The following is a 144,179-nucleotide window of genomic DNA, read 5'->3' as shown; positions in this document are numbered from 1 at the left end:
CTCCTCATTTATTTCATATAACATTTTGTTCATTTTTATTTCTTTAAATTCACTGTCAGTATGCATGCCAAAGTCAACTTCATCTTCATTGCTTCCAATATCAGGACATAAACCACTGCCATCGCCACCACCACCAATGCCACTTCCACCACCACTATAACTACCACTTAGGTTTGAAATGTTGGTCATTCCTCTTCTTTGATATTTGCTTCTCCTAATGATGAGAGCCTTGTCATAAGGGAAACGATATAGCTCATACCTAGAATTATAGAGCCTCAAAAAATTATTCAAATTTTTGTCTAATTTGTTTCTAATCTTTAACTTTAGGAAGCCCAAAGTAATGAAAACTCTCTCATCCTCCACTGAACCCAATATCATTATCAAACATAAACTGGTTAGCTTGAAATATTGTAGTATTGACTCTCTCAACTGATTGCGTTGACCAAGGTTTTTCCAAAGCTTTGTTACTACTCTCTCTTCATTTGGATTCTCCATAAGATCATATTATTCCTTCATTATGTTTTTAAAAGAATATGATTGATCTCCCAATCAAGATTCATCTAAAATTCTATTTATAGTTACTCCATTGATTACTTTAGGTTTGCAAAAATGCTCAATCAAAGTCATCATCCTTCTTTGAAAATCACTTGGATAATTTAGAGACCAATATTAAGGAAAAACAATAGACATTGCTTCAAGAAGTTCCTCTGGAGGGAATCTTAATCTAATTTTTGATGAAAGATTGTAGTAAACTTGCCTGACAGAGTCAAGCACAGAGTCTTTGATCTTCTTGAAGTCTTCACTTGTAACATGTGAAAGTACCTTCTCTGGTTCTAATTCTACTTCACTGCCTAATTCATTGGGGTTGGACTCGAGGTCAACATGGGCATAGTATTGCATTAGTATGTCAACTCCATGTACCCTGGCACATACCTTATCATTTGCACCACTATGTAAAAAGTTCTCAACATTGTTCAAATTTTTGATTTCTATCCACTTTGCAAACTTTGATTCATCTAATGGTTGTAATCAATACATAGTATCTAGGCCATTACATGTCATTTTATGCAGCTTATTATATTATGCAATGCACATAGCTCTTTGTTGAACTTTTTTCACAATATTTCCCATGTCCTATAGTATGGGGAGAATAGCTTCTAAAGTTAAGATTATCTTAACATTAGTTAGACTTGAATATAGCTGAGGAAATCTATCTCGTACAGAGTGGATTAGTCCAAGAAATTATGGATATTCAGAGAATACTCGATGCGCTAGTCCATCCAAAGAGATCCATTTGGTATCATTGTCTTTAAGAAGCTTCCTCCCATTAGTAAGTCCTTGAGCAAAGTGGTAAAATCCCTAGAATTGTTTTGGACTTTGACAAAAGTATTGGCAAATCTCTTTGATTGAAGATTCCACTTACACAACCAAAATTGTTGACAATTCCAAAAGCTAGATTTATTTGATGGGCCATGCAGTGAATGGAAATAGCATAGGGTGCCAAATCATTCTTGATATTTTTGCAAAGATCACCTTTATGACCATGCATAATCAAAGTTCCATCCACTCCAACAAGCACCAACTTTTTGAAAATCTCCATGTTATTCATACCTCCACAATCAATTAGAGTACTCTTTAATAAATCATATAAATTTTTGATTGTCACACTAAAATTCAATTTAGCAACAGATAATATAAAGGGTTGATGGCAAAGATCATTTACAGTATAAATATGCATGCATACCCAAGAAGTATTATCAGCTGTTGTAACTTCATCTAGAGACAATGCAATGAAATTTCAATGTTTTATTTTTTCCTTCATATCTTCTTTTTCAACCTATGCAAGAAGGGTAGTCCATCATAGGATGCCCTCTACTCAAAATATAAAAGATCATACTTAATTGAACAACTTTTCCCATATTTTCCACTTCCATTGCTTTCCCAATGAAATCTTCAATTGAACCTTTTACTACAGAATGCTTCTCCCATAATTGCTTGTGTAACTCGTATATTTTGGTATTTCTAATATGCATATAGTTTTCCTTTTTTTTCCAAGTTAGCAAAAAAAATTCAACTCCATCTATAGTTTCCTTTTTGTAAACTTTACTGACATGATTTTCTATGCTATCAAGTTTAAGTTGCAACCTCTTCTCCTTCTTTGTTATCTTTGTACAAATCTTACATCTTCATTCTACATGAGGCTCACCACCAATTAGATTAGCCATTGGTTCAATGAACTAGTATTTTTCCACCCATTCTAATTGAAATTTCTTTTGGAAAGATCCTAGTGAGATCAATCTTTTTTTTATTCCAATTTTGTTTTCCCCTTTTGTGCATGAACATGATCTATGTAATCACTTTTGGTTTTCTCACCCAACTTGTCTAAAACTAACTCCAAGTCTATAATATTATTTTTTGACTCCCTACTCAAAGGAAGTGCTTTCGAATCATGTTCAAATTCATCCTTGACTAAGATATTAGGTTCACCAACTTGAACTTCTTCGATATAGTCTCCAACTTGTGATGAATCTCCTTTTTCAATATGTACTGGAGATCTAATTTGTGAATCTTATAGGTTTCCAACATTTTCACCACCAAAATATGTGGATATGCTTCTACATTTTGGTAATGGTGGCCTCTCTTAGCTTTTAGGGATCCTAATGGAACCCCTATTACCCCTCTTGTTTGACATTGTAAATGGATAAAGGCTGGAAAAAACAAATCAACTTAGTTGTGGAACAAAAGACTCAAAGAGTGACGAGTCAAAGACTATGATAGTAGACTACTTAGACTACATATAATAACAATAATATAGTTCATTCTTAAAAAAAAAAGAGTTTTGTGGTACTATAGTCTATGGTACTACCCAATAAAATTCACAAACCTATCTTAGCATGTGAGATATCTAGTCACCAGTGGACATTGGATAGTAAAAAATAACTAGTACTAGTACCAGTACCACATAAAAAATAAATTAAAAATTACTTACCTTTTATGAAAGCCATAGTCCACGTGTCAATGGGAAATGCACTCAACACTCTGAAACTTTAGCAGTAATAAGAAATGTCAGTCTCCAAACTAGAAAAGAGTGACTTATGTAGAATAATAATATCTTATAGTCAAATCTAGGTTGGCAAATTATGTGGGATTAACAAGAAAGAATGTCAAATGTAGGCGAAACACACCTTCCTATGCAAGCCCACAAAAGGAAACAATTGGCTAAATGGGGCTGGTGGTTGACACACGTTGGGAAAATGGTTGGCGACACCCAACCTAAGGGAAAATTAATTAGTTTTAGTAATGGTGAAAGAATTTTGTCCAATAAGAAATAACATGCAAAGGATGGCAAAAAATAATAATTTAATGTATCCAAAATGTATATTACATTGGTGATTGGACCAAGATTTTTGACCAATCATGTAATAACTAATGGGTGACTACCACAAGCATTGGACCTAAATCGTATAAATATCTGGCAATGTGGTTAACTTGCACTACATGTGTGATTCACCAAATGATGACCGAACCATAAGATGGGATCACCAAATGGTGAAGATTTTCCACTAAAGTAATCTCTGATCAAGCTCACTCTTACTGTCATTAGTCTTAAGACTCAACTTAAGTTCAACAATTTTGAACTCATGTTTCAAGATCTCATTTTCTTCTTGAGATTTCCTACTTCATCATTGTCACCTTTCTATGCAATTGATTCTTTAACTAATTTAAAATCATCAATCTTATCTTTTAGTTTTCTAATATAAACTTTTGCATCTTCATACTAATATTTTAGGTTATTTCTTTCTTCTATAAAAAGGTCAATCTACTCAAGAGCTTCTTCTAGTTTTATTTTCAACTATTCCATATTCATTGGGATCTTACTTAAGCTATTAAGCCTCTTCAAAGTAAGTAGCCTCTGATACCAATTGTTAGAAATAGATGATACTAGGGGGGGGGGGGGAGGGTGAATTAGTATTCTATAAACTTTTTCCCACAACTGAATATTGTTAATTACTTTATAACATGCATATGAAAGTAAACCAATAATGTTAAATAGTAAATATAACCATGCACATAGAGAACCATAACACCATTATTTGTTAATTAGGGACACCCTAGCCAAGGGAAAACCCTAGTGGGAATGATATCCACTAGATGATCCACTAAACAAAACAATCATGTTAAGGATATTGACATTGTTAGGAGTCTATGAAATACATATAGTGTCTCAAGTCATTGTTAGAGGACTAGGCCTTGTTAAAAGCCTCAACCCTATTAGGAGATGGTAGATTAAATACAATCTATGCAAGAAGAGCCCACTGCCCTAACTTGCAATTATACAATTTAGTTCTTCACAAGAATAGGTATATATATAGTACTTTCCCACTATTGTACTTCACACTTTCTCTAATCATACATCAAATCTTACACTATATAAGTCTTGCATATCCTTCAAGTAGCTCATACAATAGTTCACATCTCATACAACTTGCTCTTGTACTGTGCAAGATAAGATCTTTACTGATACCTTGCATATTAGTAAGTCTCTGCTCAGTTGGCCTTCATGTCTTCACACACTTGACATAATATAAAATAACTTATGGAATAATATCCACAAGGTTGGCTCATCATGACTTAGTAATAATTTTGTCACCAAAATAATTCCTTAAGCCGTACAACTATAATTACTAGTATGCTTTGTTCTGCTTTATTAAATACCTATATTGGTACTTCAACTGTAACTTGCATTGTATTATCCATAGACACATGTGCACTGGCACAGATTATCATGATGCTTCCATAGATCTTTTCTCAATTGTGCACAAGCTAACTTCAATGAGTTATCTATATACATCACATGTTTCTCTGTATTGTTACAAATTGTCTAACACTTAGAAATTTTCTAACTCTAAATGCATAAATGAAATGTTGAATACATGTTGCCATAAATGACAACTACCAAGACATCTACCATACCATATTTCTAGTATCATCATGCATACAAGCTCAAATTAGATAGAAACATCATCCAACAACTAGTAGCTATGATACTTGTAATCAAAATAGTGTATAGCCATTAAAGCATCTCAATATGAAAATGTAATCCATAATCCCAAACCCAAATATAAATAAACCATTGATTGATTATTCTAAGCATATATCAATAGAAATACCACTAATGGACTAATCAAACATATAATTCAATAATACTGTAGGAGCTAGAACTAGGTGCAATAATCCAATCCACCTCACAACATAACCAGTGTTCATATCTCAAGGGTATTGAAATAATAACATCATGATACCTCATAAATATAGGTATCTAGTGACACATACCTCAATGAAACTATTGAATACATTGTAAGTCTCATAAGCCATACATAAAATATAATCAATCTACTGATACAAAAACATAAGTCAAATCACCCAAAGGGTGTATACCACTCATCGATCCTAACATGATCACTCAAAAATCATGAAAATTAGGGTCACATCCATTATAATGGAATAAAAAAAGAAAATACAAGATTCACTACATTATCCAACCAACTTCTCCATAAGTCCAACAAAACCACTGTAATTCTTGCATCATCAACCATTGAAAAGAGTTGAACACAAAGGAAAGAGTATGAATCTCTAACAAAGTACTTCAATAAGGAACTTAATGTGTGCTATGGAAAAATCATCTAGCCATGCTCTTCACACCAAGAGACAAAGAATAAACCACTTTACCTCATCATAAGGTGACTACTCCATATCAGCACCCACCAAGAAACCACTCTCTAGGGTAAAAATGCCATAACTCCCAAGGTGGGCTTGGGAACATGGTAAAGAATCATTCCAAACTACTAACAAACACTACCATAATCATCAAGAGTATTCTCAAAACCAACTAAAATCTAACTCACCCACCCTCAAAACTCAAAGGATGGAGACTTCCTACCAAAATGGCACTATTTTGATGAATGATACATCCAAATCAATGTATAAAGAGGTACAAGTTGTATGTGCTAAATATCGACCTATGATTTAACCACATATTTCAACATGATCATTATTTGTTAGGTACATCCAAGAATGTACATAAGATTGTTCATCCTAAATGTCTGCAAAATGAGATCCATTGCCTTCTATCTAGATGGGGTTTTACTATGCACTCTCAAAATTGAGATTTCAGTAACCTAACCAACTAGAATGAAGGATTTAATCTAGATGAATGCATCACTAAGATAGAATGTAAATGCAATAATGCTACATTATTTTGATATTTTCTATGAAAAATATATGAATTAATCTAAAATGATTGCAAAATTAATATAAATGAAAGTACTCAAACAAAATGCAATAAAGAAAGTTGTGTGAATACACAATATTGAGATCTCAAATTGATAGAGTTTCAATACTCATCAAATACATCATCCTAAATGAGAGGTAGAATGTCTCTTTTATAGAATCCTAGAACCAAGCAACAATTAAGATTGAAGTAGATGAATGGTTCAGCTTAGACAAGAGTTTAGTTCAACTAGGTAGTTTCCATGATTGAAGGAGTTAACTGATTTGTTTCCTTTTCTGATTAAAAAGTTAACTCACAATTTCTAATTTAGAATTGGAGAGAATAATTGAAGATAATGTTTGATTTATTCAATAAAATATGACCTCATAATTGAATATTCTAATTATTTGAATAATTAAATTCAACAATTAGGATGTGTTGGAATACTTTAGAATAATTGGGGGGGGGGGGGGGGGTGAATCAGTTATCCAAGTTCCAAATGTCTCGATAAAACTTTTCAACACTTAACAAAACTCATACATATATATTCTTATCATGTATCTTGCATGCATTTAAAAATTCCATAACTTAGTAGATCATTGTCCTAGGTCAGAATCACTTTGAAGAAATGTAAACATTAAAGACTACAAAATCACTAACACATTTGACATAAGAATTTTATGTGGAAACCCAATTTGGGACAAACCACCAATAACATGATACTAATTCTCACTCTTCTGAAGTGATGCCTTGTGAAAGGCCAACCCTGTTAAAGGTTACAATACCTACTATTAAATGTGACCTGGTTAAAGGATTTCAATCATCCTATTAGGAATGAGTCTTGTTAGAGGAAATTAGAACATTCCATTAGAATGTCACCTGATTAAAAGATTTACAAATAATTGTTAGGTCAACCTTAATCCAAAGTATTTATCCTAAACTGATACAATGATTAGAAAGTAGCAGTAGGACTTGATCTAATAACAAAACACAACTCACTTGCAGATTACATATCTTTGTTTTAGTCCTCCATTCTGCTTGACTTCATTCACTTTAGCTCTAATAGCTTTTTCACCCATCAAGCATTCATCCTCTTAAGCCTTCTTGCAGTGTATGCCAATTGCAGACTCTCTTATTTAGCCACCATATGAAACAACACCCTAGACTCCTTGCCTTCATTGGGTTATCGTGCATTCCAACTCTTGCTTCAAGCCTTGTATCCCCTTATAAAGAGAATTTAGGTCTTTTTCCTCTCAATAAAAATCATCCATTTTAGGATTTGGTCAAATTCATTGAATCTTCCCTCTTTTCCATTTTTTTCCCTCTAGAAACTTCTACAATCCTCTTTGAATTAACCTCAAAATGGTTTATCTTGAATTCTATACCACTAGCTCATCAAGCTTATTTTCCACACACTTCACACAATCTAAGAAATCAACTTTTTTTACTCAGATTCAACAAATCCATGATTAAGCTCTAATTTTTGTCACTCAAAAAGAACTAGCCTCTGATGCTTGGCACACACTATGTTTCTCGGCATCCACTAAAATTCACTCAACACATAATATCTTTTATTATCACTCAACACACACTAGAATTTACTTGGCACATACTAAATTCACTTGACATACACTGAATCTTCACTTTTCTCGGCACTAACTTAATTTCTGTTTGGCTTGAACTAACATCACTCGGCACCAATTGATCACTTAGTCAAGCTTATCAAACTCATTTCGGTTTCCTTGTTCTTCAAGGCTTAGCTAGTGTATTCACCAACTTCATCTTTAAGTAGATAAATAATACATCATATCATTCATGTCCTACTTGGTCTTAGTACTCCTTTTATACACTAAATAACTCAACCTTTCCTCTAGGTGCTCTTGTTATCTCATCATTCAAACAAATGATAGCATTTAGACCAAACAAAAAATTGTCTCACCAGCAAGTAGTAAGTTTGACATCATTGACAATATAATGATTTTTCCATATTCCATTAAAAAAATCTCATTTTCAATAATCTCCCTCTTTGGCATTGATGGAAATCAATACCAACAATAATACTGAAAAGAAAATTAATACAATGTATTATAATCTTTCCCTCTATCTGTATGTGTCCTTCCTCTGTGTAGGGTAATGTGAGCTTTTTCAATCCCCTTCAATGATATATCCTTGATCTATGTAGGATATCTCTCTTTACTACTCTTCAAGTACTTTCTCTTCAAGTTATTTATCCCTCTAAGGTAACTCTCCCTCTTTACTAGAGTATCTATCCCTCTTAGGTATTTCTCCCTCTTTGGTATTTTTACATCTTAAGTATTTCTCCCTCTTTGACAATAATACCAAAGACTTGTAATCTCAACATGTAGATGTTAACAATTTAGTTTCTCTCTCTATCACCTTGCTTTTGATTGGTCTTCTATTCCAACTCATTGATTACTTTAGGCAGCTCGTAAAGTAAGATTCCTTGTATCAAATTATAAATTATGGCATTCAACTAAGTTAATGTAGGGCACTACTCTTTCTTCTTAAATAGATTTGGATAGGGGTATTAGCCCCAATTTACCTCTTAGATACTCATGAGAATCCTTAGGTTAAGCTTTTGTGAATATATCAGCTATTTGTTCTTTGGTATTCACATATTCCATCTTCACTTCTTTGTCTTGAACCATCTCTATCAAGTAATGATACTTGATTGCAATGTGCTTTGTCTTTGTATGCATCACAAGGTTCTTAGATATGTTTATAGCACTTTTTTTTTCACAATAAAATATCACAAGTTCAATGATTTCCTCCTTCATTCCTTTGAGTAGTTGTTTGATCCATACAATATTTGTACAATTCACTAAAATAGCAACATATTCAAATTCAACAGTAGATTTTGATATATAGTTTTGTTTCTTACTAGTCCATTAAACTAGTCTCTTTCCCAATAAAAATGGTCCACCACTTGTACTCTTTCTATCATCAAAATTTTCAACCTAGTCAACATCTGTATAGGCTCTCAATTCAAACTTATAATTTTTCTTGTAGTATATACCATACTCCTATGTTCCTTTTAGATATCTCATAATCCTTTTGAGTGTCATCAAATGATTCTCCTTAGGATTTGGAAAAAATATTTCAATAATCCCAACAGGTAATTCATTGTCAGGTCTATTATGAAAAACATATTGCAACTTGTTAATCATAGACCTATATAAAGTTTGGTTCACTTCAGCAAAATCATCAATCTTTGATAGTTTATGTCATGTGACCATAGGTGTGCTAACAAGTTTTGAATCCTCCATACCAAAAAATTTCAATATTTCCTTCACATACTTGGATTGGGTGATGTAAATACCATACTTCATTTGATACATTTGCATGCCAACAAAGGATTTAATATCTCCAAACATGGACATCTCATATTATTTAATCATCTCATCAGAAAATGTCTTACACAATGCATTTTTTCCTCCAAATATGATATCATCAAAAAAAGTTTTAGCTAGTGAAATAGCTATACCACCTTTAGTCTTCAAGTATAGATTATTGTTGTCATCAGTTCTCTCAAAACCAATCTTCACAAGAAAATTGTGAAGCCTCTAATACCATGCTTTGGGAGCTTTCTTTAAACCATATAAATCTTTGTGTAGTATACATACCATTTTCTTGTTGTTTGCATCAACAAATGCTTTGGGTTGTTCAATGTAAGCCTCTTCTTCTAGTATGCCATTTAGAAACACAGATTTTGCATCCATCTGATAAACATTGAAACCTTTGTATGTAGAGTAAGCAAGTAGAGTTCTTACTGCTAGTTTTGCAACAGGGGAAAAAATTTCTCCATAGTCAATTCCTTCTTCTTGAGCACAACCCTTGCAAGCTAATCTTTTTTTTTATTTCTTGTGACTTCGCCATTCTCATCAAGTTTATTTCTATATAACCACTTGGTTCCAATAACATTCTTGTTCTCTAGTCTGGGTACAACTAACCAGGTTTTGTTCTTCTCAATTTGATCAATCTCATCTCTCATGGCTTGAATCCTTTCATCCTTTTCTAATGCATCCTTTAGCAACTTAGGCTCAAGTGTGCTTAGTAAAAATGTATCACTTCTCAACTTGTTTCTTGTCATGGGTCTGACCTCTTTATCTACAATAATTTGTGTAGTAGGGTGATGTCTCCTAACATACTTTGAAAATCTTGGTTTTGCTCTATTTTCTAAAATAGATCTTTAAACTTTAGAATTATTATGTGCTTCTCTATCAGTTAATTCAACATTCCTTTCATGTGCACTGATTTCATTATCAAAATTCACCTCAGCTTCTAATTACAACTTGACACCTAAATGCAGCTCGACATTCATTGTATGTGACTTGGTGACTGACTCTTGCTACTATTGATTTGCAATTTGGTTTGCAGCTTCACCATATCTCATTTCATCATAGAAATAAACAAAAATATCATATTCTTTAGGTTCTTTTGTAGGTTTAGCTTCATGTACCTCTACATATTCATCAAACTCCACATTTGCACTTTTCAAAACTTTGTTAGTGATAGTATTTAAATACTTATAAGATTTACTTCTTATGGAATAGCCTAGGAATATACCTTCTTCATTTTTAGCATCAAATTTTCCATTCCTATTGTCCTTAAGAATGTAGCTCATCCTTGCAAATACCTTAAAATATTTTACATTCGATGAGTATCCATACCATAGTTCAAAAGGTATGGAATCTGTACCTTTCTTGACTTGTACTCTATTCAAGGTATAGACAACTTTACTTATAGCTTCTCTCAATTATTTCAAAGTAGCATTCTTCTCAACCATGAGTGTTCTAGCATAGTCCATCACATGTCTATTCCTGCTTTTAGCAATCCCATTTTTTGGAGGGGTTCTAGGTGCATAAGTTTGTCTCTTGATTCCTCTATCATTACAGAACATCTCAAACTCATTTGATGAAAATTATCCACCTCTGTCAAATCTTAGACATTTCAAGCTCTTGCCAAGTACTACTTAAATGTTTGAAATGCATCAAATTTTTGCTTCAAAAACAAAATTGTCATCATCCTAGAATAATCATCAAAAAATAGGATGATGTACTTATCACCTTTGTAGTTTTGCATATTTATTGGCCCACATAGATTAGTATGAACTAATTCAAGAATTTCTTTTGAAGAGTGAGTCTTACTTTTAAAACTAGATTTTTCCATCTTGCCTAACTGGCATTGTTTACAAATTACATTATCTAGTTTCATCAATTTTGAAAAACATTTGACTCTCTTCATCTTACTGGTACTAACCAAATTATCAAAATTTACATGACATAGTCTTTTGTTCCATAGCCATACATCATCAAATTGTACAACTAGACAAGTAGCATCATTCATGTCAAGGTAGAACATATTACCTCTATTTTGATCACCATTGTCAATTAGTTCTCCATTAGCATCATATATCTTAGCTTTTATGTTTCCAAATTCAACCTTACATCCAACACTATTCAATTGTGACACACTTAACAAATTATAGTTTAGTCCTTCTACATAATAAGCATTGTCACATATGATCTTATCTATCAATTTAATTGATTCTTTTCCTTTGATCAAACATGGTGTATCATTTCCAAACCTAACACTATTACCATCATAATGTACAAGGGAAATGAACTTACTTTTATCTCTAGTCATGTGATTAGAGTAGCCACTGTCAATAATCCATCTATCACTCTTGTTCACATAAGACACCAGTGCAGTTGCCTCATCTTCATCAGAATCATCCTTCATTGCAACATAGAAAACTTCATCTTCATGATCAACCAAATCTTCATTGGATTCCTCTTCAACAATGTAGCAAGATTTCTTTCCTCTGTCTTTGTAATCTTTATTGTTCTCATCTCTTTTACCTCAGAATTTGTCTCCGCTTCTATTTTCCTTCTTCTCAAGATACCTTGCAGCAATATGACCAAGTTCATTACAATTGAAACATATAATAGGTAACTTACCTTTGTATTTTCCTTTATCTCTATGAAATCTCCTAGCCAACAATGCTTCAAGCTCTTCAACATAATCCTCATCTATATCACTATCACTAGAAACATATTTTCTCTTTTTCTTTTTCTTTTCCTTAGGCTCTTTCAGTAACAATTTAGATTTGAAAGTAGATTCAACATTTTCAATTCTAAAATTATCAAAATTAGAGAGTTCAAAGGTAGTGAGTCTACCCATCATTCCTTCAAGGGTTAGATCATTACTAGGTGCACATATTAGCTCTTGTATGGTAGAGACTCTAATAGCATAGATAGGCAATGGTGTTCTCAATACTTTGCTAATCACAGTCTCATCTTCAATCTTACTAGTTGCTCCTCTATTAGCATTAACAACTTCTTTCACTCTGGCAGAGTATTGAACAATATTCTCACCATCTTCCATTCTCATGTTATGAAACTTAGCTCTGAGACTTTTAGATTTTGCTATCAATGCATTTTTGTCTCCTCCATAGATCTTTTCTATGGCATCCCACATCTTCTTAGAAGAATCACATCCTTTTATGTCATCGAACTTAGTGTAGCTTAGGGAAGATGCAATCTCCAACATTGCATGATTGTGTTATTTTGTCTTTTTTAGATCTTCAGTAGTAGGGGCTCCAACAGGGCTAAAATACTCAATAGAAATGGTAGATTGTGCATAGTATCCAAGTCCTCTTAGATGTAGCTTCATCAAACTTTTTCATGTAGGAAAGTTCTCCTTGTTAAGCTTGGTTACCTCTCTTTTGGGCATTTTTATGTTTAGCTTATAGTACCTTCAAACTATTCCTCAAAAGTAACCAATGCTCTAATAACATTTTTTGGAATACTTTAGAATAATTGAGAGGTGGGAGGGTGAATCAGTTATCCAAGGTCCAAATATCCCAATAAAAATTTTCAGCAGTTAACAAAACTCATACATATATCCTTATCATGTATCTTGCATGCATCTAAAAATTCCATAACTTAGTAGATCACTGTCTTAAAGGTCATAATGAGTTTACAATTTTGTAAACATTAAACACTACAAAATCATTCACACATTTGACTCAAGGATTTTACGTGGAAACACAATTTGGGAAAAACCACCAGTAACATGCTACTTATTCTCACTCTTCTAAAGTGATGCCCTATGAAAGGCCTACCCTATTAAAGGTTATAATACACACTGTTAAATGTGATTTGGTTAAAAGATTTCAATCACCCTATTAGGAGTGAGTCTTGTTAGAGGACATTAGAACATTCCTTTAGAATGTCACCCAGTTAAAGGATTTACAAATGACTATTAGGTTAACCTTTTTCCAAAGGATTTATCCTAAACTAATACAATGATTAGAAAGTAACAATAGGACTTGATCTAAAAACAAATCACAACTCACATGTAGATTATAGATCTCTATTTTAGTCCTCCATTCTACTTGGCTTCATTTATTTTAGCTATGACATCTTGTTCACCCTTCAAGCATTCATCCTCTTAAGCTTTTGCTTTGCATGCCAATTGAAGACTCTCTTATTCGGCCACCATATGAAGCAACTCCCTAGACTCCTCATCTTCCTTGGGTTCTTGCACATGAAAATTGTCACTTAAAGCCTTGTATCCCCTTATAAAGAGAATTTAGGTCTTTTGCCTCTCAATAATTGCAATCATCCATTTTAGGGTTAGGTCAGATTCATTGAATCTTCCCTCTTTTCCATTTTTTTCCTCTAGAAACTTCTTCTACAATCCTCTTTGAATTCACCTCAAAATGGTTAATCTTGGATTCTAGGCCACCAGCTCATCAAACTTATCTTCCATACACTTCACACAATCCAATAAATCAACTATGTTGGCTTAAATTCAGTGAATCCATGATCAAACTCAAATTATTGTTACTTGACAATAACTAGCCTCTGATGCTCAGCACACACTGTGTTGCTCAACATCCACTAAAATTCACTCGGCACATATTATCTTTTACTATCACTTAGAACACACTAGACCTTACTTGGCACATACTAAATTCACTTGGCATACACTAAATCTTCACTTTTCTTGGCACTAAGTAATTTTTTGCTCGACTTGAACTAATATCGTTCAGTACCAACTAATCACTCGATCAAGCTTAGCATACTCTTTTTTTTTTCATGTTCTTCAAGACTTAGCTAGTGTATCCATCAACTTCATCTTTAAGTAGATAAACAATACAACATATCATCCATGTCTTACTTGGTCTTAGTACTCCTTTTTTATACCAAATAACTTAACCTTTCCTCTAGGTTATCTTGTTATCTCATCTCATCAAATCCTCTTCATTAATCAAAAAATGATAGAATTCAGACCCAAAAAAAAATTGTCTCACCAGCAAGTAGTAGGTTTGACATCATTGACACTATAATGATTGTTCTAGATTCCATACAAATAATCATATTTTCAATAGGATGGGGATATTTAATTAAATCAAATACATTTAATTCCTCATGTCATTTGTATTAGCTAAAGTGGGTGAATTTTTTAATTAAAGTGCTAGGACTTATAATTAAATTAATTCAATTAGAAGGTTCATTTAGCCAATTTGATTTGATGTTTAAGAATTAAATAAGATATGTGATTATTGAAATTTTAGGATTTTTTTACAATTTGATACTAAGATCAAGTAGAAAAAAATTGTCAAAAATACCTTGTAAAATAGGACTTTGTTGATCAATAAATTGGTGATATGAGACTAATGCATCAAAATTGGTTCAAAATGGCAAGGTGCCAATTTTTCGGTATTACATTTGTGCCTTTTTGAATTGATGTTCTTGAAACACATTGATTCAAATAATAGTCAAAATTTTAAAGCATAGAACAAGAGCTAAGATTGGCTCCGAGATTGATGACACGAAGACCAATTGATGAGATTTTTAAGGTTATCTCCAAAACAAAGTTTAACCTTCTGGATTGTAGATAGAACACCTAAATACTAGTATTAGAGAATAAAGATTGTCACAATTCATAGGATTATCCCCAGAATGAGGTGCAACCCTTAGGAGTCCAAATAGAACATTGAAATACATGTCCATTGAAAAGATGAAAAGACCAATCATAATTCATATGATTGTCCACAGAATGAGGCTCAATCCTTAGGATTCTAAGATACCTATCCATTACAAGGTGGTTGAAAGAGAGCTTAAGATTATCTCCAGAAGGAAGCTTAATCCTCCATAGTCCAAATAGAACACCTAGATACTGATCTATAAAAGAGATGATGAGACCTATCATGAGTTATAGGATTATCCCCTAGAATGAGGTTTAACCCTCGAAAGTCTAAGTAGAATGGCCAGATACCTATCTATCAAGCTATGATACAGACTATCATGAGTTTGATCAAGGTAATAGATAGAAATCCATCTAGTTGATTGATAGATCAGATTGATGCAAGATACTAGGAACATAAGTTCCCCTAGCAATGAGGACTTTGAGATCAAATCATATTGATTTGAAGCAAGATTTGATAGATGCAATGATGTAATCATCCTGCCCCCTTGGGAGAAAAATCAAAAGATGACACATAAAAAATAGTGATGTAAAGCAGTAGATTTTAGGATACCTATGTGAGTAAGGATTCAAAAGAAAAAAAGAACAAATCAGCAGATTTTGTAGAACACTTTGAGTTGATTAAGAGTGATTTCAAGGTCTATTTGACCAAGTTTGACTAGAGTTGACTTTTGATGAAAAACTTGAGAATTTTTAGAACATATTCATATGATGAGATTCTAGTAATAATATGCATCAGAAAGATGGACTGCACATGCGTTTGATCACATTGGTCCCAAATTTTTAAAATACATTTTTGAGCTATTTATGAGTGTTAGATTTCGATTTTGATCTCAAAAATGGATTTAAAAAGGTCAAATTAGCCATGTTAGTGATTTTTAATCCAATCAAAATACTTTTTTTAATTAGGTCAAACCCTATATAAGTCCCCAAAAGTTTATTTTCAAATCATTTGTGCATTTTTCTTTTGTGGAGAGGAGCTTTGAGCATCATGGTGGTCCTTGTTTGTTTACACTGATTCAAGTGCTCTTGACATTACAACTAATTGACAAAATATGGACAACTGGTGACTGATAAATAAAATTCCCTTTTTATTCTAATTTCACACATTTTAATCAAAAAAATTATGCTTTTAGTTATTTTTAGGTCTTAGCTTATTGGGGGCTTGCACTCGACATCGTTTCCTCGCATAGGCCTTTGGAAAACCTTGCACGAGACTTTGGTGGAAAGGAAAAGTATCACATCACAATAGAGTATTTCTCACATCAAAAATACCCATCACTACCATTAAGAACCCTAGAATAGGGTTGATATTTGCATCTCCTAGTGTGAAAGTTCACACGGGCCTACTTCCTTGCATGACAATTGGTCATGTCTCCCATGAGACTTAGCATCAATTTTTCTCTTGTTTTTTTCTTGCACAAAGTTAGAAGTTGTTTTTTGTAGTCATAAGGTTAAAAAATATATTTTTATCTTGGGTGTGTCTTCATAGGTTGTTTCAGCATGTCTCTAGATAAGGTTAGAATGTTTTGTAGTGTTTGGATAATATTTGATCAATCAAGTACTGATTGTGCTTTTTTTTTTTACTAGTTGTAGGTTGATTTCTCATATATTTCATTTTTCTCTCACTACCCTACCATTGAAAGCCTAGTTAGATAGTTAGATGTCATTGAGGTGGTGCAGCTAGATGAATTGGGTTTAACAAATCTCCATGAGATCCCTGACATTCGGGTGAATCATGGCTTACTGATAGCATTTGTGGACCATTTCCATTCAGAGATGAACACCTTCCACCTTCCTTTTGATGAGATGAATACTAGCCCAAAGGACATATAAAAGATATTACAGATATCTTTTCATGGCCCACAAATCAAGTATGATACACAACCAAGGTCTAAGATTCTAGCAATGAGAGACATTTTCTAGGATGGCATCAAATTGAGCAAGGTCATCCCATGGGATGATCTAATTCATTGATATAGAGAGATCTATAGGTTAGCAGTGGTATTTGTGACATTCCTCAAATGTTAATTGTTTCCAGGTAGAGAGGAGCATTGCTTGGAGTGAGGATGGGGCAAGACGCTGCGGAGGATGTTGGATTGGCCAACACACTTTGGATAGGGTTAGGGTATGTTGGCACATATGTACCATGAGATGCATGAGATCACCTATAGAGAGGTGAAGATCATAGTGGCAAGAGTTTTTGTACTGTAGGTGTGTGCATGGGAGCACTTGCCCATGACAAGGCATGTCTGTGAGGACCTCTAATATCTACATGAGTTATACATATGTAGGTATAGAGGAAATATGACCCAACCTGCATTGGGTAAGACAAATAAATGGAGACACAACTTGATAATATGGTAGTTATGACATGGAGACCTTGGAGAGAGACAAAGGCATGGGATAATGCTCGCACATAGCTCAGTTATATGTTCATCTCATGGCCACTGATCAGACAATCTATATAGATTATTGAGAGGTTTCCCTTGACTCAGGTCTGGAAACAATATGGACATCCTTGGAACATCTGCCAAGAGTACTGTGCATATTATTGCTTTACCAATGAGGTAAAGAAGCATTGGTGCCCAAGGTTAGATCCAAGCATATGTATAATAGATGCCTGAGCACTCACCATTTCTCAATGGAACTACTTTCCAAGTTTTATGGATGATGGTGTTACTCCTGAGTACACAAAGTAGTTTTCTAGCCATTCCTTTTTAAGATATAGAGACCTAATAAGGATGGGAGCACTAGTACAAGGAGTTCTAGTGGTGGCATTGGTACCATAGATTCCAATAGCGCAACTAGCACAGCATCAAGGACCTCATCAAAAGACTACCCAAGTATAGATTTCTCCCTGCATGATGAGGATAGATCTGAGTGTAGGGAGTAGTGGGTCAGGGCATAGATGACCCTGAAGAGAGATGGGCACCTTAGGTACTATTGGCAGTGATGCTCAGAGGAGGAGAGTGGAGGATCAACCACCACATCAAATGGAGAAGGGAGATTAGTAGAAGATGGGTGGAGGCAATGGGGAAATTCTAGATGAGCCTCAAGGTCTAAAGTAGAAGACTAGTTAGCTCAGACCCAAGATGCCCTTTGACAGTCCTAGGAGAGAGTTCAAATGACCTAACAACAACTCAAAGAGTTGCAAATTTAGGTGGTAGTATACGATGCTTGTCTAGAAGAGCATGATGAAGAGATCAGGGAGTTCATGAAGTAGCTTGAGAGATAGCAGGAGGAGATGCACTATCAGACTACCTAGGCAACATACTATTTTGGTGCATATGTTAGAGTAGTTCCTGAGGAAGAGTAGGTGCCTTGATAGTCTAAGTATGCTCTTGGTTATAAGGGTACAACACCTCCATTGATAGAAGATGCTCTTACTTCTCCTCCTCTTGGAATCAAGGGGGAAAGATGTAGTTAGATCACTCTCCTCTTTTCATGTTGTGATGTATTGTATCAAATGTATCAACATCATGTTTTGTATCATTTTAAGATAGTATCACTCATAATGCTTGAGTAGCACACATTTTTTATCACCCCCTATTTTGACTTCAAGATAATGCTCGAGTAGCACACATTTAAGATAGTATCATTGATAATGCTCGAGTAGCACACATTTTTTATCACCCCCTATTTTGACTTCAAGATATATATATGAGAAATCATTTTTTATATCATTTCATGTGCCATGTTTTTTTTATGATGTTCATACATGAGATGTATCCTAGATGGATTTAGATTATGTAGATGTTATATTGTATGGATGGATAGCTTGCCTGATGTGAGATGTATATGCATATGTATGCGAATGTGTTGGATTACACATAGATTCATGATTATTTTTATCATATGAGATGTAGATGATGTGATTATGCTATGAATATGTATAAATAGATGCTGATAATGCAAAACAAATGCATATTAACATCTCATGTAGGTTTGACTCTTGTTGTTTATGATAGGTGCTCAAACAAGTTCTTGAAGATTGAACGTGGGATTGAACACTTTTACAATTAGGTTGAAAATGTCACACCTATGAAAAAGTCTTCTATCTCTGAATTTGATGAATGAAATCAAATGAGTCAAAAATTATGACATAATGCAAGTCTAAAATGAAACACAATCCTATGATAGATGCAATCTCTAAGACTTGGTTACTAAACCTATAAGATATAGTTTTCATCATAGAGCTTTTGTTAATTCCACCAAGTTTCATACAAACCTTATTGACATTGCTATCATGAGAATATGAATATGACATTAGTCATAGTTTTTTTTAGAAAGAGATGTAAGCATTAAAGCACAAGAAGCTAGAATGACCAGAACATCTTTTCATGTTGATTTAGCAAGTGAACATAAACATCAAAGCATAAGCACTAGGATGACCAAAATATTTCTTGCATCCAAGAACACTAAACACATGAGAGATCCTTCTAATGCTATGTAATCTGTAATTATTATAACAACCCATACATTCATAAGAAAAGATAGAAGTGTGCTAAGCATACTTGTAGTGAACCATATGTTCACTTCACAGAAAGAGTATCAATATTTATTGTAGCATTGAGAGTTCACTCAAATAGATAAGGAGAAGAACCAACTTCATTGAAGTTTCCATATAAAATGTGTTGAGCTACACATGGTCATCTAGCACAAGATAGAGGCTCTTATAGTGGACAACCCTTTTACATGGATCCTTCATATCATTGGAACTAAACCAACAAGAAAAAAAAAAAAAAGATCATGCCCCTAGTCCTTTCTCCTCTAGTCAAGATAGACATCTTAGAGTTTCTTGAAGGACAATGATGAAGAAAAAAAGTCCAACATAGCCCAAATAGTTTCAATTTTCAATTTTAGTTTCAGTGTTATAGGATTGATGTTAAGTGTTGAATTTTAGGATATTCATGAGAAATCTCGTCAGTAGACAATGGATAATAGGCAAACTCAGTTAGCACATCCGGTGTCTGATGCAAACAAGACTCTTTAAGAGAATAGGAAATTTCCCCTCGACCAAGTAGGTTGTCCCTAGACTATGACTAGTTTCAATTCATTTAGGTATGAGTAGGGTCTTGAAGATTAAGAGCTATACACAAGAGAGAGCAAAAAACTAAATAACACAAAGTAGGACAGTGATTGTATAGAAGTCAAAAGGTGCTAGATGGAACATTTTGAACAAAGGCACCTATTTACCAGGTTTTCACCTTCTTGGTAGAAATGCTATTTTTGCTACCATGATGCATGTTTTCCATGTTTTCATTGATGGAAATTTGTATTCTTTTTTCAATTTTTCTTCTTTTCTCTTTTTAATTTTTTTTTCATTTCTTTTGGTATTTATCAAGGTGCCTATTGCTAGGTTTACACTAGGATAATAAAAAAAATTAGGACCTTTTCCAAATTTTAGTAATTTTTTCACAACATTTAGATATGTATAGAGAGCTTTTAGAGGATATCAATTGTAAAACCTCTTCAAGTGAACGGTGTTAATTGGCTCCTTGAGAATTTCTCTTTCAGTAGTTGAAAGTTGATAAATACCCAATCCAAACAAAATAGTGACACTATATGGACCAAGCCAATTCGACTCAAACTTTCCCTTCTATACCTAATGTTGATGATTCTTGGGGTTCTTTCTTAGGATGAGATCAACCACTTGGAAGTCTTGTGGTTTAACTTTCTTGTTGTATTTCTTGGACATCCTCTTTTGATAAGCTCTCAAATGATTTAATGTCACTCATCGACGTTCATCCATTAGTTCTAGCTCTTATATAAAAGGGTTTAGGGTTGGGTATTTTCATTATGTTGTGATGCAAAATTGGTTCTTGCTGCGGTATTGAGCTATAAGGGATTACGAATTGTAATCAGGTTGTAATCACTGGATTGTAATAAGATTAGACTTGCTGTTTGGTGGACGTAGCCCAGGGATTGGGTGAACCACATTAAATCTTGGTGCCTTGTGTTCATTTCTGTGTGATCTATTATTTTCTGTTATTGGTTATATTTGCATGTAGTTTTTATTTATGTCTATAGTTTATCCTAACAAGTGGTATCAGAGTGAAGTTGTCTTTCGGTTATTCTCTGCAGGAAATTCTCATGGTTAAGTGGGAGTCTCACGGTTGAGTGGGAGTGATGGCAGATGAGGGTAAGCTGAGGGTTGATAGGTTTAATGGGCAACACTTCCAGTTATGGAAGATGCAAATGGAAGACTATCTATATCAAAAGGATTTATGGAAGCCGTTGGAAGGCAAAGCCAAGAATCAAGGAAGTATGTCAGAGGCTGAATGGGATCTTTTGGATAGAAAGGCACTTGAAAGCATTCGGTTATGCTTGGCACCATCGGTGGCATTTAATATTACAAAAGAAAAGACGACAGAAGATTTGATGAAAACCCTAGTGACACTGTATGAAAAGCCCTCCGCTTCAAACAAGGTATTTCTCATGAAGCATTTATTTACTATGAAAATGGCAAAAGGTGGATCTATTGCAGATCATTTAAATGAGTTTAATACTATTACTAGTCAGTTATCTTCTGTGGGTATCAATTTTGATGAAGAAATTAGGGCTCTCTTGATTTTGTGTTCTTTGCCTAAAAGCTGGAATGGCGGTGAGTAATTCTATTCCTGGATCTAGTACCCTAAAATATGATGATGTGATCGGTGTTGTTTTGAGTGAAGAAACTCGTAGGAAATCCTCAGGTGGATCTACATCAGGAAGTGCTTTGAATGCACAAAGCAGGGCCAGAATGACTGAAAGAGGAAGTAACTCTGAAAATTGTGAGAAATCAAGAGGAAAGTCAAAGGGGAGGAGGTCTCAATCGAGAGGACCAAATGATTGCTGGTACTGTGGGAAACCAGGGCACAAAAAGAAAGATTGCTAGAATAGAAAGAAAAATGAAGGAGATAAATCAGATGGAGATAAGGAGGCAAATGTGATAGTAACAAATATGAAGAGGATGCTTTTCTTCTATCTTTAGAGAGTGTTGATGATTCATGGGTTTTAGATTCTCGTGCTTCATTTCATGCTACACCTCATAGAGGTTATTTCATTGATTATGTCCAAGGGGATTTTGGGCTTGTTTATTTGGGGGATAATGAACCCTGTCAGATTGTTGGAAAGGGAAAAATTAAGATTAAGTTGCAGAATGGGAATCATTGGCTACTACATGAGGTAAGACATGTTCCAAGGCTGAGTAGAAATTTAATTTTAGTCGAGCAACTTGGTGATGAGGGTTGTGTAGTTACTTTTAATGATAAAAATTGGAAGGCTTCAAAAGGTTCCCTTGTAGTAGAAAAAGGTGTGAAAGTAGGCACCTTATATCTTTGTACAGGTCATATTGTTCCTACTACTTTGATTGTTTTAGAGAAAAATGAATGTTCAGGAACAATTGCTGCAGTTGAGCAGGGAGAACAAATAATTGTTGTAAATTTTGATATAGTGCTATGGCACAATAGACTTGAGCACATGAGTGAGAAAGGTATAAAATTACTTCATTCAAAGAAAGTTTTACCAGGTCTGAAATGTGTTAATATGCATTTTTGTGAAAGTTGTGTGTATGGAAAACAAAAGAGAGTGAGTTTTGTAAAGACTGGAAAGGAAAACAAAAAGGAGAAATTAGAGCTTGTGCATACAGATGTATGGGGACCAGACCAGTTATCTTCCCTTTGTGGCTCTCATTATTATGTTACATTTATTGATGACACAACTAGAAAAGTATGGGTTTATTTCCTTAGACAGAAATCTAATGTATTTCAAACTTTTAAGAAATGGAAATGCTTGGTTGAAAATGAGATTGGTAAGAAATTAAAATGTCTCAGATCTGATAATGGTGGTGAGTATTGCAGTCATGAATTTGAAGATTATTGCTCCACTAATGGTATTCGTAGATAGAAAACTGTTCCAAGGAATCCACAAGAAAATGGAGTGGCTGAACGCATGAAAAGGACTATAATGGAGTATGCAAGGAGCATGAGGTTGCATGCTGGGTTGCCCTTACACATGTGGGTGGAGGCTATCAATACTATAGTATATTTGATTAATAGAGGTCCCTCTACTCCTTTGGGTTGTGGTATTCTAGAGGAAGCATGGACTGGTAAGAAGGTGAGTTATTCTTTTCTCAAGACCTTCGATTGTGAAGCTTTTGCTCATATAGACTCTAAAAATAGAACCAAGCTAGAAGCTAAATCAAAGAAATGTGTCTTTGTTGGATATGGCATTAATGAATTTGGTTATAGACTTTAGGATTTTGAAAATCTTAAAATTGTTAGAAGTCGGGATGTCATATTCAATGAGAAAGTGTTGTACAAAGATCTGTTGCAGCAACATGAGAAGAAAGAAGATGATTATGTAGTGCTAGATGATACTCCAAAAGTTGATGTTCCAGCCATTCCTCATGATGTGCAACAAATACCACAAACACCAGTGAATGTTAAACAGTCAACAAGGAAAATTAGACCTCCACAAAGGTTTTCTCCCTCTTTGTATTCTATATTACTTACTGATGCTGGTGAACCTGAAAGTTATGATGAAGCTGTGCAGGTGGAAACTAAGATTCAGTGGGAGTCTGCAATGAAAGATGAAATGGACTCTTTGTTGAAAAATAAGACATGGGATTTATGCAAGTTGCCTACAGGTAAAAAGGCTTTACAAAATAAGTGGGTTTACAGGTTGAAAAAAGAGGAAGGAGGTAAGAAAAGATTTAAGGCCAGGTTAGTTGTAAAAGGATTTGCACAGAAAAAGGGAATTGATTTTGATGAGATATTTTCTCTTGTTGTTAAAATGACTTCTATTTAAGTCTTGTGGCTACTGAAGATTTGCATTTAGAGAAGATGGATGTTAAAATAGCCTTTCTTCATGGTGATTTGGATGAAGAAATATATTTGGCTCAGCCACAGGGTTTTGAGGTCAAAGGTAAGGAGAACTTAGTGTGCAAATTGAAGAAAAGTTTATATGGCTTAAAGCAAGCACCTCGGCAATGGTATCTAAAATTTGATAGTTGTATGCATGAGCATGGATATAACAAGTGTCATTCAGATTGTTGTTTTTATTTTAAGAGGTTGGATGATGATAGCTACATTATTTTATGTTTATATGTTGATGATATGCTTGTAGCTAGGTCTAACATGTATCGTATTAAGGGGCTGAAATGCTAGTTAGCATATGCATTTGCTATGAAGTATTTGGAAGCAGCAAAAGAAATCCTTGGTATGAAGATTTGCAAAGATAGGAAGAATAGAACTTTGACGCTATCTCAAGCTGATTATGTTGAGAAGGTGTTGCAACGTTTCTCTATGGAGAATGCTAAAACTATCAGCACACCTTTACCTAGTCATTTGAAATTGACTAAGGATATGTGTCCCAAGACACAGGAAGAGGAGGATAAGATGTCCAAGGTACCCTATGCTTCAGCTGTAGGCAGCTTGATGTATGCTATGGTATGCACTAGGCTAGATATTGCACATGCAGTGGGAGTCATTAGCAGGTATATGAGTCATTCAAGATTTGAGCATTGGAATGTTGTCAAGTGGATTCTCAGATATTTGAGAGGAACATCCAATAAGTGTTTACACTTTGGGGACTCTACTACTGATTTACAGGGCTATGTTGACTCAAATTTGGTTGGAGATATTGATACCATGCATAGTACTATAGGTTATGCCTTTACTGTTGGTGGGGCAGCCGTGAGCTGGGTTTCTAGGTTACAGAAGATTAATGCTCTATCCACTACATAGGTATAGTATGTTGCTGCTACCGAGGCAACCAAGGAGATGATATGGCTTTAGTTCTTCTTGGAAGAATTGGGACATCCTCAGAAGGATAATTATTTGTTCACAAATAGTCAGAGTGCCATTCATCTTGCTAAGAATTCAGCTCTTCATTCTAAGACCAAACACATACAGTTGCAGTACCATTTCATTCGGTCAGTTTTGGAGGATGGACAGTAAAAGCTGGAGAAGATACATACCAATGAAAATCTGGCAGATATGTTGACAAAGGTTGTAACAAGGGAGAAGCTAAACTCCTCTTCAACTTCGGTTGGTCTTTTAGACTAAACATGAATAAAAGAACAGCAGAGTCCAGGGTGGTTTGATCCAGTGGGAGCCCCATGTGGTAGTGGTATTGCTACAGGATCAGTCTCCAAGTGGGAGCTTGTTGTTTAGTGTGGAGCCTGATCAGTCCCCAAGTGGGAGATTGTTAGATTGTGGTGACTGATCAAGAAAGTACTGTACATACTTCATAATTAGTGGGGTTCGGGGCATCGCCCCAAAAAAAAAAAAAATTGGTACTATTCGCCAATTATTTTGGTACTATTCGTCATTCGTAGATTTGCCACTAAAGTTATGGCTAATTATGGCTGACATGTTATAACCCTAAAATGGTTTAATACTTGTATAAAAGGGTTTAGGGTTGAGTATTTTTCATTATGTTGTGATGCAAAATTGGTTCTTGCGACGGTATTGAGCTGTAAGGGATTACGGATTGTAATCAGGTTGTAATCACTGGATTGTAATAAGATCGGACTTGCTGTTTGGTGGACGTAGCCAAGGGATTGGGTGAACCATGTTAAATCTTGGTGCCTTGTGTTCATTTCTGTGTGATCTATTATTTTCTATTATTGGTTATATTTGCATGTAGTTTTTATTTTTGTCTACGGTTTATCCTAACATCAGAGAGACTCACATAGTGGGAATCTCAACCTAAATTGGAATTAAATCATTTGCTCCATATACCAAAGAAATGGGGGTTTCCCTTGTAACAATTTTGATTCTTATTCTATAAGCCCATGGAGCCACATTGATTTGAAGGTGCCAATCCCTTCCACATTTGTTGACTATGCGATGTAGGATCTTAAGAATCACCTTATTAGACTCTTCTACTTGTTTGTTACCTTGAGGGTAGTAGATGGAAGACCAATTTTGTGTGATTTTGAACTTTGAATACAACTCTTTTAGATCCTTGTTTTTTAATTTCCCCCTTTCTCTAGCGATAATCAAGGAGGTTACACCATACCTATAGATCGTGTAATTTAGAATGAACATGGCTAAAACTTTGCTAGTGGATTCAATAAGAGACATTGCCTCTACCCACTTTGTAAGGTTGTCTATAGTGGTGATAATGAACTTATGTCCATTCAAGGAAGAAAGATGAATCTGGCTCACCAAATCATAGGCCCATTACTGGAAAGGTCAAAGTGTGATGAATAGAATTAGCTCCCTAGCTAGAGCATGGATCAGATTTCTATGGAGTTGGAACTATTTGCAAGAATTAGCATACTAGATTGCCTATTTCCCCATTTCTGGCCAATACTAACCATCTCTAATAAGTTTTCAAGCTAGTGTCAGGCCATTTGAGTGGGATCCACACAATGCCTTCATGTACCTCAGCTAATGTGCATTTTGACTGTTCAGATTCTAGAAACCTAAGGAGTGTATCATCCAAACCTCTTCTAAACAAGTCAGTAGCTATGATGACATACTATGAAGCATTTTAGATAAGGTAATTTTTTTGTATTTTGTGTCAGAGTATCTAGAACAATCTGGTCACACAGGTAGGAGTATATGTGATGCTAGTGAGATGAGTCATGTCCTATGACACAAAATATCATCTAGGATCCACAAGAGTTATAAGCAAGGTAGGGTAATGTTTCCAGTAGGAACTCATGTCTAAAGTCATTTTCTAATTACGTGGATGTTTAGTTAATGAGAATTAATTAAATATCATTAATTATTTAAAAGAAAAATAAAAGTCTAATTATAAGAATAAAGGATTAAATTAAATATTAAGTTACAAGTCAAAATAAATGTTCAAATTAAATAGTTTGATATTAATCATAAAAGTCACACAAAAGATAGTGCTAAGGCTTGTAATTTTTAATAAATATTAAATCGTGTAAATGATGCTCATCGGTTAAAAGCAAATTGATTTGGGATTCCTAAATCTAAATAGTGAAGTTAATTGGCTTGACTAAAAGAATAATTATTAAGTAAATTAATAAAATTAAATTAGTGTGTATGAGGAAGAATTCTAAGTTGTGTTTCCCTTTTTAGGTTTTGGAGTCTAGAAAGTTTAGAGGGTTGAGTTTTCTTTATTATAGTTATTTTGTTCTTTTTGGAGGGTTGAACGGTTGTGGGGGCCAAAATAGAAAATTAGAATTATTAAGTTTATAGATTCAGGACAATTTGACATTGAAGTTAAAGAATAATTTTAAAGCTTAGGAGTATTTTAGATCACGCATCTTGGCTTGACTTGTCTTAGAATTATATTGATAGATCTGATGTAGGGTTTAGAAACCTTTCAAGTTTTCCAATCTAAAAAGATTTCCTTCTTCGTGTCTACCAAGTCATGTTTGTTTTGATTGTTAAAAATTATGTAAGGAATCAAATGTGAAAAATTAAAAGAAGTAAGTTTTGTGATATTTATTATCTTGATAAATTTGGAAAAGGAAAACCGACTCTATTCTTATGTAATGAATTTTATGAAAGAAAAAAAGATTTAAAAACGTTAGGGTGCAATTGAGAAAATTATGCTTTCATTTTTTAGAATCTGTCAAAATCCTTGTTAGACGTTGAAGAAATTTTACAAGAAAATTGGCCAAAGGGAAAATCCAAGTCACTATAATTTAAATAAATTTTTGATGTAAAATAAAGAGTAGGAAATACCAACTTCAAAGAATTCATATAAATATATATGAATTCATATATATATATATATATATATATATATATATATAATATATATTTTTTCATTCATTAAAAATAAATATACTATTTTCCTAAGAAAAATCTATTGGGAAAATTGTTTTTATAAGAAGAAATTGTTGGTAAAAAGATTAACAAGTTATCGAGGAGGAAAAGTTATATATATATATATATATATATATATATATATATATATATATATATATATATATATATATATATATATATATATATATATATATATATATATATATATATATATAATATAAAAAAATAGGAAAAAATTTTAAAAATATATTTTGAAAGTGAGGGTGGAGGGGAGCAAAGTTCACCCCCACTACCAAGGGCATAGGGCCACAACGGTAATACTGTTGGGTGCCACATGAACCCACAGTTGCCCAGATCATACAACCTGCAAAGAGTTGCACAACAATGACCCATAGAGCCCACAGGCCCTTCCCCTCGTCCCGCCACTCACATTTTTAAAAATAAAAATAAAACAGATCTAATTTTTCTTAATTAAATTTTTTATTTTATACTTTTTAAGAATTTTTTTAAAACTGTTTATATATGTTTTTAAAGAGAATTAAATTAAATTAAAGTTAAAGTTAAATTTTAATTAAGTTATTTTTTTAAAGGGGATTATTACCTATTATTAAATATTTTAGATTATTAATCATTATTTAACATTTTGAATTATGGTTATTTTACTAACATATTTCATATTAGTCCTTGCTACTTGTTGAACTATTTATTTTGGATTTTGAAATACAGGGACTTAAGTTTGAATTAGTATTATGGAAAAAAAAAAAACTATCATTGATTCTAATTTTATAAAACTGAAATGTCTTATAATGATACTTTTAACAAGTGGAAACATTGATTAACGTCAGGGAAATTATCATTCACAATGGATTTAATTATACTCATATCTCCTTTATAATCAAACTGAACTTTAGAACATAACTTAACTTTGACATAAAGATAAATTTATATTATTATTGTGATTCCTTATATGTGTTTACGTTGCATCTTATGAAGGTTATTTGGGATTCAATTGACCCTATGGATTCAATATCCAAAATCTTTGAGGGCTTATTTCTACATGGGATCTATAACCATTTTTATATCCCAATTTTCCTATGTATGGCATTGGAATGCATTTGTGGCTAATAATACTTGTTCTTATCATTATATATTTGAACTAAAGTGGGCAACAACCATTGTTATGTTGAATCTGATTACTTGGTCACCTTGGGTTATCTTTTGTGTTGTTCTATATTCTAGGTGATTTTATTTATGGATTATGTTACTTCATTCTATGATCCAACAAATGGTTATCTTTATGATTTATGTACCCCATGTTGGAGATGAATGATATTGATTTTGGATTATGATTTGTCTCATGTTAAGAGACTTTTTAGATTTTTACTATGATAATGAGATATTAATTATGGGATGAATGATCTTTTGAGGTGTTATATTGAGATGGACAATGGATTTTTTATGGATGTGGTGTGCTTTCCTATGTTCCATATACTTTGGTGAATTTCATGATTATGGTCTTATGATAATATATTCTGGAACAATTGTATTCTTCTATTTAATTTCTTTTGAATGGGGCATTAGGGTAAGTTATCTAGGTGTATAATGGGGAGTGGATGTTAGGGTAACTCTTTATAAATTGACATAATAAGTGATAACTTAGTAAACTTGGTTGCCTTTGGGATCAAATTTTTGTATGTGTTGCATTACTTGAGATAGAGGTATTTCTATATCCCTTGTGCATAATTTGTGTTATTCATCTTATAGTTTGATTATTCATGTCACACTTGGCATTATCGCCTCAGCATAGTGGGAGTGGATTGTTTAGGTTCCATGTGGTCGAGTGGCAGTGATTCTATTACCATTGAGATTCTGACAAAATTCTACCTTTGTTGGATGTTCTCATAGTAGTTGCAACTCCTTGTTGTTTCTTCTTTTTGGAGACTTGTTCTTGTCTTTAGATGTTTTTTTTTTGTATCATTTTAATTCTTTATGGGGCATTGTATTATATTTGTACTTGGCTATTTATACATACCTTTCAGGTTGTGTAGTGGATGTTATCTCATTAGGTATACCTTATGGTATTAGTTATATTGATATAATTCATTTATGACATGATGTATTGATGTGGATATATGCTCATGATTTTCTATACTTATGATTAATCTAATTAATAAAAATTACATTTATGTGATTTTATGTTAATAAATCCTTGAGAAATTTAATTGATGAATTTTTAACATTTACATTTATATGTTGTGTACACCATAATTGCACATTGTTATCATTGATGTTGTGTAAATGTTTGAGAAAATAATTTATTTAGTAAACTTGGTAGTGTATTTAGGTTAATTTCTCTTGGGTTCCCTAGTGAGGAATTGCAATCAAATAAGGCTATTTACGTATTCTACATATCACTTTATTTCTTCTTGAAGATGAATCATACAGAGTGGTAAAAACATCAATCATAAATACACACATATTTTTATCAAAATTATAATTATAATCTCATGGACTATGAATAACTTATACTAGCTATATCTATTACTTCATAAGTATTTTCTCATCTTTCTACTAGCTATATCCATTAGTTATATCCTTAATTTTTTATGTATCCTCCTTTTGTTTCTCTTCCAAATATTTTCTTAAAACCCTTTCCTTCAACTTTGTCTTCATTGTCATTGCCAATATTGTAATGCCTCTCCCTTTTTCATTTTGCATGTCATCCTACTGGATGTGACTATGATGTTCATATATATTATGTGATCATGATGGACCCATGATTGATCTACACCTTTGGGGTGATTTGACTTATGTTATTGCATCAACAAATTATTATGCACTATCTAGTTTTGTGAAACATGATTCTTTGGTTAGTGATGTACTTGATTTGATATACCTTACCTTGGTTATGTATATGTATTGTTCTCCTATGTTATTAGTTAAGATGATCTTATGATGTAGTGATTATTCTCAAGCTATTATTTTAGGTGACACCATGAGATGCACCTAGCCCAATTAGTCTTCTGTTCATTCCAAGGGATCTATTGTGGCTATTTATGGTGTTCTTTAATGGTTTTACTAAGGCATGTATCATTGGTCCCCTAAATTTTTCCATGGTATTATGATGGTATTTTGTGACTACTCTTGTGATGTGATAAGTAGTTTCACTATGAGATATATTTGATTACTGCACCTTATTTTAGTTCCTACAATAGTGATATCTTATATGTTAGATTATGTTTCTTTTTTTTCTTTTTTGGAAAAAGTGGACGAACCACTAAATATATTAATTTTAAATAAATTTGGTTCAAAAGAGCTCAACTGGGAAAGAATCGGTAAGAAAACCCAACATCATCGCTCATACAAAAAATTATTGATATTTACAACTTAATATATTGACAATTAACTATTCATCTTACAAATCAGAGTCACTCATACAAAATATTATCGATATTTAAAACTCTCTATGTCAACAATTAACTATTCATTTTACAAAATTATAGAAAATCTTTCCTCCCATATTTTCAAAATATGAATGATTATAGATGCCATAATCATAATTCACCAATTTTAATCATATTTGAAAATTACAAAAAAGTATTACAAAACCATTGTTATTCCTTTAAAACTTCATGTTCCACCCAAGGAGAAGTCACCTAATCATCTTTCAACCGCGATGCACACACTAGAGATATTGAAGCCGAAACCTCCCTAGACTTGCAAACTGAAATAGTTGAAACCATATGCAACCAAGGACAAAGATTTGTGCCCATGTTTACCAATTTGGAATCTGACCCATCTACCACCTTCTCAGTCAATGTCAAAGCCACATGGTCATTAATGGCATGCTCAACAAGTAGACCTTTCCCAATGCTTTGAGTAATCAAATACATTTGGGGAGAGGCCCCTGCAACCACGTCCTCACCAACTTTATTTGCATAATCAATATTGGATAAAACCAACATGTCCAATATAGCATATCCTGTATGCTTCCCCCATTCTTGGAGTTGTACCCCATAGCCCTAGTCATGGTTTGAATAGCCAACTTCATTATGCACGAATTTTGCAAGGCAAACAATTTTTGTAGAGCATTATACATGACCAAGAATTCATGTGTCCTTAGTAATTGGGACTTTTGGAATAACCCACCAACCAATGCATTCCCAGACCATAAATCATACTTGTGCAATGTCAATTTCAACTTCTTGTCATTCCAAAAATGTGGAATAACCACTTTTCTTGCCAAACCTTTTAATAGGGGAACCAATTGTAATAAATCCATGGCATTCGAGAAGAAGCTGGACACCACATTAGAAGGAAACAAAAAGTGGCAAGTAGAAGGGGAAAAAATTTCCTCCCCAATAACCTGACGAATACACTAGTGAATTGAAGGGGAGTTAATGTAAAACATCGTAGCCAATACCCTGTCATCAATCTGCAAAGGTAAAACACTTTCATTCAAATTTGGGATTAACCAAACATGGTAGTTCTTGGGTAACAAAGAGCTATGGTATTGGCTATAGGATTCACATTTGAAGCAATACTCTATTGGGAATGCCATTGTTTAGAAGATGAAAAACAAGAAATGATCAAACTACAGGAATATGAGAAATAGAATGTCGAGTACCACTAATATAGATGCAAAAATGAATGCTTCATTATACTCAAGCATGTACCATAATTACCCAAGACGTGTAGCTTCATGTGGAAAAATCAAAGGACAAAAACCATGTGAAAAATTAGTATTTTTTATCTCCTTGGTGATCTCACACAAGGCAAGGTACACCATGCAGCCCATTTGAGATATAACCATATGCTCATGACAATTGTAGGCAATGGACTTGACAATAGGGATAGAAATGATATGATAATCAGTCATGTCACCCACTAAGCTTTGTTGGAAAATTCAAATATGAGTAATAATGCCTAATTACAGTTGACAATGCACTAACTCATTAGAAATCATTTTTTTGCAAATCTTTGTATGGCTCTATGGATGCAGCAGGATGTAATGTAAAATTTGTAATCCCATCACAATCTAGATTAGATAGGCAATCCACAACTTTATTCCCTTCTCTAAATGTGTGTGAAATTGTCACTTTATTAATTTGGTCAATTAAATTCCAAATTTTTCATAGGATATAGTGAAGCTACCATGATGATGTTTGCCTCTTAATACATGCATTAACTATAACTAAGGAATCACCTTCAATCTGGACCCATTGAAATTCTCCTTTCTTAACAAGAAGTAATCCTAAAAATAAAGCTTCAGCCTCTACTATATTGTTAGTCCTAGAAGGAAGGGGGGAATTGAAATTGTAAGCACATAACCTTTGTAATCTCTAATGCAAGCACTAATGTTGGACTTACTTGGGTTTCCTCTGGAAGCCCCATCAAAATTGAGCTTCACAAATCCTATTTGTGGAGGTTGCCAATGGACTGAGGATCTATCAATTTTATCTTGATTTCTTTTTACTCTGACTCCTAATGGAATAGATATTAGTTTTCATTCACGGATGATATGTCCATCCAATGTAGTAATAGATGGATTGGTTTTACAATTACTAACACTGGTGTTAGTAGTCTCTAATATTGATCGTTCAATGCCCTCTAAGACCTTTTCTAATTTTGAGGAATCTTTTCTGAAAATCCTCTTATTTCTTTCCCACCAAATTGCCCAAATTACTAATGCAAGAGTGCATTTCTAGATTTCCCCAAAGAATGCATTAGGAAAGAGGATAGGCCATGCTTGAAAAATATCCCAAATTTTATCGTGCAAGGGGGTGGAGTAATTCAATTTGCAGAGAACAAACATCCAGCACTGATACGCAAATTGACAACTTGCAAAGAGATGATCCGTTGATCCATATTAATCTTCACAAAGTACACATTTAAAAGGAGGAGCAACATTCAACCTTTCCAAATGATCACTTGTTAAGATCTTATTCTTAATAGCTAACCATGCAAAAAACCCAGCCTTTAGTAACACCACATTATTCCAACATAACATATTTGCTCTTGATGGAGTTTTCTCCAAGGAAATACTTTGAAGAAGTTTATAACCATCTTTAATTGAATATTTCCCCTTTGTTGCGGGTAGCCATATTAATCGATCCTCAAATTTGGAAATGAATGTTGTTATTCCCATCAATATCTTACAAAAGAGATGTTTGGTTGATTATCTAAAATGAGTTGATCCAGATCTTTCCAAATAACTCTCCTTGAATGGAGATAGACTACATCTATGAAATTAATAACAAGACTTCCCCAAGTTGATTCTAAAGCTATCAACATCTCTTGAATATTTGGAAGTGTGATTAGCAGGGGTTGACCATTCCAAGAGTCTCTCCAAAAGTTAATCTTATCCCCACAATTTAATTCCCAAGAAATAAACTTGAGGACAAGATCTCTAGAAGCAATCATAAAATCCCATATAACATATCCCTTAGGGGGGTTTAACATGGAAGAAATTCTATGTGGATTAGTATTATCTAGATATTTTTGTTGCATTAGTTGACACCATGTTGATTGAGGTTTATAATACATATGTTATACCAGCTCACCCCCAAAAGCTTTGTTCCTCAATGCCAAGTCATGCACACCAACACCCCTAGCTGTAGGAGAATAGGCCATATCTTGAAGAGATATCAAGGGAATTTTCTTTTTATTTGTCATATTTCCCACCCAAAGGAAGCCTCTGATTAATTTTTGAATTTTTACTAAGATTGTCGAGGGGGCTTGTAGGACTACCAAATAATAGTTTGGGATTGTTGAAAGTACTAAATTTATAAGTAAAATTCTGCCTGAAAGTGAAAGCCGTCTAACTTTCCAAGACATCACTTTTCTCTTAATTCTTTGGAGAACACTTTCCCAATAACTTGTCTTATTATAACCCATAAAAAAAGGAATGCCTAGATAAGTGGACGACAAGGTATCCTCAGAGAAGCCTAAAATTTGTACTATCTTGACTGAGATAGCTCTATTAGTCTTAAATAAAAAGATCTTAGATTTTTGAGAATTAATTTTTTACCCCGATACTTCTGAGTATAACTATAGAGTTTTCTTAATCTACTTAGCCTCTTAGACTTGCAAACCACCAAAAAGTAGAGTGTCATTAACAAACAAATAATGCATGACTAAGATAGACGTACCCCCAATTTTTACTCCTTTCCACTTATCCATCAAGTGATAACGCTTAATAATTTTGCTAAAAGCTTCAGCCATGATAATGAATAATGTTAGAGAAAGTGGATAGATCCTTGTTTCACAACTTGAGTAGAGGCAAAGAAACATGAAGCAGATCCATTGACAATTACTGAAAACCAAGCTCCCAAAATGCATGCTTTAATCCACTTACTCCAATACTTTGAAAAATCCATCTTCTGAAGCACTAAAAAATGAAAAGGCCAACATACTCTATCATAATCCTTTTGCATGTCTAACTTCATAACAAAATTGGATGACAAATTAATGTTGACAGAATGAAGAACTTCGTAAACAACCATTGCTCCCTCCATTGTTTCTCTATGTGGGACAAACCTGCCTTGTTTGGGAGAAATGATAAGTGGGAGAAGATGTTGAAGATGTAAATAAATAGCTTTGGAGAAAATTTTGTATGTCAAGTTGCAAAGAGAGATTAGGTAGAAATTGACAAAGGTTTTGGGCTCCTTAATTTTTGGGATTAATACAATATTTGTAGAGTTGAAATACTTAAGCATAGATCTGGTTTTTCAAGATTCTTCCAAAGCTACAAGTAGATCCCAACCAATAAATTCCCAACAACTCTAAAAGAATAGTGCAGTAAAACCATCTGGGCCTAGAGCTTTGTCAAGAGGAAATGAAGATACTACCTCTCTCAATTCTTGCAAGGTGAAAGGAGCCATAAGTTTTGTATTCTGATCCCAAGACACCATTATTGGGACAAACTGAAGGAGATCATCCACTTGTGAAGGACGAGGAGATGGGTATTCTACAAGAGCGAGAAGATTCAAAAAAAACTTGACACCGTCATCTCTAATTTTTTGAGAATTAAATAAAATATTCCCTGATTTTGAGGCTTTGATTTGGAAGATAGTTTGAGCTGCTCTTTTTTGCTGTGTAGATGCATGAAAGAATTTTGTATTTTTATCTCCTTTTTTTAACCATACTTCTCTTTACTTTTGAAGCCAATATTCTTCCTCCCTACTACACAATTCTTCCCACTCTTGCTAAAGACATTTTTGCTTTACATAATTATCATGATTCATCTCCTGCTGAATGGTGATATTATAGATTTCCTCTAGTTGTAGCTCTACTACCTCTTTCTACTTGAAAACATTCTTAAAAATGTGTTGATTCCAATTTTTGATCTGAGCCTTAACATGTTTTAGTTTACATGCAAATTGGTGCATCCTAGAACATGAGACAAAATGAGCACTGACCCACCATTGTTTTACAAGTGGCAAGAAGTGTGGATGTCACAACCACATTCTTTCAAATTTAAAAGAAGCCTTATGATGATCCTGATTGACACATATTGGTTTACTGACATTGATGGAGATTGGAAAATGATCAAATTCTGGAGTTGACAAACTTTCTAATTGAAAATGATAATTACTTAATTTCCAATCATGAGATAGCAAAAATCTATCCAACTGCACTGCAATTTGCACAAAAGCCACCCTCCTGTTTGTCCATGTAAAATTACCATTCAAAGGTTTAAAATGTATGAGATCATTGTTTTCCACAAATTGTGAAAATTCTAAATAGTTTTCAGAGGAGGGAAGATGCCGCCAACCTTCTCTTCTTGATTCAAGATTGCATTAAAATCACCTCCCAAAATAACTTGATGAGAATTTTGCATTTGAATTAACTGAGAAAGCTTATCCAAAATTTTGAGCTTATCCTATGAAGAACTAGCGCCATATACATTTATCAGAGTGAAGGAAACATCAAAGTCTGACATCTCCAACACTTGACAGTTAGAATGTTGAAGGATAATCTATCCTTGAATTAATAATGGATTCCATAGAACAATAAGACCACTAGAAGCTCCACTGCTAAGGGAATGAACTTTTGACCACTTTGGCCATTTGACTAAGGAATTATCAAATGAGTCTTGGGATAATTTGGTCTCTTGTAACATAACAATATCAGCTTTCATGTCTACAATTGACTGGTGAATCTAATTCCTTCTGTTAGAGCCATTAATGCCTCTAACATTCCATGAATTAATTTTCATTGCTAATAAGGAGAAACCTTTGTTCTCCTTGTCACTCTTTTGGTAATAACAAACTTATCATCCAATGTTGATTGTATCCCTTATGCGATCTCAAATCTAGTTTTAGAACCTTTAGGTCTACCTCTTGATTTAGGTGTCTTGAAAGAATCTTGATGGTGACAAGGAGACTAAACAATTGAGAAGATTTGATGGTGATCAAAAGAACTCAGGGTATTCTGGGAACGTAATTTAGACCGAACCCTAGAAACCTCACTTTCCCCCAAGATTATGTCCTCATACTGAGAGGCTAAACTATTAGTTACTTGTTGAAATAAATAGTCCTCCACTCCTAAAGGGTCATTGATGGAGAGGGAATCTAATACCAGCTCTGCTTTATCAACTTGACCTATATTGTCCTCAAGATTTGTAATCTTACTATGGATAGCATTCTTAGGAGTAATCTAGCTATTCCAAAACTTAAATTCCTTAAGCATGTCATTAAGATCATAAGGTGTATGCTTGCCTATATCGCATCCTTCTTCCTCTACTATCTCAAAAATAATATTAGAAACAATTGAAGAAATAATCTAATCACCAATTTGAAGTATTTTACAATCTACAAAATGATCTTTAACAATAAAATCCTAAGCTTTATACAAGACTAAAGAAGACTCTATCTTTGATGATTGATTCTGCAATAACATTGGGACCTTGTTGTATAGAGGGAGTTTAAATGGTAAAGTGAGAATCCTTAGAATGGATAGAAAAGCCTTGAAGGAAAAACAAAAGAGTTTTCAAACCAAGAAAAAACTCAAAACTTGTAGTGTTTCTCATGACCAAACTATTATGTTCATGTAATGAATCCTTAGGAGCCATGTCCTATTCTGGAAACACTTTTTTCACACATAAGTTGGGATCTAAACTACGATCTGAACATACAAGTTGTACTCCCTGATCTAAATTTTGGCATTGAAAATTGAAATGCCCTAATCGTGTTTGAAATTTATGAACCATTTTCTCATCCTGAACCTTAAGGGACTGATTCCAAACACCCCGTTGATAGTTGATAGAAATGTGTGTGGGGAAAGATTTCCTCATGTCTAGAAGCCGAAAAACTCAAATATTGAGGTGTGGATGATCATAAGGAATAAGGTCATGTTTAATAAAGATTCCCAATTTAGTAGCCAAAATTTCAATAATTTGGGGGTCTCGATATTCAAGAGGTAATACTGGGAATGAGATCCAATAAGGATAAAAATGAATATCAGTAGGCTGAACTTTGAAGTTAGGAATCCAAACCATAGTGAAAAGACCCACCCACAACAAAACCAACTTTTTTGCTTATGAACAAAATCCCTAGACATCTTAGAATCAAATAAAGCTACAAATTATTGAGATTTCAAATCAATATAAAAGATATCTTTAAGGCTTGACCATGAAGAAAAAACCCATGCTTTCACATCAAAAAAACTTAGTAGATTCGACGAAAACTTATCTATTAGTGCAAATTTTCAAAGATAATCAATCAAGTTTTGTAGCAAATGACTTAGGAGTGAAATTGTCATTTGATTTGAATGCTACATAGGAGGTTGAGTGGAATCAACTATGGGGACTTTCTTTTTTCACCAGACCTAATGGGATTTATTTGGTTTAAAGGGAACCCTAGATGGAGCCTAAGCCAAACCTTCTAAATTTGAAACATTAGGCACTGGCTATGATTTTAATCTGTCTAGTCCAAGAAAGTTAGTTGATGGTAGAATATCCCTACCCTTTTCCAAGCTTGAGCTATTGACTATATCCCTTAGGAGACACGGTGTGGTGGGGGTTGAAGAAGTAGGTGGGGCTCTAGGAAAAATGTCAAAAATAGGTCATTTATTATTGTGATGATGATGGTTGCTACCAAATGAACCCTTCTTCCAACCCTGATGTAAAAAGGAGAGTCCTCTGTTCCTCTAATCAACATTGGAAGGCAAGATTTTTGAAATAGTTACCTCCGGCCCAAATGATGAATTTTTGGTATTACGATTTGTAGCTTGTTTAGATGATTCCCCCTTTCAAACTATGAGGGACCTTTCCATTGAACCATTTTTTCCCCACTACCCATAGTTTTGTCTTTCACTCGATGATCATGAAAGTGGGGGTTTACAAAAAGGGTTTCGCAAGCTAAACTACTACTTTCCCTTGAAAGATTGATTTTTCCCCCTTAGTGAAATGTGTTTCCTAAAATTGGCACCTTTGAAATCAAAAATCTTCTGAGACCATTGCAACTGGTTGCACATAGGGCATTGAGGCAAAGATACTTGCACAATCATCATGAAGATAGGTTGTTTTTTTTAGAGGACCCCTTGTTTGTTTTGACGCCCCATGAACATCACCTTGCACAGTTGACCTAGACCAAAAACCTTGTTCTACACCTGCACCTACTTATTTTTGCATGCCTACACCTTCACCTTCTTGAGCTCCCCTCATTTCACTCCTTAAGGCATTTGGGAAATTATTATTATAACTAATATTGTTAAATTGATTTATGTTAGATTATGTTGTTAGGTTTATTTGGTCATATTTTCATGATGATGTTGTAATTTGGTGTGATTTCCATTCAGCATTATAGATTATGCATCTGGAGAGTATTTATTGGACTTGTGATTTTTATGCCTTTAAGTTATGGTTATCTTTTATAACTTCTAGTTGATATATACATATGCTCAAATAGCCTTATAATGATTATTTAACTATTTTAATTTAATGAAATTATTATATGATTATATGTTTTATAATATATGCATCGGACCATTGTTGTGAATTTTTGTAATACCTCTCTTGTCTTAACAATTATTAAGTGGGGTTTAAAAGATAGTATAAGTACACTCGGACTAGTTTGAGAGATAAGGTTACTTTTGGTACCCTTTAATTTCATAATTTTACAAATTCATGCATATATAAAACTATAAGATAACATCTCACATACTCATAACAAAAGAATGGTAACTATCTACTCTAAAACCAATAATCAACTATATTTTTATGCTATATTATGTTTAAATTCATTGTACACATCCTTTCCTTCTTATGATGTTAGATATTGCTTTGCATTAGACACTTGATCATGTTCCATATGATGTCTTTAGCATATTGGGTATATAGTTGAATTGTATCATCCTTTATTTGTTGTTCTAAATTCATTATTTATGCTTTCAATACCATGTTTATAATGTTCTAATTATTATTTGTTCTTAAGCTAAGCCAAATAACCCATGAGAGCTTATGTATGTGTGTGTTTACTTTGCTTGGTGTGTCTTCTAGATGACGGGAGGCAATCATAGTCATTTCTTTAGTAGATCTACATGATGTCACAATCCTCCTTCCTTGTATGTCATTGTTTATGTATGTATGTATGTATGTATGTATGTATGTATGTATGTATATGCATTGTATCTTGTCAGTTGTTGATGTAGGTGTATGTGGGTGCCAAGCATTGACTCAACCTAGCTACACAGGTTTGAGTGTGCCTCAAAATCCTCAAAACAATTGATGTTAAAAAGAGATGGAACCATGATCTATATAAGCATCCTTATATCCTTAGAAATCTAATAGGAATTCAGTCACCTATTCTGAGGATTGTTTTTTTATCATTTCTTTTTATGGTTTGATCAATGGATTTTAGTGTTTAGAACTATGTGTTCACAACTTGTATATTTGTATTTTTATATAAATTGTCTATGATATTTGCTTGGTATATTTATACAATTATATATGGGTTCACACATATATACCTATATAAATGTACATTGTTACATAGTTAATGCATTTAAATATTTGTGTATGTTATAAATTGATTGTGAACGATTTATTTATACACTTAGATATAAAGAGAAATTTATTAGAATATTAAAATAAAAAAATAAAAAGGGATAAAATAAAATTATAAGTATTTAGAAGAGGAGTTATAACATGCATTCAAGCAAAAAAGGTAATATGTGTTACCTATGGGGAATAATATGAGATCAAAATATAAATACAATGACGGGTACAAAAAATGGGTTATAAAACACTAGAGAGGGTATTTACATCATTTTTGGACCATTCATTCATTATATATTCCTAAAACAGCCTTAATTTACCCCTAATATGCCTAAACAACTTGTAAAATAGTAGTTAATTATATAAACTAAGGCAATTTCGGGTTTTAGAATTATTTTTATTTAAAAAGGTGATGTATTTTCCGCTAAAGGGGTATGAAAGTTATTTAGGAACATATATATGTAGTTTTAAATGTAAATGTAAAGGGGAGGAAAGTGGAAAGGTAGAAGAGAGATTGGTTTTACTATTTATGAATATTTTTATGGAGAATAATTAATGATATGTGAGGGAGAGTTTATGAGTATAACTCTTTAAGGATTTGTAAGTTTATTTCCTTTTGGAGAGAGTTATATTTGATAGTTTAAAGAGCTAAGAGAGGGACTTATTTTTTTTGGAATTGATTCTTCTTCAACCATTGAGGTTTGTGAAATTGGAGTGGGTTTAAATGATGCATCTCAAGTGGATTTATGTTACTCCATCTATTACCTTGCTTTGGATTCTGCTGAACCTTCATAGGAATTGAGGTATGGATTGAACTTATTGATTTCATTTTTATCTAATAAAAATATGTCTATTTATATGTTCTCATGGTGTATTATATTTATATATTCAATTCCTATAGTTATTTAAAGGTTTTGAGTTCATTAAATTGTGAACATAGATATGTGATTTCCTATGGTATTCAGCCACTAGTTTTTGGAGATATATCACCTTTTGTTAGAGGGTTGTTAGTAATTAGAGGGAAGGAATATTTTATTATGATATCTTCCATGTGTTCTTATCTATGCTTTATTTTATATACTACATGTTTTTATTATAAGTTTTGGAATTATGTGTTTGATTTAGGGGAATTGTAACCAAGTGACATCATGCTTTGATTTTCATGCTCCCAATTATTGGTTAAGACACTAGAGGCATGTCAAATTGTTATATGATCTATAAACTTGATGATTGTAAAGAAATTTTCTTATAGTATTTGTGCCTTATGATTATTTATGTATTGGAATGCTTATATGATGAATTAGGGTCTTATCTAAACTAGGGGTATGGGACCCTAGGAATGTTGTTCCCTAAACTCTTTAATGATTTTGGTTTTGGATTAGTGAGTGGGGTAGATTCTCTAGGCGAGTGACTCATCATAGGTGTTGGGACCCGAAAGTGGCCACCAAAGGATCCTATGTGTTAGAGACTAGGGCCATGTGTAGGTTGGCTCTACACATGTGAGTTTTTGTAATCAAGTGGAAAATTTGATAAAATTAATGGGATATGGAGGTTTGGGAGTTCACATTAATCAAGATTGAGAAATATTTAGCGTTGTAGTACTCAGAGAGGGGACATCCTATGTAGGCCATCAATCCCTTACTTATGTGAACGATCTCAACACTATTGGTCCGTACATATCATGTTCGAGTACTCAGGGAGAAAATGTTATGTGTGATAGAATGGTCTTCAACTCATGTGAATTATCCCAACTAATATGAATGAACAATGACACTCATCTAGATTTGGTTGAACACATAACTCTATGTTTTCCTCTGCTTGTCCATTTTCCTTGTGATTTCATTTTGGGGCATTATGCTTTCTTTGGCTTTATGTTACCTTTGTACTTTGATTTTGGGGTGTCAGACTTATATTACCTTAGAACCTATATGGATCATGGTCTTATCTACTATCTTGGGGGACTGGGCCATTTATGGCTCCACGTGGTTGTGTGATAAATATTTTTGAGGTATTGTTCAATTTTTCATGGATAGATTATATGGATTGAAGTCTATGTATTGCATCTCTTTCTAAGAAATCTATATAATATTGTAATGTAAACTTTTGAAGAAAGTTAAATATCATATGCATGTGTATCATGAATTGAAAATCTATATAGAAGGGTAAAGGGTGTCTCTAGGAGAAATAAAGGGAAATGTAAACATATTGTATTATTTTAAAAGATAAATGAATTTATGATGATTCTATGATATTGTATATTTACTTGTATCTAGATAAATGTATGATGAACCACATACTCATCACAATTTTATCAAATGAAAAATCTAATTAATTAGTGAATAAAAGATGATTAGGTTTACATGTATGGTTGATGGTTTAAATCTATTTCATATGTCTGTATTACATGTCAAATAGATGTATTTGATTATATGGATTAAGATATTAGTTCCAAATTTTTAAATGGGCATTAGGATGGATAATGTATCAAATAATAAGTAGGCATAACACTAATAGATGGATTAACTTAAGTAGTAAGGACAAATTTTGGTAAGAAACTTACATAAGCAATGAATGAAGAATGCTTATTAAGTTGATTAGATAATAAAGGTTAACTCTTAATCTTGGAAACTAATGGTGTTAGAGATAGTATTAGGGAACCTATTAGGACTTTACATGTATGATTAATGAGCCAAATAGGAAAGTGATTTTTTAAACAAATGTACTCACCAAACTTAGTAACATTTAAACTTATCATTTCGGGTACCTTGGCAGGGCAATGTATTTGGTATCATAACCTTGGGTTGCTACACTAGGATCTCCAAGGCCTATTATTCTTAGGAAAAGAAAGAGAAAAGAAAACTATGAAATAATATATGACTTGTTTTCTATTAATCTTTAGGATGCCTCCTAAGGCATGAAAGGAAGTAGGGAGTACAAATATTCCCAAATTTTCAAATCATCAGGGCCTAAACTCTAAGAAATAATTCAAAACTAGGGAATAGGTGAAACATAAATAGTCTAGGATAATACTTCATCTTGGTGGTGACAAGAAGAAGAGAGTTTGCAAGGAACTCTAGAAAATTTATACCTTACTAGTGCATATGCCAAGTATTAAAAAACAAAACCCTTTTGATTAATGAATACCTAACTTTTCACAATTGAGGTTGAACTTATATTTTCAAAATATTAGTCTTTGGAACCCATAGGATATTCTACCTTCTTGGGTTATAACTATGAAACATGGATGCCTTGATTACTTAATTAAGAAAATATGGTAATACCACTTATAAGCCAACCATCTTGTATAAATATATAAAGAACAAGTAATGATAAGAATATAAGTTCCAGATAACCATATATTGTAAGGTCATTTGTTACTAAGTTTGGAAAAATGAATACATTGATGGTAAAATTTATCTTAAGGAATGCATTTTTTTTTATCCTACCTCAACTCATAATGAAAGGATTCTTGTAGGGAACAACTTAATATTGTTAGACAGTAGAATTTGTTGATATGTTGCATCCTTGTTTTGTTCAAGAAGATTGATTAATAATTAGAACAAATAAATTTTTCCTTTTTCTTTCCAAAAACTCTAATTGGAGCTTTGTGGTATAAGAAGTTACTAAATTATTAGGCCTCTATTATGTAGAAAACAATCACACCACTCTCAGGAAAGGTTGGATAGTCAAATAACTATAATAAAGTATGAGTAATATCCTTGTAAATAAGTTAATGGTAAGAAATTATTCTTTAGAACTTAAAAAAATTCTAAATACAAATAAAAAAATATTACGAGAAAATAATTGAAGATTTACTTGATATCATAAAATGACATGTTAAGAATAAGTTTGTAGAATATTGTTAGATAGTCCAAAGCCACTTGGGAAAATGATAAGAAGTAATTCTAATCGGGGTACTATATTGATAAGATGATTAAACATGAACATATATTAGAAAGATGCATTCCACCAAGGGATTGTGTTAATGAACTCCTCCATGACCAACTAAACACCTAGGATAACTATAAAAGAAAAAATAACTTCTAGAAATGGTTGTAGCTTGTGGTTTAAGTAGAAATAAGTAAACTCTAGCCTAGTGGATTTTTCTTCTCTATAACATTAATCATAGAAGTAAATGGTTATTATATTTTGTAGCATAGAGAAATAACTAAACTTCAAGGCTGTCCTCTTTATCTTTAAGAACTAAGGGATTGAAGTTCATTTAAGGAAATTGTAGATAAATAAGGTAGCATAGAAATATAAGATTTTTAGTACCTACTTAAGTATTTTGTCTTTCTAGAAGTAGGAGCATAGGAAAATTAAGGTCTCTAGATAAATTACATTATTACACAAACTAGAATTTCAAATATAACTAAAAAGAAATGATTTTCCAACTCTAGAATCTAATTAGGTAAATTAGACAACCAATTCATGGAAATAGACATGGTTATGAACATGCATTATAGAACTCCTCATAAGAAACCTTGCCTCCTAATAAAGGACTACATTTAATTGTGATCAAATGGCTTAACTAAGGTAGGTTACCTTGAAATTTGATAATAGGATTATGATGACTTCCAGTAGTATGTCAAATTTTAGGGGTGGAGAATGTAATACCCCTCTTATCTGAACAAGTATTAAGTGTGGTTTAAAAAATAGTATAAGTACACTTGGATTGGTTTTGGAGATAAGGTTACTTCTGGTACTCTTCAATTTCACAATTTTATAAATTCATGCATAGATAAATTGGTAAGATAACATCTCACAACTTAACACAAAATAATCGTACCTATCTACTCTAAAACTAGTAATCAACTAGGTTTGTATGCTATAATATGTTTATACTTATCGTACATATTCTTTCTTTGTTATGATGTTAGATATTGCTTTGAATTAAACATTTGATCATGTTTTATATGATTTCTTTAGTAGATTGGGTATATAGTTGAATTGTATCATGCTTAATATTCTATTCTAAATTCATTATTTATGCTTTCAACACCATGTTTATAATGTTCAAATTATTATTTGTTCTTAATCTAACTCAACTAACCCATGATAACTTATGTATGTGTGTGTTTACTTTTCTTCGTGTGTCCTTTCCAGATGAGGGGAGGCAGTCGTAGTCACTTCTTTAGGAGATCTACATGATGTTGCACTCCTCCTTCCTTGTCTATTACTCTCTCTCTCTCTCTCTCTCTCTCTCTCTCTCTCTCTCTCTCTCTCTCTCTCTCTCTCTCTCTCTCTCTCTCTCTCTCTCTCTCTCTCTCTCTGTGTGTGTGTGTGTGTGTGTGTGTGTGTGTGTGTGTGTGTGTGTGTGTGTGTGTGTGTGTGTGTGTGTGTGTGCGTGTGTGTGCGTGTGTGTGTGTGTGCGTGTGTGTGTGTGTGTGTGTGTGTGTGTGTGTGTGTGTGTGTGTGTGTGTTGTATCTTGTCAGTTGGTGATGCAGGTACCAGGCATTGACTCCACCTAGCTACATAGGTCTGAGTGAGCCTCAAAATCCTCAAACTAGTTGTTGTTAAAATGAGATGGAACCATGATCCATATAGGCATCCTTGTATCCTTACAAATATAATAGGAATTTTGTCACCTAGTCCGAGGATTGTATTCTCGTCATTTCTTTTTATGGTTTGATCGATGGATTCTAGCATTTAGAATTATGTGTTCATAATTTATATATTTTTATTTTCATATAAATTCTCTATGATATTTTCTTAGTATATTTATATAATTATATATGGGTGCACACATATATACCTATATAAATATACATCGTTACATAGCTAATGTATTTAAATACTTGTGTATGTTATAAATTGACTGTAAATGATTTATTTATACACTTAGACATAAAGAGAAATTTAATAGAAAAATAAAATAAAAATTTAATATGGATAAAATAAAAAGCATAAGTATTTAGAAGAGGAGTTATAACATGCATTCATGAGAAAAATGTAATATGTGCTACCTATGGGGAATAATATGACATCAAAACATAAATACAAGGATAGGCACAAAAAATAGGTTATAAAGCACTAGAGAGGGTATTTACATCATTTTTTTGGACCATTTATTCATTATATACCCCTAAAATAATCTTAATTTATCCCTAATATGCCTCAACAAATTGTAAAATGGTAGACAATTACATAAACTAAGGCAATTTCTAGTTTTAGAATTATTTTTATTTAAGAGGATGGTGTATTTTCCCCTAAAGGGGTATGAAAGTTATTTGAGAGCATATATATGTAATTTAAAATGTAAATGTAAAGGGAAGGAGGGTGGAAAGGTAGAAGAGAGATTGGTTGTACTATTTATGAATATTTTTATGGAGAAAAATTAATGATATGTGAGTGAGGCAGAGTTTATGTTTATAATTCTTTAAGGATTTATAAGTTTATTTCCTTTTGGAGAGAGATTTCTATTTGAGAGTTTAAAGAGATGAGAGAGGGACTTATTATTTGTGAAATTTATTCATCTTCAACCATTGAGGTTTGTGAAATTGGATTGGGTTTGAATGATGCATCCCAAGTGGATTTATTTTACTCTATCTATTGCCTTGCTTTGGATTCCATTGAATCTTTGTAGGAATTGAGGTATGGATTGAACTTATTGATTGCATTATTTATCTAATAAAAATATATCTATATATATGTTCTCATGGTGTACTATATTTGTATATTCAATTCTCATAGTTATTTAAAGGTTTTGAGTTCCTTTTTGTGAAAATAGGTATGTGTTTTCCTATGGTATTCAACCACTCATTTTTGGAGATATATTACCTTTTTTTAGAGGGTTGTTGGTAACTAGAGGAAAGGAATATTTTATTATGATATCTTCCATGTGTTCTTCTCTATGCTTTCTTTTACATGCTACATGTTTTTATTATAAGTTTTGGAATTATATGTGTTTGATTTAGGGGATTTGTAACCATTGACCTCATGCTTGGATTTTCATGTTCTCAATTATTGTTTAAGACACTAGAGGCATGTCAAACTTTTATGTTATGTATAAACTTGATGATTGTAAATACATGTGCTTATAATCTTTGTTCCTTATGATTATTCATGTATTGGGATGCTTGTATGATGAGTTAGGGTCTTGTCTAAACTAGGGGTATGGGACCCAAGGAATGTTGTTCCCTAAACTCTTCTATGATTTTGGTTTTCAATTTGTGAGTAGGGTAGATGCTCTAGGTGAGTGGCTCAGCATAGGTGTTGGGGCCCGAAAGTGGCTTCCAAAGGATCCTATGTGTTAGAGACCAGGGTCCTTTGTAGGCTAGCTCTACATGTGAGCTTTTGTAATCAAGTGGAAACAATAACAAAAATAATGGATTGTGGGGGTTTGGGAATTCACATTAATCAAGACTAAAAATATGCAGTGTTGGAGTACTTGGAGAGGGGACATTTTATGTATGCCATCAGTCCTTGACTTATGTGAATGATCCCAACACTACTAGTCTGTACATATCTTATTGGAGTACTTGGGGAGGAGATGTTTTGTGTGGAAAAATGATCTTCGGCTCATGTGAATGATCCCAAATCAAAGGAATGTGCAATGACACTCACCTATATTTGGTTGAACCCCTAACTCTACTTTTTCCTCTGGTTGTCCATTTTCGTTGTGATTTCATTTTGGGGCTGTATTCTTTGTGTGGCTTTACGTTACCTTTGTACTTTGATTTTGGGGCGTAAGTCATATATTACCTTAGAACCTATATGGATCATGGTCTTATCTCCTAGCTTAGGGGAGTGGACCATTTGTGGATCCATGTGGTTAGGTGGTAAATATTTTTGAGGTATTGTTCAAGTTTCATGGATGGATTATATGAATCCTTGTTGAGAAACTATAAAAGATTAATTCTTGAAGTCTATGTGTTGCATCTCTTTGGAAGAAATCTATATCACATTTTAATGTAAACTCTTGAAGAAAGTAAAATATCATAGGTATGTGTATCATGAATTGAAAATTTATGTATAAGGGTAAAGGGTATGTCTTGGAGAAACATAGGGAAATGTAAACATATTGTATTATTTCAAAAGATAAATGAAGTTATGATGATTCTATGACATTGTATATTTCCCTGTATTTAGATAAATGTACAATGAACCACATACTCATGATAAAATTATAAAATTAATTAACTATCTAAGTAATTAGTGAATCAAAGATTATTAGGTTTACATGTATGGTTGATGGTTTAAATCTATTTCATATGTCTTTATTGCATGACAAATAGATGTATTTGATTATATGGATTAAGACATTAGTTCCTAATTTGTAAATGGTCATTAGGATGGATAATGTATTCAATAATAAGTACACATAACACTAATAGATGGATTAACTTAAGTAGTAAGGATAAATGTTGGTAAGGAAATTAAGTAAGAAAAATGAATGAAGAATATTTGTTGAGTTGATTGGATAATAAAAGTTAACTCTTAAGCTTGGACACTAATGGTGTTAAAGATGATATTAGGGAACTTGTTAGGACTTTGCATCTATGATTAATGAGCTTAATAGGAAAAGGATATTTTAAAAAAAATTACTCACCAAACTTAGTAAAATTTAGACTTATCCTTTCTAGTTCCCTTGTGAGGCATTACAATTTTTCCCATTAGTGCTAGTACAAATCGAGAATGGAGTAATAGTCACATACTTGTGAGATCTACATGATGTCTCATTCTTCTTAAACAATAATTATCTATGTTTATTGGTTTTGACTATTTATATATTGAGCATATGTGCTTATTTTATCTTGTTTACTAAGCATGTGTCAAATACATTCATCCTAAGTTTTTAGGATTTGGATGTGTACCCATATCTTGGCAAAGACACTAGGGGATAGTGACATTGACCATTCATATTGAGCCATACTATATTATTGTTATATTATTAACCCTCTAATATATGTTCATAAATCCAAACTTCATAACACATTATTTGATTATACTAGTGAGAATGTTTGTACATTTAGAGCTTTGTAGTTGTTACAGAAGGTTTTAATTTAAAATGGTAGTTTAATTATAATTTGGGGGTTTTAATTATTTAATTTATTTTACTAGTTAATTTTCCATAGTTTGATTCCATATACATGGGATCAATTTATCGATTGGGAAAAAGGTTCAATAGACTATTGAGTTGTTCACTGGCCTATTTTATAAGCCACTTTTGTGAAAGCACTCATATAAGGTAAAAAGTGGATTTAAATCTCAGTTGTTATATTTTATTTTGAATATTTGAGTTTTTCTCTCCAAAAACCCTTTTGGAGAAAATTGGATTTTCCTTGTTGGGTGATATGGACTTGCCAAAGTTTAATGAGGAGTGGCTTGTTCGATTTGGGGAGAGATTCCTCACCTTTTCCAAGATTTTCATCCATTTTGGTGTTTCTATTGATTTCTTCTCTTCATTCTCATTTTTCATTCTTTATTTTGTTGAGATGAAGCCTACAATAATTTATTATTTACTCCATCTGTTTGAATTTGCTTTCTTGTTTTAGGAGTGTGCATTGATAAGTAGTGTTCTCCCACAATTTTATGTATTTCTATGTCTCGATTGGACAAGCATGAGTATTTGTTTGATTTCTTGTGTGGAAAATAAATTTTTCCTCTTGATCTGATGTCATATTTTTTGTGCATGCCTGGAACTTTATTTTTATTTTATTTTTTGGATTTTGGGCATGTTTTTTAAATGGTTTTTTTATTTCATCAAATTTCAAGAAGGTTGAATTTTCATCATTTTTTGTTGCCTCGTTTCAAGCATACTACTAAGGTTTGAGTTGATATTTTTGTATTAAAATTTTGGTATTGGGAATGGATAGTCCTGCATGTTTCTAATTATCCTCTAGTTTTTCTTTTTGATTTTCTAATTCATAGGCAAATCAATTGTCTTGGAAAAGTGTCTGGTTGAGGTTTTTTGTGCTTTTTATTAAGATGTTGCATTGTTGGAAATCTAGTCCCTTACATGGTTTTGTTTTTCTTTGATAATCATGGTATTAGATTCACTCATCCACGATCATGTGAGCCTACTTTGATGGGATCTTGTGTGACACAAACTTTGTGATTAGGACCAATTGAGTAGCTTGAGCATTGGGGTTAAGTTTGGGAAATTGCATTCTCTTGTGGAACTTGTTGTATAATAATAAGGGTATGTAGAGTAGACTTATGGAGTACCCTCTCATGGTATCCTGGTTTGGACGTGGCCTACACGGTAATATGAAGAGGTTTGAATAAGGGATAACGAAATAAACATATAGGGTAATAAAACTTAATGCTAGATAAGAGATCAACCACTTGGGTGATAGTTAGCCTCCCAAGCGAGTCAGTGAAAAGGTGGTGTATTTGGACAATATCTTTCATCCTACATGAGTTAGAGAAAATATATGATATCTATCCTCCTAAGGGAGTTTATTGAAGAAACAATTAGAGCCTATGTTCTTGAGGGAGTTGAAAAGAAGACTTGTTGCTTCTTGGGCTATTATAAGCCCAGCAATGACACTCTGCTAGAATACCTACATAGAAACCTATAGTGAGTTCTGATTAGTGACCTAAAGTAATCCATTATGACCTTCTTGGGCATGTGTGTACTTTGGTTCATGCACTAGTTGGCATGTGTGAAGCATCTTTTTTGTGTGTGTTCTTTGTGACTGTGGTCAAATTGCTATCTCCATGAGCATGGTGAGCTGGGATTATAGGTTCCACATGGTTGGGAGGAGTTTCTAACCTAAACCATTGTTGGGGATCATAGTACAAAGATACTCTCCCTCTAGCTACAAGATTGGTACTTTCTTTCTCACTTACTTCTTTGGTTTACTCTTGATGGTGTATGTGTATTTACTTGATGTTTATTATTCTCGTTGTGATGGTTTAAATGCATAGATTTATGTTGTTAATTAGTCTAGATTATTTCATATATGATCTATTTATGCTTATGATGCAATCAAGTACCTATCTCCTCGATATGTGTGAACTTGGTACTCCCTATTGTGGAGTTAGATTATTTTTCTAGGCTTTCTTTTCCTTAAATGAATGCTCATGTAGAAATTCATCATACAATAGAAGTGTTTTGTCATATAAGAGATATTCTATTGTATGGAAGAGGATTTTTGGATAAGAAAGTACTTTCTTCTATGACTCTAGATTCGCTATCATGTGAGATCCAATGAATTGTCATACCATGGATAGTTTTGGCCTATACAAGTTTTCATGCTAAATTATTTTTTTTCAAATAGTGGGAACTTCTTCCCTTGTTTGGATAGTTTGAATTGGTGATTTAGATACTCATTTTAGAGATTTATTATTTCCATTCAAAATAGTTCAAATTACATCACCATAGAATCAATCGCATGCATCATTCAAGTTTAGTTTGCAATTAAATTTGTAAATAATATTGTATTGTTAACCAAGTTAGGAAGTGTACTTTGGATTTAAATGGACATCATGATGAAAATGGTTTACATAATATCTCATAGTGATAACTTTTAATGTTTTATGTAATGAATTTGGCGACATGTGTATTATGTGTCATGGACCTAGTTAGCAGCTTGGGTATCTTTGGAGGTGTTAAGATGACTCTTGTTTTTATATGTGGGAATATAGTGATGGCATGTTCCATGTATTTTGTATAGTCCCTATGCTTTTAGTTGAACTTGGTTACTTAGATGTTTGGTAGCTCAATTAGCTTTAACAAAAAAAACAAAAAAAAAATTAGTGCATTTTTAATCCTTGCATCTAAGGATTCTTGACCAGGACATTACATCTAGTGTTAATTCAAATGTTCATATATTAGGGTATTTGAGTATATGTTATCCACATTGGATGTTGTGGATGTTTTGGATGTGTGAGTGTATGTGATTAGTGTTGGGATCTTGTGGCATCTTTTTTCTTGGATTCCTAAGTATGGAAAACTTATATATCTTGAGGAACTAACTTGAATAAAACATGGAGAAGGAAGTGAGTCTCCTAGATTTTGTACCTCTTAAGGATGGATGATACCCCTTTATGAGAAAATCTTTACAGAATTATAGACCATATGGTTGGTGTGTTTCTCTTACATTTTGAGTGGCTTGTGGCCTTTGCATAGCCTATGTGTGTAAATACCTTACAATTGTGCTTATGTTGTCTTTTTCTATAGCATGATATCTAGTGTGTAGATAGTGGCCCTAGACTATTGTAGGATTTGATATGATATTGTGTGGCTTGATTACTTGTGTAACCCCTTAGTTGGAGTTGTTGGTTGGTGTTCATGTTTGGCCTTGAGTTCCAAAAAAAATTCTCCTTGTGGAGTGTGGTGCATCACATTCTTATGTTTATAATTTAATGGGAAAGTAAATGAAACAATTCATGTTAGAATATGTGATATCTTATTTATTGTATTGTCATACATTATGGTGGTACAACAATTCTTATATATCATAGTAATTGTTGAAAAGAGATTGTTATTTGGTAATGAGGAGTGTGATTATTTATTTCAATATATCATTTGAGTTAATGACTTACGTCCCCAAATTGATTTAGTTCTTAATATTTTTGGTAAAGCTATGTGGTTGTTGTTATTGTTATCATATCCTTGTGTATAGATGTTGTCATATTATTGTAACTAGTTTGATGATTCATGATATGAGTTGTGCATACATTGTTGTGGGAATATCCTTGTGGTTGTTGGTTAATAATTCCTTGAACCTTTTTTGTGTTAACACTCTTGTTTTAGCATGTTGAACACCACTACTAAGAGATCAAGTCGCATAATTCAACTCTTGTCTACTTATCCTTGTATAAATCTATCACCCTTGTGTATGTTGTACAACTTACCTAAAGAAATCATGTTGTCTATTCAAAAAATGTCTAGAGCTAGTTCTTGAACCTCATCTTTTTTAGACCCTGCATATATAATTAATTACATTGCATGGAAAGGAAAATAGAAATTGGTACTAGCAAAAAAAAAATTTGCATTCATAAATAGTATAGATATACTTATGATTGAGATTGTTGATGGTACATTGTTTGATGTGTGAGGGTGTGATGTTCCCATTTTTATCAACATCAGAGTTTCATATATTAGCCTATTATTGAGATCCTCATAGGCTAATCATTTTGGATAGAGGATATTTTGAGGTAGAGGTTTGGCTTTTGGAGGGTCTTGTCTTACTCATGATTTAGTATGTTCTAGTTTGATCTTTCTTTGACTCAGGTTGGACTTTGTTTGGGCTTAGTTTCATGCACTTGTTATTTATGAGAACTTGGCGATGATTGAGAGGGACCCTTTCTATTCTTGGGAAGTGAATTTGGTCACGTGGGAAATAATAGAAGTGACTCCTATTTCAAACGATATATTTAAAGGATAAGCATTTTGGGAGTAATTATTATTTTAGTGTCCAAATTATATTTAATCATTAAATGGCTAATTATAAAGTTATAATTTAACTTTATAATTTCACTTAAGTTGAGGGTTGAGTCATCTTTTGAAGGGGTCATTTATTTAATTATTTGTAAGCCTAAGCCAAGTATTAAATATTAAAGTGCAAGGAGTTGTGATATTTAAAAGTTGAAGTCATGCGCTAATAAAGAAATTTATTAAAAGAATCTAATGGAAGCTTCTAATTAATGGTGTGCTAGTGAAACCAAATGGATTATAAAAGGTGACTTCATGAAGCAAATAAATCATTGAATTTTCTAATTTTTGTGTTACTTTCTTGAGAATTTTTTTATAATTTTTGAATTCAATTTCCTTACTAAGGTATAAGGGTTTGAAGATGGATTGTGCATTTAATCCATAGATGAGAATTAATATTGTCTTTCTGAAGGTGTGACTATTGTGGTTGGAAGATCTTATTCTCTAATAAGTGTGCAAGTCTAGAGTATCAAACTTCCTATTGTTCTCACTATATCTGAGAGTTTATCAATACCAATAATTTGATGTGAATTTTTTATTAGAGTGTTTCACTATCTATTATAAAAATGTGAGTATCTAATGTAAAATATACGGCATTTCATCAACAAGCTAGGTGTCCATACCTAGCTTGTGTACTGCCTAGCATGGAGTAGTTTGATGTTTTCATTATTGGGAAAACATCTATTACATGCTAATTGTGATTTGTCTTGAGCTAGAGGGAGCATCCTTTTGTATGTGGTTCCTCATATAAATCTTCTATAATTTGACATTTGTAGTAGTCACCTATAGGTTATTCATTTAATTGCAAATTTCATGAGAGTTGTAGTAATAATTTGCAAGTTTATAATTGCAAATCAATGTTTTCATAGTGGCATCATTATTCATGGTCCATTGTAAATAGTTTAATATTGAAATCAGGAGTTATAAGTTTATACAATAATTGTTTGGTAAATTGTCAAGTTGTAGTTATCTGTTTCTATCATTAGATTGCATGCCAAGTGTTTGTAGAAATGTCTATTGGCTTAGATGCACATTTCACATGGTGAAATCATATGTATGTCTTTCGATGGTAAAAAAATATTGCATTTTTACTTTAGCTTCTTTATTTGGACATCTAATAACCATCTGCAAGTGTCTAAACTAATTTTGAACCATTAAAAGCAAGAAAAACTAATATGAAGATAAAATATAATGAGATAGAGATTTCATGCAAAGTGTTTGACAAATGTCAAACCATTAATCTTGTGAAGAAAATTTGATGTCTAATTAAGTTATCACATGTTGAGGGTCATTATAGTGTGCATGTTCTCTAACATTGTTGGGATGATGTATTCCTCAATATCATGCTATGATTACTCCTTCTTGTGTGACCAATTTTAGTCACAATATTTTATGAACGTAATTCTTGTTTGACACTTTATTTTATTGTCTAGAGGTAGATATTTCTAGATGTGTGGGATAGCATCATTTTGATATTTTCCTTTCTTGGACTAGTCACTTAATCTCTCTCCCTATTTATTTGTGATAGTTGTCACATTTGAGTTATTATTGATAAGCTCATTTTTGGGATTTATTGTTGGAAATGATAATTTCCCCCCTTGATTTTTTCTCCTTTTTGTTTCATGGTGAATATTCCAAATCTTTTCTACTACTACCCAATTTTGCATTTTGTGACGACATGTTCAATGCAAATATTTGATAGTATGTGCAAAGGAGAAAATCAAAAAGAGCATGTTGTAGTGTATTTGTTGAGTAGTTGTAAAGATGTTAATGCTAATGTATTTTATGTTAATTATGATAAAAATATTTGTTATACACAAAGAGAAATAGAAGTTGGTAATAATGTGTGTGTTTGTTAAGCATTAATTGATTTTAAATGTATTGGATTATAAATATCCTTGATATGGATGTTCATAACTACTTGGTACAATGGATGAGTAAATATAAAATATGTTGAATAATATTTTAGTCTTGAAATATGTGGAGTTATCATTCATTTCATGTCATACGTTGGTGTCAATATGCCTACTATTTTTTTGTTCAAAGCATCTTATATGTTGCATGTTTTGGTAACCATGACTGTCTATTTTAGGCTATGCTTGATTATTGGGTGGTGTCATAAATGTTAACTTCCTAACATGATTTTAGGTTCATCATTTTGTAGATCTTGTCAAGAGATTTCCTTCTTTTTCTAAAAAGAGTCATTTGGACTCCAAATGTAAAATTTATGGCTTCTAAAGAAAAGACCATTTGAAGTTGGATACAATGTCATATGATAAAACATTTTCTCATATGACCAAACACATTGGAGTGAATTATATCATATGGGAACCACCCTTTTGCCATACGAAAAATGTCCTTCTTGTATCATATCAAGGACAAGAAGCATTTTCCACCATTTTTTGGAAAATCAAATTATTGTTCATGATGCCCTTTTTTTAGTAGAGACCAATTTATTCATCACATCTCACATTTGTATTTCTTGGTGAAAATTAACTTATATTTGTGGATTATTAAAGAGTGAATTTTGTTTCTCCACAAACATCTTTTATGCTTTGTTTGGAATCTTAGTAGTAAATGGTATTTTTGGATAACTAGGTGTGACTTAGTCCACCTATGAGTTTTGATCTATGTTGTGGGAATTGATGACCGTACATTGTTCTTTGGATTCCCTCTTTGAGAGTGGATGTGAAGGTGTTAGATGCACTACAATTTTCTTATTGTGGTGGGTGAGTATTCTTGGTAGTTTCTTCGATTGTGAGTTCCCCAACTCTTTTTAGATGTGCATAGTGTGGACATAGAGAGACTCCCTTTTCATTCTTGACACTCACATAGTTATATCTCCCTATGATTATAAACATATATGAAATTGTATTGATAAAGTTTTTCATTTTGGAAAGACTCCTTCCCGGAGATTGGATTTCCAGAGAATGGCCGGTAGATTGGTATTCCTAGTGTTTGACTAGAAGTATGTGATATCTTTAGGTGTATCTTACCATCATGTAATTTGGTATAGAGTTGAGCATAATATGTCATCCACCATTTGGGTTCATTCCCACCATGTTGAAGGTGAGATAATGGTCTAGTTAGGTTAAGTGACCCTGGTTCCTAGAAATAGTTGAGCTCTCAGTATCATAGAGATCATGTTTCTATATGCTTCATGGTAAGATGTGTGGAAAAGTACCTTTCGAAGGAAGAAGTGCACAATTAAGCCTCTATGTTACGAGTGTTCAAATTTATATGATGAAATCTTATATGTTTCTACCTCTTGATACCTTGATTTGGATGTAGCATCCCTCAAAAGAGTGTAATTTTTAGATTTGTGGGTGAGTTGGTGATATTATGGTCAAATAAAAGAATCCTCCAGATGGGCATCTTTTGATGAGCATCTTGTTGGATATGGCATAAGACTCCTTGCCTTTTTTGTGATTTTCATCCCTTTTGGTGCTTCCATTGATTTATTTTCTTCATTCTAATTTTATTTTCTTTTGGTTGAGATAAGGCTCTCAAGAATTAATTATTTACTCAATCTTTTCAGATTCTTTTGCTTTCTTTAGGTTCGTTGGTTGAGAACTAATGTTACCCATTTCATGAATTTTTATGACCCAATTGGATAGGTATGAGTATTTATTTGATTTCTTGTGTGGAAAATAATTTTTTCCTCTTGCTATGCTATTGGATTTTGTATTTATACCCAAAACTTGAATTTTATTTCATTTTTGGGAGTTTGGGGATGTTTTCCAAATAGATTTTCAATTTTTTTGAATGTTGGTTGAATTTGGTACATTTTTGTGTTCCCTCATTTTACGTATTGCCTAGATTTGATTTTTTGGTCCAATCATAGGTCAATATATTGAGAGGGGGGGTGAATCAGTATACTCACTAGTTTCTACTTTTCACTCTTTATCACACTTCACACTTGTCTATAATTTTGTGCTAGCTACATCTTAACTAGTCAAGACTAAGTAAAAACAAAGAACATGAGCATAGTAACACATGACACTGTATATATCTCATGGAAATGTGGCTAGGGTTAAAACCACAATATGTCAATCGATCCTCACAAGACGAGCACTCTCCTAATGTAAGCTCAGTCAAGAGCTTATCTCTATTAAAAGATTACAAAGACATTGTTAGGTGCCACCTAGTCAAGGAATTTTGATGAGACCTAATAAAGTTTTTCTCTGTTAGGAGCATCCTAGTTAAAAGAATTTTGAACACAAGTTAGTGTTTTACCCTATTAGGAGATTTAGTACAAAGAACTTATTAGGGTCCACCCTTGATGGGATTTACTATTGCAAATATCAATAAACAAAAGGGAATGATCTAACAAAGTAGCTACTACACTTAGCTTGAAATAGATCCTTCTTCAACTCTTCTAACTCATTTAAAATTATGTTATGCCTTCTCTTACATGTGCAACTTCAGGCTTGATCAGTTGTGCCCTTGGCTCTCCTTGTTCTTACACACAATCAAGCTTGTGTTGTTCTGGCTTAGTGACTTCTCCTCAACATATTCATTAACTCTTTAGTAGTGACTTCTTTCTATCACTCTCCTTCACACTTTGAGATTACACTTAGCTTAGCTCTTTGGCTAATTATTCAGCAATCTAACCTTTTTCTTTTGACTCTGTCTCCTTTCATACTTCCTTCTTGCTTCTCTTAGAAGCACTCATTTGTGAATTCAAATTTTGAATTATCACCCCTACTTCTAGCTCAACTTCTCATTGTATTAATAGATCACTCTTGTCAGATGTAGTGTGTCCATATAGGAGTCATGGGTGTCATGTGTCCTTGATGGCTTGCTCTTGTTGGAAAGAATTGCACTTCACACTTTGATTTTACACTTAGCTTGGCTCTCTAGCTAATCACTCAGCAATCTAACATTTTTGTTTTGAATTTGTCTCCTTTTATACTTCCTTCTTTCTTTGCTTAGAAGCACTCATTTGTGAATTCAAAACTTGAATTATTACCCCTACTTCTACCTCGACTTCTCATTGTAGTAGTACATTGCTCTTATCAAATATAGTGTGTCTATATAGGAGTCATGGGTGTCATGTGTCCTTGGTGGCTTTCTCTTGTTGGAAAGAATTCAAATTTAAATTCTTCTAATTGCTCCTCAATATGTTAACCCATCACCATAAGTGCAATGATGAGTTTACTCCTCCCCTCTTCATGAAATGGAAGTCACGAGTATCTTGCTCCATGCTTTCCTTGTTGACTTGGCCAAACCATCTTGTATAGTCATTGGTTGATTTGGTTTCCTTTCTATTTGGAATCCTTCTTCTCACACTGTCTTCACTCAGCATAATTTCATCCAAGTGGATACCTATGTCATTACCTCTATTGGGACAGAACTTCTTGTCTTCTTTGATCACTCTTGTGAACTAGATTCACCCATCAATGTGCCTTGTTGGTCGTTACTTCCTACTGGTCTTAGTTCCTTCTTGTGTCTTGAAATCAATGAAAACATCTGTGATAAATGAGTCCACTGATCGATCTATCGATTAGTCTTCAACATTCAAGATAGTTATGCCAACAATCTCCCCCTTTGGCATTGATGAAAACACTTAGACATTTTTATAATTGTTTTGGTGTCTTGCCTTCTCTTTCTTTTATTCTTCAACATCTCCCCCCAAGATGATTCATCCTCACACTTTGACCATAATTCGGCTCCCCTCAACTTATTTCTTGTGTCTTCTTTCCCTTGCTCTACTTGTCTCCTTTTGTTTAGATCCCCCAGTGTTTCTCTTCTTATGCCCTTTTCAAGTTCTCCCCCTTTGACAATAATGCCAAAGGTGGTCATCTTCTCTCTTCTTCTTTTCTTTTGACTATTCCCCCTATGGAGTAGTCCTTTTCTCTCATCAATTGATTGTTAGGATTCTCTAATTTTTATCTTGGATTGATGTTTTCTTATATGATCTTAGTTCAAGTTAGACAGGGTTAAGACCCCTAACCTCTCTCTCAAATACTCGAAAGTATCCTTTTGAAGAGGCTTTGTTAAGATATCGACCAATTTCTCTTTGGTTGGTACATATTCCAATCTGACCTCTTTTGCTTGCACTTTCTCTCTCAAAATATGGTATTTAATGGATATGTGCTTTGTCTTTGAGTGCATCACCATATTTTTGGATATGTTGATTGCACTAGTGTTATCACAGTTGATAGCTATCAGTTCCTCCATTTTTTATTGAATTCCTTCAATTAGTTATTTGATCCAAACAACTTGAGTGCAATTCATTTCTGCAACAGCATATTATGCTTCATCTATTGACCGTGATATGTAATTATGCTTCTTGTTGGCCCATGCAACTAGTCTTCCTCCAAGAAAGAATTCACCACCAGTTGTGCTCTTTTTCATCTATTTTCCTCATCCAGTTAGCATCAATAAAGACACTGAGCTCAAATTTTCCCTTGTGAGGATATCATAGGTCATACTCTCTAGTACCCCTTTAGATATCTGAAGATCCTCTTCACATTTACCATGTGTGATTCTTTTGGGTTGGCAAAAAATTTGGCTATTGTTCCAATCACATGTGCTATGTCTAGTCTATTGTGCACAACATATTGCAATTTACCATGATAAAGTGTCTCATTTACTTTAGGGATTGCATTTTCCTTTGAGAGATTGCAATCAGTCACCATTGGAGTGCCCACCAATTTCTCTTCCTCCATACCCAAATTTTTTGATATTTCCTTTGCATATTTTGTCTTCTCTATGAAGATCCCTCCTTTCAGTTGGGATACTTGAAGTCCATGAAGAATTTGATTTCCCTAATCATGGACATTTAGAATTCTCTCTTCATGGCTTTAGCAAACTCAATGCTTAGCTTATCTTCTCCTCCAAATATGATGATCTCAACGTAAAATTCTGCAATTAGGAAACTTATTTATGTTTCTTCTTCATGTATAGATTGTAGTTGTCACTTGTTCTTATGAACCCGATCTTTATCGAGTATGAATGCATTCTCTCATACTATAGTTAATGTGTCTATTTTAATCCATATAGCTATTTTCTCAGTCGACGTACTTGATTTTTTCCTTGTTCATTCTCAAACTCCTTGGGTTGCTCAATATCACTTCCTCTTCTTGAAATTCGTTCAGGAATAAAAAATTTACGCCCAACTATTACAATTTTAAGTTCTTTTAGGATGAAAATGCTAGGAGTATTCTGACTCCTTCTACATTGGCCACCAGTGCAAAGGTTTCTCTATAATCTATGTGTTCTTGTGCATAGCCTTTGCAAACTAGTCTCAACTTTTTTTCTAACTACCTCTCCATCCTCGTTCATCTTGTTTCAAAACATCCATTTTGTACCAATGACATTCTTGTCTTCTAGTCAGGTTCTTCACTATTTGATCAATTTCCTCCTCAATGACCTTTCTCTAGTCTTTGTCCTCAAGAGCTTCCCTTGTAGCTTTGGGCTCCATGTGTGAGAGAAAACATACAATCTCTCTCACCTTTCTCCTGGTCACTACTCTAGCATCCTTGTCTCCAATGATTTGATTAGTTGATTGGTACCTTTTCACATGCTTTACTATCACCAGTTCTCCATCAAGTGCTTCAACTCTTTGTTCTCCATGTTGAGCTCCTTTTTCTTAAGTCAATACAACTTCTTTTACAAGTTCCTCCTCTACCGCTAATCTCTCCACTGTATCACTTAGTGGAATGTATTCAAATTGCTTATAGTCTATTGTTTCTTTCTTGATATCTTCCTCGTTCTTGTCTAAGAATTCATCTGCCCTTATATTGGAAGATTCTACACACTTTTTTTTTCTAGACGTTCAAACATCGGTATGCTCTTCTTTTGGTAGGGTATCCTAGAAAGATAACATTACCACTCTTGGGCTCAAAATTTTTGTGGCCTTTGTCTCTCCTGATGTGGCATTTGCTCTCGAATACCTTGAACTAACTGACAGATGGTGTGTGACCAAATCATAGTTCATAGGAAGTCTGGTTCCCTTCTTCACTTGTACCCTATTCAAGGTGTACATAGATGTGCTTACAGCTTCTCTCCAATAGATCTATGCAACATTGTTTTGAATCATCAATGTTCTAGCACAATCTATAATGGTTATGTTTCTTCTTTCAACAACATTGTTTTGTTGAGGTAACCTAGGAGCTGACACTTGTCTTTTGATTCCATGCTCCTCATAGTAACTTTCAAACTCTTGTGAGGTGAACTTACCTCCTCGGTCTAATCTCAAGCATTTCAATTCTCTACATGTCTCCCTTCTACTTTTTCCTCGTAGACTTTGAACATGTGGAAGGCTTTAGACTTTTATTTTAAGTAGAGAGTCCACATCATTTTAGAAAAATCATCAATAAATGACATTAAGTATATGTTACTTGATACACTATTCATCCTAATAGGACAACAAGTCAGTATGAACTAGATCTAGAACTTGTTCGAAAGTAAGTGACTTGCTAGAAAAGCTAGAACTTGTCATCTTTCCTAGTTGACAATCATTGCACATAACATTATCTGGTTTGGTAATAGGTGGTAAACCCCTTACACAATTTTCCTTCCTACTTCAACAATGCTTTCAAAAATCACATGACATAGCCTTTATGCCACAAAAAGCTATTATCATTTTTAGCTACCATACTAGTATTGTTAGAAATATTGAGGTAGAAAATATTACCTCTGCTTTGTTCTCCTATAGCTAATAGTTCTTGTCTTGTCAAATATTTTGGAGAACCCTTTGTTAATTCAAACTTATAACCTTTGTCCATCAGTTGGGCCACACTCAATAGGTTACATTTCAATCCTTCCACTAGATATATATCTTTACAAGTAATGGATTCATTCAAGGATATAATACCCTTACCTATCATTGTGCATGGTAAATTTTTGTTAAACTTCACCATTTCTCCATCGCAAGCCTCAACCTCATGGAACTTTCTCCTGTTATCGAACATATGGTGTGAGCAACCGTTGTCTATTATCTAGTTCTTATGGATACTAGTACTGGTTATTAGGGCTCTCCACCCTCTCTTCTATGATAGTAACAAATGATGCTTCATCCTCATCATCATCATTGGTTGACTTTTCATCAGTCACACCTTCTTCGATAATGTAGCATCTCTTCTTCTCCTTCCCTTTGAGGCTTTACCATCTTTTGTTGGTCTCCTTCTTCACATTCTCTAGGCACCTAGTTGCTGGAAATGTAGATGGAGTAACTGAGAGGGGGGGTGAATCAGTTAGCACAAAAACATTTCTCACAAATCCTCTAGATGTTTGATAAAACTTATTATTGTTGTCACTCGGTAAACATACTGAAAAATGTTGTAACTCGGTAAGTGCAGAGTATGTTTAACTTTGGCATATCTAACATCAATAGTAATGAATTGCAAACATGAGAGAGAAAAGAAATAAACACAAGAGACACCAAATTTAACATGGAAACCCAATATGGGAAAAACCACCAATGTAACTAGTTACAGATTTTCACTCTTCTGAAGTGAGCCCTATTAGGAGCCAACCTGGTTAAAGGTTACAAAACACATTGTTATGTGTGACCTTGTTAGAGGATTTAATCACCCTATTAGGAGTGGCCTTGCCAGAGGTCTTAAAACAATTCAGTGCAACTGTCACCTTGTTAGAGGATTTACAACCAGTTGTTAAACCAACTCTGTTAAGAGATTTTGGATCATTGCTACAATTCTAAGAAAGTAACAATGAAATGACCTAATTTTAGATGCAACTAAATTGTTGAATCCAGATCTCTATTCTGTTCACGAAAGCTTGATCCTTCTTGATCGAATATTACTTTTTTGCTCCACAAGGATATCTAACCATCCTTCAAATTCGCTCACACACTTTCCTTTTCAATCAATACACTTGCATACTTGCACACACTAGAATCTCCTCTTGACCTTTCATATATACCATCTAGATTATCAAGTTGGCTTAATTACAAATTACAATGACCAATAATCATTACCATAGTTGGTTGGAATTAATACTTGAAATAATTAAACTTCATATCCCAAATCAACAAAATCCTTTGATAGCCGACCCAACTTGGTAAACATTGATCCTGAAATGATCTCCTATGTTAACCAACAGACGCTTGGTTAACATTTCAAACTTGGAAAATCCTTTGGCAATAGAGTGAACTCAGTGAACACTAACTCTGACCAACTTTCCTTTGTTAACCATGAGAACTTGGTTAACACTGCTTTCTGCCATAATCTCCTTCGACACCTGAGTGAGCTCAGTAGACACAATCTTTGCAGAGTAATCTCCAGGAATGCTTGGTAGGAAAGAAAAACTATCTGGTTGATCAAGTGAGCTTGGTAAGCACAGACTGACAACTTATATGACATTTGTGTAACATCAAAGACAACACACAATTAGACAATTGTATCCAACAATCTCCCTCTTTGGCATTGATGGCAACACAACATGTCATAGCACAATGAAATTTGAAAAAAATATTTTCTCTTATAGAAAGTTTCTCCCTCTGAGATTTTTACCAAAAGCTTCTTCTTCTTTCATGTAGTAATCTCCCTCTTAGAAGGAATTACATAGCTTCTTTCTTCAAACAAAGTTCAAAAAGATATGACAGTAAACTCTCCCTCTTTCACAACACATGCCAAAGACAACACATACCAAATGAGTATCAATGTACCTTGAGTACTGATTCATATGTGATGTTCTCTTAATTATGCAGCATTAACTGATTGATCTTCAACTTAGTTCCTGTTGATGCATCACTAAAGCTTTACTTAGTGAGCTTCAGATAGGGGAATGACCCCTAACTTACCTCTTAGATACAAAAATACATCCTTAGGCAATGGCTTGGTAAATATGTCTACAATCTATTCTTTTGTATGCACATATTCCAATCTGATTTCTTTGTCCTGCACCAATTCTTTGACAAAATGATATTTTATAGCAATATGCTTGGTTTTGGAATGCATCAATGGATTCTTAGATATGTTAATTGCACTTGTATTATCACAAAACATGACAATTGGTTTTTGATCTTAACATTCATGCCTTCCAACAACTGTTTAAACCAAACAATATTAAAACAATTCACTACTATTGCAACATATTCTGCTTCTACTATGGATTGCGATGTGCAATTTTTCTTTTTGCTTGTCCAAGATACCAACCTTTTACTAAGAAAGAATGCTCCACCACTTGTACTCTTTCTGTCATCCAGATTTCCAGCCCAATCAGCATCAATAAACACTTTTAGGTCCAAATTTCCTCCAAGTTTATACCATAGACCATAGTCTTCAGTACCTTTTAAATATCTCAAGATTCTTTTAATTGCCATCATATGATTTTCTCTGGGTTTAGCTAAGAATCTTGTTGCTATACCAACTGCAAGAGCAATGTCAGGTCTTGTATGAACCACATACTATAATTTTCCAATCATTGATCTATATAAGGTCCGATCTACCTCTTTTGAAACATCATCTTTCTTAAGCTTTAAACTAGTACACATGGGGGTTCCAACTGGTTTTGAATCTTCCATACCAAACTTCTTGAGTATCTCCTTGATATACTTAGTGATGTAGATGTCATTCCTACTTTGTTGTATCTGTAATCCAACAAAGAATTTAATCTCACCAAACATAGACATTTCAAACTCTTTATTCATTTTCTCTAAAAATTCTTTACATAGATCATCATTCCCTATAAATAAAGTATCATCCACAAATATTTCTACCAATACAATCTTGTTATCTGGTCCTTCCTTAATGTACAAACTAATGTTATCATTATTTCTCTAAAAACCAATCTACACAAGGTTGTTATGTAATCTTTAATACCATGCTCTAGGAGCTTGTTCCAAACCATACAATGTTTTGTGTAATTTGCAGACCATGTCCCTTCTGTCTGGATCAACAAAACCTTCTAATTGTTTAATATAGACTTCTTCATCAAGAATAACATTGAGAAATGCATATTTAACATCCATCTGATATACCTTAAATCATTTATGTGTTGCATATGCAAGTAAGGTCCTGAAACCTTCCAATCTTGCAACAGGAGGAAAAGTCTCACCATAATAAATTCCTTCTTCTTGAGAGTAGCCTTTACATACCAATCTAGCTTTGTTTCTTGATACCTTACCATCCTCATTCAACTTATTCCTGAATATCGATTTTGTTCCAATCACATTTTTATCTTTAGGCCTAGGTACAAGAGTCCAGGTTTTGTTCTTCTCTATTTTTTCATTCATAGCCTCAATCCGACTTTCATTTTCCAATGCATCTTTAACATTTCTAGGTTCAAAATCAGCAAGTAAACATGTACCTTTTAGCTTACTTCTTGTCATAGTACCTTCTGATTTATCTCCAATAATTTGGTCTGGTGCATGATGTCTCCTAACATACTTGGCTAATACAATACCCATTTTTCCAATCTGACAATTCTTACATAAACCAACATCTAGTTTCTTCAAACTAGGAATGCCTCTTACTTTCCTAAAATTTCTTATTTTCACCATGTTATCAAAATTTACATGACATAACCTTCTGTGCCATAACTAGCTTTCTTCAACTTGAGCAATAAAACGTGAGCAATCACCAAGATCAAGATAAAATAGTTTACCTTTTGTTTGTTTGCCTCATCCAATAAGTTTTCCTTTGTCATCCAACAGTCTTGCCTTGTCATGCATGAATTCCACCTTGAATCCAATGTTGATTAGTTGTGCCACACTCAGCAGATTATATTTTAGTCCTTCAACCCAATAAGCATTGTCACATACAAGTTCTTTGGTTAATGAGATTTGGCCTCTCCCTTTTATGCAACAAGGTTCATTGTTTCCAAACCTTACACTACCACCATCATAGTCTTCAAAGTGTTCAAACTTTGTTTTGTCACCCATCATATGATGTGAACATCCATTATCTATGATCCATGTATCATTTTTTCTCACATGAAAGATAAGTGTCATCTTATCTTCTTCATCATCAAATTCATCTTTTATAGCAATCTAAACTATTTCATCTTCACTAATATCAAAACCCTTAGCCATAAAACAAGTTTTCTTACCTTTGTCCTTGAATGATTTATGACCTTTGAAATCCCTTTTGTCTTTATATTTGTGACTCTTCTTTTCATCCTTATCTTTGTTTGGGCACTTGGCAGTAATATGACCAACTTCTTCACATGAAAAATAGATTAAGGGAACTTTACCTTTGTATTTTCCTCTGCCTCTAGAATATTTCCTTGCAAGTAGAGCTTCAACAACTTCAAGGTCACTATCAAAACTTTCCTCTGATTCTTCTTCACTTTCTGACTGAATGTCCTTTATTTTCTTGCCTTTCTCCTTGAGTGAAAGCTTGGCCTCAAATGCAAATTCAATATTTTTGGAAGTTGGAACATAATTGTCATAGTTGTCTAGCTCAAAGGTTGTCAATCTTCCTACTAAGGTATCTAAAGTTATCTTATGATTTGTCTTACATCCCCTTTCTTGAATAGTAGATACTCTAATTGCATAGATAGGAAGCAATGTTCTGAGAACTTTACTGATAACTCCTCCAGATGCTTTGATTGCACTAACACTGGCTTTGATTCTTTCCACATATTTGGCAACATTTTCATCTTCTCTCATTCTCATCTGATCAGACTGTCCTCTAAGGCTTTCAGCTTTGGCTCTCCTCACATTGTCATCACCACCATAGATGTCCTTTAGCTTATTCCACATTTCAAAAGCAGTTTTGCAGTCCTTGATATCATCAAATTCCTCATAGCTAAGAGTAGATGCAATATCTATCATCATGGTATTATGGTTCTTTTTCTCAGCAATATCTCCAACAGATAATGTACCAGTAGGAGTTGTGTATTCTTCATCAAGATATTTGCATCCTAAATCACCAATGGAAGCCAGATGAAGTCTCATAAGTCCCTGCCATGCTGAAAAGTTTTCTCTGTTAAGCTTTGGAATTTTTTTCTTGTAAGACATCCTAATATTCAGCTTAGGTCCTTGAAACCTTTCCTGCAAGCACCAAAAGCTCTGATGCCAATTGTTGGAAATGTAGATGGAGTAACTGGGGGGGGGGGGGGGGCGATGAATCAATTAGAACAAAAAAATTTCTCACAGATCCTTTAGATGTCTGATAAAACTTATTATTGTTGTCACTCAATAAACATACTGAAAAATGTTGTAAATCAATAAGTGCAGAGTATGTTTAACTTGGCAAATCTAACATCAATAGTAATGAATTGCAAACATAAGAGAAAAGAAATGAACACAAGAGACACCAGATTTAACTTGAAAACCCAATATGGGAAAAATCACCAATGTAACTAGTTATGGATTTTCACTCTTCTGAAGTGAGCCCTATTAAGAGCCAACCTGGTTAAAAGTTACAAAACACACTATCAGGTGTGACCTTGGTAGAGGATTTAATCACCCTATTAGGAGTGGCCTTGCAAGAGGTCTTAAAAAAATTCAATGGAACTGTCACCTTGTTAGAGGATTTACAACTGGCTATTAAACCAACTCTGTTAAGAGATTTTGGATCACTGCTACAATGATAAGAAAGTAACAATGAAATGACCTGATTTGAGATGAACTAAATTGTTGAATCCAGATCTCTGTTCTGTTCACGAAAGCTTGATCCTTCCTGATCGAATATTACTTTGTTGCTCCACAAAGATATCTGACCATCCTTCAAATTCTCTCACACACTTTCCTTTTCAATCAATACACTTGCATACTTGCACACACTAGAATCTCATCTTGACCTTTCATATATACCATCCACATTATCAAGTCAGCTTTATTACAAATTAAAATGACCAATAATCATTACCATAGTCGGCTAGAATCAATACTTGAAATAATTAAACTTCACATCCCAAATCAACAAAATCCTTTGACAGTTGACCCAGCTCGATAAACATTGATCCTAAAATGATCTCCTATGTTAACCAACAAACACTTGGTTAACATTGCGAACTTGCAAAATCCTTTGGCAACCGAGTGAACTCAGTGAACACTAACTTTGACCAACTTTCCTTCGTTAACCATGAGAACTTGGTTAACACTGCTTTCTGCCATAATCTCCTTCGACACCCAAGTGAGCTTGGTAGACATAGTCTTTGCAAAATAATCTCCAAGAATGCTTGGTAGGCAAGAAAAACTATCTTGATGACCAAGTGAGCTCAGTAAGCACAGACTGACAACTGATATGAAATTTGTGTAACATCAAAGACAACACACAATTAAACAATTGTATCCAACACTAGTAGCATAGTGTCCTACCTTTTTGTAGTTAAAACATTTGAAAGGAATCTTACCTTTGTACTTCCCTTTTCCTCGAACCATTCTTTTTGTGAAAGAACCCCCATCTCTTCTTGTTCAGCTTCTTCTGCATGCAAGCTCTCTAGCTCTCTTCTGTATTTGGATATGCTTGCCTCCTCCCTTACTTTTTGTGTTGTAGTCAGTGCAATTGAGGCTTTGAATGTAGTTTCAACCTTAGGTAGTTAATTGTTGTCAAAGTTGCTAAGCTCAAATGTGGTGAGTTTGAGATACCTCTATCTTGTCTATTTTTCTCAGCTCTTGAATCGCTCACACCCTTATGATGTATTTGGGTTATAGGGTTCACAATATCTTTCTTGCACACTCATCTTCTTGTAGTACACCTCCTCATGCTCTAATGGCTAGCATGACATTCTTCACCTCCTTGCCATAGGCCTTAATATCTTTGCCTTCCTGCATCCTCATGTTGTCAAACTTTTGTCTTGGGTTTTCAACTTTAGCCTTCATGAGATACTTATCGCCACCATAGACGATTTTGAGCTTCTCCCACATCTCGTATGTTGTTTATAGGTCTTCAACATCTTTGAGTTCATAGTAAGATAGGGTGCTCGCTAGAGAATCCATTGTGGTTGAGTGTATTTATTTCTCCTTTAACTGGTCTGGAGTGAATTGACCAACAAGTTCAACATATTTGACATCTACATGAGTTCACTAAGCATCATCAAAAGTTGTCAGTGCAAAGGCATCTTTCTACACCATGAGCTGTAGTTTTCTCTAGAAAACTTCACTGCATCTCTCTTGAACATCTTGATTTTTTCCTGGAGCTATGAAACTCTTTGTTTTAGAGGACCTAGGCTTTGATACCAATTTTTGGTCTAACTAGAGGTCAGTATACTGAGAGGGGGGGTGAATCAATATACTCACTAATTTCTACTTTTCACTCTTTATCACACTTCACACTTGTCTACAAGTTTTTGCTAGCTACAACTTAACTTGTCAAGATTCAGTAAAAACAAAGAACATGAACATAACAACACATAGTGTGTGAGTTGGTCCTCACAAAGCTTGCACTTTCCTAAAGTGTGCCAAATCAAGAGCTTATCTCTGTTAAAATAGTACAAAGACACTATTAGATGCCACCCAGTTAAGGGATTTTGATGAGACCTATTAAAGTCTTGCCCTATTAAGAGAAGTCCAATTAAAGGACTTCTTTACACTAGTTAATGTGTTAACTTGTTATGGGATTTAGTACAAAAAACCTATTAGAGTCCACCCTTGATAGGATTTATTGTTGCAAAGATTAGTAAACAATAGGGAATGATCTAACAAAGAAGCTACTACACTCAACTTGAAATAGATCCTTCTTCAACGCTCCTAACCTATCTAGAACTATGCTCTTGCTTCTCTTGGTTGCAACTTCAGACTAATCACTTGTGTGCTTGGCTCTCCTTGCTCTTCAACACTAACACTCTTGTGTTATTTGAGCTTATTCGGTTCTCCTTGACACATTCATTAGCTCTTTAGCCGTGACTTCTCTTCGTCACTCTCCTTCACAATTTGAGATTACGCTTAGTTGGATCTCTGGCTAATTACTCAGCAATCTAACCTTTTTCTTTTGACTTTGTCTCCTTTTATACTTCATTCTTACTTTTCTTAGAAGCCCTTATTTGTGAATTCAAAATTTGAATTCTCACCCCTACTTCTAACTCGACTTCTTGTTGCAGTAGTGTGCCACTCTTGTCAGATGTAGTGTGTTCATATAGGAGTCATGGGTGTCACGTGTCCTCGATGGCTTGCTCTTGTTGGAAAGAATTCAAATTTGAATTCTTCCAATTGTTTCTCAATATGTTAACCCATCAATATTAAGTGCAATGATGAGTGCATTCCTACCCTCTTCATGACGTGGCAGTCACATGTATCCTACTTCATACTTGACTTGCTAACTTGGCCAAACCATCTTGTATGGCTACTAGTCAATCTGATTTCCTCTCCATTTTTCATCCTTATTCTTACACTATCTCCACTTAGTGTACTTTCATCTAAGTGGATCGCCTCTGTTATCGCCTCTATTGGGCATGCATTTCTTCTCTTCCCAGATCATGCTTGTGAACTAGAGTCACACGTCAACGTGACTTGTCGCTTGTTGCTTCCTATCAGTCTTAGTTCCTTCTTGTGTCTTGACATCAATGGCATCTTTGATAACTGAGTCCATCAGTCGGTCTACCACTCAGTCTTCAAGGTTCAAGACAATTATGCCAACATGATTTGGGGTTGTCAAATTTTGGATATTAGAAATGGATTGTCTTGTTTTACTTTGTGATTTTTGGACTTGTAGGTGAATACATACTCCCAAAAAAGTGTTTGATCACTGGTTTTTGTGCATTTCTTGAGATGTCATATTGTTGGAAATCTAACCCCTTGCAGGGTTATGTATTGCTTTGAGAAGTGTGGTGGTGGTTGCACCCAGCCATGAGCATGTGAGCAATGCTTTGATGAGGTCTTGTGAGACCCAAAAAAAAATGAAGTCGTGTTTTCTTGCAACAAATAAAATATTATAGATATAATTTAATATATCGTATTTTGGTTATTGATGGACAAGTTTTGAAAGGTCTTGAACTCTTATGCAATGAAATAGTCATTAGGAAAACAAAACAAGCTCCATTAGAAATGGGACAAACAAAACAACCTATCACAATGACTCCACTACCATTACCACTCACAAACATCAAAACAATAGAACACACAATATGAAGGGATCAACACCCTACATATAACAATATCAAAATCTTCAAAATGAGGAAAAAGTAGGATATCTTCAATGGTCACCTCCAAAGGCATCTCACAAAAAGGATAAAGTCTAACCACTAGTATGTTATTTTTAGGCAAAAAAAGGGTCTCAAAGGGGCCCCAAAACCCTATACATTAAAAGGTGAAGAAAAGAACCCCATAAAGATAAAAATATTGCCACAGATAGATCATTAATAGTCTAGCAGCCCAAAGAAACATGTCCAACCACAACCTAGCAACAAAAAGCAGCCTTAAGATGGAATATTCAAAACCCAAACTGTCCCTATGGGTTTTGAAAGCAAACTCCCACAACCTAACAAAAGATAAGCACAAAAGGAAATAGTCAAGGTTTCCCTTCGTCTCCCTTCTTATTGGAACCGATGGTGATGTCAAAGAAGGTAGAGACTTCTTTGAGTGCTTACCTATGACCGAAATCCAACCATCTTCCACCTTATCTTCCTCATCATACCAAGCTAACGAATTCAAAATAAAAGACCCAATCCCCATGGAAGGGCCAACAAACCACAAAGAACCAATGTCTCATTGACATCATCAGTCTTCTAGGTAGATCTGACAAACTCACCGATAAAAGCCTTGACATCTAGAAAAGTTGAAGCCACAGAAACTGATCCAGCGAAATCATTTAGAAACTTATACAAAAACATTCCTTTACCCTAGAGAGATCAAAACAAGCAGTAATAGATCCAACAAGAGGAGTCTCTCCATTAGCAACAACCTTAGAAGCCAAGGTTGGAGCTAGTCTAGAAAACCCCAAGATTGAACTAGCAATTGCATTAGACAGTAGCCCCATGAGAAGCATTTATCGTAGAACTTGCTCATTCGCTTGGGATAAATTTTTATGTACCATATGGGGAATCGGCCCCATTCCACCAAGAAGATGACTTTCGAGATTTCACTCTCACAAAATTGCACTTAGTTGCCACGTGACCATTCTTAAAACATCTTCTACATCTAAAGGGGATTCCTTCATAATCTAAAGGTTGAATCAAAAAACCCTTTGAAGACATAAGTTTAATCTTTGCGATGAATCCCTTAGAGGCATCAATATCAATAAGAATACGAGCTTATGTGGAGTGAAGAATATCAAAAGACTTTGCATCCACCATTAAGAAGTCTCTCAGAATGTTGTCCATTTCCTCAAGAATAGAGACCAATTTGGGTTAGGCTCCCCTACCTCCCACAAGTCCCACCCACAGATGAAGTTGGGGGGTAGGGGAGCCTAACCCGAATTGGCATCTTATAAAATCATTCTAAAGAAGGATTGAAGTCTTGGTGCTAGGGGTTGATCATCAATGAGAAATGATTCTCCCATGTTAGTAAATATTTGCGAAGAATGATCCCTTTATACTTCAAAATATCAAATCTTGCTATGAAGAAACCCTTTGCCGTTAGAAAAATTTGAACTAAACTTGAAATCATGTGTTCCCAATGCTTGGAAATCCAAGCATGGAGCTGCCCTAGAAGTGTAGGCTAGTAGCCTCTAAACTCATAGATGACATCATCAATTTACCTTATTGTTATGTTGTATATTTGCCTGCTCAATCATCTTGATCATATTGTCATGCTCTTGCCATCTTGAACAACCACATCCAATCTACCATCATCAACATATCATTTGATCTGTATGAGTGACATCTATTTGATTTGATTTAGGTTGGATTTTATGCATATTTTAATTATGTTATTTTCATGCAATACAAGAACCACATTTTTTTTATTGCCTGGAGCATTGGCATGAAATAATATAGATCATTGTGTGTTTTAATCAACTTGTGCTTATGTGATTCAAATTGAATTAACTTTTGGTACACAAAACAGATCAACAAAATGAAAAAATATATAGAAGTAGCATAAACAAGTATAATAAATTTTAAAATTATATTTATTTGGATTTCAGAAATTGTCTTCTATCAATAGACCTTGGTCTACTAATGAAGTTTAAAAGTTCTTAATGAGCCCACAAGGGACCAAGTCTTGTTAAGTCCAAGGATTTAACATTGAAAAAGGGAATGAGGCATGTATACAAGGATCCAACATTGAAGAAATGAATGAGACTTGTATGCAAGGATCCAACATTGAAAAAAGGAATGAGGCCCCTATCGTCTTTAAAAAGAATTTGGCAATATAGATACCCCTTAAGATTTAACCTATAACTTGTACTTCCATATAGCTACACATCAATGAGTGTATATAAACCCTCCATTCAAACAAAACATATACATCCAATCCTAGCACTTCGCTCAAATCTTTAAACTTCAACCTTAACCATTGAAAAAAAATAGCAAAGTTTTAAATTTATCTTTACCCAGTTCTATGATTTATTAGTCCCGCCTACCTATAGGCGAGACTTATGTTTTTGATTAACTGATTCTAGTATTAATTTGTCTTGATACGTATGCTCAAACAAATATTAAATAAAATCTCTAATCTTTCTAAAGTCTATGACATATCAAAATTATTTTTTTCTTTTTTCTTTTGAATGTTTGTTTTTTATGATTGTTCTTTGCCACTTTTTACAACAGTATTTTGTTTTTTTCCATTTAAATTTTTCTATTTTTCTTTCTAGCCAATGAAATTGAGCAAACAAAATATCCAACGAAAAAACTATATTGTAAGTATGGTTTTAGTTGAAAACATGTGTCGCACTATAATTAATTTGATCGTGCATAAATATTCTATTGTTTGAAAGAGTAAATAATAAATATATTTTTCAAGAATAATTTAAGTTGATTTAAATAAGTGATTATCACTTTGACCTATTTATATGAGATTAATACTTTTGCATCAACTATTTTCTTGGAAAGTTATGTTTAATCAAATATTAGTTTCTAAACTTTAAGTCTTTTATTTTTATTTTTTAGATTATAAAAATATCTCTTTTACTATTAGCAAATTTAAATTTAATATTATATTTTTATCAATGCAAATTAGTTGGTAACTTAATTTTTATGATGATTTAATTTTGACATTGATAGTGCTTAGAGTTTGGTGTAATAGCATCTTTTAAAAAGTTATGTTTTGATTTTAAGATAAATTAAAATAATTATGTCTATACATGCACGTGAAACAAATTTTAAAAATCATTTTATTTGCATCATCTTAGGTCAAAAAAAGTAATAAAAACAATAATAAGATAACTAGTTAACATCAATTTTATACAACTTGAAGCTCAATAAATCCTATCATTTTTCAGTTTTGTTTCTTGTTTTTTGGGCTATAGGTTGCATAGTATCAATAGAAAATGTTTCTCTACACTACAATAGCTACAATTCATACAAGATTGTGTATGTGACAATAACTTTGAACCATTCGAAAGAAGGTCTTGTAAAGTGTATGCCAAGGTTTGCAAGATAAACTAAATCATCTTGTTTTCATTATTTGTTTCTCTTTTTGTTGCCTCTAATTCTAAGTTGAGAATTAGAATAAATTAAATTGTGAATGCTTGGCAACATATGCCTCCAAGGCTACTTTCATGTGTTGAATAATGAGTACATTCATCAAATTCATTTATAAATTAAACAAATACATATTTTATATACATATTAAATTGTACCCTCTTACATGTTAATTTTTGTACTATTTTCTATCAGTATGACCCTTAGATCTCCTTCCAATACAAGTATTGGTTATGAGTTTTTAATATTTTTCTAACACTTTAGTTCTCGCCTTGTTTGAGCAAATAGAAGTTGTGTTTTATAGAGAAAACAACCAAAGAAATTCAATGTCATGAAATTGAATGGCTCAATGTACAACTATTCCTTTCAGGTATGTTCTAATCTACACAATTTCTATTATTCTTCTATTCATTAATCTAATATCTTAAGCATCTTTCCTAAACACCTCGTATTTATTGGAGTATAGTGTGACTTTAGTATCTATTATAAATATACATATACTCAACCCTTGAAAGCCCCTATTATCAAGCATATTACTATCATTTGTACAATATAAATATTTGTGTTAATAATCGACATGAAATTAGTTCAAGATAGCAATCATTGGAAACCTCAACACATCTGAAAAGGCCTCGATTGTTTAGGGCAAAAATTGAGATATTTTATATAATTCACCAATTATTTGTCATCTTCTCCATCTTGACCCACTGGTGCTCTCACTAACTTCGATGTTAAAATTAATACAACCAATATCTTAAATTTTAGGCAACATGGTCCACCTTGTATAATTTATTTCATTGTTGATGTGATAATATTTAGCATCTCTTCATGGTTCGCCCTAACATTACAATTCTATTTGCACTTCAATAGTTTTATTTTATTTCTTATTTATCTGGAACACCTAGTTTCTCATTTAGCTTTGTTGACCATAATTATTGTCACCGTTTTGTTTACATTTAAAATTTAAGTTTTTAACATCTTAATTTGACCAAAAAAAATGAACCTGCACTAAATTATGGTGTTAGCTTTATGTGAATACTTCCTATCTAATTCCTTCCCTTGGTCCACCTTAGTGAGCAGACTTTCAACCTTCGCAAATATGTACTTTTTTTACGTAAGGCGGGACTCTATATAGCTCTTGTTACTATAAGCGCTTCTCTACTTTCACTATAATACTAGCATTGCTTAAATAAAGTATAATATCGCACAGATATGAGATCAATGCAAATAAAGTGCAGCAAACATTTCTGGAAGAAAACATGGCACGTTACATAGTTTACATGAAGCTAAGCAGATACAAAATTTTGATCAATTGTCTTACGTGTGCAAGGTTGGAAAATTGGTGGCACCCTTTTTTTCCCTACTTTACACTTAATTGATTGTGTAATTCTCTGAATAGAATCTAGCAATCCGATGTGCCAAGTTTCTTGAGATTTCACACCATAGAACTCACTTAAAGGTTGAAAATCTAGGTAATTTATCTCGTAGGTAAAACAATTTCGCTCGACGAACCTTCCTGTGTTTGACGACTTTGATCTCTTTAATTTTTGGTGAGTATCTGAAACAAACCAGTACAAATTAACAATATGTGAGCTTTAGAAGAATGCTGTAAGCATAAATATGATCAATGTCTTATCTCAGTAACTAAGGTCTGAAGTTGAAGATTGTCTATATAGTTATACAGTTGAGATATTGCTAACCACTCTATATCATGATATGCAACAAAAGTTGCAATTTTTAACTCTTTAACTCAAAACATTCAGAGAGCAAAAGCTTGAAATTTCGAGAAAAGCTCTGAAAAACAATTAGACTCATCATTTGGCATTTGAAAATAAAACTCCAGGATAATTATAAAATAATAAAAGTTAGCATTGATTTTCTTTATTGGTGAATGAATTATTACGGCCAATGTAAATGAAGCTAAATTTCGAGAAACTAAATAGACTCTATTTAGCATTTGAAAGTAATATTTAAGGGTAATTATAAACTGCTAGAAGTATATAGAGATTTGAATGAATGGTTATGGCCATCCCCTGGGTACCAAATTTATTGGGGGGTCACCAGCATGACTCAAACCTGTAACCAATCATGTGTAAGCTATCTTTGCCTACTATAGAGCTGCAGCCATTGGCCCAAATTTATATAGATTTTTTTTTTTAAAATGAAATCTGGTGTAATTGGAAAGCCTGAAAGATCTACCTGAACTAAACTTAAAGTCTTCAAATAACACCAGACAACTATGAGAAAATGTTTGCCAAAATATTCGAGAATTTTGGGTATAAATATTGGTCAGCATTATTTTGGGGCAGATATCATAAGACTTTTTGATGAAAAAGTTGGTTCTAGCCCGAGATCTAAGGTATTGCAAAAAAAAATCAGCTGCCTGCTTCTATAATTCCAACTAGAAGCACACCAAGAATGAATTCAATCACAGAATATACAATCACAGGGCCTCACATCTTAGGCATTCAACTTTAGCAATATCATGCAATAAATAAGCACGAGAATATTCTGCTACTGCTCAACTTTTTATATTTTCAAATCTAGAACTTTCACAGAAATTTCTGTTGATGTTTGTGGCTGCAGTAGATACCCTGATTATCTGCTTGGTGCTCTTTCATATACTCACGCTTGGAAATATGGAGAGACAAGCATCTGAGAGTATGAAGAGACATGCCATTGAAAATATGAAGAAACATACGTTTGAAAAATGAAGAGACTTTCAGTTATGATATGAAGAGCCTCTCAATTCTAGATATATATCATTTCTTTGTGTGATGAGTTTTGTATTCTAGAAACATTGTACTCAGACCTCTATGTGATGAGTTTTGTATTCTAGAAACATTGTACTCAGACCTCTATTATTTAATAAAAGAGATTTTTTTTTGGTGTGGTTGGGTTTTTCCACTCAAGTTGAAGGGTTTTCCCAGGATAAATCATTGTGTATTGATGTCTTAGTGTTATTTATTTTGCTTATTGCTGTTTATCTTTATTTCTGGGCAAAACATTAACATGTTATCAGAGCGGGTTGGATAATAGCAAATAAGGGAGTTTCTCTTGTTCATTAGTTCATGTATCTATTGCAGTTCGTAATGAGAATTTTATAAACAAACTATATGCTAGTAGCAACAGGAGCTACCATCTGTACCTATTATGCTAGAGCCTATTGAAAGTTATTACTTTCTTCCGTGTTGCTGAGTGAACTTGAGCTTTGGTGATCTGTGCTTTCATTCACTGTTATCTGCAAATGCTTGCTTATATCTGCCATTGAGTTCATGCTTCTTTCATATTCTTCCTCAATGCACAAAAGCTATTGGAGAAGGCTTTGATTGGTTTATTTTTTCTCCACCATTGACAAATTCTTTCTTTTGTTATGATTTGGCTATCCTTCATATCCATTACTGCTCATGTAATGAGGATTGAAGAGCAAATGTCATCAGAGGTAATAATTCCATCTGTGAGACTGCATGTGGACTAAATTGCATAAAATGTCATTATTTATTGGTCAACCGATCTGATGTTGTTAAAGCAAACCAATTTGAAAATTTGGAGTTGAATTACGTCGACTTTCTATTAATTTTATGATCTCTGCAAATGTAATAACATTGTTGTAATTCTGTGTTTCAATTGCAGATTTCCAAGATATATAAATATATCTTTAAGAGACATGTCTTGTGAAGCAACATGTCTCTATGGTTATATATATATTAATTAATTAATCATTAATTATAACATATCTACAATATATATATATATATATATATATATATATATATATATATATATGCAGATCTACTAGAGTATGTCTAATTAATGATTACCAATAACCATAGAAGGATTAACTCAAGGATAGTTCAATCCGACAGAAGCTACAACTTAACACTCCCTCTTAGCTCAGGAGGATTGTTATAGAATACATTATCACGATAATCTTAGAATGTCATATTAAAGACATCAATAAATATTTATCACACTAGATGTTATTCTTTGATAATATAAGTTTCAACAGGAATTCTTAATCATATCATATTTGTGATCTTTTTGTTTATAGTAGACATCACTTCATGGAACATGCCAACAACATCTGATTCTAACAATGATATGTATATCAATTGTTTTCTACCACAACTATGACTTAGATACAATCGAAGCTATCTCAACACTCCCTCTTAAGAGATGATTCAAGTAATACCTTTTGAATCTAAGTCTTTCATGACTTTCGACACAATTTGGGACAACAAATTAATGTAGTCTTGTCATGATAATAAACTTAGATATTATGATATCCGACTTAGTTTGAGACAACACTTAATGAATTAATTATGATATAATTCTATAATGTTTATATATCATACAAAGGGCTAGTAAGAGTAAGAATCATGACTCTTCATGAATATGGCCACATAGATCATGTCTATTCTTTACCCACTAACTATTAGATTAGTTTATTTAACATCTCCTTAATTAGATCATCTTTTAACAAGATTGATCCATACAAATACGCAAGGAGTTCTATTAAAGGCTAAACAAGAACAATTTTAAGGAGAGTGATCTGCATTAATATTACAATCAAGATAATAATCTGACTGTAATACTAATGCAGAGCATTATATCCAAACTGATTTAATCATGTCTAAGCATATACTTCATCAGACATTAAAACTGATCGAAACTACATTCAACACTCCCTCTTTAGCAATTAGGGTTTGAAACATCTTTATACTACTAGGTATGAGTACCACTCAAATGTGGCTGATAGAATATCCACCAGTAGTTTCAATATACAGAATTGCTAACATCCTTAATACTCCCTCTTAACTAGGGAAGATTGACATATAACACATTATTCTCAAGTATATGAAGAGATATGGTGTTAGAATGATATTCCTAAAATGACATATTAAGAATATCAATATAAATCCATCAAAACACATATGTATATATCAACATATTTAACATATGGAATTTAATTCAATTCACTATGAGGCTAAATTTCTCAACTCTCCCTCTTTAGCAAAGAGGGAATTTGAAGAAGTATAACACAAGGTTATACACCACTTAAAATGTGGTCAAATTATGGTGTCCGGCAAAATCCGGCCCAAAGAACCATAATAGATTTTTCATGGTGTCCGGCAAAATCCGGCCCAAAGAACCATGATGGTTATCAATGTGTCCGGAAAAATCCGGCCCGAAGAACAATGACACCAATTTACCTTCAACACATTTGAAGGAGGGTCATCCAATCTGAATAACCAATTTACCTTCAACACATTTGAAGGAGGGTCATCTATTGATAAGATCATCACCTTACAATAGATAACTTAAAACATATGTCAATGAAAGATCGTCACCTTCCATGACATATACGCACCAACTAAATGATGCAAGTGCACCTCCATATCAACTAAGTGATATAACTCATCCTTGTGATAAGTGCACTAATATCACTCTTAAGATACATATCACAAGGTCACATGACATTAAGTCATGGAGCATTTTCTACAAGAGTAGATTTATCACTGTATGCATATAATCATCAACCATATGATGTTAGTCAATAAGTGCATAAGCAACAAAAAAACATTAATCATATCAAGTTTACCTCTGAAGTGATATGGTCTACTGCCTCTGAATCTAATAATAATATTTTCAACCTTTAGGTGATAAGTCAATACTTCCTCATGATGTGCATAGGGTAGGCCCATCAAAATCACGAAGACATGCCCATGTATTTCTAGATTCCCTCTGATTATAGATCTTTTGAGCTCCAATGTTGCCTTAGAAGAAATGTTAGACTCCCTCTTAATAAAGAAGGATACTCATAATCTCAATCATCATGGATATTTGTTTCAAGATCCTCACATTATCCAACTTGATCATCATAAGACTAATGAATTCTAGATCACAACTTCTTTGGAGCTACTTCATAAGATTGAGTCTGCACAATATTTGGTAGCATATGTAAAGTACCGACCTTCTTTTCCTGCAAGAGCATCCTCAGATATGAAGGGAAAAAGAAAAGGTCAAAGCAAATTAACTCTTATAGTACATATAAATTTGTAACAAAGAAAGAGAGAGACTATAGCGAGTAGATAACTGTAATACTCGAGAGTAAGAATTACTTATCTTTCTATGACAATCCATAAACGTCAATTTCAAGTGGGAATTGGAACATTGTTTATTATATTTACCCCCCACAATGTGAAATTCCAACTCTTATATCATCGAACAATTTTACATACTCAGTACCCAGAGTATGATCGTGCAAGTTATTTAAGGAATTTTTTATTTACTTATGATGTTCACAAAGTGTAGACCCATTAAAATCATTTTATTACTCATAACAACTTTTGAACTCCATTTGAATATTATTATTAGAGCTCCTTATCCATGATTGCTTCAAAGAAGTGTCAAACTCCCTCTGAGTCTTGATATCATTCTTGCAGTTACATTCTCAGAGGAAAAGATCAAGCTATATAGCTTGTATGGAAGTATAAAAAAATGTTAACTAGGCTATAACAATTTAACTCCTACCTATTACTAATAATAACATAAATGACTTGTAATATTTATTTTATAATTTTAATAATAGAAGTAAGAACACATAATACTTAACCTTTCATACTCCTATATTATTCTCGCAATCATTATATCAATTATTAACTGTCATCAAATGTAATCATACATATAAAAATACACATATATTATATATGTATTTATATACTTGTTACATATATTCTTATTATTCAATACAAGGCATATTATATATTCATAAACTTAATAATATTGAGGAACCTCACATGAGTTTTATATATATTTATATATGTATTCATTTACCTCACCTCAATAATATAAGAAAGTTTTAAATGTAATTTTACCTTAACTTACCTTTGGAATAGCTAGTAGAATTTATAAATATCGTGCATACATGTGGATGCCTTTGTTTACATATATTCCAGTTGTGATTTTGTACACTAGTGAGTCAAACCAATCATGACCTTTGACTTTTTTTCCTCCATAATTTTCCATGAGTAAATAGCATTGCCATTGTATGCCTTATTATATGCCTTATTAATTTACCCATGTAGGTCAGAATACTTTTGAACTATTAGCTCGTGCTTGCTCCAGCTGTATAACTCCTTTATCAGATCAAAGGCTCCAAATATTATACAACTTATTTATTTGAATGGGGTTTAACAAATGGATATGCCATGGTGATCCAACTAATACATCTATGTTCTATAATCTTGAGCTCCAATGGCCATGGGGAAATGATGCATATGAATAACCAGTGCCAGCGTAGTGTAGTTACAGTTGCAGAGCCTCAACCGCTGCCTCCTCTCAAACAACAGCTTGCCACATCTCGGCCTTTCACTTGGTCCTTCCCTCTCCAATCAACATCGCATCAATCTTTCTCACCACATTTTCATTGTGAACCCCCTGTTTCACTAACAGAAGCTGCCTGTACTTGTTGGTTTCCGGAAAGGGGATATTGAGCAGGTCTATAGCATTGGTTGTGGACTTGGACATATCATGAGATCTTTCCTGTAGCAGAATCGTTACTGCACTGCCCCAATCTTGAAGCAAATTAGAACAAGTATCACGGTTCTTAAAAACTTTATCAAGCCATGAATGAATCTTGGCAATCTGGGCATTTGAGGGCTCAACTCCTGTTTGGGCTATTTCCGCTAGTGACAGTTTGAGGAAAAATCTAGAATCCTTCAACATCGCTATATAAAGTGTCAAGGCCATTTTCTCATAAATATCCCCGTGATCGGGGTCCAATTTCAGAGCTACATTGTAGACTTCTTGGGTTTGTGTTATTGTCACATTCACGGTAATATAGGCAAAATTCTCGGGGCTTTCTCTTTCGACATTTGGATATGACAATAGAGTAGAAATGCAGAGTTCCGGATACAATGTTCTATTACAGGCTGACTCGATAACTCTGGAACTGGAACTCGGTACCCAAGATGATCTGTTATTGAGGAAATGTATTCTGATGCATGAAAATAGGATAATCAAGGACAAAAACTCAATGAGACTGTACTAAAATTTTCTCCTCCCCAATTTGTTGCATGGAGGCATCATTGTGGAATGTAGACAATTGAAGCAAAAGAGGCAAGATTATTTTCTTAGACAGGATCTTAGAGAGGATTGGTGTGTCAAGAAGTTCGATTCATCAAGAATCTTGGCCCCTGTTATAAGCCACTTTGAGGTCTACGTTTGTTTATAAGAAAATTGTGGTCAGGTTCGAGGGCATATTCTCCTCTTCTCTGATTTAGACATCATTCTCAAAACATTCTTCTCCGTTCGCGTATCAACGCATAGCATATAACAACTTTATAAGTCCTTATAATCTTCTCCACAATTCCCACCAGACGCCTAGAATTTTTCCTTGTCATTTTTATTTCTTCCTGACTCGGTGATATTGAATGTACAGTGTTATACCTACTTAATATTATATTCATTTGCAGCATGGCTCGAATACCATGTTAATTTTAGGATCTCTGCAAATGTAATAACATTGTTGTAATTCTATGTGTTTCAATTGCAGATTTCCAAGATATATAAATATATCTTTAAGAGACATGTCTTGTGAAGCGACATGTCTCTATGGTTATATATATTAATTAATTAATCATTAATTATAACATATCTACATTATTTATATATATATGCAGATCTAATAGAGTATGTCTAATTATGATTACCAATAACCATAGAAGGATTAACTCTAGGATAGTTCAATCCGACAAAAGCTACAACTTAACACTTTCAAGCAGATGTCTAGAGCCGATTCAGGGTTATTATGGGACAGATTTTGTGAGGGGCACAACTGTGTCTGAGGGTGATTGTGGCAATTAAAAGGCATATTAAGGATGGTTTTGGTAGGTAAATTTGGTGTAACATTGTTTTTTGTTTTCAGCCGCTGCATTTTGAGGCGAATCAGAGCATATTTCTATTTTGGGGAGGAGGAAATTCAACACTGCCATTCTCATAGGGCTTGTGCCAGTTTGGGGCTGCCTTAGTGGCCATTTGAAGGAGAAGTCCAAAGCAGCAAAATTCTCTAAAAACACATCCATCTTGGAGTAAATTGTAGCGTGTTTGATTTGTACAATGGCATGTAGAGTTTCAGACGAGGTGCTAAAATACTGGAGCAATTTGTAGCACTTTTATAGGATCATCTGTATTGTGGGAAGTATAGGTGGGATGGTGATCATTCAAAGGTGTTCATGCAAAGTCATGTGGCCTGCATCTGTGTTACAATTGGTGGATTGTGAGAGAGATTAGATAATTAAAGAGACAAATTTAATGTTCATGATTTTTTTATGTGATTATTAATTCATACATTAGTGATTAGAATAGTGAATATGTATGCTTCTAGCATTAGTATTTCCCTTTGTGATAGGTTGATTTCACGACCTATTACTGATCTCTCTAAGTGTTCCCAAGATGGATTGAGGAGCATACTGAGAGATTGCAATCAAGGAGAGAAAGAATTTGATGTTTTTTGTGAGGAAGTCGTGCAGGCTGAAGAATGAAGACACAAATTGTCATAGGGTTGATAACTGGAAATGTTGCAGATTTCCAGATGATCAATTTCGTCTGAGAAGAGGAATTAAAAATCAGAGGTAGAATGTGTGGCAGATTGAGAATGTCAAGTCCTTTGCAAAGGATCAACAAGTTCATGTAGGTGGGACTGCAAAAGCTCCTTATTTGGTCAAACATTGGAGTCAATTAATTTATTGTGATAATCAAAGTTGTATGTTGTCCATGTTGAAAGGGAGTCTCATTCAAGCGATTTTTTATATGCTTTAATGAGCTTTTTGTGAGGGAGAAGCTTGAGGTGCAATCCCTTGTTAATGAGTTATTCTCTATGAGGAAGAAGTTCAAGGTGCAATCCCTTGTTAATGAGTTATTCTCTATGAGGAAGAAGTTCAAGGTGCAATCCCTTATTAATGAGTTCTCTGTGAAGGAGAAGTTTCAGGTGTTATCACTTGTTAATAAGTTCTTCTCCGTGAGGGAGAAGTTTGAGGCGCAATACCTTGCTAACGCATTCTTCTCTGCAAGAGAAGTTTGAGGTGAAAGCTCTTGTTCTACCCTCTGCGAGTAGCCATGGTAGATCCATCTTCTTGGAGTAGCCATGGTGGAAGTCATGTGTGAGACTCCATGACTTAGATTTTTGTTTCTTCACTCTCTAGAAGTAGCCATGTTGAATGTCATGCTGGGATGACTACATCAAGTTGAGAAAATATGTGAAAGTTTTTTGTTGACACACATGGGTGTAACCATTGTGTTTGTCATGATGACACAAAATCTGCAAATGATATTTCCTTTGCTAAGAGGGTGTTGATGTTTGTAGCTGCAGGAGATATCCTGATTATCTGCAAGGTTCTCTTTCATACACTAATGTTAGAAAATATGAGGAGACATGCATTTGCAAGTACGAGGAGACGTGAAGAAATGCATTTGGAAGTACGAAGAGACATACGTTTGAAAAATGAAGAGACTTTCAGTTATAACGTGAAGAGTCTCAGTTTTAGATACATATCATTGCTTTGTGTGATGAGTTTTTTATTCAGTTAGAAACTTAGAAGCATTGTACTTAGACCTCTATTATTTAATAAAAGAGAGATTTTTTTTGTGGCTGGGTTTTCCCTCTCAAGTTGGAGGGTTTGCCCAGGATAAATCGTTGTGTATTTCTGTGTCTTAGTGTTCTTTATTTTTCTTCTTGTTGTTTATCTTTATTTGTGGGCAAACATTAACAATTTCAATCATTTCAAATACCATATTTGGCAGCTATATCATAGGTAAGACTTTTTTGATAAGCAGATACATTTGCATTCAATAGGGTGACTGAACAAGCGAATTCTAAAATGAAGAAATTTATTTAATTCAAAGAGGGCAATTTGACAACCAAAAATGCTTAGGGAAAAAATACTCACAATGGAAACACTATCTCCATGCCAATGCCTGCAATTATTCGTCGAACTCGGATAGTTGTACGTATACCAGCGTTTTGCCTCGATATTACTATACCTTTGTATAAGTACAGCCTCCGTCGAGTCTTCGACGCCTTTGTAAATGGAAAGCTAGATTAGACTTGTAAATTATAATCTAATACAACAATATCTTAATGTGAACAAAAGGAGGACCTAGCAACACTATTATTAATTAATTTAAGGGTGTTAAAATATATGAGAATTCCTGGAATAGGCAGATCTGGCTATCCTACCCAACCAAAAATAATCATAAAATAAACAAAGAATTTCTTAAGTACAGGTCATTTACCACTCTAAGTTCTACAACATCTCCTGGTCTGACATCAGGAGTAGGTCTTGCCTCCTCTGCAGCTTCAACCGCTTGCTTGTTAAGAATCTACTGGGACATTATCATGATTGTATCAATAGTTGATGCTAGATACTCGTACATACAATTCCAAATGCTACTGTTACATGGAAAGTTGAAGATGAATGAAAAGTAAATGTCCATTTATGCTCTGTTGAGCAACTAACACAATGATTATATGAAATTAAATGAGCAAAATGGTCTCACCAATTTACTTGGAGCTACACTTATAATTTAAAATGGCATTAAGTAAAAGAATGTGTAAAATATGCTAGTGATTGCAAAAATACCTACCCCCATGATATGACCAAGTTTTACCCTAGGATTTGTTGGAGGTGGTTTAGGTTGTTCCACAGTTGTTACCAAAGTTGCATCAACTGAAAACTCTGCTTCAATTTGGGTATCATCTGAAGAAGCTGCATCAATTTGGGTATCGTCTGAAGAAGCTGCAACAATTTGGGTATCATCTTTTTCAGGTTCAGACACTGTGCTGTCAGATTCTGCATGGGCAATGAGATTGCTTTTTTTGGTAAAAGAGGGCAGACTTGGGCACCTGCTGCCAGTTACAATAGTTGCAGTTAAAGGTGCACATAGCTGTAAGGGTTGTCTTTTAGGATTCATAGCCGATGCAAATAATAAGGGAGATGCTAGCTTTGGTTTTGATGGCTGCATCACCACCCTGGTGAGTGCAAACCCAGGAACCTGGGGGTAAAACACACATATAATTCAAGCTGATGATTTACAACTCAAAAAGAACTTGATTTGTATAAAGTTATCAATAAGCATGAAGCGCTTATCAATGAGCATGAAGCGCAAGTACAATGCATCAAAGAGGTCCCTGAGAAATCAAATGTGGCAAAAGACATTAAATGAGACATATCTTAGTTACTACCTGATGAAGGATGTTTGCAGCCATTGAAATGATCCCAGCGGCAGAGAGGAACCCGAAAGATTCTGAATTTCTCCTCAAAGAAGACATAAAAGGACTCGTCAGAGAATACCAAAGGTGGACAATTAATAAATGCAAACAGGCTAGCCAAGAATTAACACATCAGAACCCAAATAATTTAATCTTAAGATTAAATGAGATGGTTAAAATCTAGTTGCACAATGGAAAATGTTCCAGAAGTCAAAAATCAACAAAGTGAACAACAATAAAAATGTAATGGCAGTTCAATGCCTTACAAATGAGAAGCAACTTCTCATCCAAAACAAGTATTCTGGCAGAGAATATGATACAAAAATCAGAACACATGTCAAAAATACTATGGAAGCAAAAATCATTAGTTACAATAAATCTCTGCTCAGTGAGTTATTTTTTTAAACGTAATATTCTCTAAAAGTTGGTCAACACATTTTTTGAAGAAAAATGGTGAAAAATATATTAAGGATATACAAACTTTTTAACAGAGCCATGAACCAGAATACAAAGATTGCAAAGGATGCATCAAAGAAACTCTTACAACAATTAGGGACAATTGGAAACAGTCAGCACAAAGGCTGCAAAACAACAGCGAACAATAGGGCAGAACCAAAAGTTGGCAAACAACACACGTAAGGCACAGGGCAAAGCAAAGATGACCAAGTCAAGGTGCACAACGTCAGAAAGCTTGGGTGAGTTTAGGACTTGAACACTGCCCCTTCCTATAAACTCATTACTCTGTAATTCCTTTTGGTGGAGGAAGCTAAACTTAAATCAGAAGGAGACATCAAGCAAGAGGCCCATAAACCCTAAAGACAACACATCTCATGACATCATCCTTTCAAGCATCTGCTCTGGGAACATCTGGAAAAGCCAGAACCAAAGAAGGGGAGACCTCATCGACAAGACACACACCGTCCAATTGAGATTGGAATGCACCCTCAACCTCCTAATATCTTAAGACCTTTGACTGTCCATGCAACTCCCACCAGCATAACGCATTTTATTGTATCTAGTACACACCATAGAGGGATCTTCATGCGTAAACTGCTGCAACCATCTTCCATATTTGGAGAATACCAAAAATGACAATTTAACTGCAAAACTGATCATTTTATTTGATTGAAAAATCAGTTTCTGAGTTAGATTTGGCAGTTTTCTTCTAAATTTTACAGCAATTTATCTGATCTTTCCTTAGCCTTGACATGACTCAATTTTTTCCATAGTTCTCAAATTTCTTCCCAGATAATTATTAAATGAAAAATGTGTATTTTAGTTTGTTGATGCCTTTTAGCTTGCTGATTTAGCCATGAGAAAAAATTTCTACAAAGGAAAATACTGCAACAGACTCTAGATTGTGAAGCGTACTTTGAGTCTACTGTAACAGCAGAAGAAAAGCGTTCTATGTTTCTCTCTACATAGGGGGTTACGAGTAGAATAATTGCATTTTAGCCTGAAAAAGCCCTGGGGCCTAGACATTATTCAATGTTATGAATATTCAATACTTTCAATTTATCATGTACTCAGACCTTCAGTAAGCTGTTCTTGAATTCAAGTTAGTGCCACTTGTTTAAAAGCTTATGGAAGCAGAACTTACTTTTGTTGCACATCCAAACATAGTTGCATGGGTACGCGTACCCAGACCCATGGGATGTGTACGGGATACCGGGACATGTTTGATGTTTCCCATACCAGGTACTCCCTGGGGTACATACCCTGTAGGGAAAACCGTCATATCAGCACTTGTTAATTTTTTTGGAGGCAAAACAACACAATTTTTCCATGTTGGATTTTAGTTTGTGTAACAGCTTGCTGTTTATGAAGCATAATTTAATATGTCATCAGTTTGAGACTTTGATACAATATTGTCAATTGATTAACACTGAACAGCAAACTGCTAAACTTTATCAATATTCAAGTTAGAAGTTTAATAATTATCATTTGCAATATGTTGTTAAATGATTTAGGATCTTCATGTTCATATTTAAAGTCTTCCTTCTTTGTTATGCATTGAGATTCAAAACATATAGAATTTTCGATTTTTTTATTTTCATATAGCATATATATTCTTTCAAACATATTGCAAATTTGAAACTGAAACAGTGAAAACTTACACATCTGCAAACATATCACAGCTCTTGAAAACTCTAAATGGCATGCCTCATATTTTCAGGTTTTCTACAAAATATTAAAATTACAATTAAAAAATTTGGCATACCCGGACTCCCATCCCCTGTTTTGGAAAATTGTCGTACCAGTACCCATGCCTGTACCCAAAGTACTCCCGTCCCCATGCAACTATGCATCCAAACAAGACCGAGCACTACAGTGACCATCATCTTGGTGGTAGTTATCCCCACTACCTACAGTACGCTGCTAATTGGATCAATCATCAGCAACTATTCCAATAAAAGGAGGGAAAATCAGAATAGAGCCAAAATAAAAGTCTAATAATAGAAATTAGAAGATCCCAAAGCTACAAATTTCTATGAAGAGACAAGACCAAGGGCATACATGATGATCTTGTCACAAAGTAAAGTCCACCAATATAACTAAGAGGGGGGTAAATCAGTTATGCAATTAAAACAACTCTCAATATCCTTATTAATTCTGAAACATGTTAACAGTAGATGCAACAACCATAGAAAGATATCCATTCACAATGACACTAGATTTGTTAACTAGGGAAACCCTTGATCAGAGGGAAAACCCTGGTGGGAATGGTACCCACAAAATGATGTACTAATATAAAAGTTCCTTGTAAGAGGATGGACCCTGTTAGGAGTCAATGAAATACAATAACTATATATGAGTCCCTATTAAGAGACTTTGAATTCCTGTTACGAGATTCCAACCCTATAAGGAATTGTGCCAACCCTGTTAGGAGATTCCAACCCTATAAGGAATTGTGCCAACCCTGTTAGGAGTTGAAAGGAAGACCACTGAACCCACTGTCCAAATAGCCTTTGTACTATTCCTTCTGAATAATACAATGTAGAACAATTGTCCAACCAGCAACTTGTCTTGCCAAATACAATTCCCTTTCAGCTCACCGTGCCTTAAATGAACCAAACTTTGCTCTAATCTTCACAACTTCGCATACCAAGTTTGCACAATAGATATTGCAAAGATATGACCGCATACCATACCCTACCACAAGGAAATAATCTTTCATTTATACCAAGTCCTAAAACAAGTTATTGGGTCAGCCTTGAGGCTTTCCCAATTTACAATAATAATATAGGACATCCTTAAGATATTACAATACACGTTACATTACAATGTTACATCTTTTCAAGATTACAATCAATCTGTCAACTCACAGTCTTCATAACTTTTCATGTGATGAACATCTGATCATGCTAACTTAACCAAGTCACCTTCAACATGTCTTCAACCTCTGTCTCAGCTCACTCAACTAGATTCTTTCTTTGTTAGGAGATAAAACCCAAACAACAGTACCCGCTTTCCAAAAACGTTGTCTAAAAGTTGCCTTCACTAAAATCTGTATAACTTTGTCTAGTCTTCATATTTTCGTATGCACTCTTAACTATAGCATCTAGACATACTCTAGAACATAATCCCCGTGTGTGCATAGGCTGATGTTCAATCCTAGAACCGCGCAAAGCCAATCTCTCTATTGTTTTGTCATTCATCACAGAATAACTAGTATGCTGACATCAATGACAAACTTCGTCATGAATGCAACACATAAGCTCTAATTCATATCTCCAACAATGTTAATTTACTCCCCCGTAGGAATACCATCAGCATTCATGCTAACAGATCTCTACAGATGAAATCAAAGGAAACAAGCACAATTACTTCAAAAATGAAACAGAGGAGAAAGGCCTTTAGACATTGCAATTCAATGGAATCTGTTTAACTGCAGGTTCCACCTCTTGTGTGTTCTCATCTAGCCTATAAAGTTGACTTATAATCTTCACGTATCACCTGCAATTTGATTGTATTAATAAATATTGAGAAGTATGAGGCACTAATGAGTCTGGAAACATATATGAGACTAATATCAAGCTGCTATAAGTCAGAGCGAATGTTGAATTAATAATAAAGCAGATAAAAGAATGGTATCAAGTCAACAAGAACCCTCCTTGGTCCCCCTAGAGAAACCAGGTTTGGGATGCCAATGAGATGTTGGGGGTTTTTGCTATTAACCTAAGATAACGGATTCCTATGGGAATACCTGGATCCTAGTTCCGATGTGATCTGAACCCGAATTCTGTCCAGAATCCAAAATGGAATCAAGATTCCAGTCCAAAATCCAGGCGGAATTCAAAAGTATCCGCAGGAATCCATGGGTCTAGGTGTCCAAAAATGGGCCCCAATTTGCTTTTCTTATTTATTTTTAAATTGAAGTGAAACCAAACCCTAATATGACCCTTATAAATCTTAATTCAACCAATAAAGGTTGCTTAAAGTCAATTGATGGTCATTCATTGTCAATGGTTTGTAGCTTCAGTCAGATAAATTTTATATTGAAGATATATATGTGTGTGTGTGTGTGTGTGTGTGTGTGTGTGTAATAAGGAAATCATTTGTAGTTGTTAAGGGTTGAAATCCGATTAGAGATCGGGCATGAAGAGGCACCTTTTCATGAGACATATCCATGAACGGGCATGTTTCCACCTTGTGGAGACATGTCCGCTCATGGATATGTCTATTCATATCTTGTATAATGCAGATCCGATCCTAAGGAAAGACATTGAAATCAATATATGCTCTGCCCTTTGGAGCTCAGTATTTATCAATATTAAATTGTCATTGCATACCCTAAATTCAACATGGTATCAGAGCCAGGCTGCAAATGTAAGAAAGTGATTAAGCACAGGTGGAGAACAGAGAAAATCAAAGAAAAAAAATACTAGTATTTGGGTGTTTTGGCTTCCATTACTGCTGCATTGAAATTGATTCTTTCACATGTTATGTGCACTTATGCAAAAATGCAAGTTATAAACAGATATGACTATTGAAATTGTTCTTGGTGAGCATTAAAATTAGCATTTGGTGAAAAGATTTTTCATCTCTATAAATATTGTTTTGAACCTAACATTCTATAATTCTCTGCAGATACCTTGCATAAGGCGAGATTCTTTCTTTCATATGGCCACTTGAGTATCGTTGGGTGTGGATCAATGAAATATGTCACCCATCACCATTAGGACTATTCATATTCTCCTTCGTTGAAGTCTACAATGCCACAGATATCTTTCAAAGTGAATCGTGGCGTCGTCTCTTGGACTATTGTTGTAATTCATTGGGTGCAATTGTAGCTTGTTTTACTATGAGTACGCATGGTTTTTATTGCCAGTCATACAATGAGATTCCACTATAGATGTCTTCTTGACCCTACGATTTGAGTTCTAAGACTTTATGTATCATGCCTTCCTCTAGCTTGGTTGGCTGCGAACAGACACCTTTCACAATAATCTGTGCCTAGTATTGTGATCTGGGGCATCTGTGATCTCTGTTTTCTTTGGAGCAGGATTCGACCTTTGTACAAAATTCGCATTCTCTTCTTGTATCTCACTCCACAATACTCTTCTTTGATGTTCAGTTTGGACCGAAAGTGGTTTCAAAATTGTAAGTCTTTTAGGGCCCGTTTGGCTGTGGGAATAGGGAATAGGGGAATAGGGGAATAGGAATAGCTATTCTGGAATACTTATTCTAGAATAGAAAATGGGAGTACATATTCCTATTCTCCGTTTGGTTCAGCCAGAATTTGATGGGGAATTCGCGGACCCAAAAATTTATGTTTTCTAAAATAAATAAAACTGGAATAGGAATACATATTCCAATTCCACCTATTTTGGTGGAATTGCAAAACCTCATTTTTGGGCCAAAATTGGAATACGTATTCCTATTTTATTTTGTATTCCAATTCCGATTTGGTGCATCCAAACGAAGAATTCAGAATTTTAAGAATTTACATATGCCTATTCCACTTGTATTCCCGTTGCCAAACAGGCCCTTATTGATTGGTTCACATTATATGTTAACAAGTGCCCATCAAAATTGTCAAACTTCCTATGTCCATACCGATGGCAGAAAATTGGTCGAGTGTTATGTAATATTGATGTTTGGAGAATAGTATATTAAATCTAACAATAATAATTAAGGGGGACGATATTACTTAAATGAATGTTACTATTAATTAGAAAGGTGTGATTACTATAATTGAGGGAAGATATAATTTATTTCTAGAAGAGGCATGACTTCTGTATCTGAAAAGTCACAGCCATCATATGAAAAGTTAAAGTGAAGAGTAGAATACATTCATGTGTGTATATGTGTTTTATATATATATATATATATATATATATATATAAACTTGAGATGGAAGGATAGAAGAATTTAGAACAAAAGTGATGATATGCAGATATACAATATAAAAGAACTTTTGTGAAGATATTTTTATAAAGAAGAAATAAAATGCATATGGGAAGCCAAGTGAGAAAGGAATCCAGCAATCACAAAGAATTATCTTAGTAATGATTAATAGACAAGACAAGTGGCATAATATAATTGGATTGTGAGCAGATGCTAGAAGAAACTACAAATCAGACCTTCCCATACATGTAGAAAGGACTCACATCCATTGGATGTCATTGGATATTCGCCTATATGAGTTATTTACCTTGATTTTTTGTTGGGAATGCTCTTGCAAGAAAAAGAAGATTGATATCAGATTCAAAGGTAGTCTGACATTTCATTAGAGGCAACCTTGGAAAGAGAGAGAGCAGATATCAGTCAACTTCAATCGTGTTGATTCGGAGGGAGCAAACCATGTCGAGATGGACTCTCCAGTGATCAAGAAACTATAGAAGTCAAAGGACTATGAATCATGAATGTTATTTCATGACTATTTTGGACCTTGTGTGCATCATAAGTGACGACTTCCAAATGATTATCACTTGTATTTGTTAAAGTTATTGGAAGGTGACGATCTTACACTAACTAAATCTTCTATTATGATGGATATCTTATGATGTCTGCAAAGATCATGATAGATTATATCTTCCACGGTGGATTAAGTTCCTTAAACAGACCATGAATGTTCCTATGGTATGTATTATTGAGGATACGTGTGCACATACCTTATGAACATTTTGAGTATTTGGTAAATGTCATGCAACTTGATGTTCAGGGGGCCATTACTTAGAGTACTTGGTGAATATCATGTGACTTGATGTTGAAGAGGTCATTACTCAGAGTACTTGGTGAATATCATGCAACTTGATGTTGAGGAGGCCATTACTCAGAGTACTTGGTGAATGTCGTGTGACTAGACATTCAAGAGGCCATTACTCTTGATATCATGAGATGATATCTAAATGGTGGATATCTTTTGATGAAGGATATCCTTAAAACTTGTCATTCCTGATTTGACATTGAGGTAATTTTATATCTTGTGACCATATATATAGAATACTATTATTAAGAAAATCATTTGTCGTTGTTAAAGGTTGAAACCCGATTAGAGATCGGGCATGAAGAGGCACCTTTTCATGAGACATAACCATGAACGGTCATGTCTTCTCCTTGTGGAGACATGTCTGCTCATGGATATGTTTATTCATATCTTGAATAATGTAGATCTGATCCCAAGGAAAGACATCAAAATCAATATATGATCTGCCCTTTGGAGTACGGTATTTATCAATATTAAATTGTCATTGCATATACACATTTGCAGCGATCCTAAATTCAACATTCATTAATCTCTCAAGCATTTTTCATCATTATGGTTTTGTTCTACAGCTGTAGCATTTTTCTTCAAAAGTGAAGGCTTTGGAAGACTAAGACCCACATCAGAGGCTTAGGCTTATGATTTAAATTTTCAGCATGGAATGAGAATTTGATACTTTTGCATGAATATGATACAATCATATATTGCCAATTATGGACTTATCTTTTTATGAGAATCATGCTTCTAACTTCTTATTAAGATTATAAATGGTTATAGGGAGACCCGTCTCCCCCCTAAAAGACATGTCTCGGAGACGAAGACGAGTCTCAGGGACTTTTTGCGTCTCCAGAGACCTCAAAAAAGTGACAAAGTCTCCTGAAGTCTCCCAGTCTCCTAATCCAAAAAGTGAAGTCTCCCCGAAGTCTCCTAATAAAAAAAATGTAAAATATAATATTAAATTATTTATGTATTTTAGCTCTCATTTTAATGTTTTTAATGCAAAAATTAAGACCAATGACAATTTAAATGATTTTTTGGAGAGCATAATAGTTCAAGACCTTGAGATGGATGATCACAACCTTGTGGAGTAGATGATAGTACCATCGACATACTAGTACTAAATAGATTCTGATTTTTGTTTACTGTACTACGTTTGTTCATTTTTGTTTGCATATCAACAATTTAGCATCAAACTATACTTTTATGAATTTAAAATTTGAACATGTAATGATAAGCTTAGCGATTATCAATCTGATATGATGATGATCATATGCAATATTCGGAAAACAAGTATGACTATGAGATATAGTAATGTGATTATGTGAGTTTTGAAATATTTGACTCTTTTAATTTGACATTTCTATTATTATTTACTTTACTCTTTTAGTATTACAATATTAGTATTTTGTATTTAGTATTGGACTTTAAACTATTAAAACAAAATTTTCCTTCTCCAAGTACCCCCGTCTCCTATTTTTGAAAAATTGGCGTACCGGTACCAGTACTAGTATTGGAGACCTCCAAATCTCCCCGTCTCCTGGAGACCTTGAGATTATATGTTCGAACTTTAAAGTTTTGAGTTAATGATGAATGAATTTTCACATGTTGCATGTATGAATTTATGAATATACATACATACATATATATATATGTATGTATGTGTGTGTATGCATGTATATATATATTTTTATATTTATGTATATATATTTATATATTTTAAAATATCTATATATATACCCGTGGTACCTGAATCCGGTCCCAAAAAAAATTGCCGAATCCCCAAACCAAAATCCAAATTCGAACCAAAATCAGGATCGACTAATTAGCAATATTAACCATACTGCATGAGATCTGAACAGTAAAGCTGATGGACTTGAATTTTCGGTTTGCTACTTTTTGACTCAATCTGAATTTTTCCAGAGTGCTTTCACTAGAGATGACTCGTTGCCATAGTAACACAGGGACGCATCCCCCCGTTTTTGCCCCACGTCCCAGAGACTTCAATGCACCAAGGACTTGGGGACTTCATCCCCCCGTCCCTAGCGGCGCCACCAAATTCCGCCACCTCCACTGAGGATGGGGGACATCCCGATGTTGACTATTTGTAGATTCGACTATTTATGTTTAATGTTCGATGTTCCAATTCAATGCAATGTTCAAGTATTTACTGTTTTACATCTTTATATCTTATATTGCAATACATATTTTCATACCTAACATTTTAAGTGCCATATGTATATATACCCCCCTACTATCCCCTGCAGCCGTCCCCCTGCCATCCCCCCACTGTCCCCAAATTAATCCCCTCTGTCCCCCCGTCCCAAAATCTTGTCCCCCTGTTCCATCGTCCCCACGTCCCCTAGGGTGGTATAACTATGCGAGTCATTTCCCAACAATACCAGACTACTCAAAAAATTGGCAAGCATTTAATGACAATCGGTATATCATTAGTTTTTTAGAAAAAATAGATTCTTTCAATGATCTATTCTTCAATGGTATTCTTCCACCTCTTGGGAATCGTTGCCAAATGTGCCAAAAACAAACAATGCTGAAATAAATGCTAAACCAAGAATTATTTAATCAGTAAGGAAAAAAGACACTAAAAGGCATAATGTTTCTGGGAAAGTGTCGTTTGCCTGAAAAGAAAAGCAAGTTTTAAGCATTTTTCTGCCAGTATAAAGACATATTTGCATGGTTGTATGAAGATCTTAAGATTTTCACACCAAAGGAGTCTCATACAGTTCAACTCATAGATAAAATCAAGTCTTTCAGACAAAAGTACTGGGATTATAATCTGCACTTGACAGGGGCAATATAAAATGAAATTCCAATGATATTTGATGCAAAAATAATTTTTCCAATACACAATTTATGATGGGTGTCCAACATTATACCAATCACCTATAAGAATGGTGAAATTTAATGTGTTGACCTTCCTAATTTCAATTGGGCCCACTATAAAGATAACTATCATATATCCATCATGGATCATATTTTGATGACAGTAATAGATTCAGAGATGTTGTCCTTGCTTGATGGATATTCAAGGCATAATTTGATTGCAGTAGCAGAAGAATATCAGCTCATGACAGCTGTCACTACTCCATCGTAAGCTTTTGTATACAAATGTATGCCTTTTGGTCTTATCAATGCAAGATTTTTTTTTGAAATGAAAGCAATCTAAAAGACAGAATTTATCGTCTATAAAGATAACCTCACTATTTTTGGAAAACACAAGCTCACTTTCAGCATCTAACAATGATGTTTGAAAGGTAAGCCACTTGCTATTTGATGGAGCCCCAGATTTTTGCAAATCAGGGCCTTCATTTGAGTGTCCTCTTGAATCCTTTTTCTATACAGCTATTGTTATATTCTATTTGGCTATCTTTCAATGATTCACAGATACCTAGTGTATCAGCATGTGAAGATTCTTTACAAGAAGTAAACAACTCTGATGTTAGGTTGACAGCAGACAATTATGCTTGTGGTAATCAAGTAGCAGAACATTCTATTAAGCACAAAGATTCAGAAACATATCATTCTCTACAGACTAATATATTCTAAATAGAAGGAAACTCCAATGAGTTTAATAAGCTTAGGCAACAAAATTCTGAAAAGTGTGACAGATTCAAAAGAAAGAGAGTTCTATTAGAAAAAAACAATGTATATTATAGTCTGCAGTTTGCAGCAATTATAAAGATTTATGGCCTTGTGCAGTGCTGGAGGGATATATCTGTTGAGGGCTAGACAAAACGCTTGCAAATTTCCATCTTTTTCAGATAACAATTACTGTACAAAGTTTTAAATTATAGATTCAGTAGCATGGATCGAAGCTCCATAGATGAAGCTACTGCAGTTAATTAAAACAATTATCACAGCTGCAATGGGAAGGAGAATCGCCTTGTTTCTCAACGAATTCTGAAGGCATTAATAATCAAAATGTTTTCAGATTGATAAGAAAAATTGAGTATGTGGAAGATCTCAGTAGCATGCACATTTGATATATTACATTCTTTCACTGGCAAAGATATGGACTTTTTGAACTAAGCCTTTGGATGCTGGATTATTGAATAATTTTTTTATGTGATTTTGGAGCTAAACTGCATTGGATGGATCATCCAAAAGGAATGTCTCTAGTGCACTTTTATTTCCGGCATATTTTGTAAGCATAATTATTTATTTTAAATTCTAGAGGTGAAATATTATTAAGTTCTGTCGTTTATGATTATTTTTGAAATCCAATTAAAGATTTATATGATAGATAAGTGGACAAGATCATTTATAGCATTTTAAACTTGATTATCGCATTACTAAATTGTTTATAGTTAACATGCATAGAACTTTATAAAGTTGTACGTAATAACTTATAAAACTGACTCCATTTCCCCTTTAAATTCTGGCACTGGTTTTTATATTATTCATGATTCATAATCCATATGCTGGCAATTATTTCACATCTTTCCTTTGAAGAATTAGTATATTCATTTGTTGCATTTATCCATAATTATTCTTATTTTAAAACATTGATTTATTATTTTTAACTCATCAGTTGCAAGTTTAAAGTTTTATATAATCCTTGCCGTTTGGGAAACTTTCTTTGCATTCATATTCAAATTGATCTCTTATAATTATCTTGGACTTAAGTGATTTGTTCAGGATTAGGTATACCCGCCTTGGCCTTGCAGAGCTAGAAGTGCAGAAGACTCGAATCGAATTGATTGGTCTTGTCAAGTTGGCCATAACCGGTTGGATATCCCAGCATCGAGTTGGCAAGACTCGTGGGATTTCAATCTGTGGTTTTGGGAACCAACACAATTTCCCTTATGAAAGCGGAGTAATCTTTGAAGTGGGCTGATGAAGGTAAAAAAGCTTTCACGCAAAGTAAGGAAGCTGTTGGAAAAGCCCTAGTGCCGACATGGATCCCATCCTATATTGTCATGCTTCAAAGCACACCATGTTTGCCATCCTCACCCAAATGAATGACGACAAAGTAGAAGCTCCAAATACATTCAAAAGCAATAGTTTCAACGACTACAAAATGAAATATTTCTAGCTAGAGAAGCATGCTTATGTCATTGTGAGAGCTGTGAACCAATGTTCGCAATGCCATGGAGTTTATCTCTCGTACAACACTTCTTCCTTGCACACCCGCGGTGCTTTAATTCGGAGCATTGCACTTTGCCATTTGTCAAAATGTCGTTCATTTGATTGCAGCCCTCTACTCTGGTTATTAGAACTCCCACTGAGGTGCCGCATGCTCCTCAAGAGCTAAAATATTCTCTCCCGATGGCGGATCCAGGTTTTCTATTGAACGTGGCATGTGATTGTCTTGTGAGTAGTTGAAGAGGTATAAAATATGATCAGAGGAAGATTCCCCGCTCTAGCTTTGCATGTCCATGTCATAGCTAGCTGTACCTCTTTATACCAGTGGGCCCAATTATTCTGAAGGTTGTACACATGGCCATCCAATGGGTGATTTCAAGCTTTTTACTTTTTTAAGAAAGCAATGCCCATCGGTGCACCGTGTGTCCATTTTTCCTACTAATGAAATTGTCTTCCACTAGCGAGCCTCATTTCTTTTTAGACATGACATGTGGGCATCTCGCAAGTATTTGCGGGGCTTCAACTATTATGTATGGAAGGTTGTTGCACTGATATGCCTTCTGTCATTCCAGTTAATCGCATGACTCTACTGTTGAAGATTATAGCTGCGACAAAGATCTTTATCTTTGGAAATATGGGCATTATTACCGTTATTGTCATCTTCAGCTGAAAAGGTCACTTAAGTTTAATTTGTAATATTAAATGTAAATGACATGTGTCATTCACATGCATTGAGGCATGAATATCCGAAGAATTATAATTAATTATAGGAGTTATGGGAATCTCAAATGACCTTTGGTTATAATGTGAAGAGTCTCTCCTATTGTTATATATTTGCATCAAGCAAAGAATATTGTACACTTGAACATTTCATTATCAATAAAGATATATTTGTGTTGTGTGGCTAGGTTTTTCCCTTCACTCCCGAAGGGTTTTCCCAAGATAATTCTGGTGTTTATGATTTTAGTTATGGCTCTTTCTCATTGTTGTTTTTCTTCTTTGTTTTTTGGGCTCAAAACTTAACATGGTATCAGAGCCTAGTTAATATCAGCAATGAGGTTATCTTCCTATAATGATTGTGATTTTAGCTATGGATATGTTTGTATCTATTCAAAGTTTTATTCTTCTTTTGAGAGTTTGTTAAGTGTAAAGATTTATGTAAATATTTATCTCTCTGGTATGCTTGGTTGTGGCTTTGCGGCTCTGAACGCCAGTCCAATTTTTGCATTCACTCTCCCCTTGTCAAGATTATTACTTGTGTCGTTTTGCATGTCTTGACATGCTTTGCATTGGCACCGTTACTATGTTTTGGAATGTTGTTTGTGACAGAGGGAACAAATAATATCCGAGGGTTTTGAACAACCAATGAGCTTTTCTGATTTTGAAAGCTCCATTTGGTTTTTTCCTTCCACGGCAGGATTCGATCGGAGAACCCACACTTGGGATTAATCTTTTCTTATTTTTCCTTTTGAAGCGCTTATTTGGGAAGCTTGGTGATAAAAGCATCTACATCAGATTTTTTTTAAAGGATTTCCAGAGACAATTAGGGTTTTCAAATAAAAATGGTGTTGTCGGAAGAAATACACGATGACATGCAGAAACTGTATGAGTACGGACACCGCCTTCAGGAAGCCAAAGATAAATCACAAGTTATCAGGTCTATAATCATTCCAAATTTGTCGTATTGAATGAACACATATGTTCAAGTCTTCATCATGAACATTGGATTGATACAAATTTATGCTTAAATTATATCCTCATTCCATATACTTTGGGGGTTATGTGAGAACTCTTGATGGCACACGGTATTTGCACATAATCTTATAAGATACCATTTGAAGGTCTTCATTCACGAAAGCATCAAATATTTTATTTTAAATTCTTGAGCATATACTTCAGACAGAGATACAACCTGGTATATGTTGTCGTAGGACACCAATCATGGTTTATTTGTTTCTGCATTAGCTGGTATGGAATCCACATTGTCTGTAGATATGATTGGCAGTTATCAAGAAGCATGTATTGCTTCATTCTTTGAGCTTTTTGAATCCTAATGAGAAAGATAGACAACTTTTTATGAAACGAATAGGCTACGTTCACAACAGGTAACCGTGATATTGTGCATTTCTTAACGAAGGTGAGTCTGTGTTCCAATAGGACGTAGCCTCGTTTTTTAATAAATTGAATCGCCGCTCTTTTATTAAAAATTTAGATATGCTTATGTTATTATTTTGTATGCATAACATACATAACTTTTCTTTTCCCTCATCTACTCATTTACCTATGACATGTTTTGCATGAGTATCGAGCAACAACACCCTTTTGTAATGCACCATAAACTCTATGCATGAGTCTTCAGTTGACGCTGAGTATAGAAGAGTTATAATATTCTATGCGATCAGTATTAACATGGATGTTTGTTTGAGAGTTGATGCAAATGATTCCTATCACGACAATGCAGAGTAGTCCATCCTTCAAATTCAATGAGAGGAAAATAGAATCGATCAAGATTTGGAGAAGTCTTGAAGAAAGCTTGCCAGCAAGTGGTAGAAAATATTGATGTTTCTCAATCAACCCTTGGTAAAGAGATATTCGCATTTGCAGATGGACATCCGGTGGAAATGGCCAATGAGAAGGCACTATGTTTTATACGGGTGCTAGTGGCCTAAGTAGTGACAGTACACATCGATAGTTCAGACGAGAATCTATGAAAGAGAGTTATGTAAACTGAAAGGGAAGACTATAGCCTCCTTTTCTTCCCATCTTTTATATTTTTTTTAATCTTTTATCGGGATTGTCTTTCTTTGTGCATGTGCCCAAAATAGGTTACATATAAAAGAGATAAGTATTATTGTGATTGATTTGGTTGTAGAGGTTATCCTTTATATTCACTCTTGTGCATGTTGATCACAAATATATAAGTATTTATGATTATATCTCTTGAAAACTGGGTATACATAGTGTTTGTCTTAGCAGTGATATTTGTGATTGATTAATCTTTCATTATTGCAAGGCATTATTTGCAGATCGGAACACTCCTTAAGACTGATTTAATATTCAGCTTCAGAGGGAGGTTGCATGACATGACTGAAATCAATTGGAATTAGTTATGATCAGAGGGAGTTGTTCTTGATTGAGAAGGAGTTCTCATTAAAACCCTTGTCTTCTTTTACATGCTTTGGTATACTAGATTTTTGAGACTTATGTTGGAAAAGAGTTTCAATTATGAATTTATGTGTTATTATTAATGTGAAATCAACAAGAAGATTGTAAGATCAGCTATGATAACTCTTTCACTATGCGATAGTGAACATCATGTTGAGAGAGTCCATGATGTCATCACGTTGAGAGATTCAGTGATGGGAGTTGGATGTCATGTTGAGATATTCCATGACAATTCACATTGAGAGAGTCTGTGATTAAAGACTCAGCTGTGAGTCTTACAAATCTTTCATGTTGAGGGATTCCATGGTTATGGTCGATTGGTTCAAATCTTTCATGTTGAGTGATTCCATGATTATGGTCGATTGATTCAAAGCTTTCATGTTGAGTGATTCCATGGATTATGGTCGATTGGTTCAAATCTTTTATGTTGAGTGATTCCATGATTACGAGTAAATGTTTTAGGTCTATCATGTTGAGAAATTTCATGAGTAAATTATTCTTAGTGTTATAAGAGAATCTGGTTATGCTTCTTGCAGGATTTTCATATTAAGTGACTTCATAAAATTTTATAGGATCTATATTATGTGATTGATTAGCTAAAGATCTCTCTCTAGCTAAGAGGGAGTGTTGAAGATTATAGCTGCGATAGAGATCTTTATCTTTCGAAATATGGGTGTTATTACTGTTATTGTCATCTTCAGCTGAAAAGGTCACTTAAGTTTAATTTGTAATATTAAATGTAAATGACATGTGTCATTCACATGCATTGAGGCATGAATATCTGAAGAATTATAATTAATTATAGGAGTTATGGGAATCTCAAGAGACCTTCGGTTATAATGTAAAGAGTCTCTCCTATTGTTATATATTTGCATCAAGCAAAGAATATTGTACACTTGAACATTTCATTATCAATAAAGATATATTTCTGTTCTGTGGCTGGGTTTTTCCCTTCACTTTCGAAGGGTTTTCCCAGGATAATTCTGGTGTTTATGGTTTTAGTTATGGCTCTTTCTCATTGTTGTTTTTCTTCTTTGTTTTCTGGGCTCAAAACTTAACATCTACATGTCTATTCCGCAGGCCCATTGTTCCTTCCAGTTTTGGCACACTTTTCAATAAAACTACTGCCATGATTGCATGGGATATGGTAGTTGGGTCGCGATCTTCGCAGAGGGACAGTGGCCAAGTGCAATAACAAACAGAATAGAGAACTTAGCACGCCACCTGTTTTGCTTCTTGTTAGGGGTTTCAGGCAGCAACTTGGCCAAATGTGCAGAGCATTGTATGGTTAAAGGGGGGGAACTCTCACTATCATGAAGGTTATTCTAGCAAGCCCTCAAATCGTAATAAGTACTTGAATCAGTGAAATATATCAACCGTGCCTCTGACCCTTCGTTTTTCAGGATTCATTATCTTCGTGAATGTATCTTGTGCTTTCTCCCAACTTAAGCATTTACATTTTGGTCTCCGTTTAGCAGGTTATCTTTGAAGCTTCTCTGCAGATGGTTACCGTTATGAGTGTTTGTTTTCTGTCTTGGGCTTTAATAGTTGTTCATAGATCTGTGACTGCTTTCACATGTGTTTTAAAGGGTTGCCTTGACATCTCATTGTATGAGATAGTTTGTGCATTTTAAAGTGTTCCAAAAGCTTTGTGTTTCGCCTTTTCTGTTTTAAGTGACACTTCTTGCCTTCCCCTTACCCCGTGATACGAAGAGTCGGCTTCTAAAAACTCAAAGGTCATTCAGCAAGAACACGCATGTCCCACATTCGCTGAGCTTCCCATAGGGTCGTTCGCTTGGGAGCAATTTCAGGTTTTTTTATCTTAAACTCCCATCTAATGAGTTTATTTTGGATCCATATATGAAGACAATACACACACAACAAGTGTTGGGTTCAAAGGCAAGCAATTGGATTCCCAAAATCAAGGAATAGCATATCAAAATCAAAGCAAAAAAAAATTATTTACAGTAGAGGGTTATCTCAGCTTGTGGTTGAGGATCAGGATAGAAGAAAAGAAAGACTGCAGATGTCGATGATGAGAAACTTAACTTTTCCATTCGGAGGGATGTTCTCTATAATCTAAGAATTGATAAAATATTCTTAAGGTGCATAAGCAAGGAACAATAGCCCACATAGCTAGACAGATTCCATAATAAGCCTTGCAATTGTCACTTTTCCTCAAGGATGACAGTATTCAAGATAAGTAGGAGATATTTTTTCACAGCAAGTCAATATTGCTATCAGTTCAAGATCTTAAGAGTCCAATATTATTAGCCTACCAAGCTCCATGTTGCATAAGTGGGCCAAAAAATGTCAACATGTCAACACTAATCATAGAAGCTCCTATTCAGCAATAGTGGTTAGATTTCATCGGAACGCTGAATACATCTTTAAGAATAATACATATTTATGTTCTGATTGCGACAATTAATTTCTTCATGAAATGGGTTGAGGTCATTTCTAGAAAGAGAGCAACTTCAATGGTAGTTTGGCATTTCTTAAGGATAACTAACTTACGAATGTTTAGTTAGAAATTTAAGTAATCTAAGAAATCTTTTGACTCCATGCCTGACTAATAAAAGACATCGGTCTGCTAAAATGAACCAAAGATTCAAGAAGTTTTCCTATGCCCCAAGTATGTGTCATCATCCCCAAACAAAGCCAATTATTTTACCCATAGTTCAAAATATCGTTATCGGCAACTTATTAGCAAGCGGCAACTCATTAGCAATTGCAAAAAAAAGATATCGGGAAATATCAGAGATCAGTTGAAAACTTATCAGAAACTTTAAAAATTGCTTAGATTTACTTGGAAATGCATTTTTTTACAAAACCAAATAATGAGATGCATCTAACGAGTCAGTTAATGAGTAAAACCACACAAGCTGATCTAGATATATGTACATGCAAATAGGTAACAAAATGTATCCTCATGTGGAATGCTGATGGCTGGTATCCATAGTCTGAACTCTAGAGAAAACTAAAAGTAGCAAATTGTTTTTGTAAAACTATAATCAAATATAAGAACAATATCAAAACAGTCTACCCTTTGTCTCCTCTCCAATCCTGTTTTTTCAATCGAAAAGCTTATGTTTTGCCCTTTTTTGGGTCATTGTTGTGTATATGCACCCGTGGGCGATAAGTTTCTGACTTATCGCAATAAAACATCAAGTTATCGCTGATATTTTGTCAGTTTCTCAGTTGATATTTTGGATTTTTTTTGCGATATTTTCCTACCAAAAAGTTCCTAACTTCTCGCACCGCAGATTTTATCCTGATAAGAAAACTTATCACAGAGATATCTGCAATATTAAAATCTATGATTGTACCCATAAAAGAATAATTGTAATTGTTTTCATGTCAGTTGTAAACCTTTTGCTTAATAAGTCTTGATTGATTCCTTGTTTACCAAATGCATGAATGACATACTTTCAGCTCTACTTAGTGCCTTCACATAGCCAATGATAAACATTTTCGAACATATCAAACAAAATGAAGAATGTTTGGATGGCAAGAGGATGCAAAATTGACTACGGTATGGAAAAGAGAATGTCCCCATGCATTGGAGCATGCCAAAGGACTAGCTGACCCAAAGTTGATGGAAAAAGTGAAGAAAATAGTCATCTAGACAATTGGAGCACACCAAAGCAATGGAATACCCAATTTTTCATTTAAGCATCAAAAAAAGGCCTCTCAAACCAATAGAGGGTTGCTAATAGAAGTTAGGACACTTTTTATAGTTTTAAGTCATGGATGATGGACTTGTAGTATGGAGCGTGCCTCACCAAAAGGTTGTCCAGATTAAGTAAAAAGCAAGACAAAAAGTGGTCCAATTGTGTAATGTCCCCTTACGCAATTTCTTCCACTTTGTCTTATCTCTTATGATAGATACTGCAATAAATTGGTTTTTCTTATATGGTTTTGTATAAACGGCTACATAAACATATATACACAAATTGATGGTTTGTGAGAGAATGAAGACATCAATAAATGTGAATGGCAAATTATCTTTATATTAATGAGGGTCAAAATTACTTAAATTTCTGAGATTTACTTACAAACAAGAATGCTGATATGAATATATATTTTTACTATTTGATGGCTAGAAAGAAGGAAGAAATCAATCGATGCAAATGCCAAATATCTTTATACAAATGAGGATCAAATTTACTTCACTTCCAAACAAGAATGCTGATATAAATATATATGTTTTACTATGGCTTGTGAGTTGTGAGAGGATGAAGATGTCAATTAATGAAATACTAAATGGTAAATATCTATCAATGAAGATCAAATTTACTTCAATTTCTGAGATTTACTTCCAAACAATGCTAAAAACTATAGGGCTTCTAAGTTATTGGTTGAGGAGTGGTATTCACACAATTTTTGGACACCTTGTGCTGTCCACTCACTCACTAATGCTGCAACAAATGGCAACAAAATCTAATTCATCAAACAAGTATATTTTGATGCCGAGGAGATCCAAATGTTCATCACCAACTACCAACTAAAAATTTAGACAAATCTGTTTCACTTAGTAAACTATTTAAGTTTTTTAATACTTTAATTTTTTATTATTTTGATTTTGAAATAGGTTGATGAGACCAATTTTGCCTCCAGCACACTTGCATTGAGACAACTTGTAAAGGTTGATGAGGTGTTATCTACCATGGTAATCAGCCCTAATTGGTGTATATAGAGGCAATCTAGCACTACAAGGGCATCAAACATTAGGACAATCAAAACACTAGATGACTCTTGGTGGTATTGTAGAGTACCTCCTAAATTTTTTGGAGCCCATATTGAGCATGATCCATTATATTGACATGGATAGACTTGGGTGAGGTATATGATGGCATCAAGTCAAAGATTGAGAACAAGAAAATCATCATAAATGTGAGACAGCAAAATCTGAAGAAACATTCACCAAAGAACTACAACAAATCATTGTAGAGAGATGGAACAAAACAGCCACTCCATTGCATCTACGTGCCTTTGCATTGAGTCCCAAGTATTATAGTCAATAGCTCCTTACTGGCACAAGAACTTGCCCCATATAGAGATCCTAAAGTAACTCAAGGATACAACACAACCCTTCGCAAACTCTTTGACCATGACTATAGTAAGGGCTGAATTCATGAGTACTGCAAGCACAGATGAGTGTGGATGATCTTGAAGCTCTTTAGGACAAGCATAGGTATGATTCTCATAGTTGGTAGTAGAGTCCTCGAAATTGCTTGGATTCGGCTAAACTCAGCGAGTCACGTGTCAGGTGACCCTAGGCGAGTCTTAGAGCCCTAAACTCGAACGAATCCAAGCCAAGCCTCACCATTATTCCCGAGTTGGCAAGTCACATGCTGACCCAGCAATTCCGATGACAAGCCTCAATCGGCGTTGGTAGAGAAAAAGTTTGAAAAAACATAAAAAGTTAATTTTTTAAGTTTTGTTTTCTGCTATTTGTTCATCCCAACCCTAAAAAGCATTTCATTTCATTGTATTGAGGAGAAAAGAAAAGTGTCAGATTAGAAAAAAAAAATAAGAGTCCGTAGAAGTGCAACCAGCATGGAGGAAGAGATAAAATCTTCAACAAATCACATTGGAACAGAGTAATACTTGCATTTATAGCATCAAAGAGCCCATACCAGCAATTACAAAGAGCTTTGTCTCATATCAAATTTGTTGTATGAGGTAAGTGTAAAATTTAATGTTTTTTTTTTTTTTTGGCATTTTGATTTTCTAATTAAAATTCTTCATTATTTTTTTAAAACCTTCCAATTATTGAAGTTGAATGTTTTCCTTTCAAATCACAATTTCAAACTTCAACGAAAAACAATAGCAATAGCAATCCTACAGTTTTTAGAAAAAAAATTGTAAATGTGTATTTACAATTTTTTCTAAAAAACAGGGTATGTTGATTGTTTTTCTTTTAAGTTTGAACTTTGAACTTTGTGTTTGAATTTGAAAGGAAAAGGTTCAAGATTCAAGAACTGAGAAGTTTTAACTTTTCAAACCCTACTTATTTTTTGGACAAAACCTATTTTTTGTATTAGTTTATAAAACACAATGAACAAATGGTAATTATTTTCTAAAATTGTCTTATTGCAACAGCTTTGAAATTTCGAAGACCATAATTTCCCGTAATGCTTACTCCTAGCCTAAACTTGAGGCTCAGAAAGCAATTTGAAAATATAAGGCTTGGAAACTACCAAAAAAATTCCTGCTAGAACAAAAGGACAAATGAAATGTAAATATTGTAAAAAAAATTAATCATGGTACCATTAATAGATTTAAATACCATATTGATCAGATACATGGCCATGATATTGAGTTGTGTCTTAAAGCACTTCCCAAGGCTATCCATGCATGTTATGTGCAACTAAAAACATTTGAACAATTAAAGGAAACAAAGGAGGCACAAGGAAGAGTTGGCCAGTATTGCTTCCCATTCAGCTGCATCCGTAGGTTGTGTTGGAGAGGGTTCTTCCATGCCTCCATTTTGTCCTAGTTTTTCTACTAGTGCTAGAGCTTCTACTTCTCCTCCTAATAGCACTATTAGATTTGGTCCTTGAGTTCGGAAATCTAGGTTGAGCAATTATTTTGTGCCACTCACTACTCCTGGTTCAAAGCCCTCACTTGAAAGCATGCCTTAGAACAAGAAGGTCCATGATGCTGCAAAAAAAACAATTTGCGAGTATTGGTACTTTTGCAACATTCCACATGTAATTCTTTTTTATTTGATTGTTTACAACTCAATATATAGATTAAAGTTTGAACTTTGCTTTGTCTAATGAAATTTTATAATTTTACTACAGATACTTATTTAATTTATTTGTGACAAGCCTACTCACTAGCAAGGCATGATAAGTGTTGTAACCATTTGTGGAGTGGGATTTAAAGCCCCTAGTGATGCTCAGTTTATTGCTGCACGTAATTCTCTTTTATTTGATTGTTTATAATTCATAATATATAGATTGAACTTTGAACTTTGCTTTGTCTAACGAAATTTTATAATTTTACTACACATACTTATTTAATCTATTTGTGACAGGCCTACTCACTAGCAAGGCATGATAGGTGTTGTAACCATTTGTGGAGTGGGATTTAAAGCCCCTAATAATGCTCAGTTTAGTGGCCCCATTTTGTTAGAAATGGTTGTAAATATAAAAGAAGAACTAGAGGACCTGTGAGTGTTTTGGAGCAAAAAGGGTTGCAGCATCATGAAAGATGCTTGGAACAAGGAGGAATAGGATACTCCTAAATTTTCTTGTTTCCTGCAGAAATGATTGATCATTCTACTTCCATAAATGCATTAAATAATCTGAATTTGATTTAGTCAATAATAATTGAATATTGTAGTTTATGATTTATTGATTGATTATTATTTTGCTTTCATTGCAAGATAGACCATGTTTCTTAAGTTCATTGATGCTTCCTCACATGTCAAAAATGTCACAAACTTAGGTGAGGCTATTGAGGAAATCATACGTGAGGTGGAGGAAGAAAATGTGGTTTAGGTGGTGATGGGCAATCCAACAAGTTATGTTGTTGCAAGTAGACTTTTGATGGAGACACCCAAATACTGTATTGAAGAATATTGACAAACTTGAACAAGTCAAATCATACATTAATAAGGCGAAAAACATTTGCAAGCATATCTACAATCATGCATTGGTCCTTAGCATAATGGAGCAATACACGAGACAGAAGGAATTGGCTCATCCTAGTATCACAAGAATCGCTTCAAATTTTATCACATTAGAATCCTTGATACAGTCAAATGTAGCTTTGAGACACATGTTTGTTGGTGAGGAGTCGGCTTCCTCAATCTATACTACGACCATGCCAAGGATGGATGTAGGAGATTGCATTTTGATGAGGCAAGTTTGGACCCCGTGAGCAAAATTCGTATAAGTAATTTTTTATAAATTTTATATATATATATATATATATATATATATATATATATATATATATATATATATGTTTAAGTATTTACTATTAATTTGTATGCATGTTTTTCTTTTGTTTGCAACTTTGCAATTTTGCTTATTTTCATTCACACTTAAATATTATTGTTTCATAATATTTGCAGGTCATTGAGCCCCGAGTAGTTAACCTACAAGTTGTCGATGGGGAGAAGCCAGCTATGGGCCACATATATGAGGTCATGGATAGGGTCAAGGAGGTTAGTAGATCTACATACAGTGGAGATGAGAGTAAAAATCATCCTATGGGTGATAACTGATAGGAGATGGCACCTCCATCTTCACAAGCCCATCCATGCACACTTATTACCTCAATTTGGCATACTATTTTCGTGTTGATTTTAAGGCGGATGAAGAGGTTCTTGCTAAGCTCTATTCAATGGTAGAGAAGATGTCTAGTAGTGATACCAATCAAAACTACATTGTACGAGAAAGAGGCAATTGATAATGCACAAGGGGAGTTGTGGTAGACAAATGTGCAAAGTTGCTCTCACAAAATTGCAACTAGGTAAAAATATATGTTAAGTGCATAATTTGATTTTATAGTTTAGTCTTAAAGTTGGAAATGAGAATGACTTTGACTTTTTGTTTTTATTTTTTCAGATAGATGGTGGCAAATGTTTGGTATTGAAACACCAAACCTTTGGGGAATTGTCATCTACATATTAAGTCATCATGGAGCACTTGGAGTTAAGTGCAACTGGAGCATGTTCAAGCACATTCACTAAAAAACGTGTAATAGATTGTTCGTGGAGATGTTGAATAATCTAGCATTTGTTCATTACAACCTTCATCTTAAAACAAGATAGATTATGGACGGTGACTCTAACCCAATCATGTTAGAGGAGTCGATCTAGACTTTGAGCAGGTGAATCTATTGATCTTGTCTTTATTGATGAGGACCTTGGGAGGATTGACCAAGAAAAAAGAGTCTAAGGTTGTAGCCATGGCAAAGGAGGATAGAGCACAATAAGACAGGCACAAGCACAACTAATGCTGATCAAAGTAGTGTCTCACAGGCACAGATGGTTGTTCATTTATCCAAATCCACGTTGGACGACACCTTCGTAGTAGGGATGCAAGCTCCTTTGAGGTTCAGACTGAGCCATACACTTATTTATGTTATCATATATATTTTGAATATTTGATGTCATGAATTTCATATTCTGTGAGTTTAATATACATTTGATAATATTTATAATTTTATATATCTAAGTTTGTTATTTTCATTAGCTACAATTTGTGTTTGTACTTATGTGATTGACGTATATTTATGTATGTGATCAAATTAGCTTTTGTTTGTTGATGTTATAGTGTCTTTAAGCTTTATTCAAGGGTGCACGAAACAAGTTTCCAGTCCTTAAAAATCTTTATATTTCTTGAGATTTTTCACTTTGCTAGGTTTAGCCAAGTTTTTTTGCCAAGTCTCAAGTCCTGTGTTGGGTCCACCTTGCAAACTCTAAACCAAGTCCAAGTATGGGAGCTTTGGTTGGTGGTACTTCTATGGAGAATTATACCCGCACCTACAATCTCTTGCCATCAAAATTTGATTGTTAAGTTCTTAACTCTTAAAGATTCTCGTTACTGAATTTATATTTTAATTTTATTCATAATTGTTTACTCTCTAAATTCAAAATCTTGATAGGTTGCTAGTTCATCTTCATTTGAGAGGAATCGGAACACATACTCCTTCCCCTCAATAAAGTACAATAGACTACACCCAAAAAAAGCGGACTTGGTCTTTGTGCATTCAAACTTGTGGCTCCTTTCTCACAAAGAAATTCCTATAAACAAGGAGAAGAAAGTAATGGCCTATTGATCCACGACATGCCATGTTGGATGATTCAATTGTCCAACATGTTGCTGTTGGATTTGGTGTAATGTCCCCTTTTTGAATTAGGATTTAGCAGTAAAACAATAATAATGAATTAAAATATAAGAGACGAAAAAATAAAATAACATAATTAAATTTAAGCAAATGAAGGCTCAAAAGGCATGAAATGAAAAGTTGTGACATCCTCAAACATGAGATATAAAAAGGAAAGGAGAGAAAGGAAGGGAGAGCTAAGAGGTGGTGTGAAGCAAGGAAGAATTAATAGAAGAGAAAAGATAAATGAGAATAAAAATAAGTGACTCCTTCAAAGGAAAAAGTTATGGACTCTTCAAAAGGGTGGTAATTATGAAGGGTTGTGACTCTTTCAAAGAGGGGAAATTATGAAGGGTTGTGATTCTTTCAAAGGCCGTAAATGATGAAGGGTTGTGACTCTACCTGATGTACAAGCAACCAAGTTGTAAGAGAAGTCTTGCATCACCTAAAAATATTGTCTAGTTTTTCAATAAGGGCTATCTTTAGGCAAGGTTACTATTTTTGCCAAGATGCTATTTTTAGTAAGCATTTATTTGAGCATAGATTTTCTAAATTACTTCCTTGGAGGTTCATTTGGATATATGAGCTCACCAATAAAGTTTCATGGCAAGATCAAATCTGGTTTTGAAGATATTGATTTTTTTTGTTTTGGCAAAGTGGTATAAGAACTTTGAACTTAGTTTTGAGGCCTTAGAGGCTCTGAAAGTGTAATGTCCCCTTCTCTGCGCTAGGCCTTAAAGTCAAAATCTTGAGGATGCCAGCAAGTCACAGGATTCTATTTGGTTTCGTTGGGGAGATATTTATGTGGTAGGGCTTTCTATAGTTAAGTCACTTTATTTTATAAACTTGATTTATAAAGTTACTTTATGACTTAAAGTCATTTTATAACAAAAGTAACTTAAGTGACTAAAAGACGAAAATGGCTTTTATCCCACATTGCCTAGTTGATAGGGCTGATCAGTCACCGTGTGTAGTGCAGTAGACGTAAGGAGGCAGTAACAGTCATTAGGAGCCTTACCGTCATCATCAGTAGTCACGCAGGAGTATTGGGAGTTTTAAGTCAAGTTGCTGAAGTCAAAATCTGGAAGAAGGCCGACCCAGCAAACACTGCAAGTACTTGACCACCATGAGCAAATAAGAGCCTTGATAAGGAGTTCTCTCAGTTGAGGTCATGTGAGCAGTTGACGTCTTCACAACAATGTCAGGTTACATGTCATTTTACTGCATTGTTGTTTAATGTAAAACCTTGCGGCTAGTGTCCAGACATTAATTTAGTTATTTGGATGAATGTAATTGGAATGTATGATGTTTTATGCAAATCTTCATGAATATTCGCATTGCTCCATGTTGCAACTATCATAACATGAAAAAGTGAAAGTACTGGATTAGAATGATCATCACCATCTCCCTTATTATACTTATTTTGAATTAGTGCTTGTTACTACACCTTTGGTTCGGATTCTTACAATGCTATCAAAGCCACAAGACTTGCCAACTTGTAGGTAAATTATTGAAGTTGCAAGTTGGTTAGAACAGGAAAAATGTCAGATAGGTATGAATAGAAAACCATATAATTTTAATCACATCCAACCTAAACAGACAAGATCTTCAGATCAGATTGATATTGAGGACACTTATACAGTTGATGAGGAGCTAACCTTTGGGACAAGCATACAAGTTGAACAAGGTAAACAAGGTGAACAAGTTGAACGGGTACAGATCATTCAAATGGCACATGATGGGAATGAACAGGAACGGGAAGTGAGGGAAACCTTGCGGGCTATTAGAGATGGACAAAATAATATTGCTACTGCACTTCAGCAGCTTATAGGGGCAATGCAGCAGCTAGCTTCGACTCATAGGAGAGCACTGAGTCTTCACAACGGAGGTGGTAGTGTGGCAAGATCACCCCGGGCTGCTAGGGCCCCCACACGGAACACTGACAAGCCATTGATGCCCATTTTTGCTGAGAATAATGCCGAGGAAGAGGTAGCCCAACCCGCAGCACCAGGCTTACTTCCGAATAATGTTATGACCATGTACGATGAATGGGATTTGTTCCCTATTCGGATTAAACAGAATTTGACCTTTGTTCAACACATGAATCAAAAAAGGGAAAGAGAGAGACCACAGTAGGACAGGAGGCCTAGGGCACAAAATAGGGACTTAAAGCACGCCATGAACAAGTTATCCCTCCCCATTTTTGATGGCAGTCGTAAGACATCTGCTAGAGCTTGGATTCACAAGCTAGACACCTACTTGACACCTAAGCCCATGTCGCAGACATGCCATTAGATTCACCACAATGCATTTAATAGGAGCAGCATATGATTGGTGGCATCATAGGCTGGTCACCCACGATCATGGTCTCGTTACATCTTACGAGAGTTTCAGCTCTAAGCTAATCACCCATTTTGACAAGAAGGACATTGAAGTCTACTACAGGGATTTGGCGCAGTTGCGACAAGGTGCATCTCTAGATGACTTCATTGATGAGTTTCAGCGAATCTCGATGATGGTTTCGGATATGACAGAACAGCGTAAGGTAATGTTGTTCACTAAGGACTTACAGGACAGATTTAGAGGTTTGGTCAAGGTCCTTAAACCAAACACACTGGATGATGCTATTAAGATCACACATGATCTAGACTCACCTTCTTCGATACTACAGCCTCCAAAGAAACCTTATAATGGGTCTACTTCATTCCAGAAGAACAAGAATAAGCATAAGACTTCCCCACCCAAATTGGACATTGAGACACGGAATGAACTCAGGGGGAAGAATCTATGCTTCACTTGTAGGGAGCCATGGACACTGGATCATAGATGCCTTGGCAAAGGTAAAATACACTATGTCGAGGTTCTTTTGGAAGAGGAGGATGAGGAACAGGGGGGCAGCGAAGTTGATGGCAGCAATGAGGAAGAAAATTAGGAGCAACTTCCTAAAGAGAGGAAGAAGGAATCTACTCTAGGACAGTTCCCTATCATAGCTTCCCTTTCTAGCGATCCCACAGGTCACCCCTTTCGCTTGAAGGATGTAGTTAGAGGGCAGTGTATTGTGTGTCTTTTAGATACAGGTGCATCACATAACTTCATAAGCACACTCTGGGTTTCCAAGAGAAAGTTACAAGTTGATGACATACCCGAGTTTGAAGTTAGAGTGGCAGGGGTCGATAGACTGAGGTGCATAGGGAAAGTGCCAGGGCTTTCAATTCACTTTGATGACTTTCTTCTAGAGGCAGATTTTTATGTTGTTGATTTGGATGGAATAGACGCCATGTTGGGAAGACAGTGGTTGCAGAGTATCGGCGGGTACACAATTGATCATAATAAGATGCAGCTAGAATTCTTACAAGATAGTCGACAGGTGATTCTCAAGGCCATGCCAGAGGGTGAACCCAGAGTGATTTCAGCTCACAGGATGGAGGCTATTATGAGGCATGATGACATTGAGTGGGCAGCGCACTGTTTCATTTCCTCCAAGACAACGATAGGTTCAGGACAGCAGTTTCATTGTGACATTCAGCTGGTGCTTGATAAGCACAGGAGGGTTTTCGAAGACATACCCTCGGGTATTCCCCCAGATAGAGGGTTCAAGCATATCATTAAGTTAGAGGAGGGCGCCAAACCCGTCATTACCACTCCTTATCGTCACCCCAGGCACTATAAAGAGGAAATAGAAAGGACGATTAAGGAACTCTTAGACATGGAACACATCAAACCCAACTCCAACCCTTTTGCTTCTTCGGTAGTTTTGGTGAAGAAGAAGGATGACACTCTTCGCATGTGCATTGATTACCGTGCTCTCAATAAGAGGACCATTAAGAACAAGTACCCTATTCCTCATATTGATGAATTACTAGATGAATTACATGGGGCACTCTATTTCTCAAAGATAGATCTTAAATCTGGATACCATTAGATACGGGTTCGTGAGAAGGATGTGCATAAGATAGCTTTCCAATGCCACTATGGACACTATGAGTTCTTGGTTATGCCATTTGGGCTCACCAATGAGCCGGCCACATTTTAGTCATGTATGAACCATATTTTTAGAAAACAGTTGCACAAGAGCATGTTGGTATTCTTTGATGATATCCTAGTTTTCAGCAAAACTTGGGAGGAGCATTTGCAGAACCTAGATGAGGTACTTAGCATTATGGAGGAGCATTCATTGTTTGCGAAGAAATCGAAGTGTGAGTTTGGATTGACTGAGATTCTTTACCTTGGACATGTGATTGGTGCAGATGGGGTGAAGGTACACTAGGAAAAGATACAAGCAATACTAGATTGGCCACCTCTGAGGAACATATCAAATTTGAGGGGCTTCCTCAGTCTTTGCTCTTATTATAGGAGGTTCGCTAGAGGTTTCTCTTAGATAACAACTCTCCTCACGAATCTCACACAGAAAGGGGCATTCAGGTGGATAGATGATGCAAAGGTGACCTTTGATAAGCTCAAGAAGGTGATGAGCACATGCCCGATTTTGGCACTTTCCGACTTCTTTCACCCTTTTGCCTTAGAGTGTGATGCTTCAAGTAGCGGAATTGGCGTTGTTCTAATGCAAGATAGGCATCCAATAGCTTATGAGAGTCGGAAGCTCAAGGACAATGAGAGATTGTACTCCACCTATGACAAGGAAATGCTAGCCATTATGCACACTTTAGCCAAGTTTAGACAGTACTTGATGGGTGGCAAATTCATGGTTAAAACAGACCACAACAACTTGCTATATTTTTTACAACAGAAGGATCTCAATGAAAGACAGCAAAAGTGGGTCAGCAAGATTCAGGCCTATGATTTTGACATTGAGTATGTCAAGGGTAAGAACAATATAGTTGCTGAAGCGTTTTACAGGAGACCTTTAGTAATAGATTGTTGTGTCATTTCAAAGATATCGGCATATTGGAAGTCCCAGTTACTGGTTGAGTATTCTAAGAATACTCAAGCTTGCCAGATCATGGATGGGCAGCTCCAGGACAGCAGGTACAAGGTAATCGATGATGTGATTTTTTATAAGGATAGGATCTATCTCATGCCAGAGTCCAAAGCTCAAGGAAAGAATTATGGAAACTACATCATGCACCATCAGCCGGACACCCAGGTTTCTTCAAAACCTATAGGCAAGTCAGAGAAAGGTTTTCATGGAAGGGCGTCAAGGACGATGTTCTTCAGCATGTCAAAGAATGCCAGACTTGCCAGCAAAACAAGTCAGAGCACGAGTTTCCAACCGGATTATTACAACCTCTCCCTATTCCAACACAGAAATGGGAGAGTATCTCCATGGACTTCATTATAGGATTACCGAGAGTGCAGAGTAGAGATTCCATTTTCGTGGTTGTGGACAAATTGACTAAGTTTGCTCACTTTTATGCTATAGTTGCAGATTGGACAGCCTCTCAGGTAGCCAAGTTATTTTTTCGAGAGGTTTTTCGTCTACATGGTCTCCCTCGGATCATTGTGAGTGACAGAGATAGCAAATTTCTCAGCACTTTTCGGCAAGAATTATTCAAATTGGCAGGTACGGAATTGACACCCAGCACAAGTTAACACCCACAAACGGACGAGCAAACTGAGATAGTAAACAAATGGGTCGAGGGTTATCTCCAGAACTATGTAACGGAGCAATAGAGAGCTTGGGTTAAATGGTTATATCAAGGGGAATACTGCTACAACTCCTACCACGTGTCCATCCGGATGACACCGTTTCTAGCTCTCTATGGCAGCAAACCACTGTCGTTCGTAGATCTAGCTTTATAGGACAGCAGAGCACCACTAGCTGGAGATTGATGTCATGTCCCCACTCTAGCTCAGTCTAACAGAAACATGTGAGTCAGCTTATTATGGGGTTTTGTACGCTGACAGGGTTGGATAGAGACCCAGTATGGTTATTTAGTGTTGGGGACTTGGTGTTCTGGCGGTTATTGATCAGTTGGGAGACGTTCCTTGTTTTTAGGAGACAGTTCCTATATTTATGGGGTTCATTCCTACTTTTTAGGAGGTATGATCATGCACAGGGTTGGGTTTCCATGAGTTTACTCTTTGGGTTCAGTTTCAGAGGGATAGAGCTTGTTTCCTAAAATTTAGGAGCATCCCTAGATTTTAGGGATGAGACTGCCAGTGGATCCTTGATTTCTGACTTCAGTCACAGACAGGTGACAAGATGATTTTATGGTTTGTGATGTCAGTTGGGCATTTTGTAGCTATTTGGGTTATATTTTTAATATTTCCTAAGTTAGAGTTTAATAATTAAATAAGGTTAAGTTAATAGCCATTTTGGAGTAATAAGGGGAATTTTGACCTCATCTAGATGCGTACCCCTTGGTGTGATAGCTCATTGGAAAGGTCTTGAACTTTTCTAAATCTTTCTCTTTGGTCTCAGGGCGATTCAGTGAACGGATTTATGTCTATGGAGAAAAAGGGTCATTTTTAGTAACATTGCCACTTTAAAATAAGACTTAAATCACTTTTGTAACCCAACGCCTTTTGGAGTCACTTTAGGGTTCGATTTGCTTTGGAAGGGGTTATAAGGAGATGGAGGCGCCATTCCTCATTCATATTATGCATTTTAAACTTGTTTACAAATTTGCTCTGCTTGGGCGATTTTATTCTGGGACGCAAACCCCAAGGTATTTACTGGCTGGGACATAACCCTCAACAGTATTTGGTCTTGGAATTTTCAGTGGTATCAGCTGTTATCAGGGAAGGACACCATTTCAGCTTGGGTCTGCAGTATTGTTTAGCTGGGCACGATTATTGGTACATGGGAAAGTGAGCCTTGCAACAGTAGCCGCCATTTGCAACACTTTGAAATATAGAGAGTCGGATAATCAGCAGCAGACGTTTGCATGTTCACAGTCCTTTTCCATCAGCCAGTTTGGCATCATTGTTAGGGAAAATGTACTGGATCCTTTATTTGGCTCTATAATTCAAAGATCTGCCTGGTACGATTTGTATCAACTCTGACTTTACTGCATATTGTTATTTATTTTCAGACTCTTTTCTTGCCATTTGCTACTTCTCATTTCTATGTTGAATAATCATCAAAAACACAAAAACAAACAAACTCTTCTGCATTTCCGTCTTGTTCTACAAGAAAACATTAATAAACAGGAAAAAACAAAATAAAATAAATCTACAGCAGATTTGCAGCAGAGATCCATCAGGGATCTTTCAATTGAATACAAAATCAGCAAGACATTCTCAAATTTCTTCGAGAGAACATTCTACAGGCTCAGAATCACCAGAAGATGTACGTTGATCGTTGTATGACAGAGCGAAGTTTTGAGTTAGGTGACATGGTTTACCTTCATCTCCAACCTTGCAGGCAGAGCTCCTTGAAGAAGAGTGGGTCCGAAAAACTTCAGCCTAGATTTTATGGTCCCTATCGCATTACTCGAGGGGTTGGAGAGGTTACTTATGAGCTGGACTTGCCAGATGACAATAGAATTCATAACTTTTTCCATGTGTCTTGCCTCAAGAAGGCAATTGGTCAGCATGTAGTGCCTTCCCTTGGATTGCCCCCACTTGATGTGGAAGGGAAGCTGGTTTTGGTTCCAGCTGAGGTGATTGAGATCAGAGAAAGGAAGCTGCGTAACAGGTCCATCAGGGAGTACCTAATTTGCTGGAAAGATTTGCAATATGAAGATGCCACTTGGGAGGGCAAATCAATCCTACAACATCCAACACTGAGATTGCTTGAGGGCAAGCAATCCTGGGAAGGGAAAACTATAATGTCCCCTTCTCCACGCTAGGCCTTCTAGCGCCTTATTGGTCTATCTTTCCATCCGGATAGGCTAAGGGCATTAATCTTGAGGATGTCAACCAGTCACAAGATTCTATTTGGTTTCGTTGGGGAGATATTTAAGTGGTGGGGCTTTCTATAATTTAGTCACTTTATTTTATAAACTTGATTTATAAAGTTACTTTATGACTTAAAGTCATTTTATAACAAAAGTAACTGATGTGACTAAAAGACGAAAATGGCTTTTATCCCACATTGCCTAGTTGTTTGTATTTCCCCTCATATCGAGGTTATAAAAGCAAGGAGCTTCATTGGGATTGACACAATGAAAATATGATATTGTTCAAAATACAGAGGTTACTTAAATGTGATTGGATTTCTTGAGGACAAAACCCCTTAAGAAGTTTTAGAGACTGGACGTAGCCCCAGTATCCCTTCTCAGATTTATCAAGACCAGGTACGAATTGCAAATTACATATAGAATCAATTGATGCCTACTTCAGAGGTTAATCAGCTAAGGGTGGTGTTACTTGTTCTTTATATTAGTTGGAAAGACATGGGATCAGTATCCATCTCGTGTGTAGAGGGAAGAGTGCGTTACCAGTTACAACAGATGGTAACAGCAGATTATGGACTTACTCCCTGTGGTAGTGCGCAACAACAATACAGCAGATGGTAGCATCAAAACCGGCCAAGGACACATCCAAGGGAAGTTGGGTCATCTAAGTCCGAGCATTATAGGGCTGATCAATCACCATGCGTAGCACAGCAGACATAAGGAGGCAATAACAGTCATTAGGAGCCTTACCGTCATCATCAATAGTCACGCAGCAGTATTGCGAGTATTAAGTCGGGTTGCTGAAGTCAAAATCTAGAAGAAGGCCGACCCAACAAACACTGCAAGTACTTGACCACCGTGAGCAAATAAGAGCCTTGATAAGGAGTTCTCTCAGCTGGGGTCACGTGAGCAGTTGACGTCTTCACAGCAGTGCCAGGTTACATGTCATCTTGCTGCATTGTTGTTTTATGTAAAACCTTGCGGCTAGTGTCCAGACGTTAATTTAGTTATTTGGATGAATGTAATTGGAATGTATGATGTTTTATGCAAATCTTCATGAATATTCTCATTGCTCCATGTTACCACTGTCATAACATAAAAAAGTTAAAGTATTGGATTAGAACAATCATTACCATCTCCCTTATTATACTTATTTTGAATTAGTGCTTGTTGCTACACTTCTGGTTCGGATTCTAACAGAAAGTGGGTCAAACTTTGATTGGTTGGCACTTAGCAAACCTAGTTGTGGAGCACTTTGTGGCATTTTTGAAATGGGGTTATAATAGTATAGTCAATCAACTCAACGGTTCACATCTAATGGTTTTTGGAAGTTATGCCTCGAGACTCCAACTTTCATACAAAAGAAAGAGAAAAAACACTCATTCCGTTGGACGCCACAATGGAAAAATTTCCTTTCCAAAATATTCTAAGGTAGTTAATTATGCTACTTATATAGGGTTGAAGAGGGGCTTTGGGTTAATTGCGGATTGTGGCTCTATCTTGCAGATTATTGTAATTAAAATGCCCATGTGGCTGTAGCATGTTAATTTTCCAAATTTTGTAATGTCATTTCATTGAAGATATTAAAACAAATGCTTATGTTCTTTTCATTGTTCTATTCATGAAATTTTCTATGTATTTCCTTGTTGCGTTGCGTGTAGTGCCTCTCTCATTTGATTTCTGTAAGTCATCCTAATGGATACAACCTTGTTGATCTTTCTTTGTGAAGTGATCATGATTGGGACCATGAGTGGTTTACACCCTTGAGGTGATTAGATTTATATTACTGTATCAGTTGCTTTGATTATATGCTTATGGCTGATTTATGAGATTATGATGTGTTAGATGGTTTCACTGAGGTTTGTACCAATGGTTACCTGAATTGATGTGGTATCATGATGATGTTTCGTGATTACCCTGAGATGTGTGCAGAGATTGCACTGTGTATTATTATCCTACTACATTGGACTAGGTTCCTGTAGCAGTGATTAGTCATGTATTTGACCATGTTCACTTATGTGTTTTAAGTGCCTTTCCATGTTTAAACAACCATTATTAAATGCTTAAATAATTAGAAATGAATTGTCCATGTTGGATTCATTGGTTATGTGCTACGAATATTTACCTTGTTCATTTCGGTAATTTATGCAAAATGGGTTGTTTAAATAGATGATTTTAATGCAATTAAATAAATGGTTATTTAATGTGATTTAATGCAATTATTGCTTCGGCTGTATTATTATATGCAATTGCAATTGATCATGTTGTTTAGTGTGCAGGATTTATGTCCCTAGCAGTGGCACATGGAGTTAGTGATTCAGTTGTTCATATTTAGCCAATGTCGTCCCTATATGGTCAACGTATCCTAATTATTTAAATTAAAACCTCCGGTAATTTAATAAATCCGAACTCATTTGCATTATGTGATTAGACCCGTGAGCGTGTCTGTGCATTTAGAGGTTTGCAATTGTCACAAAAGTTACGAAGGATTTCTGTGATTTTTGGTTTAAGGGAATTTTGGGCTTTATCTTATTTTATTTAATTCCCGACAGCTTTGTCGCAATTGAATTCCAATTACTTGGAATAGCCTGTTTTCATATGAGTTGATTTAGGGTTTAACTAAGTGACCTAGTTATTTACCCTAATCCTTTATTCGCTCGAAAAGTGAATAAGTATCCAAAAAGGAATTTTATTCCTGACTTCTCACTTTTTGAAATAGAAAATTGAGAGCAAATTCCAAATCCTCTTCATGAGGAAATACTGTTTTGTTCGCTATGGGAGCTACGAGCATGGGATCGTCGCAAGATTGGTCTCGTTGGATCCAGCTCAAGGAGACCTTGGATTGCCGTGATTTCCGGCCACTTCTGCAAGGTTTTTATTTTATTGGTCGTGTTCTCGTATTTGCCCTTTTGGCTGTGAGGTAAGGCTCTCCCGTTTTATTGTTTCAGCTCTACTTCTACTTTCGTTTTTGGTAGCTGTTTGTTAGGAGGTTGAGAACTAGTGTTCCCCTCCGTTTCTAATTGCTAGCTCTACCCAATTGGATGGGTATGAGCATTTCCCTGTTTTTCGAGATGGAGGTTTGAGGTTTTGCACCGTTATGTTGGCTATTTTTGCATACGGACTCCAAGCCCAAATTTTATTTGATATTCGTGGCTTTTGTACCCTAAGACAAAATGGATTTTAGTTTTGAATTTGTTGAGTTTTGAGGTTTTCGCCTCGATTTGTGTGCCGCCCAATTTTTTTAGGTTTTCTTGACACATGGTGTTGGTCGTGGATTTGGATTATCCATAGGATGTCAATCCGACCATTGTTGCATCTTTTTGTTTGCATTGGGATGTGTGGTGCATCTGTGCTCCCGATCTTGTGTTCAGTTGAGTGATTTTATACGTGGTGTTATTGTTTTTGATCAAACCCTTGTTATTTCGTGGACACTAGGATTCATGTAGAATACATACTCCCGGATATAGGCTGGTTGAGTGATTTCGTGATGTTTGGTTTTGTTGCATCATTGGGATTCGTGTAGAATCCATGCTCTTGGATTTAGGCCGATGGAGTGAGTCATGATGTTTGATTTTATTGTTCTTTGGGATTCGTGTAGAATCCGTACGCTCGGATATAGTCGAGATGAGTGATTTATTTTGCTTGTGTTCTCATCCAGCCCTTGTTTTATGATCTTCGTGATGGTGGTGCGCCCACACACAAGCACGTGCAGGTGCATTTGTCGGGTGCTTGCAAGGCCAAAACTCCCGATTGTTTTCGATGGAGTTATGTTCATTGGGGTTGGGTTGGGAATATGCATGCCTATGGGCACTCATCATGTGATGAGCATGGGTATGTAGGGTAGCATGGAGGGGCTTCTCTCGCAACCTTGGTGACTATTTCCCAGAGGGTTGGCATGAAGAAGTTCTAAAGAAGTGATAACTAAATAAATTACTGGGTAATAAATATAAGATAATAAAAATGTGAGCACCCAGAGTTAACCCGAGAACACTTAATTGTGAGCACCCGGAACTGACCCGAGGACACAAAGTGTGCACCTTCCCGGGTAGTTAATGTTGCTGATACTAGCTTGAGCTACTCGATGCCAAGCTACTTACCCTCTAGCAAGCCCCTACATAGTTGACCTATAGAGTGTCTGACCGGGACCTAATCCACTTGCATTGTCTCATGATCTTGGTTTCAATCATCTTTACTGTCTGGTGTGAGTGTTAGCCATGGACGTTTGCTTTATGTGTATTTGTGGTTGGATCATTATCTCCATCAACACGGTGGGAGTGGACCTACGAGTTCCATGCCGTTTGGAGGTGTAGCTACCTTCAATACTGCTGGGGACCAATGTACAGAGATGGTCTATTTTCCAATTGAGACCAATGCTTGATGTTTCACTTGGTATTTCGGGTTTTCCAAAGTATGTTTACTTGTGATTTATGTTTTCATTTGAATGTATGAATATCATGTTTAGATGATGTTAGTTTCATTGATGCATTCCTTTATTATGATGTTATAGCATATGGTTAGATGATGTGATTCACTACTAGTTGGAGTATCTATGTTTGATAGATTAGCATGTTAGATCTTGTTCTTATGATTTTAGTTACATTTGTAGTAGTAACTCCCTCATAAGACAGCTCCGACTATCTAGTTAGCAATTTGGGATGTTACGCGCGGGGGATGGCTAGGGCCTTGGAGGTCTCATGATGCTATTACGGTTGGGAGAAACTGTGCACGAGTTTTAGTTGTGTTGGTGCTTAGATGTTTATGTGTTCCTTCATATGATGTTTGGTTTATGAGCCATGTATGTACACTGCGATGTTGCTTTCCGCATGTTCTTTCATATGTTGTTATGGTTTGGATGGATAGATGTTTTCTCCTTCTTGTTGCATGGTGTCTTGCATTTCAGGTGTTTGAGTGTCCAAGCCTCGATTATAGTAGATCAAGTACTCCCTAATGTGGAGGTTCTAACTCTTTTTCCCTTCTGATTGTTCATTAGGTTGTTTCTTTTCAATCCTGGGCAACAGTGGTTCAGCATTGGGCGCTTAAGGAGTTCTATTATACAACACTAGAAAGTATCGCACCGTAGTAGTGACAAATATCGTACAATAGTGGTGAAGTATCGCTTGGCCATACTGAGAATTATTGCCTAGCTATACTAAGAAGCATTGCCTAGATATAGTGAAAAGTATCGCCTGGCTATAGTGAGAGATATCGCCTAGCTACAATAAAGTCTCGCCTGATTTCTTGCAAATACTTGCTCGGGCAAACAGCAGGTATCTCTGGACTTTTTGGTTGAGAGTTAAAGGGTGTTTTGGCTACCCTTTAGGGTTGCACACCTTCCTAGTTCAATAGATTTTCTATGGGGTTTAAAATATATTGTTTAAGTATAAAATTCATTATACTTAAGATATATTTTAATATTTGAGACAATTCATTTAAGATAGGTTCCGGACCAATAGGTTCCAGACCTCTCCAAGATAAGATAAAGATTCTAGGAAATTTCAGGGCTTCGAGATTTCAAACTTGGCCAAATTTCAAGAGTCAACATTATCTTTCAGCATGGTGTCTAGTAGATGAGTGGAGGTAACTTTGAGCCCTCGTCTTCTGCATGACCGTTATTGGTCTCCGCTCATGATTCTTGATTATGGTATGATTAGTGGATATGGACTTGTCTAGGAACTTTTACTTTGGGATTGAACGAGAACATCCCCTTGGTATATTCTCATGATTCGTGTGGTCTTTGGTTCATGTGTTGTGGTTTAGAGCTTGGAGATCTTTGGAAGTAGATGTAAGACTTCCACTGGTGTAGGTGAACATGTGAGTCTTGTCATGATTCCCTATTCTTATCATCTTGTGTTGATGCTTCACTCTTGCACTTGGTTACTTTATGTTGTTGTTAAGTAACTTATCTTAAGAAAAAAATTATTCAGTGCATGTTTTATCCTTGTGTTCCAAGGATCTCCAGGCGAGGCATTACATTGTGTGTGTTTGGTTTAATAAGGTGAGTACCCTTCATCACATCCGAAGGTAGTAATTGTGGAAGGTTGTGACCTTTGCAAAGGGCAGTCATGATGGAAAGGTGTGACTCTCCCCCACAGAATATTGATGTTCGATATCCACCAAGTACTCAAAGAGTTTTGATATCACATCTGATATCATGTATTGGTCGCCCAAAATACATGATTTTCACCAATTACTAAAAAATGTTTGACATCACATATAATATCATGAGTATTGGCGTCCAGAATTTCAATGATATTCACCAAATACTCTGAGTAATGGCCTTCCAGAATGTTGAGATGCAAGGTATTCACCAAATACTATGAGCAATGGCCTTCTAGAACATAAGTCACGTGATATTGACCTAGTACTCTGTGAGCAATGGCCTTCCAAAACATCAAGACACGTGATATTCCCCAAGTACTCTATGTAATGGCCTTCCAAAACATCAAGTTGCATAACATTCACCACATACTCAAAAAAAAGTTTATAAGGCATGTGCAAACGCATTCTCATAATGCTTACCATATTAACATCCGCCATACGAAGTATAATCTATTATGATCTACATAGACATCGTAAGATATCCATCATAATAGAAAATTAAGTTATTGTAAGATTGTCACCTTTCAATAACTTCTACAAATACAACTGACATCATTTGGAAGTCGTCACTTCTTCATGATGTACACAGGGGGTAGGCCCATTAAAATCACGTAGTCATGAGGTATATTCATGAATCACAATCCTATTGATTGCTACAATGTGTTGATCATTGGGGAATCCATCTTAACATGGTTTACTCTCACTGAATCAATACGACTGAAATCACCAAAGGTTAACTAAATCATATCCTCTATCTGCTCCCTCTCTTTCAAAGTTTCCTGAAATGCCAGCCTCCCTCTAAATCTAAATCTCCCTCTTTTTCCTGCAAGAGCATTCTCGGAGGAAAAGATCAAGGTATATAGCTCATATTAAAATATATAAATAAGAAAGAGACTACCATAATACCCAAGGATAATAATTCTATATAATAAGGTCATTACAATATAATATTGATCTATTGTTTTCTTATTAATGCCACATATAATAATCTATAGTGACGAATTTCACTATATTCTTTACAAATTATTTAGAAAATATATTTGACTTCATGTATAATCACCATATAGTTTATATCATATATATACATACACACACACACACACACACACACACACATATATATTTATATATTCATTGATTTAATAATATAAAAGAAACTTTAATATATATTCACCTTGTTCTATATCACTCAAAATATTTCATATTCAACATATTGAAATGAGATCATAATAACAAAATAATACATACATATGTATACTTACCTTAGCCTACAAGAACTTATGTATTTGGTCCACGTCCCTTGCCATCGGTCAAATCCTTATAATTCCTGCATCGATCTTTATATCCCTTTCCCAGCAACATAGTAGTCTCAAATACCTTTGCTTGGAATCAGTTAAGCCTTCCATACACCTTCGCTCACAGTATTGTGTTGGTGCTCTATGTTTGATGTACTTCTCACATCGCAAAGTAAGTGAATATACACCGCCTTTGATACTAACTGATTTCTTTGCCGGTGGCAGTATTTAAACCATTCAAATTGCCTTCCAAGAATCGAGACCCTTGCCCTTTCATACTCGACACTAATATCAACGCAAGTGGCAATTAATAATTCATTATGTAGACCTAATATATCTTCAATCTCTCTGCTTTACATGCATTGTTTCCTGTCTGACCTTGTTGCCAACATAGGCCTTTCATCCTTGTTGATACAATCCAATCAATTGTGAAATTGTATGACAACCAAATTATTCGAAACCCTTCTAAATACTTTTATTGCTTATGGTTGGTAGAAGCGCTTTGGATACACGCCATAGAGACGCGTTATATGATGCCCAATAACTGTATCATCACTCATTATTTTATGGCAATTTATTCCCAACCAAGGTTATTATCGTGTTTGACTAATAAGCAACTTTTGCTAGCCGTTCAGTATTTGTTTTCAACCAAATTCCAAATTCTTTTTAAATGTATGCAAGTAGACTAACATAGTCAATAATCCACCTCACCAACAATGCCACGTGTACAACACATATCAGGATAGCATAAAGCAAGCAATACAAGTTATTAAATTAATTTTACTAACGTCAATAATTATTATTTTATAAAGCGCGATGATTAGAATACATTACAAATATTGTTTGATTTCTTCCATGCATAATCAACTTCCAGACATTAATAAAGTGGTGCATCATACAAACCCCAGCCGCAACTATATTTGGCCCATTTATGAAAGTTATTCAACCACTGTTTCTGGAGCTATAGTTGTACAGGTATGGTATAAATCTAGCCTTTATAAGCAACCTCATTTGTTTTGTATTCTCTGTACGGCATCAATGTTTTCCATTCACGCCATTCATGCTCTAGAATGCGCACGCCTTTAAAGCTCCCAATGATCAATCAGAGTGCCTGCAAGAAATTTAGGTCCAATTCAATTTTATCGCTCTGCTTAATATTTCTTTGTTTGTAAATTGACCATTTCATATTGTACATTTACAGCATGGCTCTGATACCATGTTGATTTCTCGGATCATTGTAACTATACTAAGCACTACCATGTATTTGGTATGTGTTTTCCGATTGCAAACACCTCATATATTTATAAGAGAGTGAGAGAATGGACATGTCCCTTCATGGGACATGTTTGTTCATTAACATAATTAAAATCTCTTAGTTATATATTATTAATATATAATATCTCTTAATATAAATATTATATATGTATATATATAAGTTTATACACACACACACACACATGTGCGTCTTGATGCAATTTATCCTAGTAAAGCTACAAAACATCAATAGTTTTCTTTTCCATTTAGGTTCATTATTTAGAGTTAAACAAAATGGTTGGGAGTGGAAGCTCTACATCATTTGTTGGGGCAAACCCTTTTAAGATTGATGCAAGTTTACTGCTTTGGCGTTACACAACTATTATTAGGGTAGTGCTTGCTGGTGGGTCTTTTATTTGGCAATTTAACCATCGCAACGTCGAGTAATCTAGCTCATACTCTCTAGTGAAACCTAGCTTCATTCCTACTATTGGGAAAGGAATAAAACCTTGTAAGGCGACATATGCAACGAGCTGCCAACTCATTTAATCTTGTAATATGCTAGAGAACTAGAAGAAATAATAAAGGAAAGAAATTGACTGGTCCCATCTCATGCCTAGACAAGCTCAAGGAGACCTAGTGGCTTGGTAAAATCTAGTGGCCCACATCCTTTCTTACCAACGGCACCACCTTTTGAACCAAAAATTGTTCCATGGGAAAGAGGCCCATTAGATGTAGCCTTCAACAATAAAGTGAGAGATATTTGAGATGAAAGTATTGGTCATTGCTTATATTTGAATGGGCCTCCAATCAATCTCGTTAGATTACCTTATTGGCAAGGTATAGTGAGTACCCTTTGCAAGGGGCCTACTGATTATGTGTAAGTGTTGGGTATGAAAAGGTGCAAACCACCTTATTGTTGAGGGAGAAAACCTTAGTAGAGACACAATTGAAAGTGATCAAGGATACATGGGTGGAAACAGGTATGTTCATTTGTAATGGATGGAAAGACTGCAAGAACACGCCTTCGATCAATGTTATAGTAGTGTCACCTAGAGGGCTAATATTCTTGAAGGTAGTGGATTGTAAGGGGGGAGTGAAAGGTGCAAGTTTCAATGTCAACATCCTCATGGAACCAATTGAGATGGTTGGGACTGCAAATATTGCCTAAGTCATAACTGACCATGCTAAGAATTGTAGGGAAAATTGGGGCTATAGTAGAGGCCACATATAATCACATTTTACGGACACCATTTACAGTCCATTCACTCAATTTAATCATGCAAAAGATAGGCAATCAAATTGAATAAGTCAATAAACTTTACACAAAGACTAAGGAGATAAAATGTTTGTGACTAATCATCACATGACACAATCCTTATTCAAGACCTCTTCATTGGAGTTGTTAAAGGTAATTTAATTTTGTTTTTATATTTTGTCTTTTAGTTTTAAATTTTATAGATGAACTAGACATGACATGTATACTTTAAGTTTTATGCCTTCATAGGTTGCTGAAATACAATTTGCATTGCACACAATTGTCTTAAGACGACTTGTGAAGGTGTGAGAGGCCTTCAATGTTATGGTTATCAACACATTGTGGAGTGTATGGAGGCAATCAAACACAGAAAAAGCCCAAAAAGTAAAACCATTGATCCTTGATGATGATTGGTGGGAATGTGTAGAATATGTTTTGGAATTCACCAAGCCCATCATGAGCATAATGAGATTTGTTGATAATGATTGCAAATGTTTGGGTGAAAGTTATGATGGCATGGACACCATGGTGGACATAAAATCAATAATAGTGGGCAACGAACATAATGATACTTTTTCAAAGGAGTGGAAAAAAATATCGTTGACTGTTGCAACAATATGACCACCCCTTCACATCTCTTGGCGTATGCTTTGTCACCAAGGTTTTATAGCCAAGATATGGTTTCACAACCAAACAGAATGGCACCATATAGAGATGCAAAGGTTGCTGCTGGTTAAAAAGGACTTTAATTTAATTTTGTTTTTATATTTTGTCTTTTAGTTTTAAATTTTATAGATGAGCTAGACATGACATGCATACTTTAACTTTTATGCCTTCATAGGTTGCTGAAACACAATTTGCATCACACACAATTGTCTTAAGACGACTTGTGAAGATGTGAGAGGCCTTCAATGTTATGGTTATCAACACATTGTGGAGTGTATGGAGGCAATCAAACACAGAAAAAGCCCAAAAAGTAAAACCATTGATCCTTGATGATGATAGGTGGGAATGTGTAGAATATGTTTTAGAATTCACCGAGCCCATCATGAGCATGATGAGATTTGTTGATAATGATTGCAAATGTTTGGGTGAAAGTTATGATGGCATGGACACCATGGTGGACATAAAATCAATAATAGTGGGCAACAAACATAATGATACTTTTCAAAGGAGTGGAAAAAAATATTGTTGACCACTGCAACAATATGACCACCCCCTCACATCTCTTGGTGTATGCTTTATCACCAAGGTTTTATAGCCAAGATATGGTTTCACAGCCAAACAGAGTGGCACTATATAGAGATGAACTTGAAACATTGTCCTCACCGAGTTTGCCCAATTCACATCTACCAAATATCATGTCATAGATGCTCTCATGTTCAATATAGGATGCTTGTTGATGAATGGTGGTATGCACATGCTCAACATTTCATTTTCTTGCAGCCTCTTGCAATTAAACTTCTCTCCCAAGTTTGTATCTTCTATTTTAAATTGTTCTTGAATTTTAAATTTTCATTTAATCATGATGCTATCGTATTGAAATTAAATACTAGATGTAAATGTTGTTTGCTAACTCAAACAGCTAGCAAGTTCTTCTTTAGCTAAGCGGAATTGGAGTCAATACTACGCCATCCACTTGGTTAAGCCAATCACTTGGGTTCCAAAAAAGAAGAGGATTTGGTCTTCACACACTACAACCTTCGCCTATTGTCAGATAAGCAAAAGGACCACAATGAGGCCACGACAAAGAATTGGGATATAGTCCTTGAGTGTTCTAACTTGTATATTGAATGCATAGAATTTGAGAGAAAAGAATGGCATACACTTCAATGGGTGTGGCTTGTATATTGAATGCAAAAGTTACAAGTTGGTTGTAACTAAATTTTAGTTATTTTTATACATAACTAATGTGGAGTTATCATATCGTTAGCATAAGCAATAAGGCTGCAGAGCATCAAAGTTCTTGCCAAAACGTTGGCAGGGCTGTTCAAACTTTGCTATAAAGTTTGTAAGTTCAAAATAATAATTGAGCTCAAAATTGTGAGTCTAGACCTAGAAAATCACAATAAGAAATTGCATAGCTTTAGCATAAAATGCTAGCAAGGCTGTGTAAACAGTCTGAAAACTGTACTTTTACCATTAAGACGTATACAATTAAGAAACATCTGTTGTGTACATTTGTAAATGCTTTTAGTATGATTGCAAAAATGAAATGAACCTAAAGAGATCTCTGCAACTGTACATGTTGGACACAAATTTAAACTATGTTATATACAGGGTCTATTTTTTATAGTAGTGATGCATTGGTCGTACTTATATTATTATGTAATGTAGAGTGTAGTTATTGCCATAGTAGTGATGGATTTGCCTCAATATGGGCTTCCCAACAGAGTGCCTTACTTCCTAAATTCTTTTCTATGTTGGATGGTAATCAGGTGGAAATGAGAGGTTGCACCATCAATGTTGATGGATGCAACACTTTGTACACCCTACAATAAGTAACAGTAATGTAGTTGAGATTTAAACTTTTCAACTTCTTGTGATTTTTTCACTTCGTGGCCCCATTGCAAATGGCGAACCCCTCTTTCACTTTGGTGATTAGTAGGTGTTAGCTTTAGATTTGATTAGCAGCATTTCAAAGCTTTGGAGAGGTCTTACAAGTCATTAGAAATCCAAGTCTTAGGCAAGGATGAGCCTTGAGGAAGGTAAGAGCTTTCAGTTGGAACATCGAAATTTAGAATCATAGGCAACTTGTAGTGTTGGAGCCTTAGGTGGAGGTTGTACGTGGTTTTGCAACTGATCACCATGAATACATCAAATTTTTTACCAATCCTACATACGCAGCCAAGAAAAGAACGAAATTGGAATTGAGAATGATCAACTGAAGAGCATGGAGCATGTGAAGTTTGGGAAAGAAGTAAGATGAATTTTACACTTGGTCAATTTTGGATAGCAGAATCAAGTCAAGTCGAAGGGTTTGACAAATTCTGTTCAGACCATGCCATATGCCCAGGTAGAGGACAAATTTCCACCCTAACATCTTGTTTGGCACCCAAGGAATGAGCAATCTCTGCTCAAGTCTATAATGATTGAGCCCAAGTACTTAGCAAATACCAATTTGCATTGAAAGGGTTGCGCCCAAAACATAGGCATTTTCTGCCTTGCTATGGAGCTCTATGAATTGTGCCCAACATCTATACATTCTCCACCCAAGACATTGAGACAGAGAAGGGGGAAAATTCTGATCTGCACTTGATGTTTGAGCCCCACAATCATGTGATTTTCAATTTACAAGATGTTGGTCAAGCCCAAGAGTTGGGCATTTTCTGCCTAACCTCCATACATGGAACCCAACACTTATACAAATCCTGCCTAGCCCACATAAGTGCCCTAAGACCTTGCGTTTTCCAAAAATCATAATAGTATACAGGCCCAAAAGAAATTCATATTTTGTCTGGGTCAATTGGGAGTCAAATTCAATCAAAAGATGTGTTGAAAAGGTTGGCCCTTGAGTAATCAACCATCAAATGCGAATGTTCAATATTTGTCAATCTTGAAAATTGCATTTACTTTGGGGGTTGGAGAGATTAGAGAAGATGATTTCAATTTTGAATTTGAAATGGCATATGGAAGAGGTTGGCCCCTCTAGATGGGCATGCTTTCAATCAAATGCCTATACAGAGGCAACTAGAAACTTCATTTCAGACATTAAAACAATTCAATCCAGTTATTTAAATTATAAGCATTGCAATATGGACACTCGGGCATGTCGGGACAGGGAAAAAAGGGGCTTCAATTTGGGGACCGCGGTGGGGGATTATGGAGGGGGGTACTATACATATAGTACTTAAAAAGCTAGTCATGAAATGATGTATAATAGTATAAGAACTGAAAATACCATATATTTGAACATAGCCAAATTGTAACATAGTAATATAACCAATGCAGTAAATCGCAGCTATTATGAAATAATGAAAATGGCCTTTGGATGGCCGAGTTGAGGTTGGTGGTCAGTTTGGAAGCATTTTGTTAATAAAAAATCAATAAAACATCAACAGTTACCCTGCAACTTCCTGTTTACTTGCTGATACAGAGTTTGGCACAGCCCCATAGAAAGATCTAACTAACTCTAATGTACTGAAGCAGGGAGGAATGTGACTTCCAAATGAGCCCAGTCCCATTGGTTTTGGTGGACAATGAAAACTTTTCTTGTGACAGGGTCTGTAGCCCGTGAGTATGAGAGTTTGAGGCAAAAATAACAGTTGTGGGGTTTCCTGCTGTTGAAATCCCCTATAATTTGGTCAATTGGGAGTTCAATAGATCATGATTTTGAAAGTTGCAGGCAAGAAGAATAGCATTTTGGAGTGATAGGGTGATGCCCTAGTCAGGTAGCCTGTATATGAATAGGAGTGAGGGTTTTGTAAAACGTTGATAGAATGATCAATCCTTTTGCAAAAACTTGTGGATCCAGTCCATTTGAGACCTGATGACCCCTGGATTGCAGATTTAGGAGTTGGAGTAAAGAATTCTTGTAGTTGATTTGTAAAGGATCCCTGATTAGGCCTAGGCTGAATATTACCAGTCAAAGTTATGGTCAAACAGTCCAAAGTAACCCTAGTCACAAAATTGATATGTTTTATACCACCCAAATGGGTGGCTGAAGAGCCAATTTTCGTGTTGAGATTTCTCTTGGACCAAAAGCTATGATCAAAAAAGTCAGTGGACGGGGCAACTAGAAACTAGGTCTGCTTGTGTGGGAGGTATAACAGTTAAAGCAACCTGTGTTATTTAGAGTTGCCAAGGATGTATAAATGTTGCATTTGGTTGATCTAAGATGTTCCCAAAGTGGGTTCAGCCTTCTGAAACATTGAACCCTCAATTGGTGTTTGTAGCCTATGAGGCATAGTGACCTTGTGAAGGGGAACTTGGAGTTTGTAAAAAGTCATGGCAGTGGGTTGATTGGAAACCAACCTAAGAAGAATCCTTATCTATTTTGAAGTTTGGAAGTGGCAAGATCTGTCCTTGATACAGGGTTGCTTGTTTGGGTTGAGGGAAAGATAAAGAGTCCATTGTTGTGAAATATGCCTTTTTAGTGTTAGTTGAACCCTACCTCTGCATCATGCTATTTTGGCTATAGGTTGGCTTGGAGTAAGAGGTAGCACAGGTTGTTTTGTAGGATGCTGTAAGTGACAAAGCGCTGCTAAAATTCAGAGAGTGGAGTTGTATTCATGTAACTCTTTTGTAAGATTTATTCAAGCATTGGATCTCTTTGCATATGCAATTATTTGTCTTGTGCTATGATTTGCGTTATCTTTGTAGTTTTCCATATGATATATCATGGTTTATGTACCTCAATATTTTACATTTGCAACATACTTCACTTGTTAGCTCTACACTATATCTACAGTTTAAAGAGAAATGTATTTTATGCCAAACAGAAATGTTACACCAATTTTTCAAGCATTGCATGGAAGGGCCGTACTTAAAAATAATTAATATGAAAAATAAATGTAAACGTTGTAACTATGAGAGGAAAACAAATATCCAAGAATAGCTTAAGAACTACAAGAATATATAAAAGATCCAAGAAGAAGTTTAATATCAAATATAAAGCAAATTGAAGAAAGTGAAGATGAAATTGAAATCTTTGTAATTTACAAGACCCAATTTCATCTAGTGCCAGCAAGAACCAAATTGTCTGAATTCTTAGGGTACCACCAATAAATCAAGGTATTGCGAAGAAGATGGTGCTCCCGAAATTTTTGAATTTGCAGGGCTTAGGAGCTAGGGTTTTGACCCATTATGGAAATGATGCGGTGTGATTTGGCCTCGATCATGGGCATGGATGATCAATGGTGTCCCTAGACAAGAAGGGAGGATATCACAGTGTCTTGACAACCATCAATAATGGTGGATCCGATTTTCTGGAGGTTGGGATGCGACACAGGGACTTTCAAGGGTTTCTGCAAGGCAAAGCCTCCCACAAAAATAGTGGAAACCCACATGGAAGCGCAAAAACTTGGCTATGGGATCAACATTCAAAGGCGCAGGTGAAGATAACAGCTGGGGAGTTTGGAAACAATCTTTCCATGGGCACGAATGCGGCGCCTGTGGCCATGGACAGCTGCAAGGAAATGGCCCAGCATGTAAGCACTATTTCTAAATATGGTGCAGGGAATGAACAAGTTAGGCAGGGTGTAAACCCTAGGTGTAAACAGGCTATGGGTTTAACCAATTTTCAGCTTCAGTGGCAGAATGTGCAGGCTCCTTTTCTCAGAAAATCCCTAACGACCAAATGGGGCAAGATTCTTTCAAATCAATCTTACCCTTGACCAAGGCTTGCTCAGTGACAGTGGCAGCTGATCTGGAGGAGGAGGCTAATCATAACCTAACTGTCTTCTCAGGGCTCGGTTTAATTGGTTGGTTCAGGGGGTTTTGGCCCAGCCCTCTTGAGCTTCATAAGTGGATTTCAAGATATTGGGAGCTGATTCTGGAGGGTCGTGTTCAGATTTACCCAGCTGCTAAGGGTTTCTTCATTGTTGTTTTTGAGTATGTGCAGGACAGAAATAGGATTTTGTATGAGAATCAATGGTACTGGGAAACTAAAATTTGCTCTGATGTTAAAGCCATGGCATTCAGAATTCGACCCAAATAAAAAAGTTTTTGATAAAAATAAAGTATGGGTAAGACTTCCTAACTTGCCTTTGCATCTTTGGTTTGATTCTTGTTTTGAAGCTGTTGGAGATGCTTTGGGTAATTTTCTGATGGTGGATAAAGGATATTTGAATCTGCTCCATTTCACCTTTGCTCGGTTTTTGGTGGAAATGGACATTGCTAAGGGGCTGCCTGCAGAAATTATGATCAAAACCTCAAAAGGTAGTTGAGTTCAACCACTGGATTACAAAGGGTTACCCTTTAGATGCAGGATTTGTTTTCAGACAGGACATATGGCTGCTAAGTGTGACAAAGACAAAAAACACAGGCCAGCCTCATGGTGGAAAGATGCTTTGACTCACCATTATACAGTAGAGAAAAAGGTGGAGCAACAGAAGAGTTTTTCTCAAGTTGTATAAGGGGAGCAGAGGCAAGAGTCCCCGAAGGAGGTGGTGGAACAACCACTAAATAATCATACCAACATAGAGACTGCTGATCTTGACAGGGCAGATGTGCAAAACAATGGAGTAGTTACTCCAGTGGGAATGGAGAAAAACAGTCAAAGTGGAAAATAGAGAAATGGAGGATGCCCAGTTGGATGCTAAGTGCCATTTTCAACAAGATATGGGGAGCAAAAATGATCAAGCCCAAGATTCAATGGCTCTTCCACCAGATTGGCAAAATGAGGCTGCCCGTGTGGAAGAAAGATGGCACATAGTTAGGGGCAAGAAGAAAAGGAATGTGAAGATGAGATCCTTTGATATGACTCTTAGATCCCACTCAAAGGGAAGTAAAGGCTGTAAAATTTAAAGCTGATTTAATATAGTCCCTGTTATAATTATAAATTTTGCTTCTGGATTTGATTGTGTGTGTTTTTTTAGCATCGACGTTTCGGATTACACTCCATGGTTCATCATTAGGATGAGAGAATGTAAAAATGAAATAGCATGCAGATCAAGCCAGACCAAGGGGGATTAAACGAGAAAGAGGAGTAAAGGGGTACAGAAAACGAGGTGAACAAAAGAACTGCAACGTTGAGGAAGGCCAGATCTGCAATTTTCTTCATAAGTCTGATTTTTAGCATCTCTAGTTGCTTGGATTTGTAGAATGAAGGGTGTCAATCAATCTTATTAGATTTCCACAATCCATTAGAAGGTAGATTCCCTCCCTGTTATAATGCTTTGGTGGGGAAGGTGGATTCCCTTGATGTATTCAGTGTGTGGTGGTAGAAGTGTAGAGGACGGTAAGATACTGATCTAGAAAAACTCTTTCATCTATGTAATCTCCCTTTATTATTTAATATAATTTCATATTGTTACCGATCAAACAATAATAATTGTCTATAAGTTAACAAAATATAGGGAAATTTAGAAAGAATAAATTTACTTAAGGCTTTATAAAACAAGTCTTAACCCAAAAGATACAAAATTAGTCTTCCACACAAAGTGGTAACCCCATGTTCAAAAACTTTCACAGCCTTGAAATACTTAAATCTGCTTGTTCTGAAATATCAGGAAATTCTCCAATCCAAACTAAGTTGGATACCAAAACGAATTCCATTATCCATTTTCAGAGACGTTACAAAGAATTGATTTTGATTGTTAAGATTCTAAGAAGAAGAGATGTGTCGTCAGGTAGTTGAGCAGCAGATTTACACATAAATATATACATATAAATAATATTATTCAGGATTTGATTGTGATGAGACAAACTGTAAGACACTTTCAAAGTAGACATCAGAACCTGAAAAACATTATAGAAAAAGAATCACTCTTCTTCTATATGGGCAATACCTTGTTTCCAGACCCTCTGGAAAATATCTAATGAGTCCCATGATAATCTCAGCGATACCAGCTAAAAAAAATTAAAACTCCACATTGTAGCTACACGAGACCACAAGGTTACCTGATTATCTTCTGACAACTCTAGATGCCACTGAAGGCTCTGTTACAGGCCAAAAATCCTAAAAGCAAGCCTACAATCCCTGGTAAAAATCAAGGAAACATATGTTCAATATGTCAACCATGAGAACACATCAAGGCATTCAAAACAAAGGCAGAAATATCAAACAGCAAATGATCAAAACCCACAAGTCATTATAAATAGAGCCTGACTCAACTACTTGTTGCTCTATAGAGATGCTACCATAATTCCCTGAATGAAAAACTAATGAATTGTACAGCTAAATGCTCAACACAGGCGTAAAACAAGGCTGTAGACCCAAAATTAAATTAAATGCAAAATCGCTTTCACTACAAGAGCCAAATATACACTAAATTGAGGCATCTGTGACGAGACATTAGACAGGAACGAATAATAAAAGCTAGCAACCCCTCTAAATAGTCTTGAAAGGAATAGAATTTTACTGTTAGTAATCCCCCACTAAAAAAAGGGTATAGCTTCCCTAAAATCAAAAGCCTGTACAGCTTATAAGTCAAATAATTTTACTGAAATCTGTTGAGACAACAGAAAACATCATATAAACCGAAAGACAGTATGAAACCCACTTCGCCATATACCCCTCTGAATTAAACAGCCTCACAAGCCATATCACTCGAAATAAATACAATGAATGCAGAATCACAAAACAGTATGTTTCTGCAAACCAAAATGACAGCTAAACAATCAGATAACTTCCAAGAGGAAGGCACTTGAAAGATAACAATACCAGAGCAAAAAAAAAATTGCAATGCCTTCTTTAGTAGATACTAACCTATCAAAGTAAACAATGGAAAACCATTGAAATCAGAAACAGAAGAGTATACAACAGTTGAAAGCATCCAACAAAAGAATGCCCCTTTACAACCAAAGAAAAGTTCCCGCAAGCATCAAAGTAGCAAATTTAAAATTTTGGAAAACCTGTGCCTCAAATTCGTTTCGATACAGTCAACATCATCCAGAAGGTTAAAAGGAAGAAAATATCGTTTTCTTTATTTTAAAAAAAATTCTTCACACGATTTTAGCCCACATATGCTACTCTACCATCCAAATAAAGTATCCCCAAGAAATACATTCCAGACACTAAAAAACACACAATCTGGAGCAGAACTGAACGAAATTGAATCAAGCAACATACCAGAAAACACTCGCTGCAAAATAAAACTCAACCAAACCCAGCAATCCACATCCCTTTACTAACGTGTGAGCGATAACGTTTAAGCTTTGGGGTGGAAAGGAATATAAACGCTTTTCACTTGAATATCAGCGGATAACGTTCGTGTTACGGGCCGTAAAAATTCCAAAAAATAAACATTTTGTTCATGTGAATCTAAACTGACATAAATCGACCTAGAGTAATCACCTTCAGCTATATTTATGAAAGATTAGTGTGCTTAGCTTTATGAATGTTCATCATTAAAAAGTATGTTGTTTTAGTATAAAACTATAGGTAATTTGTATTATTGGAATAAAATTGTAGTTTTGATGGGTTGAATTTGCAATTCTAGTTATATTTGTAGCAATTCTAAATAATCTTCATCGCTTCTAGCATCAAACTTACCAATTTCATTATCTCTCTTGATATAATATTTACTTCTAAAAATTTTTAAATATTTTACTGATGGTGCATGTCCAAACCATAGTTCATAAGGTGTCTTGTTCGTACCTATTATGATCTATACTATGCTCATTGTATATATTGTTGTATTGACTACTTCTCTCCAAAATGTCTTTAATACATCATTCTCAAACATCATAGCTCTTTTTGTTTCTGTTACAAACGTATTTCTTCTCTCAACAATTCCATTATGCTTGGGAGTCTTTAGAGTTGATAGTTGCCTCTTAATGCCATTCACTTCACCAAAGGTGTTAAACTCATTCGAGGTAAATTATCCACCTCTATCAAATCTTAAACATTTAATCTTCAATCCAGACGCATTCTCAACTCTATTCTTAAATAACTTAATCTTCTCAAATGCTTCACAATTTTCTCTAAGGAACGCTACCCACATAATCCTAGTAAAATCGTCAATAATAAGCATGAAATGCATTTCCCCATAGAATCCTCTTGTCTTAGTGGGACCACTCAAATCTATATGAATAATCTCCAATTTCAGTGTTGTAGTAAACTTCTTGCTAGGAAATGAGCTTGTTTTCTGCTTAGCCATAACACATTCCTTGCACACAACATTAGTAGGCTTCACAATTTTTTGTAAATCTCTAACAACAAATGCACTACTTTCCTTCACAATATTACCAAAATTTATATGACAAAACCTTCTATGCCACAACCAACTGTTATCAACTTTTGCAACAAAACATGTCATCTCTATAGGGTTCAACTGAAAAACATTACCTCTAGATCTTGTGTCAATGCCAATCAACTTACCATATGTGTCCTTAATAATGCATGTCTTTTCTATGCATTGTAACTAATATCCCTTATCAACCAACTATCCAGCCCTCAATAGGTCATGCTTTAATCCATCAACAAAGTAAACATCATCTGTGTTAGTTTTCCCATCAAGAGTAATAGATCCTATTTGCTTGATATGACAAGCCACATTGTTACCAACTCTGATAATTCCTCCATCGTGACTATTAAACTTAACAAATTTATTCATGTCAACAGTCATATGATGTGAACAACCATTGTCTATGATCCAATTAGGTTTCTTCTCAACTTGCGATACTAGGGCTTTCTCTTCTCTAACTTCTATTTCAAGAGTTTCTTCTTTTATGGTTACAAGTCCTAGCTCATCATCACTTTCCCTATGAACTCTCTCATCTGAATCATCATCTTCATTTGCTTACAAACATTCTCTAGGCCTTCTAGACTTGAACTTCTTCTTGTACTTTTTCACTCTTTTAGGACACTTAGAAGCATAATGACCAAATTCATCACAAGTCCAACATGTAAAGATTTGTTTACCATCTGGTTCTCTCTTTACAAGCAAGGCAATTCCTTCTTCAATCCTTATATCTTCCTCAGACCTGCATCTGCTACTACTGGCATAATTTCCACTGGCGCTTGCCCTTCTTGACAAGGAAGGGTGCACACTTAATGCACTAAAAGTTGTTTCCACTCCAGGCAAATCTCCAGCCCGTTTCAAGCTTATTTATGCTACTTCCAATCTTCCAAGAAGAGTCTCTCTAGTAAATCTCTCAGAACAAGGTATCACTTGTTCAATCATCTACACTATCTACTTAAATGGTGGTGTCAAGTTTTTCAAGATCGTCCATATAATTTTATCTTCATCTTTAGATCCATTACAAGACTTGATTCATGCAACAATTTATGATATTATACCAATATAACTTCTTACATATTCATCTTCCATCATTTTAGCCTCTTGAAATAAAAATATCCAATTTTGTAATCTAATTCTCTTAGCATGCTTATCATGTTCAAAATTAGATTCTAAAGCTTTCCAAATTTCATGAGATAAATATAAGGATTTTACCTAACTGTATTCATTTTTAGGAAGAGATGACAAAAGTGCTTCTCTGGCAAGCATGTTACACATAAATAGATCTCTTTTAGCTTCACTACATTCTTCAAATTTGCTTCTTCCACAATCTTCTTTCCATTCTTTGTCATTAGCCAATATCTTGGACCCATGCATAGTGAATGTGTCTCCATCTTCTCTTTCCAACTATCTTAGTTAACTCAATCAAATTTAGGACTTTCTTTTCTGAAATGACCCACCATTGATCTCCTTAAGCTATTAAGATTTTCCTTCCAGGACTTGATGCTCTGATACCAATTATTAGAAAGTAAATTCCACCAAGATAACTGAGAAGGGGGGGGGGGTTAGTGAATCAGTTATCGGATCAATATAAATTTTATCAACCTTATTAAAACTTAAACATGTGAGCAATATAATCAAAAACCATAAGAAGATACACATACATAGCAACACCAGATATGTTAACTAGGAAAACCCTTGATCAGAGGGAAAGCCCTAGTGGAGATGGTACCGACAAAATGATTTACTAATATATAAGTTCCTTGTAAGATGATGGACTCTGTTAGGAGCCAATAAAATACATTCAGTACATATCAGTCCCTTTTAGGAGACTTTTAATCCTTTTGAGGATATTCCAGCCCTGTTAGGAGTTGTAGAAGGTAGATGGACCCACTGTCCAAACAGATTTAGGGGCAAACCACCGAACTCACTATCTAACTAGCCTCTATATTACTCCTTTTGGAATAATATAAATACATCTTGTACTCTTTCTATGTCCTTTTATTGTGTCAATTCTCATATCTCAATACCAGATCTTCAAATTCACATCACACTGATCCCTTTGATCGCTTACTCACATTTATCAACTTTGCAAATACTTTCATAATTCACACTTAAACACATTTGACACTTTATGATAATAATTAATCTTAACAATGATAATA

At 34.8% G+C, this 144,179-nt stretch overlaps 2 protein-coding genes across 9 annotated transcripts; one reads left to right on the top strand and one right to left on the bottom strand.

Moving 5' to 3' along the window:
• Nucleotides 1-77,105: 77,105 nt before the first annotated feature.
• Nucleotides 77,106-140,977, bottom strand: LOC149556713 (large ribosomal subunit protein bL19cy-like). 8 transcript variants are annotated; one of them, XM_089831181.1, is made up of 9 exons: nt 140,904-140,977; nt 139,733-139,811; nt 90,354-90,508; nt 89,733-89,851; nt 88,106-88,167; nt 87,508-87,915; nt 87,157-87,243; nt 86,811-86,941; nt 77,106-77,419 (listed from the first exon to the last, which is right to left on the bottom strand). In XM_089831181.1, exons 3-9 carry the CDS (start codon nt 90,398-90,400, stop codon nt 77,311-77,313), a joined length of 963 nt encoding a protein of 320 aa, XP_089687307.1. In that variant the 5' UTR covers nt 90,401-90,508; nt 139,733-139,811; nt 140,904-140,977; the 3' UTR covers nt 77,106-77,310. The 8 variants fall into 8 exon arrangements, with proteins under 8 accessions (XP_089687307.1, XP_089687309.1, XP_089687310.1 ...); XM_089831183.1 differs by lacking the exon at nt 89,733-89,851; XM_089831184.1 differs by lacking the exon at nt 89,733-89,851 and having other exon boundaries at nt 90,354-90,498.
• Nucleotides 120,713-121,216, top strand: LOC149556714 (uncharacterized). Its single transcript, XM_089829962.1, has one exon. The coding sequence runs from the start codon at nt 120,713-120,715 to the stop codon at nt 121,214-121,216; it is 504 nt and encodes a 167-aa protein (XP_089686088.1).
• Nucleotides 140,978-144,179: the final 3,202 nt, after the last annotated feature.

Source organism: Cupressus sempervirens, chromosome 5 (genome assembly GCF_028749045.1).
Source record: "Cupressus sempervirens isolate cs-2001-9-10 chromosome 5, ASM2874904v1, whole genome shotgun sequence".
In the NCBI taxonomy this organism is placed as follows: domain Eukaryota; kingdom Viridiplantae; phylum Streptophyta; class Pinopsida; order Cupressales; family Cupressaceae; genus Cupressus; species Cupressus sempervirens.
The sequence above is the reverse complement of the archived record's forward strand: the minus strand, read 5'-3'. Positions and strand labels throughout refer to the sequence as shown.

Bases quoted from the DNA above. Each gene is read 5' to 3' on its own strand.
- LOC149556713 (XM_089831181.1), bottom strand. From the start codon at position 90,400: ATGGGTACTGGTACGACAATTTTCCAAAACAGGGGATGGGAGTCCGG. The intron at 88,168-89,732 runs GTAAGTTCTGCT...GGAGAAATTCAG, and splicing joins TGTTTGGATGTGCAACAAAA to AATCTTTCGGGTTCCTCTCT. The intron at 77,420-86,810 runs GTGAGTATTTTT...GGTTTGTTTCAG, and splicing joins ATGGAGATAGTGTTTCCATT to ATACTCACCAAAAATTAAAG.
- LOC149556714 (XM_089829962.1), top strand. From the start codon at position 120,713: ATGTACGTTGATCGTTGTATGACAGAGCGAAGTTTTGAGTTAGGTGAC.